Genomic DNA, 134,634 nt, shown 5'->3' on the forward strand with positions numbered 1-134,634 from the left:
GGTTGAGATTCAGATTCAAATACAGGATCCTTTTAAATAATTCCAGCTAAACAGGATTAGTCACCATAGGCTGTGTCAAAGAGAAAAGACAAGGGAAATGTCTGAATCTCACTACATCACTCTCTCATAGACAGTAGCCTAGCACAGCAGTGATCTTCTGATCTTAAAGGGATACTTCAGGATTTGAAGCCCTGCATATATTTTCTCTGAGTCAGATGCTAAACAGCATTAGCGCTGTTGCTAAATAGTGTTAGCACAATGACTGGAAGTCTATGGTAACTGCTAGCATACTTCCAGTCATGCGCTAATGCTAGTTTTGTGCTGCTACCATGTTGTGCTGCAGCCATGTTGTGTTTCTATCATGTTGTTGTCTTGTTGCGTTGCTACCATGTGGTGTTGTCATGTTTTGCGGCATTGCTATGTCGTTGTCTTAGGTCTCTCTATATGTAGTGTTGTGTTGTCTCTCTTGTCTTGATGTGTGTTTTGTCCTATATTCTTATGACATGTTTTTATTTGAAATCACAGCTCCCGTACTCCCAGGGGGCCTTTTGCCTTTTGGTAGGCTGTCATTGTAAATACGAAGTTGTTCTTAACTGACTTGCCAAGTTAAATAAAGGTTCAATAAAATAAAAAATAAAAAGTTAGTGGTGGCTTGCAAAACTACCTCTTAACATTCCTTCATACTGGATGCAGTGACATACAAATTGTGTCCACGAGTTCATCTGAGTCTGGGGAAGAAGATAAAGGGCTTTACTTCATTGCCATTGCTGTTCATAGGAAACTCAATCAACTAAATGTAAAATATATCTCATAATTATGGTTTATTCGTTTATATGGTTTAAATGATGGTTTATTGGCAGTATTTACATTATTTGACTGATCATGGCTCTATATGAGCACGTAGGCCTAATCATGTTCACTGAATAAAAACGTGAATTTTGACTCTGACACCCTTGCACCCTACATAATTGTACCAATTCTCAGTGAATTATTGTATGTAGGGAAGAGAGGGTATGAAGGGGTGTGTGGATCTTTCTAATCTACATTGTCAGAACAGGCTACTGCTGCTCACTAGAGGAGTTATCATCATCACACACTTCCTGGTTCTAATGCTTTCTGTCTTCAGGTGCAGTGACAACATGAGGACTTCGCTGACACATTTGGACTTTCTCTGCTTTCATTTATATTGGGCTATCATTGCTCTTTTTCGGGTTTAAACTTTATTTCATAGAACATAGAAAACTATTATTTGAATGAACTACATTGTCCTCCTCGATGCAGTACAACAAAGTCTAAAGTCGTTCGAATGTGGGTTCTTAGCCCTCGGGGGGAAGAGCGACATTAGATAACGCGTAACACTCAAAGAAGTTGTTGCAGTCAAGTAGAGAAGACAGAAGGGGACAAAGTTTGTATTTCAGTTGATAATTTTCAAGGAGAAAGACACCGAAGATGTCGGATTCAATGTCCAGCTTTTTGCACATTGGGGACATCGTTTCCCTTTACGCAGAGGGCTCTGTCAATGGTTTTATAAGTACACTTGGGTAAGTATTTGCATGTCCCTACAAATACTACCTATTTTGACAGATGATAATATACATGTACCTTCATGTCAACATACCGGTAGCTACTCCATCCGTTGTGCTTACTCTGACTTCGAGATTCATATCCCCTTCATACACAGAGCAAAATCTACTAATTTGCCTGCTTTTTTTATACCAGCATTGTCGTATATCTGAAAAGGGCAGGGGGCAAATAATATGTAAATGAAAAGCCAACTATAGAGCTAGTGCCTAAAATACAGCTGTCGCATCTGTGTGAATGGTTCTCAGCTTTTTTTGCAGGTAAATTCATTAACACTTCCAAAGTTTAACACATCTCTAATGATTTGAAATGGGAACAGCCCTCATGGTTCAACAACACCCCAGCCGCTCCCAGTTGGCAGTTTCACACTGATATTTGTAAATGGGTATACCTTCAAGAAAGTGTTAAATACGGGACTGTTTGACACAGAGGCTACAATCTCGCTGAGAGAGATTTGATTTAGGCTTCGCTCATATTTACTCAGTCAAAACAGTAAGCTATTGTAACATTTGCAGCCATATCAAATAGTCATTGGATACTTCTGAGATGTAGTGTCTCAGGGAGACCCTCATTTATTTAATCAGCTAATGACAAAATAACTTATACCCAGTCTCAATATGGCAAGAGTGGGCCGTGGAGTCTCAGTTCCACAGTATTAATAGTGGATGACCGTGATCTCTAGATAGTCATGCATACCCATATGCAAACATCTGTTCTCTAGTAAAATTGTGTTCAGGGAGCTCATTGTTGAGCTGTATTTCACAATGCAATACACTAGAGTATCTCAATTATGAGCACAGTTGCACTATATTGTTGTTGATGAATACGGTTGTTACACCTGCTTTTGTGTGTGCCTAAAAATAGTGCTGTATTTCCTCAATAGTAAAGGTTGAAAAAATGTCTTGGCCCCTATTAGTTTAACACTGATCTTTCTCTGTCAGTGAAAGGTGTGAAAACACAGGTGCACTATTAACAACGTTGTCTCTAGACAGCTAAATACACTGAGTGTACAACACGTTAGCAACACCTTCCTGATATTGAGTTGCACCCCCTTTTGCCCTCAAAACAGCCCCAATTCATCAGGGCATGGACTCCACAGGGTGCCAAGTGTTCCACAGGGATGCTGGCCCATGTTGACTCCAATGCTTCCCACAGTTGTGTCAAGTTGGCTGGATGTTATTTGGGTGGTGGACCAGTCTTGATACACACGGGAAACTGTTGAGTGTGAAAAACTCAAAAGCGTTGCAGTTCCTCACGTTTCGTACGCTCAGTGTATTTTTCCCCGACAGTGGTATATATTGTTGTTTATGTTTACATAAAGGCTACGCTGCAGCCCACCTCTCCCCGTCCCACCCCTACTTGATCGTTTGCCTAAATGAAAATACTGCAGTAGGGATTATGTCAGGAAAAGGAAATGATGCCAGTGTGTCCTTTGTAGATTTCCAACGGAGTGGTGCTCATGTCACATGGGACTTAATAGCTCTCTATTCATAGTGCTTCCTGTGGTTTCCCCAGTTGCTGCTGGAGCAGGGGCAGCTTTGTATGTGGTCTGGTGCCCTCTGTGCACCATCCTGGCTGTGACCGCCGCACCCAACCCTGTCCAGTCAGGCTCAGCAACTAATACAGTCCTAGGTCTTGGCCTTTGATGCCTGTTCAAACAGCTTCTTGAGGAGTCACCTCTTAGCCACACTTAGTTAATTCACTTCATACTGTTCAAAGTAGGCTACAAGTGTCTGGCTGAGTCATATTTGTAACAATATGTAGTCAATGTTTAACTTCGATTTATCATCTGTGGGGACAATAGATTCCTTCCGATGGAATGATGGTGAAATGGTGCAGCTCAATAAAATGTAAAAAAATAAATAAATCAGACCCTAGCCCTAGTTTGCATGAATTTAAATACTGGGAGTTACTGCTCTCACTTGTCTTTCGAGGACACACATTTGAATGTCTAACAACATAGGGCTGCTTATTAGATATCTGTAGCTCGGCTAAAGCCGCTTTAAGTGTGGTTTACTGCATAACACATTATGCCTGTTAGGACAGGGAAATCAAGAGCTTGGGACTATAAGGGGTGGGGGTAGGAGTAGTGGTGGCAGCTATTCAGCATGATAAATGTCTGTTGGGGTGGGGCATAGCTGACTAGTGGTGGCTATTCAGCAGCCTGATGGTCTGGGGGGGTAGAAGCTATTGGCCAGTCTGTTAGTTTTAGCCATGATGCTCCTGTACTGAGTGATGGAAGCGGGGAGAACCGGCCGTGGCTCAGGAGGCTGAGGTCCTTGATGATCTTATTGGCCTTCTTGCAACACCTGGTGTTGTAGGTGTCCTGAAGGGCAGGCAGTGTGCACCCAATGGTGCATTCGCCTGAGCATGCCACCCTCTCTAGTGCCTTGCGGTCAGCAGTGGTGGAGTTGCCATACCAGGCTGTGATGCAGCCCGACAATATGCTCCTGAGGTTGAAGAGTTGCGAACTTGATGATTGAGTTTGGACTGTGTGAGGCCACTCAGTTGTGAGTATACAGGGCGTACAGGAGGGGACTGAGGACGCACCCTTGTGGGCCCCCTGTGTTGAGAATTAGTATGGAGGAGGTAATGTTGCCTATCTTCACCACCTGTGGGTGGCCTGTTAGGAAGCCCAGGTCCCAGTTGCATAGGGAGGAGTTCAGTCCCAGGGCTATGAGCTTTGTGGTGAGCATAGAGGGCACTATGGTATAAAAGGCCAATCTATAGTCGATGAACAACATCCTCACACATTCCTCTTGTCCAGGTGGGTGAGGGCAGTGTGCAGTGCATTGGCGACTGCGTCGTTCGTGGACCTGTCGGGGCAGTAGGCGAATTAGAAAGGGTCACGTGTGTCGAGGAGGTGATGTAGTCTTTGACTAGCCTCTTGAAGCACTTCATGATGACAGAAGTGAGTGCTACGGGTTGGTAGTCGTTCAGTTATTTTCTCTTTCTTGGGCACGGGATGATACTGGACATCTTGAAGCAGGTGGGGATAACAGCCTGAGCTAGAGAGAGAACATTTCAGAAAACACAACAGCTAGCTGGTCTGCACATGCTCTGAGGGCACGGCTAGAGATGCTGTCTGGTCCAGCAGCCTTGCCAGGGTTAACACGTTTGAATGACTTGCATATGTCCTCGTGGAGACCGCAAGCACTTAGCCCTCATTGTCCTCAGGGGCTCTCCTCGGGCAGCTCAGAGTCATTTTGCTCGAAGCATGAGAATAAGGTGTCCGTGATGTGACTGGCTTTCTTTTTGTAAGTCATGGTCGTTGAAGCTTAATTGCTTCTCCACAATTGCTTCTCCACTTGTCTTGCCGTCTTGATCAATCTGCGTAGGTCGTATTTGTACTGTTTAGTGATACAATTGCCTCGGGTCACCTTGACTTGTTTATAAGTAGCATCTCTCGACTTCAATCCACGGTTTTTGATTGGGAAAAGCTTTGAAAGACACCATCGGTATCACGTCAGCCATGCATTTCTCTATGAGTATGGTGACTGAGTAGGCGTGTTCACTGATGTTATCCTCAGAGGCAACCCGGAACATATTCTTGTCCACATGATCAAAACTATCTTGGAGCATGGATTCTGATTGGTCAGACCATTGTTGTACAGACCTGACCACCGGAACTTTCCTCTTAAGTCTTTGTTTGTAGGCGGGGAGGAGGAAAATGGAGTCATGGTCAGATTTGTCAAAAGGAGGACAGTAGATGGCCAGTAGATACGCTTTTCCTTAGGGTGCTTTTTAGTCAAATCCAATCAAATCAAATTGTATTTGTCACAAACAGGTGTAGACCTTACAGTGAAATGCTTAATTACAAGCCCTTAACCAACAATACAGTTTTAAGAAAAGTAAGTGTTGAGTAAAAATAGATAAGTAAAAAATAAAATAATATAATAATAATAATATAATAATAATTAAAGAGCAGCGGTAACATAACAGTTGTGAGGCTACATACAGGCGGTACCGGTACAGAGTCAATGTGCGGGGGCACAGGTTAGTTGAGGTAATTGAGGTAATATGTATATGTAGGTAGAGTTAAAGGCACCTTCTGTAGTGCCTTGCGGTTGGAGGCCGAGCAGTTGCCATACCAGGCAGTGATGCAACCAGTCATGATTCTCTCGATGGTGCAGCTGTAGAACTTTTTTAGGATCTGAGGACACATGCCAAATCTTTTCAGTCTCCTGAGGGGGAATAGGTTTTGTGCCCTCTTCAAGACTGTCTTGATGTGTTTGGACCTTGATAGTTTGTTGGTGATGTGGACACCCAAGGAACTTGAAGCTCTCAACCTGCTCCAGAAATGTGCTGTATAACTAAAGTTGATAAGAAATGGGGGTATGCTTGGTCCTCCTTTTCCTGCAGTCCACAATCATCTCCTTTGTCTTGATCACGTTGAGGGAGAGGTTATTATCCTGGCACCACACGGCCAGGTCTCTGACCTCCTCCCTATAGGTTGTCTCATCGTTGTCGGTGATCAGGCCACTGTTGTGATGTCGGCAAACTTAATGATGGTGTTGGAGTCGTGCCTGGCCATGCAGTCATGGGTGAACAGGGAGTACAGGAAGGGACTGAGCCATGCACCCATGAGGGTCCTCCGTGTCGAGGATCAGCGTGGCAGATGTGTTGTTACCTACCCTCACCACCTGGGGGCGGCCCGTCAGGCAGACAAGGATCCAGTTGCAGAGGGAGGTGTTTAGTCCCAGGGTTCTTAGCTTAGTGATGAGCTTTGAGGGCACTAGGGTGTTGAATGCTGAGCTGTAGTCAATGAACATCATTCTCACATAGTTTTCCTTTTGTCCAGGGGGGAAAGGACAGCTTGGAGTGCAATAGAGATTGCATCATCTGTGGATCTGTTGGGGCGGTATGCAAATTGGAGTGGGTCTAGGATTTCTGGGATAATGGTGTTGATGTGAGCCATGACCAGCCTTTCTTAAGCACTTCATGGCTTCAGTTATGATTTACTGTTTTATCCTCTTATGTTTGTTGTGTAGTAAATATGTACATTTTTATTTATTGTTTTTCATAGTTTTTCCCTGTGAAGAACATCGCATTGTATTCCATGTCTGAAATGTGCTGTATAACTAAAGCTTGATTTAATAAATAAAGCTTGATTAGACATGTAGCAGTGGTCCAGCGTAGAATCTCTGCGGGTTAGACAGTCAATGTGTTAATAGATATTCGGGAGTGCTGTTCTCAAATTACTTTTGTTAAAGTCCCCCGAGACAATGAACCATGTACCAATAAAGATCTTTGAGATGACCAAGTATTCCAAGCCGAAGCTCGTAACTTTCTGTACATTTCTCCCGTCGCAACACTTATTATTGGTCATAAAACAGAGCCCTCCGCCTTTTTTCTTGCAAGAAAGAGCCCTCTTCCTATCCGCTCAATGAACTGTAAAACCCACTGGTTGTACATAATCCCTTTTGATATCGGAGGAAAGCCAGGGTTCAGAAAAACAGAATATGTTGAAGAATCTGATGTCCCTCTGGAAGGAGATCCTCACTCTGAGTTTGAAGTTTATTCACTAATGATTGAACATTGGCGAATAGTATGCTCAGTAATGGAGGATTGGTCCCCCAGCGTCTCAATCTCACTAAGCCCCCCCCACGGCTGCCTCTCCATTTGCATCTTCGTTTACAAATCTCCGGTAGGACTCTCAAGCAACCCGGCGCCTCACTGAAGAAGCTAGACCATTGTTCCGCCGTCTCCGGGAATTGAGGAAATTCGGGTGGACGGTGAGTGGTGATTCATTTTCCAATAGTTCTACCCGGGTGTTTGAAGTAAAGCACGAAACAAACTGGGTAAGAAAATTTGAGAAACACAGTAGAAAACAGTTGAAAAAGTAGAAACCTGCAATGTTTTGTAGGAGCTCAAGGTGAGGCGCCATACGTCGGCGCCATCTATTGCGATTCGATGTTCCCAAATATATTGCTATGTCTGCTGCAGAGGGACAAAAGAGAGCCATGAGAAAACGAGTTTTGATCAGTCATGGAAATAAAAGTTCTGAAAACAAATTGGCTCACTTTTTAAAAAGAAGATGGAGAACAAGATATGATGGAAAAATACAGGAGTTTTGGTGCAGGTAAGGCCAACTAGTGCAAAAATAATATTGCTATACTGTCAAAAATAATATTGCGTTATATCGTTTAAAATAATATCCCTATGCAACTATATCGACCCCCCCCCATCACTAATGTCTGTAGTAACTAAAGAAGGATAAATGTTATTTTGATACCATTTGTGTCTATGCTTCTTGAGTAAAATACACATGTGAGAACAGTGCAGATCTCTGTGTTATGAATGAAATAATCAGGGACCTGACACACGTTTCAAAGGTGTCATAGACCTGAAAACCACTTCAGCCTGCTCTCTTCCTGTGACGTCTGACAGCTGTGCTGCATTCAATCACACATAAGAGATGCTTTGCATTCTCAGTCGCAGGTCAAGCGCTGCAACACATTGATGGTAACCTAGTCAAACAGCACACCACTGGTGGTATTCACACCACAATTTAAATATATCAAAATATCTTGCAAACATGTTTTTTTTTTCTACGTTGAGTCTCATGTTCAATTGCAATTCAAAGTCTTTGTTTAGGCCTAATTCGATTGAACCAGCTGTTGTACATATATCGTGTTTTTGTTTTGATGTGGTCATATAAGCCCTCTTGGGTTTCCAACCTCACCTGCACATTTTTTTAAACTTTGTTTTTATCTGCACTGTTTTGTCTTTCACTTGTCTTCTTTTGTGTGAATTAATTAAATTACCCTAAAGTGGCTCTTAAAAAAAATAAAAATCTTTTGTTTAAAAAAAAAACACCTAAATTCCTGAGGCTGAGTGATTTCATGTGCAATGCAAATGACCAGGGGAATAAAAAACAATTAATTACCAGGTGAAACACTTCAGACTCTAGCCAAAGTAATGAGCCCATAATAGGTAGACAACACCCCTGCCTGGCTGCTAGGTAACTCTCATTGATTATGTGGAGGGGATAAAGGGACATTAACTGGAGACAACCCTCTGCGCGCTGACATGATTATACAGACACATGGTAAAGATGTAGGATTAGTTTGGCCTTTCAGACAGGTTCTTTTAAATGCATGAACCCCTTTTTGCATATTTTCACAGCATTGTATGAGCCTGTCCTGCCTTCTGTGTGTCATCTACAGTTATGGAACTACCACTTATAATAGGCTATACTGTAGATGACCAGAAATCGGTCGATTCCACGTCAACAGGAGCAGGAATATTTTTGGCATCTCAGATTGTTCTGGCAATTTTCACGTAAAAACTTAATTGCGAGGAAAGATGTTTGAAATGCTTTTAACATTTTTACAAACCATTTTTGAGAAAATCATGATGAAAGTGACCAGTTTAGGCCCGTTTTAGACAGTGTACAAAACAATAGGAACACCGTCCTACTATTGAGTTGCACCCCCTTTTGCCCTCAGAACAGCCTCAATTTGTCAGAAAATGGGCTCGACATAGTGCCACAGGAATGCTGGCCCATGTTGACTCCAATGCTTCCCACAGTTGTCAAAGTTGTCTGGATGTCCTTTGGGTGGTGGACCATTCTTGATACACATGCGAAACTATTGTGTGAAAAACCCAGCATTGTTGCAGTTGTTGACGCACTCAAACCTGTGCGCCTGGCACCTACTACCGTACCCCGTTAAAAAAGGCACTTAAATCTTTTATCTTGCCCATTCACCCTCTGAATGGCACACATACATAATCCATGTCTCAAGTACAGGTCGACCGATTAATCGGCATGGCCAACTAATCAGGGCCGATTTCAAGTTTTCATAACAATGCCGATTATGGCCAATTACATTGCACTCCACGAGGGAACTGCGTGGCAGGTTTATCTAGCTTGTCCTGCGTTGCATATAATCGATGCAGTGCCTGTTAATTTATCATCGAATCACAGCCTACTTCGCCAAACAGGTGATGATTTAACAAGCGCATTTGTGAAAAAAGCACTGTCGTTGCACCAATGTACCTAACCATAAACATCAATGCCTTTCTTAAAATCAATGCACATGTATATTTTTTTTAAACCTGCATATTTAGTTAATATTGTCTGCTAACATGAATTTCTTTTAACTAGGGAAATTGTGTCACTTCTCTTGCGTTCTGTGCAAGAAGAGTTAAGGTATATGCAGCAGTTTGGGCTGTCTGACTCGTTGCGAACTGTGTGAAGAACATTTCTTTCTAACAAAGACCGTAATTAAATTGCCAGAATTGTACATAATTATGACATTACATTGAAGGTTGTGCAATGATACAGCAATATTTAGACTTAGGGTTGCCACCCGTTAGATAAAATACGGAACGGTTCCTTATTTCACTGAAAGAATAAATGTTTTGTTTTCAAAATTATAGTTTCCGGATTTGACCATATTAATGACCTAAGGCTCGTATTTCTGTGTGTTTATTATATTATAATTAAGTCTATGATTTGACATTTGATAGAGCAGTCTGACTGAGCGGTGGTAGGCAGCAGTAGGCTCGTAAGCAGTCATTCAAACAACACTTTCCTGCCTTTGCCAGCAGTTCTTCGCTGTGCTTCAAGCTTTGCGCTGTTTATGACTTCAAGCCTATCAACTCCCGAGATTAGGCTGACAATACTATAGTGCCTTTAAGAACATCCAATAGTCAAAGGTATATGAAATACAAATGGTATAGAGAGAAATAGGAATAGTCCTATAATTACTATAATAACTACAACCTAAAACTTATGTTTATGTTAAAGGGAACCACCAGCTTTCATATGTTCTCATGTTCTGAGCAAGGAACTTAAACGTTAGCTTTCTTTACATGGCACATATTGCACTTTTACTTTCTTCTCCAACACTTTGTTTTTGCATTATTTAAACCAAATTGAACATGTTTCATTATTTATTTGAGACTAAATTGATTTTATTTATGTATTATGTTAATTAAAATAAGTGTTCATTCAGTATTGTTGTAATTGTCATTATTACATACAGTGGGGCAAAAAAGTATTTAGTCAGCCACCAATTGTGCAAGTTCTCCCACTTAAAAAGATGAGAGGCCTGTAAATCTTCATCATAGGTACACTTCAACTATGACAGACAAAATGAGAAAAAAAATCCAGAAAATCACATTGTATGATTTAAAAAAAAAAAAAAATTATTTGCAAAATCTGAGAACAAAAATATTTTCAGCTGGTGGGAAATCGAGTAGTATTCATGCCCCTTGACTTATTCCACATTTTGTTCTTATAGCCTGAATTCAAAATGGATTTTTAAAAAATATGATCACCCATCTACACACAATACCCCATAATGACAAAGTGAAAACATGTTTTTTAAATGTTAGCAAATGTATTGATAATAAAATACAGAAATATCTCTTTTACATAAGTATTCACACCCTTGAGTCGATACATGTTAGAATCGCCTTTGGCAACTGTGAGATTTTCTAGGTAAGTCTCTAAGAGCTTTGCACACCTGGATTGTACAATAATTGCACATTCTTCAGCTCTGCCAAATTAAAAAAATTCTTCAGCTCTGCCAAGTTGGTTGTTGATCATTGCTAGACAGCCATTTTCAAGTCTTGCCATAGTCAAAACTTTAACTAGGCAATTCAGGAAAATTCAATGTCGTCTTGGTAAGAAACTCTAGTTAATATTTGGCGTTGTGTTTTAGGTTATTGTCCTGTTAAAAGGTGAATTTGTCTCCCAGTGTCTGGTGGAAAGCAGACTGAGTCAGGTTTTCCTCTAGGATTTTGCCTGTGCTTAGCTCTATTCCATTTATTTTTATCCTAAAAAAAAACTCCCTAGTTCTTGCCGATGACAAGCATACCCATAACATGATGCAGCCACCACCATGTTTGAAAATGTGGGTAGTGGTACCCCCTGATGTGTTGTGTTGGATTTGCCCCAAACATAACACTTTGTATTCAGGATATAAATGTCATTTCTTTACCACATTGTTTTGCACTTTTACTTTAGTGCCTTATTGCAAACAGGATGTATGTTTTGGAAAATATTTTATTCTTTACATGCTTCCCTTTCACTCTGATTTATTTTTACCCATCTACCAATAGGTGCCCTTCTTTGCAAGGCATTGGAGAACCTCACTGGTCTTTGTGGTTGAATCTGTATGAAATGTATTGCTCGGCTGAGGGACCTTTCAGATATTATTAAAAAGCCACAAGCTTCCTTGTCTTTTTATCAACAAAAAAACCTCCCTTGTCATTGCCAATGACAAGCATACCCATAACATGATGCAGCCACGACTATGCTTGAAAATATGAAGAGTGGTACTCTGTGATGTGATGTATTGCGTTGGATTTTCCCCAAACATAACGCTTTGTATTTAGAACATAAAGTTGATTTCTTAGACAACTTTTTTGCAGTTTTCTTTAGTGCCTTACTGCAAACAGGATGCATGTTTTGGAATATTTTTATTCAAAGAAAGCCTTCCTTCTTTTCACTCTGTCATTAAGGTTAGTATTGTGAAGTAACTACAATGTTGTTGATCCACCCTCAGTTTTCTCCTATCACCGCCATTAAACTCTAACTGTTTTAAAGTCACCATTGGCCTCATGGTGAAATCCCTGAGCGGCTTCCTTTCTCCCCGGCAACCGAGTTAGGAAGGACGCCTGTATCTTTGTGGTGACTGGGTGTGTTGATATACCATCCAAACTGGAATTAATAAACTTTGCCATGCTTAAAGGAATGTGATTTTAAAAAATGTATCAACCAATAGGGTCACCTCTTTGCAAGGCATTGTAAAACCTCAACCACCTTGTGGTTGAATCTCTGTTTGAAATTCACTGCTCAGCTGAGGGACCTTAAATATAATTGTAAATGTGGGCACAGATGAGGTAGTCATAAAAAAATAATGTTAAACACCATTATTGCACGGAGAGTGAGTCCATGCAACTTATGTCACATTTTTACTCCTGTACTTGTTTAGCCTTGCCATAACAAAGGGATTCAATACTTATTGACTCAAGACATTTCAGATTTTCATTTTTTAAATTAATTTGTAAGTATCTCAAAAACATAATTCCACTTTTACATTATGGGGTATTGTGTGTGAGCCAGTGGCACAAAACCTAAATTTAATAAATGTTTTATTTGGGCTGTAACACAACAAAATGTGGAAATAATTAAGGGGTCTGAACACTTTCTGAAGGCACTGTTTGTTTTATAGATAAAAAAATAATTACAACAACACCATTTGAAACCAATAGATCTATTTTTCTCTGTGTATATTAAATCAACGTGTTTATGCTATTCACTCTGCACTCTGTTCATGTAGAGTTTAAGGATCTGATGATCTTTATTACAATGCAACCCTATGTCACTGACACTCAGTGGCTCATAATAAATAGCTGCTTAAGTCAGACCACAATGAGACATGGAGCAAATCCAAGTGGAAATAAATGTAGATGGTTTCTGCATGAGGGAATTAGTGTCATGGTATTTGTTCTGCCATATCAGTGTTTCTCCCTTTATTCATCTAGCAGTGGTGGGCCGCCGCTGCTAAATTGTTGCCACCGCTGCAAAAAGTGTGATGTAATCTTTTTCATATGTATAGATTTCCGCTGAGGTGTGCTTTAAAAAAGGAAAGTCATTGGCTCAATTACTAGAAGTCTAATAGGAACAGCTAGCATGTCATTGCGCTAACGGTAGTAGCAATGTCCCACCCTTGCCACCACTGCTGAAAACAAATCCTAGGGGAAACACTGCATATGTTGCCATATGTATTCAAATCTTACCCTGCGAGGTCCGGTTTCTGTTCTACCTGCTATTTCATTGTACCCACCTGGTGTCCTTGGTCTAATTCAGTCCTTGATTAGAGGGGTAGTATGAAACAAAGCAATGGAATTGGCTTCAAGGTCCATATTTGAATTTGAGGGCTGTATACAAACACTGCAGTGCAATTATTTGACTGTAAATGTTGATATATGATCTGCTTTGTGTTTTTCTCCCTAGGTTGGTGGATGACCGATGTGTGGTAGAACCAGCTGCAGGGGACCTGGACTATCCCCCCAAGAAGTTCAGAGGTTAGATGAGTATTAAATTATTTATTTAGGCCTACAACGTAAAGTGTGTGCGGTTGCTTGTGTGTCTTTGTCAGAGTGGCATGTATGTGTGTGCGTGCATGTATACCTCCCTGTGTGTTTGTGAGTGATTGCCCATGCTATGCATGTTAAAGTGTGTCTGTTGTGCCTCTGTCTGTCAATGACTGTGACATATGGGGAATGCACTGTTCTCTGCCCACTCTGCCTGATATTGGCACCAGAGAGAACAGACTCCAAGTCAGAGAGCAGCCAAACACCCAGAACATTTTCCACTGGCTGGCCTCTGAAGGGGGCTGAAACCCGCACTTTCCTCTCATCCATCCCTCGAGTAACACGCATTCAGTGCATTTCTGATCAAAGGTTCATTTGATGTCCTACTCTTGGATCTTAGTTTAAACAGAAATGTTGACGATGTACGTACAGTCTATTGAAAAAGTAAGTACACCCCTTAGAAAGTTGTATTTTTTGGTAAATATTTGGACAGATGGATATGTAATCTTCGCTTCAACACTATTGACAGATAAAGGTAACCTACTTTAACAAATGAAACTGAAAAATCATACTTTGCAATCGTTTATTCATCAAAATCAACAGAATTGCAATTCTATAGTGCGGGAGAAAATAAGTACACCCCTAGCTTCAATAGCTGGTGTTGCCCCCTTTAGCTTAGATAACTTAATGTAGCTGTTTCTTGTAACTGTCTATCAGGCTCTTATATCGACTGGGATAGTTTGTTCCCCCCACTCTTCTTCACAGTACGTCCTCAACTGTGTCATGTTGGAGGGATTTATTGTATGCACTGCCCGCTTCAAGTCCCCCCACAGCATTTTGACACGATTGAGATTTTGGCTTTGACTCGGCCATTCCATAATCCTCCATTTCTTCTTTTTGAGACATTCTGTTGTAGCTTTGCTTGTGTGTTTTGGATCATTGTCCTGTTGCAAGATCCATGTTCGGTTCAGCTTCAGCTTTTTGACAGATTTTTTTTTTCCCCTCACATTCTCCTCAAGAATTCTCTTGTACAATATGGAATTCATGGTTGACTAAATGATGGCAAGTTGGCCAGGCCCTCAGGCAGCAAAGCAGCCCCAAACCATAATGCCACCGCCTCCATGCTTTACGGTTGGTATGAGGTTCATTTGTTCAAAGGCAGTGTTTTGTTTTCGCCAAAGATGGCGTCTGGCATTGCGGCCAAACAACTCCACGTTTGACTCATCTGTCCAGAGCACATTGTTCCAGTAGTTTTGGTCTTTACCCAGGTGTTGTCTGGGGAAACATCGGTCTTGTCTTGATATTGTTTTTTGAGAGCCATAGGCTTCTTCCTGACCTCCCATGTAGGCCAACTTTGTGCAGTCGCTTTCCGACAGTTGATTCATGTACTTTGACATTGATTATGGCAGGAGAGGCCTGTAGATCCCTTGATGTTACCCTGGGGTTCTTAGAGACTTCCGTGATCATCATTTGGTCAGCTCTTGGGCTGAATTTGGCGGGACGGCCTGTCCTAGGTAGATTGCCAGTGGTCTACAAATGGAGAAAATTCCAGATGATCCGTCGGACAGTGGAACGATGTACATGAATTGCTTGGAAATGGATTTGTAACCCCTCCCAGACTCAGGCATCAATCATTTTTCTTCTTAGGGCCTTGGATAGGTATTTTGATCTTTGCATGATGTGTTTCCAAACACCCATATGGTTAATAACAAACCAGACCAAGTGTCTAATCTTTATGGAAGGCTAGACCCTCTCAAGGTACTCTCTAATGATTTCCTAATGATTTGCACCTGTTTTGGTGCACCTGATCTGAATTTTAGCCATTTTAGGTGATGGTAAAGGTAGGGGTGTACATTTATTTTTTCCTGCATAAGGAAATAGCATTTATTTTAATTTATTTGAACATTTTCAAAGTATTTTTTTTTTGTGTGATTTGTTAAATTGGTTTACCTTTATCAATGAATGTGGTTGGAATTCAGCTCAAATATCCATGTGTCCAAATATGTAAAAGAAAATACCACTTTCCAAAGGGTGTACTTACTTTTTCACGTGACTGTAAATGTATGTTGACCCATAAGTCTCAACAACTGTGTCATAGTCTAATTACACTCTTAATTGTTTTATATGAATAGTATTCTGTCAGCTGTTTGCATGATTTCCCTATATTAAGATGTATCCCGCCACACATTGACTGTATCAAAGAAGCAATTTCAATATTTGCAGAGGGATGAGTGACAGACATTTTTAAAGATGTTTGCCGTTTTGGTGGCTCTAGAAGCTTCCTGTCAGGCCTGTGTGGCAGATGACAACTACTGTACTGTACTCACAAGGCACACAGACAGCCAGCTGATAAAGCCCTTAACCTCCATTATTAGGCTCTTTTAAAAACAGGATATCCCTCTGAGGATAGGAAGTATAATATTGACCAGATGCCCAGATCCACTCTCCCCTATTGTGGGTGTGGAGCAAATTACTAACCGCTTTTTAACAAGGGCATGATGCTTTTTATGTGGAAGCGATTATATACTTGCTCAGACAGTGACCCAGCACATCTTTACTATTAAAAAAAGTAGATGTTTGGGATAATGGCAGCCATCTTGGGATAGTAATCAATCTGTGATAAATTCACCACTAGCTCTCCTTCCCATAATACAGGTATTTAAGTTTGATACCAAAACAGCTATTACATTGAATACTCACCAGTCCCCTGAATAATAGTCTTGACCCTTGAACCCACTCTCTTGTCTCAGACTGCCTCTTCAAAGTGTGTCCCATGAACCGTTACTCTGCACAGAAGCAGTTCTGGAAAGCCAAGCAGGCCAAGCACGAGAAGGACAAGATCGCTGATGTTGTGCTACTCCAGAAACTACAGGTAAAAGATACTACCAAGGATCATACCACTAGGTTAGATGCAGTACACTGGACTAACACTGAAACGGATGCAACCTTGTCCTGATTACTCCACAGCATGCCTCTAACCTGGAGCAGAAACAGAATGAGACCGAAAACAAGAAAGTCCACGGAGATGTAGTAAAATATGGCACTGTCATTCAGGTAAGGTTGGAGTTCCCAGCAGCACTGTTTAGGTAAGCAGACCCTCAGGTGTTCAACAGTTTATGCTTCTCCCTACTCTGGTGAATGGAATTACTGGAACTCTGTTGTGATGTCATGGGATTAGGCTACTATCAATGAATGGCTGGTCTTGTACCCGAGGGGGAAGCTTGAGCACACCGGCACATTCTGAGTGTGAAGGGTCTGCAGAGCACAAAACAGAATGGGTCTGGCAAAGTATTGAGGTTTGAGCACATCTGCACAGTATCGATCGGGGATGGTTCACAGAACACCTGTGTTTTAATACATTACGGATGCAGCATCACTCACTAAGGGGAGTTATTGGCCCCGAGTTACAGGGATTGTTGTGATAGTCAGTCGGGTGATTCACAATCAACTCTTCCTCATTGTGACTCTTAATAGCTGGTCCATAACGGCATGTTTCTGCATGTCACTCCTGTGTGTCAGGTTGTCATTACCATAGCCTGGTGAAGTCAGATTTTCCTCTCGGTGTGTTCATATTCTAAAGAGATTCTAAGTGTTGAGAGAGAAGACTGCACAGGTTTTCCAGTAATACCTGCCGCTGGGCATTTCACATGAAATGCCTATGTAGCATAGTCTAGATTACTGCATATATAGCACTAGTCTGTGTTAAACCAACAAGAATATTTGTCTGAACTTGAATGATGACATATTTGAGAGTTTTGTTAATTTCATAGAAAGGCTACAGTTGATAGTCATCATCAGACCTCTAACCCCGGTTTTCATCACCGAATGCGCAATGAAGAAAAGAGGTTTAATGATTCACAGGAAAATGCACAGAACCGTGTTCAATATCGCATGAGAAATGGATGTATTGACTGAGGTCTAGGGGCTAGGATTCCCACTCACTGGACCTGTACCTGGTCAATATTGACTTTGAAGCCTTATCTTCACACAAACATGAAGGGCTGTGCACTTACAGAAACATGGGACATAAAGTTAAGGGTTAATGTTAAGAGCCCTCTCTTATATGGACAGACATTATAGGTGTGGTTCCTTGTGACTGTGTAGTGTGGCGTTCCTCTTGATTCGGACAGGCTGAGGTGGGAGACGGCGGGGAGGGTTTGTAGACAAAGTGGGTGTTGCTCTCTCAGGAGATCAATAGCTGTAATCTGTTAATGGCTGTGCAAGTGCACACATCACACCAATGACAAGCATACCATACAGTACAACTCATCTAGTGACGTCACTTTATCTACAGGAAGTAAGTCCTACTGCATAGCTTCCTCAGGTCTCCCCCACTCCTTTATTCTCCTTAATATCCTCTTAGCACATCTTTCTTTCACTAAAGCTTATGCTGTTTGCCATTCATTCTCTCCCATTGAAATGAGAGAAATGCACTTTCTGTAGAACATAATAATATCTGAATGACAACAGCAGGGTGATCCTGTCTGTAGAACATAATAATCTCTGAATGACAACAGCAGGGTGATCCTGTCTGTAGAACATAATAATCTCTGAATGACAACAGCAGGGTGATCCTGTCTGTAGAACATAATAATCTCTGAATGACAACAGCAGGGTGATCCTGTCTGTAGAACATAATAATCTCTGAATGACCAGCAGGGTGATCCTGTCTGTAGAACATAATAATCTCTGAATGACCAGCAGGGTGATCCTGTCTGTAGAACATAATAATCTCTGAATGACCAGCAGGGTGATCCTGTCTGTAGAACATAATAATCTCTGAATGACCAGCAGGGTGATCCTGTCTGTAGAACATAATAATCTCTGAATGACCAGCAGGGTGATCCTGTCTGTAGAACATAATAATCTCTGAATGACAACAGCAGGGTGATCCTATCTGTTGATACATGGTTTTAGTACTTTTCATCTTGGTCTTTCAGCCATTCCTTCTTAAGTGGTTCCCTTTCTGGCTGGCTGGTTCCCATTCCTGAATGGGATAGTGAGCTATTCTAGCTTCCATCATAACAGCACAGTTTCCCAGACACAATATGAAAGTTTTTCTGAGGTTTAACAGTGGCCTGTTTTTCTGCGTGTGTGATCTGCCCTGGCTGACAGCTGCTGCATATGAAGAGTAATAAATACCTGACTGTGAATAAGCGTCTGCCTGCCCTGCTGGAGAAGAATGCCATGCGGGTCACCCTGGACGGGACGGGGAATGAGGGCTCCTGGATGTTCATCCAACCCTTCTGGAAGCTAAGGGCCAACGGAGACAATGTAACTCACTTAACTCGTATTACTGCACAGACTCAACTGACATGCGCAGTTGTGTTCAATCACATACACACAGGGTTGGAAAAAGTACTCAATTGTCATACTTGAATAAAAGTAAAGTTACCTTAATAGAAAATGACTCAAGTAAAACAGAAAGTCACCCAGTAAAATACTACTTGAGTAAAGGTCTGAAAGTATTTTGTTTTAAATATACTTAAGTATAACATGTAAATAGAATTGCTCAAATGTACTTAAGTATCAGAAGTAAAAATATAAATCATTTCATATTCCTTATATTAAGCAAACCAGACGGCACAATTGTTTTGTTTATTTTTATTGATGGATAGCCAGGGGCACACTCCACCACTCAGACATCATTTACTAACGAAGCATGTGTATTTAGTGAGTCCGCCAGATCAGAGGCAGCAGGGATGACCAGGGATGTTCTCTTGATAAGATCATTTTCCTGTCCTGATAAGCATTCAAAATGTAGAGTGTGGAGTAAAAAGTGCATTATTTTCTTTAGGAATGTAGTGAAGTAAAAGTTGGCAGAAAAATCTAAATAGTAAAATAAAGTACAGATACAACAACTTAAGTAAAAATACTTTAAAGTACTACTTAAGTACTTAACACCACTGCATACACACATTCACTAACACATGCAAACTCACAAATCTCAGACAATCTATAGGGGCAATCTGCAGTTGCTATATCCATTATTTTTTTAAACTTTATAAATTAATGATATTTACCCATTTTGATTCTTGAAGAACATAATTTATTAAATCCCTCATGAGCTTACTTCAACTGTCGTATCCTATCAGAACCCAAAATATAAGCTTAAATCAACTCCAATGTTTGTAAACAATGTAAATATAAACACACTATATAGCCTCAAAACATGGTTAAATCTATAACTTTGATATCATGAATGGTCAATCCTTGCATCCATAGCTCTGTCTATGAATCGGAGAGTGATTACATTTCTCCAACCCCATCCCTCAGCTGGGGAGAAGGCATTATTGTTTCAACTGCTTATTGCAACTTGAGTTCTTGTGGAATTGTTGTTGTGCTTATTTCTGTGTTCCTCTGCAGGTAGTGGTAGGAGATAAGGTGATCCTGAACCCAGTGAATGCAGGCCAGCCCCTACATGCCAGTAACTATGAGCTCTCTGACCACGCTGGATGCAAAGAGGTAAGAGTCCAGTCATAACCTCACTGTCTGATTAATCCATGACTGAATCTGTCTGGAGGGGTGAGGCTTCTGACTGTGTCACTTCTCAATTACAAAGAACCAACGGTTGTTACTGCCAGCAATGATGATAAGCCCCACCCATTTCTACAATTTGTCTTCTTAAAATCTGATTTGAACCCTAACCTTAACCACACTGCTAATCTTATGGCTAACCCTAACCTTAAATTAAGACCAAAAAGCTTCATTTTTGTTTTCGTACATTTTGTCGATATGGCGAGTTTTGACTTATCCATCTAGTACATTTTGACTTACCCATCCAGTTTACCCATCTAGTGGGAACAGGTATGCATGCTGAAGCTGACGTATAGGTGTGTCCCCCTGCAGGTTAACTCTGTGAACTGCAATACTAGCTGGAAAATCAACCTGTTCATGATGTTCAGTGACCACAAGGATGAAGTCTTGAAAGGAGTAAGTCTCCTTTAACATTCATGTGTATATTACTGTCACTATTTGTATCATTGTAATTGATTCTTCTTCACTTTTCAACCCTAACACAATAATAGCATTCTAGCCTGAAGCGTTTAGATGATTTGATGTCTCTGCTGGTGTGTCTGGTCAGGGGGATGTGGTGCGGTTGTTCCATGCGGAGCAGGAGAAGTTCCTGACCTGTGATGAGTACAAGGTCAAGCTGCATGTGTTCCTCCGTACCACCCTGCGCCAGTCTGCTACCTCTGCCACCAGCTCCAATGCCCTGTGGGAAGTGGAGGTTGGTACACGCACGGCACCCAAGCCCACGCATGAATCCTAGTCCAGTTTGGATATGCTCTGTCGTACAGCTAAATGCCTAAGGTATGACGATTGAGGTTTGTTTTGATGGTGTGATTGTGTTCCAAGGTGGTGCACCATGACCCATGTCGAGGAGGGGCCGGACACTGGAACAGTCTGTACCGCTTTAAACACCTCGCCACAGGGAACTATCTTGCAGCTGAGGTAACATGATCAAGTATTGGACCATGGATATTGGTCACCACAGTGCTCTGGTTATCACACGGGCTGTATTGATGCAGAGTCATTTTTAGAGCGCATGTGTTGTTGTGGTTGCTTTAGGAAAACCCGGGTTATAAAGGTGACAGCGTTGAAATCCAGACTTCGGCGAATGAAGATACGGTATGCATCCTTTTTTTGTTTTATTTTGGACCTCGCAGTACTTATGTCTAGTTAATTTAACACGTAACAGCCAATGTGCTAAACTCTAACCCTTGACCCCTGCCATCTGTAGCTGGACAGTAGAGGAAAACTAAAGATGTTGGGTGAGAGGATAAAGTACAAGCTGGTGGCTGTGCCTCATGGGAATGACATTGCTTCCTTGTTTGAGCTAGACCCCACCACTCTGCAGAAAACAGACTCCTTTGTGCCAAGGTACTATACTGTACCACTTCGACTCACTATCGGCCTCAACCCATCTGCACAATACAGTATATACAACTGTATATAGCTATTTATAAAGAAGCAAAGACTTGATCTACAGTATGTTTCACTGGCTTTCTATTGTAAACTTTCTTCAGGAATTCATATGTGCGTCTCAGACACCTATGCACCAACACATGGATCCAGAGTACCAACGTGCCCATAGATATCGACGAGGAGAGACCCATCCGGCTCATGGTAAGAACCATGTCACTTGATTTACTGTGACACTGAGTTCATTTGGACTCAGTATTTCTGTTATATCCTTGTTTCAGCTGGGCACCTGCCCTACCAAGGAGGATAAGGAGGCATTTGCCATAGTGTCAGTGCCAGTGATGGAGATCCGGGATCTGGACTTTGCCAATGATGCCAGTTTCATGTTGAGCACCATAGTGGACAGGTTCAATGAGGGCTTTATCAGTCCTAATGACAGAAGGTAAAGTATCTGCAGAAAAGGCCCCAAATGAATCTATGAAGTCAAACTTCTAATAAACCTAACTTTTCCCCTGTGAGCTCTGTTATACTTGATTAAAGCCAGCTGTTTTTACAGCTTATACTGTAATCCAGTCAATGGCATAGTTCCCTGGCCAGACCCAATGGGCCAGACCAGTAACGTCTGTGTCCGACCGTGTCCTGTGTTTGACCCTGCAGATTTGCCATTAAGCTGCTGGAGGATCTGGTGTTCTTTGTGGTGGACACGCCCAACAGCGGCCAGGTCGTCCTGGATGTGGCGATGACCAAGGCCAACCGCGAGAGACAGAAACTCATGAGGGAACAAAACATCCTCAAACAGGTTAGAAGGCCCACTTTAAACATCTGGGTTGCGTTAGACCAGGGATGGGCAACTTTGAAAATGGAAATCATCATGGGGCGTAGAGAAAATGTTGCCATTTTATAAAAAATGCCATGCAATTGTACTCATTTTGACAGGGGGCGGAGAGAAAATGTGCAGTTTTACAGCTAATTTCCTGCAAAATTCTACACATTTTGCCATCGGGTGAAGGCAAACAGTTTTTATATGATAACTGATGATCAATGGGCCCCAGCCCGGTCGGTAATTCAACCTTGCTGACTACAAGTTTAGATAGCTAGATAGCTTGCCTAACTTAGTAATACATAAATAAATTGCTGACATGGGCTATTGAGTGACTGCTGATGCACAGGCAAATTTCGAAATTGTGCTTTGTGTATTTTATTATTCCGACTGAGTTCCTCCCCGAAAAAAAAGAATAGCCAGCGGGCTTGCATTAGACTGATGATGACATATAAGGTAATCATTTCTTGTCATTATATCCTTATTGTCACATGTTCCCTTGAATAGTTCTCTATTCTTTTGTCCCTTCAAAGATCTTTGGGATCTTGAAGGCCCCTTTCAAAGATAAGGGGACAGAGGGCCCGTTGCTGCGATTGGAGGAGCTGTCAGACCAGAAGAATTCCCCCTACCAGTACATGTTCCGTCTCTGTTACAGAGTACTGCGACACTCACAGGAAGACTACCGCAAGAACCAGGTACACCACATTGTCTCGCATACTTTTTTCCTTCCATATTCCTGTCCCTCGGTCGTTTATCCAAACTGAACTATTGATCCCTGGGCCTTCTTTACTGCCAAGACACATTAGTCTCACTCTTTTTCCCCATCAGGAGCACATAGCCAAGCAGTTTGGGGTGATGCAGTCTCAGATTGGCTATGACATCCTGGCTGAGGACACCATCACTGCTCTGCTGCACAACAACCGCAAGCTGCTGGAGAAACACATCACCAAGACTGAGGTGGAGACCTTTGTTAGCCTGGTCCGCAAGAACAGGGAACCCAGGTGAGGAGAGTGACGCCCTGACTAAATAATACCCATGTACATTGAAAACTGTTGTGGTGTATCTCAAACATCGGCCTGTTTCCCCTCAGGTTTCTGGACTACCTGTCAGATCTGTGTGTGTCCAACAACGTGGCCATTCCTGTCACTCAGGAGCTGATCTGTAAGTGTGTGCTGGATCCCAAGAACCAAGACATCCTCATAAAGACTGAGTGAGTGGTACTTCTCTTTTACTAAACTGCATACATGCACACACTTACCTAAACATGCGATAGCCTTTGTATGTATGTGTGTGTGTGTGTGTATGATTGAATGTGTGTGCCTATGCTTGTCCATGCAGACGGCGTGTACCCAAAGAGATTCCCAATGCCACTGAATACATGGGCATGGAGGAGTATGCTGACGATGATGAGGTGTGGCTGGTCTGGACTGACAAGACCAATGAGAAGCAAGAGAAGGGCATCAGACAACTAGCCCAGGAGGCCAGACAGGGGAACGCTCATGACGAGAACGTGCTCACGTACTACAGGTGTCTACTCCTCACTGATGTCACATCAGTGTTCTTCTCTTTTCCTAGACAAGGGAATGTCGTGCACAAGTCATTGTTTAAAAAGGAAGTTATACTGATCTGAAATATTCCAACCACAATGACGTTTTTTCTATGCTTCATTTGTCGAACCTTTCTCTTTTTTTTTAATGGTAGGTACCAGCTGAAGCTGTATGCACGAATGTGTCTGGACCGCCAGTACCTGGCCATAGATGAGATCTCCAAGCAGTTGGATGTGGAGCTCATCTTCCTGTGCATGATGGACGAGACACTGCCCTTTGACCTGCGCGCCTCTTTCTGCAGACTGATGCTGCATGCGCACGTCGACCGAGACCCCCAGGAGCTGGTCACGCCCGTCAAGTTCGCCCGTCTCTGGACAGAGATCCCCACCTCCATCACAATTAAAGAGTATGACTTCAAACAGTTTCCCCAGATTTGGTTTTGCAAATAATGTCACTGCAATCTGATTGATTGTTGTTGTGTTCCTATACTTCGATATCTCTTCCCTTTCTCAGTTATGACTCCAACATGGATGACTCGCGAGACAATAAGAAGAACAAGTTTGCCAACACCATGGTGTTCATGGAGGAGTACCTCAACAACGTCCTCAATGATGACTTGCCTTTCGCTGACGAGGAAAAGAACAAACTGACCTATGAGGTATCAATTCTCTCTTTTCTCATTCCTAATTCTACTTACAATACTGTGAATACCTCCAGAACGCTGCTGCCTATATTTGGTATTGAGACGAGAACTCTCTGGCTCTCTACCACTTGGCCCGGAAAAGCCCCGATAGCATGATAACTGCTAGAATGTTTTGTCCCCTCAGGTGGTGAGCCTGGCCAGACACCTCATCTACTTTGGCTTCTACAGTTTCTTTGAGCTGCTGAGGTTGACACGGACACTTCTGGGAATCATCGACTGCATCCCCAACCCTTCCCTCATCAACCCCATGTTCCAGGACGATGGCAGTGGTAAGAGAATGAGAAACACCTCTACTCTGCGTTTAACATTATTATGCGAGAACTACCACACAGCACCATTTTATAAAACAAATCAGCACAACAGACGTTCAGATTCGGGTTCCCTCATGGTTTTCACCATGGTAGTAAGGATGTCACTCCCACGCTGTCTGTTAGGGAAGAACATGAAGCGTTCCATCCATGGTGTTGGCCAGATGATGTCCACCATGGTACTGAGCAGGAAACAGTCCATTTTTGGAGGTCCAGGCCGGAGTGCTTCCAACATAGAGGGCCAGAACCGCAGTAAGGACAGCATCGACAAACAGGACATCACTGTCATGGACACCAAGCTGAAAATACTAGAAATCCTGCAGGTTAGAGCTCACTAGAACCCAGCACGTCTCATGAAATGGTACTGTTGAGTTTTACGCTTGTGAAAAATTAGACCCATTCAAGTATCCCTTTTATGCTAAGTGCTGTTCTTTATCTCTTGTTGATGTGCAGTTTATCCTGAATGTCCGCCTGGACTATCGGCTCTCCTTCCTGCTTTCTGTCTTCAAGAAAGAGTTTGTTGATGTTTATCCCATGGCAGATGCCGATGCTACAACATCAATGGAGCAAGCAGGTAGTGCAGTGCCCATTTGAGGGACCCATTGCTCTCCACGTACCATACCTTATACAGTATTCATCTCTCCGTCTAAATACACAACATTCCTAACTCTCTTTCAACAGCCACCATCAACCTGCAGCACATAGGAGAGCAGGCAGAGGCCATGTTTGGTGTGGGGTAGGTTCAGTACAGCACTGTAGACCCTCACCAGCAGATGTTATGGTTTTGCCCCAGTGTGTTGTTATGATAACCTGTGACTGTGTCCTCCTGTCAGGAAGGGGAACAGTATTCTGGAGGTGGATGATGAGGGAGGTCGTATGTTCCTGAGGGTGCTGATCCATCTCACCATGCATGACTACCCTCCTCTGGTCTCTGGGGCTCTACAGCTGCTATTCAAACACTTCAGCCAGAGACAGGAGGTGCTGCACACATTCAAACAGGTAAGGAGACACAACTATCTGCAATCACTGAAGGTAAACAAAGGTGCGGCCAATAATGACCTGCACTCCAACTTGGTACCGTATCTGCTATTCCCTTTCTTATACAGTATCTATAGATATTATTTATATCTGTGTCTCTCAGTCACAGTCTCTCTGACACTCTCTCTCTGTCTCCATGTTGTCCTCAGGTCCAGTTGCTGATCTCGGGCCAGGATGTTGATAACTACAAGCTGATAAAGAGCGACCTTGACCGTCTCCGCACCATGGTGGAGAAGTCTGAGCTCTGGGTGGACAAGAAGAGCAGCTCTGGAGGAGGGGAGGGGAAGAAAGACAAGAAGGACAAAAAAGAGAATGTAGAGGTGAGGGCGAGACACGTCTTCTCCATCTATGATAAGAAAGTGTGTAATAACATGTAGTAGCTACAAATGACTTCTCACTAACTGTACTTCTGATTTCCTTTTAGATGGCCTCAGAGGTTGCGACCCCCAAAAAAGAGAAGTCGGATAAGAGCAATGAGAACTACCAGAAAGTTAAAGATGTGTGTTTTATCCATTGACATGTCACTTTTTCCATATATATATATATATATATATATATATATATATATATATACACACACACACAGTTAAAGTCGGACGTTTACATACACTTAGGTTGGAGTCATTTAAACTCGTTTTTCAACCACTCCACAAATTTCTTGTCAACAAACTATAGTTTTGGCAAGTCGGTTAGGACATCTACTTTGTGCATGACACAATACATTTATCCAACAATTGTTTACAGACAGACAATTCCAGTGGGTCAGAAGTTTACATGCACTAAGTTGACTGTGCCATTAAACAGCTTGGAAAATTCCAGAAAATGATGTCATGGCTTTAGAAGCTTCTGATAGGAAAATTGACATCATTTGAGTCAATTGGAGGTGTACCTGTGGATGTATTTCAAGGCCTACCTTCAAACTCAGTGCCTCTTTGCTTGATATCATGGGAAAATCAAAAGGAATCAGCCAAGACCTCCACAAGTCTGGTTCATCCTTGGGAACAATTTCCAAACGCCTGAAGGTACCACGTTAAACTGTACAAACAATAGTACGCAAGTATAAATACCATGGGACCATGCAGCCGTCATACTGCGCAGGAAGGAGATGCGTTTTGTCTCCTAGAGATGAACGTACTTTGGTGTGAAAAGTGCAAATCAATCCCAGAACAACAGCAAAGGACCTTGTGAAGATGCTGGAGGAAACGGGTACAAAAGTATCTATATCCATAGTAAAACGAGTCCTATATTGACATAACCTAAAAGGCAGCTCAGCAAGGAAGATGTCACTGCTCCAAAACCGCCATAAAAAAAGCCAGACTACTGTTTGCAACTGCACATGGAGACAAAGATCGTACTTTTTGGAGAAATGTCCTCTGGTCTGATGAAACAAAACTAGAACTGTTTGGCCATAATGACCATCGTTATGTTTGGAGGAAAAAGGGGGAGGCTTGCAAAATGGCTTAAGGACAACACAGTCAAGGTATTGGAGTGGCCATCACAAAGCCCTGACATCAATCCCATAGAACATTTGTGGGCAGAACTGACAAACCTGACTCAGTTACACCAGCTCTGTCAGGAGGAATGGGCCAAAATTCACACAACTTATTGTGGGAAGCTTGTGGAAGGCTACCCAAAATTTTTGACCCAAGTTAAACAATTTAAAGGCAATGCTGCCAAATACTAATTTGAGTGTATGTAAACTTCTGACCCACTGAGAATGTGATGAAAGAAATGAAAGCTGAAATCAATTATTGTCTCTACTATTATTCTGACATTTCACACTCTTAAAATAAAATGGTGATCCTAACTGACCTAAGACAGGGAATTTTTGCTAGGATTAAATGTCAGGAATTGTGAAAAACGGAGTTTAAATGTATTTGGCTAAGGTGTATATAAACTTCTGACTTCAACTATATATATATATATATATGTGTGTGTGTGTTATTCCAGATCCCCTCTACTCTTCCTAGGGTCCAATTATTAGACACTACTCTACCATAACATATGTACGACACAAAATCAACAATACTGCACTGTTGAGTAGTGTTTGGCCGTATTTCTGAAGACATTCTCTTTACCCCAGATCTTGGAGCGTCTGAATAAGATGTGCAGCTCGGGTGTGTGGAAGAAACAGCAGAGGCTCCTGAAGAACATGGGAGCCCACAAAGTGATGCTGGACCTGCTGCAAGTGTCATACGATCAGGTGAGGGATGTACGTGAGCTGTGCCTTACCCCCACTCTGACAACCAAACACATAGTATTGGACTAACGTTACCTCGCTGTCTCGCTCTCTCTCACGCACTTTCATGGTTCTCAGCATGACACCAAGATGCAGGGGATCATCAAGTGCACTCACCTGTTCCTGCAGAAGTTCTGCATGGGGAACCTGGAGAACCAGATGCTCCTCCATAAGAACCTCAGTCTCTTTCTCAACCCAGGAGTGAGTGAAGTCACACACAGCTTTTATTGCCTTTTCTACATCCATCCATCCTGTTTTCATCAGACATAATGTCCTTTCTCTCCCTCCCTTTTCTCCCCCCCCCCCCCCAGCTTATGGAGGCAGAGACGGTGCAGCACATCTTCAGCAATAACTACCAGCTGTGTACAGAGATAAGTGAGAACGTGCTGCAGCACTTCATCCACTGCCTGGCCACTCACGGACGCCACGTCCAGTACCTCAACTTCCTGCACACTATCATCAAGGCCGAGGGCAAGTACGTGAAGAAGTGCCAGGACATGATCATGACTGAGGTAAGACAACCTCCCATGCAACTTGCTTTGAACTCTCTTCATTGGTATGGAATCCTCGAAAAGATGTAAATAAGACTGCAGTTTTTAAATGTTTATCAAATCTTAGTGAAACATCTAGTCTGTCTTACAATCAAATATTTGTGCGAAACCCAGATGAGTAATTGAAAAATAACAGATGAACCACCTCCAAGCACTCACAAGCCACATTAATCATATCAGCAATGATGTAATTGTTTATCCCACACGGTGTGCTTGCGTTCCCCTCTAGTTAACCAACGCTGGTGAGGATGTAGTGGTGTTTTATAATGACAAGGCATCATTTGCCACCATGCTGGAGCTGATGGCAGAGTCCAGGGAGGGGGTTCAGGAGGACAGCCCCCTGCGCTACCACATCTCTCTGGTGGAGCTGCTATCTGCCTGCGCTGAGGGAAAGAACGTTTACACAGAGATCAAATGTACCTCGCTGCTGCCCCTAGAGGACGTGGTGAGAGTGGTCACACACGAGGACTGCATCACAGAGGTATGTCCGAAATGGAGCAAGTATACAATTAGTTAGTAGCCTACGTCGTCCTCAGTTCGAAAACCCACAGCAGCATGCAATGACATGCAGACATACAACTGCAAAGGTAATGGAAACCATTATCATTACCAAATGTACAGAGGCCTGAGCCAGCTGTGTGTGTGTGTGTGTGTGTGTGTTCATGTTTACCCGTGTGGTCCCCAGGTGAAGGTTGCCTACGTGAACTTTGTGAACCACTGCTACGTAGATACCGAGGTAGAAATGAAGGAGATTTACACCAGCAACCACATCTGGAAACTGTTTGAGGACTTCACTGTGGACATGGCCAGGGTAAGTCTCATTCCCCAGTCAGTGAGACCACTCTCACCCACACGTTTCATCATCTCTAACAGCTCTCTTTTCCCTCTAGGTGTGTAACAAGAGAGAGAAGCGTCTGACTGACCCCATCCTGGAGAAGTACATCATCAACGTGGTGTTTGATACCATCAATGCCTTCTTCAGCTCCCCCTTCTCTGAAAACAGCACCTCTCTACAGGTCAGTCAGCCCTGATGCTCCTGCCTACTCCGAGGCGTTGATATAAAGTTTACTGTAATGCACTGTTTAGTAGAGTGTGTTTTTGTTTGTATTGTGTCTGACAGTATTTGTGTGGTCATTTAACATTCTCCTTCCTCTGTGCCTGTAACCAGACCCACCACACCATAGTAACACAGCTGCTCCAGTCTAGCATGCGTCTGCTGGAATGTCCCTGGCTGCAGCAGCAACACCGAGGCCTGGTGGAGACCTGCATCCGCACCCTGGCTATGACAGGTAAAACAGGCCTGCTGCAGGGCCCAGAGGTGGGCTACATTTAGAGCCACACCGGGTCAAACTAGGGTTGCATTGCTTTGTGAATATGACTTTAGATTTTTCGAAATGGTTTGAGTGGGAGTACCTTTTGAACTTAATGATGACTTTCCCCAATCCTGTGTGTGCAGCGAAGAACCGCTCCATTTCCCTGCCTCTGGACCTGGAGTCTCAGATCACCACCATGCTGAGCAGCAGTGCTCCCAACTCTCTGTCCCGCTCCAACGCCAACTACAAGAGCTCCACCCGCTCCAGCCGCCCCTCCGCCCCCAACAACCCCTGGGACTACAAGAACATCATCGAGAAGCTGCAGGTTCGACCCTTAAAACCACCCATTAATGACCCTGTTGCCTTCTCCCCCTCCTCTATCCCATCACTTTAGTCAGCCATACAAAGCCACAACCGATTTACACATCATTCCTTGGCCTCTGTCTCTTTCTGGTTTGTTCCCTGTTCTTGAGGGTTTGGTGTTTGACACAGTGGGTATATATTCCCTGTCCCTCTATCTATGCTGTGATGTTCAGGACATCATCAACACCCTGGAGGAGCGTCTGAAGCCGCTGGTGAACGCAGAGCTGTCTGTTCTGGTGGACGTCCTGCATCAGCCTGAACTCCTCTTCCTGGAGGGGACGGACGCACGGCAACGCTGCGAATCGGGAGGCTTCATCTCCAAGTAAGGGTCTGCATCTGAAATTGCACCCTGTTCTCTACGTAGTGCACTACTTTGAACCAAAGCCCTAAGGGAAGCCCTGGTCAAAAGTAGTGCACTATATAGGGAATAGGGTGCCATTTTGAAACCAATGATATGTCACTATGGTGTGGGGATGATAGTGTTTATTTACCAACACAGTCACTGGGATTTACACATACAAATATTTACTCATGCAAACTCACTGCAAAGTGCAATAAAGAGCATTTTTGGCATGGTATGGATGAGGTCTAACACTCTCTTTATGAACCCAGACTGATTCAGCACACTAAAGCCCTGATGAGCTCAGAGGAGAAGCTCTGTATCAAGGTTCTGAGGACCCTGCAGGAGATGCTCATACGCACACTGGACTTTGACGAGAAGGTAAAGACTTATGACCAGTCAGTGTAGGTCTTGGAGATCAACCAATATAATATCTGAGTGTATTTAAAGGTCCAGTGCAGTCAAAAACGTCCATTTCCTTATACTGAACAAAAATATGAGCGCAACATGCAACAATTTCAATGATTTTACTGAGTTACAGTTCATATAAGGAAATCAGTCAATTTAAATAAATGAATTAGGCCCTAATGTATGGATTTCACATGACTGGGCAGGGGTGCTCCCATGGGTGGGCCTGGCAGGGCATAGGCCCTCCCACTTGGAAGCCATGACCAGCCAATCACAATGAGTTTTTCCCCACATAGGGGCTTTATTACAGACAGAAATAGTCATCAGTTTCATCAGCTGTCCTTGTGGCTGGTCTCAGGCGATCCCACAGGTAAAGAAGCCGGATGTGGAGGTCCTGGGCTGGCTTGGTTGGTTACACGTGGTCTGCGGTTGTGAGGCCGGTTGGATGTACTGCCAAATTCCTTAAAACGACGTTGGTAGAGAAATGAACAATAATTCTCTGGCAACAGTTCTGGTGGACCTTTCTGCAGTGAGCATGCCAGTTGCACACTCCCTCAAAACTTGAGACATTTGTGGCATTGTGTTGTGTGACAAACTGCACATTATAGAGTGGCCTTTTGTCCCCAGTACAAGGTTCACCTATGTAATGAACACTGTCTCATCAGCCTCTTGATATGGATTATCTTGGCAAAGGAGAACAGGAACGAAAAGAAACAAACAATTTTGTGCACAAAATTTGAGAGAAATACCATTTTTGTGTGTATAGAAAAATTCTGGGATCTTTTAATTCAGCTCATGAAACATCGGACCAACACTACATGCTGCCTTTATATTTGTGTTCAGTGTATATATTTCCACACCTGGTTGGAATAATACTGTGACATTGTGAATATTATGATGATGCTCTTTTAGTATTATGATGATGCTCTTTTAGTATAAGAGCTTTTTGAAAAGACATGTCTGAAATGTCTGCCTGTTTTGCTGAGATGGAGTTTTGGCCTGCCTGGTGACATCAATAGACCAATAAGAAAGAGTTCCAAACATACCTGCCAATAACAGCTAGGTTTCAGTTTCCCCCTCCCCACTCAGACCGCTCCCAGACAATCCTATGAAAATGATTGCTTGAAAAATTGCTCTTTGCTAAGAAGCTATTTGTTTTCAATTGAAATTGTAAAAATGGAACAATGGAACAATCACTGTAAGGCACTTAATTGTTACCGAGAAATGATTTGATATTGAGATCAAAAGGCTGCATTGGAACTTTATTAGAGGTTTTATGAAGGTGCTTATTGAGGTACTATATGGGTAAGAAACTATTCAGTGAGCGTATGCTAACCATGTCTGTGTAACTGAATGCCTCTCCAATCAGGGCATTGCACTGAGGAAGGTGCTGCTACAGAACTACCTCTTCACCAACAAGAAGAACAGCAAGGGAGATCTGGTTGACCTTGGAGCAACAGGTTTGTTTATATTAGGCTTATAACATGATCGTTATGGATTGTGTATATATTTACCGTGTGTTAATGTGTAGGTGCTGAGCAGGAGAGAGACTGGACGGCTGTAGCTGCAGTCCAGTGTCGCCTGGACAGGGAGGGTGGCACAAAGCTCTTTACTGACCTCGTCATGAGCACCAAGAACGACAAGATCTTCCAGGAGAGCATCCAGCTGGCCATAGGTCTGCTGGAGGGCGGCAACACAGAGATCCAGGTTAGATGTAACACATATAGCCTACTGTACGGAGCAGGTGCATGGTGATTCCTTCCTTATAATAATGCACTGATCCTCTTCCTTTCTGTGAATGTCGTTCAGAACTCCTTCTACAAGCTGATGATGGGGGACAACAAGTCTGAGAAGTTCTTCAAGGTCCTCCACGACCGGATGAAAAACGCCCAGATGGATATCAAGGCCAACGTATCAGTCAGCGTGGGGGAGATGAGTAACAAAGCCAACGACAACAAAGACCTGGAGACCAGTGAGCGGGACACTACTCTGATGTTAGATAGTCAAATGCAGGTTTAGATTGTAGTGATTATAAAAAATAATGATGGTCATTTTATAACAAACAATGATTCTGTGTCAATGGCTACATAAGCATATGGTAAGGATATTGTTGGTGTGTTTGAACTGTCACTTCACTCTATTCATGGTGCCCTCCCTGGTATTTGTTCCTGACAGGCTCTGGTGGGTTGGTTCTACCTGCGACTACTCTGCCTCTCTTGGCCCCCTCCATCGCCCAGGTCACTGCCCTGGCTTCGGAGCCTGAGCAGAAGGAAGTGGAGACCGAGATGGGCCCTGCAATCATCATTATGAAACCCATCCTGCGCTTCCTCCAGCTGCTCTGTGAGAACCACAACCAGGATCTGCAGGTGAGAGGAAGAACAAGCACCACTTATACAGCTGATACTGCTAATACTGCTCTCTGCTGAGGTCTAAACAGACTGATGTCATTATACAGAAACTCCCCTGAGAGGTAGCTAGTAGATAGGGGTGATAAAACTGTTATGGTCTGTTTGACCTTTTGACCCTACAATACTGTTGTCCGAACATCCTTCTCCCAGAACTTCCTTCGCTGCCAGAACAACAAGACCAACTACAACCTGGTATGTGAGACATTGCAGTTCCTGGACATCATGTGTGGCAGCACCACAGGAGGCCTGGGTCTGCTGGGCCTCTACATCAATGAGAGCAACGTGGGCCTCATCACCCAGACCCTGGAGACGCTCACAGAGTACTGCCAGGGCCCCTGCCAGGAGAACCAGGTCAGATAGCCACACACAGAGTGCTACGGAAATTGTTACTTTAAACAGAAACTTTGATAATGCCGTCAGGAATGAGGTTTATTCAAAGTTCCGGTAGGTTTCAGACAAATAACACAGGGTTGTTTTGACAAAATGATAATAACTTTCTAGGTGTGCTTTGTTTTTGTAGACTTGTATAGTGACCCATGAGTCAAATGGCATCGACATCATCACAGCCCTCATACTGAATGACATCAGTCCTCTGTGTCGTTACCGCATGGAGATGGTTCTGCAGCTCAAGGTTCATTTCACCTACTGTTCTCTTTTACAGATTTTTGTGTCCTCACTCACTCGTCTGTGTCCTCACTCACTCGTCTGTGTCCTCACTCACTCGTCTGTGTCCTCACTCACTCGTCTGTGTACTCACTCGTCTGTGTCCTCACTCGTCTGTGTCCTCACTGGTCTGTGTCCCCACTCACTCGTCTGTGTCCCCACTCTGAAATGACATGGTCGGTGACAGTGTTGTGTCTCTGTTTCCAGGACAACGCCTCCAAGCTGCTACTGGCTCTGATGGAAAGTCGCCATGACAACGAGAATGCAGAGAGGATACTGTTCAACCTCCGACCTCGGGAACTGGTCAGAGCAAATACCCATTTCTATTTCTTCTTCTCTCTCTCTTTTTTTCTCCTCCTCACTTTTTTTATACTAACTAGCCTCTAAAACGGCAATTGTATACACATATCAAGGTGCAGCACACTACAGAATACACCAGTCAACATTAGTGTCACACTGTCCCCAGGTGAAGGTGATAAAGAAAGCCTACCAGCAGGAGAGTGAATGTGAAGGTGGAGAGGTGTCACCTCAAGAGGTCGGCCACAACATTTACATCCTGGCACTCCAGGTAACTCTCCCATTCAGAATAATGGAGTGTATATTTATATATATATATATATGCACTCCTATTATAACGTAATAAGGTCATGTTAGAGAATAATGCTTTCACATGTTATGCTTATGATTGTGGGCCATGTTTTGGTCAGCTGGCAAGGCACAATAAGATCCTGCTCAATCTGCTGAAACCTGCAAAGAGGACCAAGGAGGGAGAGGAGGGCATATCCTCTATGGTGAGTGTCTTTCTATCTCAATTCAATTTCAATTTAAGGGGATTTATTGGCATGGGAAACACATGTTTACATTGCCAAAGCAAGTGAAATAGATAATAAACAAAAGTGAAATAACCAATTTAAAAAATGAACAGTAACTCTCTGATTCAGAGGGGTTGGGTTGAATGTCCCTTTCTCTCTGTCAGCTGTTGCGTTCATTTGATCACTTTTGTATTTTCATTCCCTTCTGGGCAGAATTCTTTGCAGACATTCTAATATGTGTTTATTTGAAGTCAGGGTATTTGTTCAAGGCAAGCTTCAGCATATCTGGTCTTCTCATTAGAAGAGGAAGTTTCCTCACTCTGCACTTCTGTGCTGCAGCTGCTCGCATTCATGGCAGCAGTGACTCACTGCAAACTTAGTTTAACAACGGATTTTAGCGTTACATGGGGATATTTTCATATCTGTGCTTTGTTTGCATGCCTGAAAATGGTTCAGCATAAAGCGAGACTAAAAAGTATTATGAAACTGGTTGTTTGGATCCTGGATGCTGATTGGTTGATATGCGGGTGTTGTGGTACAACCCTGTAAAATACCATGATGTGTTAATGTTGTAAATCCACTGTCCTGCAGCCCAAGCAGGAAATTCATAAACTTCATCTCCCTCTGGGAAATGCCAGAAATGTCTGGCTCTAGGACCTGTGCAACAATGTATCATTTTACAAATGCAATATCTCCGTTATCCCAAGAATGATAGTGAAAAGAATAATTCACCATGGAATCCGTAAACACTCAGCATTCCATTAATTCATTAACCAACCTATGTAGGCCTATTGAATATGTATTAACCTGTAAAAGTCTACCTTGGGGTGGGGGTTCTACTAAGCTAACTTGTGGAATTGTTTTAAGATGGTCATACCATGGATCATTTAGTGTTTGATTTAGCATTTTAGGACCCCTGTAGGTTTAAAAAAAATATGTACAACATTTTTGGGGGATAAAATATTGCATTTGGGCTTTAGTACTATAAAACACATTGAATAACACATTCATAAATGGAAAAACAGACGGTCAATAATATCATAAGGAATAAGGTTTTGAAGTGTCTGTCCTATATCTAGGAGATGTAAGAAAGCTCAGGAAATATTTGTGTTTTTTGGACACACAAACACCTCCATACTTCAGTTCATTTTTAAAACTGGTAGCTGGTTACCTTCACAGGAGTCCCTTCACAATTGTGGGGGTCATAGAGCAAAACGGAGAACACCATCAGGTTTGTCATAATATGGTCATATTAGTAGGCCGTTCGGATGCTACAGATGTTTTTGGGATGTCTCCTGGTCTGACAAACAGAGCTGTAGCGGATGGCTGAAATAGGCTGATGAGGATTGAGATGCAATTTAAATTGACGGACTTTTGTTCCTGAGATTGACGCACAGCTGTGTCAATAGACTCTTAAGGATTTCTTAAATAATCATTTATTGAAGTATTTGTCTCGTCATCATTGAATCTCTGATAGCTAGCTACGTGCCAATGATTTGTTTAGCATAGTAATGTCAAATGAATAGAATGATTAGAATTAACGACTGGTTAAAATATGAGAAAATAACTAAGGACCAGTCCACTTGGGTAGTAACTTCAGAATGCAAAAGTCATCCAATGCGGAGGCAAGGGAAATAATGGCTGTGAGAGCTCGCTCAATAGTTATTGGCAGCCCCTAACATGGAGAACAGAAAGCGCTGGAGTGCCATTTTAACCGGCAACGCTGTGAGTGGGACGTCCCATTCTCTGCCAAAGAAGAGGCAAACAACACTGGCTGTCACCAACCAGCGCCATGACCATGGACAGTTCTTCCACTCGTGTGCCATCAACAGAAACGTCACTATTAACATCACCAACTAACTTTGGACTCGCCAACCATAATAGTTGTTGCCTATGTTGGACAGTTAATAAATCATTATCATTGAATATCTGCTAGCTAGCTACATTCCAATGATTTGTTTAGCATAGCAACGTCGAATGAATAGAATTAATCATTTTAACTACTGGGTCAAAACATGACAAAATAACTAACCCAACCCACTTGGGTAGCAATTTTAGAATGCAAAAACAAATTTACTCATTAAAATAATGTTTTTAATAAAAAAATGTCTTTTCATATTTTTAAATCTTTTGGTAACCATTTTATAAAAGCAATAAGGCCCTAGAAACCAGGGATTATCGTGTAATAACTCCCTCCTATAAGCTGTTCCTGGCCTGAAGCGAACAGAGTTATCACACGATTCTCATGTTTTACTGCTTTAAGTATATCATGTGGAGGTAGAATTGAAACAAGCTGAATGGGGAAAGCTAGGTTGCTCAGATCCACTGATAGTGCTCTTTAGTATTATTGTTGTTGTTAATGTTTGTCCTGTTGACCTCCTGCAGTTGAACCTGAACAATCGGCCGCTCTCTCAAATGTTGAAATCTACCGTGCCGGTAGAGAGCGAGGAGCAGGACCCACTGGAGTTCTATGAGCAGCACACTTCACAGATAGAGGTGTCTACCCTTCTTCCTCAACTCACCCCTACTACAGTAGTCAATCTTTCAAATTGTAAATAGTTCAGTTCAACTGAAGTGCCCACTGCAAAATGTATTGAATGATAACAACAATCTAAATAATGAATGTCATTTAGCAGATGCTTTTATCCAAAGCGACTCAGTCATGCATGCATACATTTTATGTACAGCTGGTCATGGGAAATCAAACTCACTATCCTGGCATTGCAAGCACCATGCTCTACTAACTGAGCTACAGAGGACCAAAAGACCCCTGTCCTAACTTGTCTGTCCCTTCTCGTCCGGTCAGATTGTGCGTGAGGACCGCAGCATGGAGCAGATCGTGTTTCCCATTCATCCCATCTGTGAGTTCCTGACGGAGGAGTCCAAGTTCCGTGTGTTCAACACCACCGAGCAGGACGAGCAGGGCAGCAAGGTCACACACTTCTTCCAGCAGGCCTCTTTCCTCCACAACGAGATGGAGTGGCAGAAGAAGCTGCGCAGTAAGCCAGGCTCAGCTGATCCAGTAGATATTTTCCACTGGCCTCAACGTTTCCTCTCTATCCCATGCTGTTTGATGATAGAAGAAGACTGGAGAGTGTTGTTTGTGTTTCAGGTATGCCAGTGCTGTTTTGGTTCTCTCGCAGGATGAGCACCTGGGGCAGCATCTCCTTTAACCTGGCCGTCTTCATCAACCTCATCATTGCATTCTTCTACCCCTACGACTCAGGCCAAGGTGTGTGTGTGTGTGTGTGTGTGTGTGTGTGTGTGTGTGTGTGTGTGTGCGCCCGTAGTCATTATCCTCTGTACTTATTGAAGACAATAATTATGAGAAACTGAGACATGTAAATGTTTTATATATTGATGATTCCAATGTGATTGCTGTCCTCCAGGTGCAATAGATGACTCGATGCTGTCCATGCTGTTCTGGGGTTTCCTGGGTCTGTCTGTCATGGGCATGTTTTCTAAACGCTACGGCCTCAGGCCCTTCACTGTGGCCCTCATACTGCGCTCCATATACTGCTTCGGCATCGGCCCCACTCTCATCCTACTGGGCACCCTCAATGTAAGCTTCACTTATGAGTGAATTCTAACTTCCACTTGAGTCATGCATCACAACCCTATACCACACCTTGATGAATATCTTCAGGGTTGGGGAGTAACGGAATAAGGGATTACAAAAAAACGGTAACTGTATTCCGTTACAGGCAAAAATATTGTAATCAGATTACAGATAATTACTTTGAGGATTACTTTTAAATTCAGAAAGGATGTTTGCGGAAAACAATATTTGACCCTTCTCTGTTTTCTGAATGACATTCAAATCAGCATTGAAAGAAGGCGCAAGTTTAAGTTTGTTCCACCTGAGCGAGTCTGACCACAAGTCAGAGACCACTATGATGACACACCAAATGTGTTTGATGGATCGCAGGAATAGAGCAGGAATAGTATTTTGTAGGCTACAGTCCAAGCTATGTCTTCCAATGGTGCAACTGCTGTCAGCATCTAAAGACTATCCAACTTGAATAAACGTTGAATAAACTTATTATTGATATCTACATAGCACATTGATGTGAATCACACTGCTGCTCTCTCATTGAGCTATTTGTGCCTTATGGATTCTGTTTTGTTGTGGATGGCTGTTCAGAAATCTAAATGTGTATTTGAACCCAATAATGGTTGATTTGAAGAAGTTTAAGCTGCCTATCAATCATTGTTTTTGAAACCAGTGAAAAATGTGCTCTTGTAACAGCTGTATAGTGAGGATCCCAACCTATGGAATAAAAGTGGGGCTTTTATTACTCAATCTAAATCATGCTGGAAAAAAAATCTGTCCATAGACCTAATGGACACATGTTCAAACTCGCACAATTTTGATAGACTTATAGGGGTTATCTGTAGTTGCTACATCAATTTTTAGACTTAAAAATTATATAAATTATATATATTGATGTAAAGATATAATAATAATATGATTAAATTACGTAGTAGAAAGCGATGGGTTAGAAGGAGCCTACATAACCAAACAAACAAAGTAAAATGTAACACATATGGCCAGCTATGTAAACTTTAACATTGATTTATCCTGCAATAGATGTTGTTTAATTGGTAACATACATTTTTGTCTTCTTCTAATGCATCTTAAGGGGAAAGCAATCTAAAAGTAACGGAATGTAATCAGATTACGTTACTGATTTTGGGTAATCCAAATGTTACGTTACTGATTACCATATTGGACAGGTAAATGTAATGGATTACATTTAGAAAGTAACATACCCAACCCTGGTATCATCTTTGAAAGCATGGTGATCCCATGACTGTTCATCTGTTCCACTCCACAGCTGATAAATAAGATAGTGTTTGTGGTGAGCTTTGTGGGCAACAACGGGACATTTATCATGGGCTACCGTGCGATGGTGATGGACGTGGAGTTCCTTTACCACCTGGCCTATGTTCTGACCAGCACCCTGGGGCTATGTGTCCACGAGCTCTTCTACAGCTTCCTGGTGAGTAACACTCATGACTCACAAATATACTGCTCAAAAAAAGGGAACACTTAAACGACACAATGTAACTCCAAGTCAATCACACTTCTGTGAAATCAACAACCCAGCAGCAGGACCGCTACCTCTGCCTTTGTGTAAGGAGAAGCAGGAGGAGCACTGCCAGAGCCCTGCAAAATGACCTCCAGCAGGCCACAAATGTGCATGTGTCTGCTCAAACGGTCAGAAACAGACTCCATGAGGGTGGTATGAGGGCCCGACGTCCACAGGTGGGGGTTGTGCTTACAGCCCAACACCGTGCAGGACGTTTGGCATTTGTCAGAGAACACCAAGATTGGCAAATTCGCCACTGGCGCCCTGTGCTCTTCGCAGATCAAAGCAGGTTCACACTGAGCACGTGACAGAGTCTGGAGACGCCGTGGAGAACGTTCTGCTGCCTGCAACATCCTCCAGCATGACCGGTTTGGCGGTGGGTCAATCATGGTGTGGCGTGGCATTTCTTTGGGGGGCCACACAGCCCTCCATGTGCTCGCCAGAGGTAGCCTGACTGCCATTAGGTACCGAGATGAGATCCTCAGACTCCTTGTGAGACCATATGCTGGTGTGGTTGGCCCTGGGTTCCTCCTAATGCAAGACAATGCTAGACCTCATGTGGCTGGAGTGTGTCAGCAGTTCCTGCAAGAGGAAGGCATTGATGCTATGGACTGGCCCGCCCGTTCCCCAGACCTGAATCCAATTGAGCACATCTGGGACATCATGTCTCGCTCCATCCACCAACGCCACGTTGCACCACAGACTGTCCAGGAGTTGGCGGATGCTTTAGTCCAGGTCTGGGAGGAGATCCCTCAGGAGACCATCCGCCACCTCATCAGGAGCATGCCCAGGCGTTGTAGGGAGGTCATACAGGCACGTGTATTACCTCCACACACACTACTGAGCCCACACACACAACTGAGCCTCATTTTGACTTGTTTTAAGGACATTACATCAAAGTTGGATCAGCCTGTAGTTTGGTTTTCCACCTTAATTTTGAGTGTGACTCCAAATCCAGACCTCCATGGGTTGATAAATTTGATTTCCATTGATAATTTTTGTGATTTTGTTGTCAGCATATTCAACTATGTAAAGAAAAAAGTATTTAATAAGAATATTTCATTCATTCAGATCTAGGATGTGTTATTTTAGTGTTCCCTTTATTTTTTTGAGCTGTGTATATATGGTGTGTGTGTGTGTGTGTGTGTGTGTATATATATATATATATATATATATATATATATATATATATATATATATATATAAATATTATAAAAATATTACTGGCATTAAGGACCAATCACCTGGCAATAAATTCCTTGGCATGCACACACATCTAAATACACGTACAGACCCTTACATACAGTAGATAACCCTGGCAGGATTTCCCTACTGTATGTCTACTCTAAAAGCATGATACCTTTGTTCTGTGTGCAGCTGTTTGATCTGATCTACCGAGAGGAGACCCTGTTCAACGTGATAAAGAGTGTGACCCGGAATGGGCGCTCCATCCTGCTCACTGCCCTGCTAGCCCTTATCCTGGTCTACCTGTTCTCCATTGTGGGCTTCCTCTGCCTCAAGAACGACTTCATCATGGAGGTGGACCCTCTGCCTCAGATCGACTCAGGTACTGGACCATCATAGACTCAAATAGCCTCTACTAGTTGTCAGCGTATGGAAGGTACAATGAGACATGGTCAATCAAACCTGTAAGGCAGGGCTCTCGAACCCTGTTCCTGGAGAGATACCCTCCTGTAGGTTTTCACCCCAACCCTAGGTGTAACTAACCTGATTCAGCTTATGAACCAGCTAAGTATTAGAATCAGGTGTGCTAGATTAGGGTTGGAGCTAAAACCTACAGGACATTAGCTCTCCAGGAACAGGGAGAGCCCTGGTGTATGGTATAGGGTTGTACTGTATGGTATAGGGTTGCGCTGTATGGTATAGGGTTGTACTGTATGGTATAGGGTTGTATGGTATAGGGTGGTGATTGGGTTCTCTTCTACAGGAGGACATGGCAATGAGGAGGCATCACAGGACTTCCTGAACTCCTGCAGTGGAGATGGAGTCAGCTGCACGACCGAGGCAGGACTCCCTGCTGAACCTGATGGTTAATCTCTACTTATTAAATCATCTATTGCTGCTTTGATTCTTAAGTCACCCTCATCATGTGACAGGTTTGGATAGGAAATAAAGGTTAAAGAAGAAAAATATTTAGTTTGGATGGGTGTCAGATGCGGAATTGTCAAATATCATGTACTTGGAGTCTGGTGTGAGGGGTACGTAGATAAATAATTCACGTTTTTGCAGAGGAGAACAATTCGGAGCGGGCCTGTGACACTCTGCTCATGTGCATTGTCACCGTGCTGAACCACGGGCTGAGGAACGGTGGAGGGGTGGGAGACGTGCTACGCAAGCCCTCCAAAAACGTAACAACGAAGATGCAACACACTCTTGCTATACTTACAATCCATCTCAAACACAATCAGTATCACATCATGTCAAAGAGCACAAATTTTCCACAAACCAACATATTTACTGTACATTGTATTATGAGCGAACATTTGAAAACGTGTCATTAATGACGTCATTGCATACCCTGCAGGAGCCACTGTTCCCAGCCCGTGTCATCTACGATCTCCTCTTCTACTTCATTGTCATCATCATCGTACTCAACTTGATCTTTGGTGTCATCATCGACACCTTCGCTGACTTGCGTAGTGAGAAACAGAAGAAAGAGGAGGTCCTCAAGACCACCTGCTTCATCTGTGGTAAGAAATTGAGATTTGACTGTTATATTGGCTCATTTTCTGCATTCTGGACATTCAACCTGAAGCTCTCTCCCTGCAGGTCTGGAGAGGGACAAGTTTGACAATAAAACGGTGTCTTTTGAGGAACACATAAAGTTGGAGCACAACATCTGGAACTACCTGTATTTCATTGTGCTTGTTCGCGAGAAGAACAAGACTGACTACACCGGTCCAGAGAGTTATGTGGCCCTCATGATAAAGGTAAAGTAACCTGCTTTGATTCTAGTTTCATTGGGGGGACACCCACCTCTACGCTATTTCTCACTGAAACCATTTTACGTCTCGTTTTTGTAAATAGCATTAGATACCTTTGTCTCTGGGGTCATCTAATGCTAGGAGAAGCACTGTCACTGACTCTACATGTCTCCTCAGAGTAAGAACCTGGACTGGTTCCCCCGCATGCAGGCCATGTCCCTGGTGGTGACGGATGGAGACGGGGAGCAGAATGAAATGAGGAACCTGCAGGACAGACTGACGTCCACTATGAACGTGGTCAGCCAACTCACAGGACAGTTAACAGAGCTCAAAGAACAGGTGAAGGCGAAACAGAGCTTGCCAGTGCATACACAATATTTGTTTCTGGTTGCCCAGATAACACGTATTCACAGGATATCTTATCCAGGGAAAGTCACATGACCTGTATAATGATGATCTATTTGGGAGAAAAAACAAGTCTGGTGTACAATTAGGTGAACTGATGTCCTCATGATATAGGCTAGTGTTTCGAGCAGGATGACCCTGGCCTGGCTGACAGTGTGTTGTTGCACTGTTTTCTGTGTAGATGACGGAGCAGAGGAAGAGGAGGCAGAGGATGGGCTTCGTGGATGTCCAGTCAGGAGGAGCTGGTGCAGCTAGTGTAACCCCCAGTGCTGCTGGAGGAAACCACCAGATGTTCAACAAACCCTGATGTCCCGTCTAACCGCCATAGACTGGAAGAGTCCGCCGGGCCTATACATCCATCCAACACTTTCAGTGATGGAATCATCAATCATGTGTTAAAAACATAGTGGCAATGTTCTTAGTTGTGACTGAGTTACCGCTGTCGGGTTCTTTGTAAATCAATGTTTTTCTTCAAGGGCCCCTTCAGTACTTCCAGTAGTCTGAAGCAATAGAGGAATATCTCAATTGCATACCTTGCGTCATCTCCTTCTCAAAACCTTTTGGATGAGAAAGCCAGAGGTCCCTCCCCTCTGACAATGGGTTTTGAGGAGGAGACGAGGTATGGAATTGAGATCCTCCCCATGTTTTTGGTCGTTTGTCCTCACAACTATCTATTAATGGCATTTGCACTGTTGCTGTGACAGACGTACCTCAGATGAGGAAATTATGGGAAATTGATTCCTGCAAAGCAGGAAGCAACATGTCCATCCTTTATATGAATGTATTTATATATAGTGATTAATACAGTAGGCACATGAGTACCACAATGTTTGAGTGTCTGAAGCATGCATGTGATTTGGTTTGGAACACTTGTCACAGGGCCATTGGACTGGTTAGAGAAGTGTCTCCATTGCACTGAGAAATTGTTCTCGGACAGGCCTCAGTAAAAATATTTGATTTTAACTGTGTTTTAACTTCTTTATGACATGCCAGATCTTCCAAATAAAAAATTAAGAACTTTTTGGGGGGATAGATTTATTAAACAAAATACATATTCCAATCATTTTAGTATACAAAGAAACAGTGAAATGTTAAGGCTAGAGTTCAAAGGTGCAAGGCAGGCACTTTCAGAGAAAGATGTAACATTGTTGCATCTAGGCTATTGAGAAAATAATTCTTAGGTTAGTTTGAAATAGTCACTCAAGCATGTAGACTAGCCTATTTCAGAGTGCAACAAAATGTTTACCTCTCTGCTCTCACAGGATTGTAGGTCTGCTTTGAAATAACGTCATTAGTGATACAGGACCTGCCTGCAGTATGGCAAAAATACATAAGTCATACCTCTTGTCTAAAACACTTCCAGTGGTGCATTCAGATTCTTATTAGGCTCCTCCCTATGGCATATGAAAGGAAACAAACCTGCATTTTCCCTTATGTAAGTCTATTGACATTAAAGTGACTCAAATCAAAATCTGGTACAGAGGCTGCATAATACTATAGCAATATAAACATCTGGGTTATTGAGAACTATTACAATTCCTTGCTGAAACAAGTAGAAGTGTTGTCAATCGCTGTCAGACATTGGTTTTCCCTTCATTCTTTAATGTGTAAACAAGAAAATGACTAACTTGCGCAAAGTTTGTCCTTAAATTCATGTTCTATCCTTTTGTCATCCTAAAGTTATTAATCCACTTACATCTCAATAAGAATGTGAATGGCATAATTGAAAAGGTTTTAAAAAGCAGGAATATTTTTGAAATAGTGGCCTATTTGCTGTTAACTTCTGGAAAAATACACATTTAATAAAGTTATTTCCAAGCAGCTGTATCATAAATATGTGATTAAAAATGACTTGTCTACAATTTACAAGGCAAAACAATCAAGCAAATAATTTGAACTTTATAGACAATAAGATGCCATTGTTTTCTGCTATTTGTGCATGACTTGGTAGGTAGAGTGTATTCATTAGAATGTCTAACAGTTCAGACTGAGTGCTGTGGGAAATGCATGTCAAGAGACTAGAGACCAAACCACTCATTACCAGGTTACATGAAATGCTTTCCTCATAACTATGAGCACCATTATCTTTGGGTTAAGTGGCCTTTTCCTGTTTGAGCTTGGCCTTAGTGTCTCCCTCGCTCTCCACCAGGGTCTCCTTTATCAGGTACTCCTTCAGGCTGGGTTGGTTCCCTGTATCCGCCCCAGAGTCCTGGATCTCCTGAAGCAGCACTTCCCACTGCCGCTTATCCTTAGAGATCTTCCATGACAGTCTGACGTTGGTCTGGAGAAGAGGAATGAGCAGTGGGTGAAAGTGGTGCTGCTGCAGGGCCTCCGGTGAGGGGGCCAGGTCCCTCAGGGCTCGGTCACAGTGCTCCTGGGCCTCCCCCAGCTGCTCCAGCTCCTGGAAGCAGGTCACCAGGGCCAACAGGGTAAAGAGCCAGTGGGTGCCCTGCTGGTGATGGGGCTGCTGCTTTCCCTGCTCCTCACAGCCTAGCTTCTCCTGGAGCCTCAGGCCATTGAGCAGAGGGCCCAAGGCCTCCTGGTAACGGCCCACACGCATCAGCATCTGGCCAGCCTGCAGGTCACCCAGGTAGAAGAACTCCAGGAAGGTGGGCGAGCGCCGCAGCTCAGCCAGCGAGTGCATGTGGGTCAGGTACTGCTCAAACGCCCGGCTCCGCTTGGCGATGGTCTCAGCAACAAAGTTTTTACGCAGCTTCTTGCGGGGGAAACCAACGCGCTCCATGTTGTCCCTGTGACGGCGGCGAAGGCAGCTGTGCAGGCGCTTAAAGTCTGTGTATCGCCGGGTGATGGCGGCGGGGGTTTCGTCAAACATCCCAGACTGGATCAAATGGATGGTGTAGAGCTGAGGAGGAGGTGGTACACTGTCAACAAGATGACACGCAGGCTAAGCCAGGCAATAGACATTCATCTCTGCTGTTTCACACGTACCACATACTTGGAGGAGCTCTCTTGCACCACACTGGCATCAGTCACTTCAAACACCAGCTTCTGAGGAACACTGTGGAATCTTAAGCTCCTCCAGCTATCCTGCAGCTGACGTGTGAGCAGGGATGAGCCTCCAGGAGACGGGCCCACTGGGCTGGTGTCTGAGGAACAAAGGCAGATACACGTCAGCTCAGCTAAGACGGCCCTCAGCCCACTCATCTAAAACTGAGAAAGCTCACGTTTGCACAGACTGAAAAAACCTGAAGTGAAACTTGCGGTTTCAAATAAGCAGAATACAGTGGAATGAATGCTATTCTTATTCTGGTCAGATAGTTTCAGTTGACTAATAGTATAGTACATTAATGTTTATGCAAAGACATACAGCTCACAGTGCTGGATAAGTGTATCCCACCAGCTATCTGCATGCTATATGGGAGATCATTGTTGTGAATTATAATGTCTACAATACCTGTGCTGCTGAATCCATCCTCTATGGACTCTCCAAGGTAGTCTGAGTCACTGTCTGGTCCTGAGGCCTCACCTGGGTCTTCGGATTCCAGGGCGCTCTCCCCATCGAAGCAGAGTGTTCCCCCAAGCCGCTCTGAGAGACACTCTGTATCGTCCACTAACTCAGAACTCTCTTGGAAACTTTCCTCTGTTACATCAATTGGCTCCTTAGAGACTACTTCTCCTTCTTTGAACAGTGTCCGTCGCAGTCTGTCCATGAGCTTAGAAGCCATCCCAGCAGACCACTAGGAAATAATTTCAGTAAGTTCATTTGATGTCAGATAGTGTACAACCTACAAGAACTTTATGTAGGTGTACATCAACTCAGCTTATAATAGTCAATAATCACATAATCATTATTTCGTATGGCAATGTGTAAAATCGGTCAACTCTGACAAGCTAACGTTACTACTGTTACACCAACTAAAATGTTTGGATGGAAACATTGCAGCACATCAATAATGCAAATGTTCTAGCAAGACAACTGAGTAGGGGGCGGGGTCTAGATAAAGAAAATAGCAAACGTTATAGTTAGTTAGTTAACGTTAACTCTTCTTTGAATATTGTCTTTGCCTTTTAACAGACATGCATGCAGTATGGAGAAACAAGCGTTCCAGCTTGTAAAAGCATTCAGCGACTTGAACTAGATACAAAACAAGAAAACTAACTAGGATCAGCAGAAAAGCTAGTTACGAATACACAATAGGGTAACTTAGCGCGCTAACTACAGTAGCTAGCTAGTCAAATTAGCTTGATCAGCTAGCTATCTACGGATAACAACGTACTTTAATTTATTTGGCGAAACCTCGCAGGCAAACTTCAATTTATATCTAAAGTCTCAAATCTCACTCACTGTTATAATTGATCCGTAAAGCTCCCTTAGTTATTTCATCAGCATTATGCCACTTCTGAGTCTGCCCCAAATTTATTTAGGACAGTCTGTCCAAATAGTGTGTGATTGCGTCCCGGGATTTGGGGCGTTCCTGCATGTGGGCATTCCTGCATCATGAACGCCCCCGTAATTATGACTGGGGTGCGTTCGTAAATTCACTTTGGTGTTTTCCCATATGTCTGGACGTAACCAGCAAGCTAGCCAACTTTAGCCAGTGAGTTTGGGTGCTTTACAGCCGTTGTGAGGTCAGAGCTATCGGATGAACCCTTATCCTTTATTTAAATAAACCGGAACTGTGACCATGATTAAACATATTTGAAAAGTGGTCATGACTGATTCAGACCTGTGTAGTTTGTTAACTCTCACCTCTCTGTTGCCCCTGAGAGACCTTTAAAAAAATACAATTTACTCCTACAAGTAGATTCCAGCTTTATGCAAACAAAAAGAGGTGGGACATATCTGACAGGAAGATGTGTTGAAGGTGTGGTGAAACCCATAGAGAGTGATAGAGGCCTCTGGTGGCCAAAAGGGTAAAAACATGGGCAGTGCCATTGAGGGCTTCCACCATTTCCAACTTCATTTACTGATCCCTCCTGGTGACCCTGATGGAGTCATGTTTTTAAGAAGAAAATTGACCACTTCAAAATGGAGATTGCTTCAATGGCGCTGTCCATGTTGTCACAGACTCTACAATGGCACAGATACAAAGATGAGTCCTCTATCTATCTCTGTGGGTGAAAACAGATTACCCAATTTTCACCTAGTGACAGCCATTGGGGAGTTTGGGTAAGGTGTGTAAAGATTAGCCTAATATAATACCTTGGTGTGCCTGGAATTGATCAAATTCTCATCAAAGAAGGTAGGCTAATGATTCTCTCTGTTTCTGTTCAAATATTTCATCTTCACCTTTCTCACCAGAAGCTTCTAAATGTATGTCTGATTTCATGCCTTTGTGTATTGTACAAACACTATCATGGAGACGATTGCTCTTTTTGAGTCTGCGTTTGGCACTGTAGGTTTTTGAGTCTCAGCTGTATGCTGTGGTTAGTCAATTTTCCTCTGGTGGGATTGTTTAAAGAAACAATTCTTGAATTAATCAGACTTATATCTAAATTGAATCAGGGCCATGTTGGGTGTGTTTGATTTGGTAAACACTTCCGTCTGGAATGTTCTTAATTTCTAGAGGTTTCCCCTAACCTTGGAACGCAAAGATCATAGTGGGACTCTAGATAGTTGAATCCAAGCTTCTGTTTTAAACTTTAACAATGACATCCCAAATGCAGAAACAGCCTGGAGTGGAATTCTACCACCAGTATACTGCGTCAGGGCTGGGCTAGGGCTTACTAAGGAAGCAGGACAGCTGGTTGGATTGGTGTGCTCCCTCTCTATTGTTCAACAGCACTGTCAAATGTGACTGAACACGCAAGGACACAGTTTCTCTATCCAACAGGTCAAATTCAAACTGATTGTATCACTATTATGCAATCACCGTCAATGGTGGAGCACAGCAATGAACTGTTTGCTTCTCTAACAAAGACTAGTTAATACAGTGCTGGAGGCGTCACTACAGACCCTGGTTCGATTCCAGGCTGTATCACAACTGGCCGTGATTGGGAGTCCCAAGCGGTGGCGCACAATTGGCCCAGCGTTGTTAGGGTTTGTCCGGGGTAGGCCGTCATTGTAAATAAGAATTTGTTCTTAACTGACTTGCCTATTATAATATAATACATTGCTTGAGTGAAGCTTAATGTGAGGATTGTGAAAGATTTACCTTTTGAACAACTCATTCAAGATTGACATTCACTCACTGCCCTGGAGTTGACAAACACATTGATAATGCAGGACACAGCTCCAAATGACTAACCCGACATTCAGGAAAAACTAGTTTAGGGTTTATATTGCAGAGCTGTTTACACACAACTGTGTGGCTTTGCTGAATGAAATCCTGGACTCATTCATCTGTTCACAGGGTGCCACAACTGTTACTCAGCAGGTATTACATTAGGAATCTGTTTTTAAACAGAAAGGTTGGTGATGAACCATGATCTGAGTGATTACCATTTTAATGACTCACAATGTATAGTAAAAAAAAATGAATATGTCGATGCCCAGTAATTTCACGTATTTTCTATTAACAGCAAGCAGCTCAGTCATGAGTTGCCCCACTCCTCTCCTCCTCCTTCTCATTGGTATTTATGGACCATGTTCAGGCTTCAAGATATGTGCCTTCAACATCCAGAACTTCGATGCCATCAAATCAGCCAACTACAGAGTGATGCACACTCTGACCAAGGTGACTCTTGTCTTTTCAGAACAATACAGACTTACAAGAGGAAAACTGTTGCTTTTAGTGAAGAGTGGCTCAAAAGAGAAACTAAGATTTTGTATAATTTCAGCCAGTAGCTTTGAAAACTAGTGCTCACACGCCAAAACGGGTCCCCCGAAAATGTTGCACAATTTAGTATGATCTGATATGTACTGCAATTTTTTGTATTTGCAATTTGTATATGTTACGAATTCCAATTCATACAATATGTTACGAATTTCTAGCTAAGTGCTTAATTTCCTGGACAGCATCTTTAACTATAGTGTCATACTGTTGTGTAAATCAGTCTCAAATTCATCTTAATAACCACTTAAATGTAGGGTGTCCTAAATTCGTATTCAATGTCGTCTAAAATGAGAACGGTAGCCCCTATCCGTGAATAGAGTGTCTCCTGAAAGCTGGGGATCTTGGCTTTCCATACGTACCATACCATCTTTGGTCCGGCTAGTACCATATATGGGCATAAGGTGTCAGGTCACACCCTATCACACCCTATATACACTTGAACGTTGATATGTGGTGAAAGTGAAGATTCCAAAGCTGATATGGATGTTATTTTTCGGCCTGTAACCTACCATTATCGAGTCACATCCCAGAGAGCCAAGAAGTTCATTTTATACTTCGTTTTCACTAAACAACAAACATCTTACAACATAAGCTTCGATTTGGCCTGTGTTTGAGCTAGGTAATTACGAACAAAAGTAGCCCATTATTAAGTTACCAATGTTCTCCGGTAACGTATGGCTGAATTAGAACACCAATGTCCACCCGGTGACCACATCTTAGTGAGCAAAAGGTGTGGTTAGACTGGGGAGAGGATAAAGTCAAATATGGACAGTCGTGTAAGCCAATAAGGTAAGCTTCATAGCTATTTTGAGTAATGCGGCCCATTACTACCGGCATTTTGAAAGGATGCACTCCAGAGCGCATCATAATATTTTGAACGGATTCTTTCATCGCTTTGGCATAAAAATGGCTTATCAGGAATGTAAAAAGCAAGCAAACTACCCAATAGGGGAGTAAAAAATGTACAAAAGCCAAGTATACCGAGAAAGGGACTTTGGAGGAAATTAGTGAGTCAAACAGAGAGGCTGGGAGCGACCTTGACGACTCTGGCAAATAAATATTTACTGTAAGGATTGGATTCAGTTTTAGTTCTGTATGTAAATGATTTTGCATAGCGTTCTATATATAGTATGTATTTCAGTGGAGGCTGCAGAGGGGATAATGGCTCATAATAATGTCTGGAATGGCATCAAACACCTGGAAACCATGTGTTTGATACCATTCCACTGTCTGCTCCAGTCATTACCTGTTTTCCCCAATTAAGGTGCCGCCAACCTCCTGTGATGCATTTAGTACTTTTTATATAGTTGTGGTCTGCTTCTTTTTGTTTTGTATTTACAGTATAGTGGTGTCCTGTGTATCATTCCAAAGTAGTTACATGTTGTATGTATTTCACACTAGTTTACTGGTATACATTGGATATATTCTGTGTAATTTTGGAGAGGCCACCAAATTCTCACGGCCATTGTTTAAAACAAAACATTTATTGAATATTAAAACATACAATGTACTTGCAGTGAAGCTGCCCAACATTTACGTTACCTTTAGTCATTTAACAGACTCCCATCCAGAGCAACACCAGGGTTAAAGCCTTGCTCAAGGGCACGTCGACAGATATCCTACAGGGTCAACTGGCAGCTTCATTAAATAGTACCCGCAAAACACCAGTCTCAACGTCAAAAGTGAAGAGGGAACTCCGGGATGCTGGCCTTCTCGGCAGAGTTGCAAAGAAAAAGCCATATCTCAGACCGGCCAATAAAAAGAAAAGATTCAGATGGGAAAAAGAACACAGACACTGGATAGAGGAACTCTGCTTAGAAGGCCAGAATCCATGTTTTTGCGGGTACTATATAATGAAGTTGCCAGTTGAGGACTTGTGAGGCGTCTGTTTCTCAAACTAGACACTAATGTAATCTTGCTCAGTTGTGCACCGGGGCCTCCCACTCCCACGCCTTCCACACGGTTAGAGACTGTTTGCTCAGTTGTGCACCAGGGCCTCCCACTCCCATGCCTTCCACACGGTTAGAGACTGTTTGCTCTGTTCTGTGAAGGGAGTAATACACAGCGCTGTATGAGATCTTCAGTTTCTTGGCAATTTCTCGCATGGAATAGCCTTCATTTCTCTTTGTTTCTGGCCATTTTGAGCCTGTAATCAAACTCACAAATGCTGATGCTCCATATACTCAACTAGTCTAAAGAAGGCCAGTTTTATTGCTTCTTTAATCAGAACAACAGTTTTCTGCTGTGCTAACATAATTGCAAAGGGTTTTCTAATGATCAATTAGCCTTTTAAAATGATCAACTAGGATTAGCTGTTTCCAGCTACAACAGTAATTTATGACAACAAAGTCTACACTGAATTTCGGATCAATTTGATGTTATTTTAATGGACAATCTTTTTTATTTTCTTTAAAAAACAAGGACATTTCTAAGTGACCCCAAACTTTTAAACGGTAGTGAATATCTTACAACTATGCTGTGATGTTTAACCAACAATTGGAATTTATTGAACAGAATCCACAGATTGTGAGTTGAAGATAAATAATTTTACTAAGAGTATAGTAATTGGCTGACCAGGTCTCTCCAGATCTCCCAGCAATGCTATTTCAATTTTAGATTAATGTTATGCTTTTTCAGCCATTCCTGAACCTGAGACCAGAAAGGGGCTACCTGAGGGCAATATCAAAACAAATAGTCTATTGATTCTGTATCCTCACAACAAAATCTGCAAGGCTGCAGTGATTGTATATCCCAAATATTCAACATTTTGTTGGTGGCAAGTATTCTGTGCAATCATTTTAGCTGAAAGGCATGAAGTCATGAATCTTGCGTTGTTTTATATATCAACTCATGGACCATGGAATCGGTACATCAACTATTTTGCAATCTGTATGACACAGCTGTCAACTTCCTGGTCCTCAAATTAAATTGGCATACTTTCCTATTTATGCTATTTTTATTCCTCTGTCAGTTTTGATCCTTTATATTGGGCAGACACCAGTTCCCTACATCCTCCCACTGCCACCTGTCTCCTCCATTTTTGGGGTAATTCTGTAATTAATTCATCAAATTAGCCTATTGTGCCTTGATAACCAAATATAATTTCAGCAACTGTTCAAACCGTAAACCAAACCACAAGAATCCACGCCAAAAGGTATTTTGTTTTGGAGTAATAACTAGTGATTTACAGACTATTGTGAAATGGTATAATTAAGTGATAATGCCCTCGAAGCCGGTGTTTGGAGGATATATTGGCATGGTTCGTCTTGGGCCGGCAAACTGTGCCAATATATCCTCCAAGCACTGGCTTCGAGGACTTTATCACTTTTCTACAACGGGTTACCAACATAATCAAATAATGATGTACATATTTTCATGAATTTATGTATGAATAAATTCATCAAAATATTTCATGCTTCCACAAGATAGTCCTGACACATCTAGGGTTGCTACCCAAGCCAACTGGTCGTTTGTTCTATCGGTTCTGTTGCCAGAGAAGTGACAGTTATTCAGTGTTTTTGTTCTGTATCTATGGACAAGACCCAGTCATTCGTTCTAAATGTTCTATTGCCATACAGGCTGGTACTGTTCTTATCCCTTAGTCACGTCAAACAGTGAAGCCAGAATAACAACAAAGTCTTTGCATTTGTTGAAGCTGTTTTCTAGTGACATTTATTTGGATACATCTATAACAATGAGCTAATGAGATGCGATTTCACCTGGCATAGAACATGTGCTCTGTCTGAAGGAAACTGTTGTTCAGGAGCTAGCCAACAACACAGCTAACGCGGAAGCTGGAAAGACTGCAAATTAGCTGCACTTCGTTTTACCTGTTTTCTATTGATATTTCTTTGTATATATTTTCAAATGTATTACTTTTTTTTAAACTATCATATTTACATAAGTATTCAGACCCTTTACTCACTACTTTGAAGCACATTTGGCAGCGATTACAGCCTCGAGTCGTATTGGGTAGGACTCTACAAGCTTGGCACACCTGTATTTGGGGAGTTTCTCCCATTCTTCTCTGCAGATCCTCTCAAGCTCTGTCAGGTTGAATGGGGAGCATCGCTGCGCAGCTATTTTCTCCAAAGATGTTCAAGTCCGGGCTCTGGCTGGGCCACTCAAGGACATTCAGACTTGTCCCGAAGCCACTCCTGCATTGTCTTGGCAGTGTGCTTAGGGTCCTTGTCCTGTTGGAAGGTGAACCTTCACCCCAGTCTGAGATCTTGAGCGCTCTGAAACAGGTTTTCATCAAGGATCTCTCTGTACTTTGCTCCGTTCATCTTTGCCTCAATCCTGACTTGTCTCTCAGTCCCTGTCACTGAAAAACATCCCCACAGCATGATGATGCCACCACCATGCGTCACAGGATGGTGCCAGAGCCCTCATTTATCAATGTTACGTAGAAAAGCTTCTAAATTAACTCGTAAGAAGATTTCAAATGTTTGCAAGTACAATGAAGTTAGTATTTATCAATTGCTCGTACGCTTGATGTACACACATCTGTAAGTATTTTGCCTTGATAAATCCGACACATTCTAATACACTGTGCTCGTGCACTTGAAGTCTCATTTACATAACTAGCTGCCCTAAATGACCATTTATGGTCACAAACCTTCCCCTTTAAAGCTGCAAGAAATGTCACTGACAACAGGGAGAAATCCTAATCAGACGCGGAAATAGGACTTTTGATCACCGAAGTGGAAGTCAAACAAGCCATACTTTTGGAGCCCTCAGCAATAGCTTGTCAAATAAGATTTTTTTATTTTTATATTGCTTGGGAGCAGGTTAGAGCTGTGGTAACTTCTGCCTCATCTGAGTGCAGAAACGGTTAATGAAATTAAAAAGAAATGGTTTGATTTGAAAACATGCAGCAGCAGCAACAGCAACAAAAAGAATGATCCACAAAAGGGATAAGTGCAACAGGAGGAGGGCAGAGTGACTCTTCACTGTCTGCTATGGACCAGTGCATTTGGAGCATAATTGGAGAGACCTCAGTGTCTGGCATCATTTGTGATGGTGATACTGAGGACTCTCTCCTAGACCCTAAAGGAATACCAGACAAACCAACTGATGGTAAGTCGAGATTTATTTTCGCAACCATATTCAGACATGGACCACATCTAAATATTTTTTTTCTTGACAATAAATATAACAAAACATGAAATCTTCACAGAAGGGTGTCCTCTTTGGCGAGCGCTTCAGCTGCGCCTCATGACACAGTCCTGAAACAACGAGGAGATCAACACATGAATTCTTGGACTCAAACAGCAGCTGGAGGATGTATGCAACGGCCTGAGAGAGAAATCAATCATTGAAAGAACTTGTTGATTGTGTCAAACGTGAGACAAATTCTGGTGAAATGTAAATGCGTTTTCCTTGTCAATTTGAATACAATAATTGGAAGAACAGATACCTAAAACCGTTGTATGATATTGACTCTTGTCCTCAGTGCCAGGGCTATGGGTGGTGGGGAAATGCTCCCTGTCAGGCATGGGCTCATCAGGTCTGGGTGGATCATTCAGTGGAATGCCTTTTTTTTTTATTGCAATGTTGTGGAGCACACTGCTAGCCTTGACAATGTAGCAAACCTAAAAAGGAATTTGCACATTGTATTACATTCATGTAATGGCATTTGAAGGAATGTAATTTCAGAGGCAAACCTTTCTAGGCTGGTATTGCAGTGTGCCTCCTGACCCAGACAAGCACAACCAGTGCCCTTTCAGCAGGCCTATGGTGTGCTCCACTGTTCTTGTGCATGCACGGGCTTGGCTGTACCTTGCCTCTTGTTGATTTGTGAGGGGAGTCATCAGCCATGGTTTTTAATGGGTAGCCCCAGTCTCCTGCAGTTATGAACACAACATGTAGATATTGTTTCCCAGTAGTGGTCTAACATGGCAAATAAAACATAAGCCATCCATCCTCAACAGCTCCTTCCTGGAGGTTAAGGCTGACTGAACTGAATGAGTCATGTGTCCCATTTGGCCACTACATTCAACAAAGCCAAATGTGAATCACCGATGACCTGCACATTGACAGAATGGAAACCTTTTCTGTTGAATTTGTTCAATGATGGTGCTTTTATTGCGACGTGGGTGCAGTCAATTACTCCAAAACGCATTGAGAAATCTAGCTATGGTATGGAAATCCCTTTTCACTCTGGCCTGTTGCACAGCAGTGTATGGAAACTGTATGTATTGTGGGGTCAATGAAATAATGCCATGAAGGACTGCAGGCAATATTCATCTCGTTGTGTAATGCCAGACCGATCCTCAATCTCCCGCTGGAATGTTCCTGTGGCCAAAAATCCCAGGGTGGAGAGGACTTTGGTATGCACTAGGATGCCATTGGTGCATTTCGTCTCCCTTTCTAATACTGGAGAGAGTTGGTTGCAGAGATACAATAAAATATGCCATGGAAAAGAAAATCTACTAATAAACCAATAAGTCACTCTCAGGAGAAAAACCACACGCTCATTGAAAACACGCTCCCTGCATAATGCAGCTTGTGCCAGATCCTCCAGAAATGCAACATTTGCCATTTTGGACAAGTCACTATGCCTCAGTGTTGCCTTTTTATATTATTTAACTGGTTTAACTAAATTGCCTCCAACCTTACATTCCACTCTCTTTCTAATTGACTGTATTATTAAATGGTTTCATGTTTATGAATTCGATAGCACCCTGAGAACTATTAGTAGCTTAAGTGTCTATAAAATAAATACATGAATAAACTATTGATTTATTCATCTTGTTTGTTCATAATTTCTGATTTGGTCCAGAATGTCACTCTTTTCTCCATTTGGTGTATGGCATTTCATAAGCAGTTTGACTTTTCTACCACAAGGTGTTGTGTGTACGCACGGTCAGAGGTGTGCTTAAATTTACACACATTCTCAAGTATAAGTACAAATTGATAAATCCCACACTTTGCTTAAATGATCACACGCATGGTTTACAAACATTCCTGTTCATACGCAACATAGATAAATGAGGGCTCAGGTTTCCTCCAGACGTGAAGCGTGGCATTCAGGCCAAAGAGTTCAATCTTGGTTTCATCAGGCCAGAAAATCTTGTTTCTCATGGTCTGATTGACCTTAAGGTGCCTTTTGGCAAACTCCAAGCGGGCTGTCGTGCATTTTTACTGAGGAGTGGCTTCCGTCTGGCCACTCTACCATAAAGGCCTGATTTGGTGGTGTGCTGCAGAAATGGTGGTTCTTCCATCTCCACAGAGGAACTCTGGAGCTCTGCCAGAGTGACCATTGGGTTCTTGGTCACCTCCCTGACCAAGGCCCACCTCCCCTGATTGCGCAGTTTGGCTGGGCGGCCAGCTCTAGGAAGAGTCTTGGTGGTTCCAAATTTCTTCCATTTAAGAATGATGGAGGCCACTGTGTTCTTGGGGACCTTCAATGCTGCAGACATTATTTTTTTTGTACCCTTCCCCAGATCTGTGACTCCACGCAATCCTGTCCCGGAGCTCTACGGACAATTCCTTCGACCTCATGGCTTGGTTTTTGCTCTGACATGCACTGTCAACTGTGGAATTGGTCTGTGCCTTTCCAAATCATGTCCAATCAATTTAATTTACCACAAGTGGACTCCAATCAAGTTGTAGAAACATCTCAAGGATGATCAATGGAAACAGGATGCACTTGAGCTCAATGTCGAGTCATAGCAAAGGGTCTGAATACTTAAGGTATTTCAGTTTTATTTTATTTTAAATACATTGGCAAACATTTCTAACCCTTTTTTCGCTTTGTCATTATGAGGTATTGTGTGTAGATTGAGGGGAAGCAATTAATGTAATCCATTTTAGAATATGGTGTAACAAAGTGTGGAAAAGGTCAAGGGGTCTGAATACTTTCCGAATGCACTGTATATCCATTAAAAAAAGTCGTGATTTCGACTGGCTGAGAAAATCTGCCTGTCGGTCTCTTGCCGTCTTCTGACACGTTCATTACTATGCAACAGCTAGATCGAATTTGAATATTGAAACAGTGTTGCAAATGTCGGAGAGACAGACAATTATTATTATTTTAAAGATAATGTCTAAATGCTTTTTATAGTGGAGCTCGAGTTCATAAATTGCCTGGCTAGGCTGATGAGACCGTGGATTGCGCAGTCTGGTGGAACAGAATAAACAAGCATTTTAACGACATGGTTTTAGCGGGCGATAATTTGTGAAATAGATACCGATTGGAATGCGGGTTTAACCAATCAGCATTCAGGATTTGATCCACGGGTTGTATTACGTGCTGTAGACAACTAGCTAGCCATGTGCTTTTTTTTCTCATGACCAAAACATGCCATTTTATTTTTTATCTGAAATGGGAATGAATATACCAGCAGCAGGTCACTCGGATAGTGTTTTAGGTTACACTGGCAATTATACAAATATTTGCCAGGGCATATTATTTTTCTTTATAAATATGATTATTTCACATGATAATGTAAGAAGCTAAAAAGGCTCTGTAGCTAGCTTGCTATGTTTTTAGCCAGGCTAAAGCTAACTGCTACTACTACCAAGGGAAGGCGACTCTTCCTTGTTTTTAGAAAATGAGAAGACAAAAATAACATCTTTGCTATCGCCCCCTTGTGATTGGGACCGGCGAGGCTATCATGTTACCAAAAAGGTGTCCGCTGCACCAAAAATCCCACTTCACCTGCATGCATGTAGATCAACAGAGTGAAGCACAGCTATATAATGTAGTTATTTTTCAGTGATTGTTAGACATTCATATTCTGACCTTGTTGGTTGATTGTCCACAGGTTGTGTCTCGCTGTGACATCTGTCTCCTTCAGGAGGTAAAAGACCTACAGGGCAAAGCCACCAAAGCTCTGTTGGGGAGACTCAACAGATACAGTACTAGGTACAGTAGAATCTATATACTGTAACAGGTATCTAATACTCTACCAGATCAATCATCAGTTCAATCATTCACACTAACTTGTTTGATTTGTTTGATTCCTCTGTTTTTGCTCCCTGTAAAGTGTATTGTTAAATGCACTTGAAATAAATTGATTTGAGTTATAAAGAAATTCTTTATTTATGCTAGACTTTTAAAAACTTAATTTATGGACTCCGACCCCTTTTGTTCATTTTGTCTTAGATATGATGACCAATATCACTATAAGTATGTTGCCAGTGGAGGTCTGGGGCGGACACCTGAAGACCAGGAGCAATATGTCTATCTGTACCGGTAAGAGACACCATTATTTTTACATTATATATTTGAATCCTGAACTGACTAGGTGAAAGATCTGTCGATGGGCCCTTGAGCAAGGGACATATCCAGATCGACTTACAGGAGCAATTAGTGTTGTCTGCTAAATGACTCAAATCTGTATATATTTCAGAGCTCTTACATCACATTCATTTACAAATGCTATTCTCATGACGTAAACTTGCAATCATTTAAAACCTCCTAAATATGCTGCCTCCCCTGTCCTACTCTTTAACTATCTGTCACCCTGCTTAACTTTAAGCCCAAGTGAATGATGCTATAACTAAATGCCTCTCCACAGGAATGAGACTGTAGAGTTGACAGATAGGTACCAGTACGCTGACAAAAAGGAAGGGGGTGTGGATGCTTTCTCCAGAGACCCCTTTGTTGTTAGATTTCAAGCCAAGGAAACAGGTTGGTTCTTTTTAAGTTCATGAGAATTGAAATTCAATCTGTGCTGTTTTGATAACTAATGATCTTCCTCTGAACAGTGATAGGAGACTTTGCTCTGATCCCACTGCACACTACGGCCTCTGACGCAATCAAGGAGATTGACAAGCTTTATGATGTCTTTGAGGAAATAAAAAGGAAGTGGAATACTGAGGTGAGACATGACAAGACTGGGAGAACAATTTCAACTAACTGTTGGTGTTTTTGTTTGGTTATAGTAAGATTAATTCAATTACTGTTTTATCTGTCATGCTATATTATCCACGTATCTAACCTACACCAATGTAATGTAACTGTGTCCTATAGAAAGTGATGTTCCTGGGAGCCTTCAATGCTGGTTGTGGGCACATGACAAGGCAGGACAAGGCAAACATCAGACTGTTCTCAAACCCTGGATTCTTCTGGTTGATCGGGGACAAGGTGGACACCACTGTTGGAGACCTCACCAGCTGTGCCTATGACAGGTGGGTGGAAATTAGAAAATGAGCTACACTTAAATTATACCTTCTTTGAATTAGGGATTATTTTGATTATAGACAATCTGCATTGATGGATACAATAACATATTACTATTCAGCTCTATTGACTTGACACTTAGTTTTTCTTAGGATTGTGGTACACGGACAGCCCTTCTTAAAGGCCATCAAACCTTATTCAGCTCGGGTCTTCAACATCGCCAAGGAGTATAAACTCTCAAAGGAAATGGTAATGCTCTTTTCAAACAATACTTTATCATGTGTTTTAGCGTTTTAAACCCTTTTCCATCTCAAAAAGCCCCCAGGAAAAGCTGCACCATGCCAGGAATGCCAAAGTTGTCTTTTTTTATGTATTTTTCTTCTGTCATAGATATCATGACACAGAATAAACTCAGTTCATCATTTCAGGTTCTGGAAGTGAGTGACCACTTCCCTGTGGAAGTGGAGCTGAAGACTAAATCGTCGGGGCAGCTTCAAGCTCAGGTTCAGCCACTCCTCCTAATCGCGGTCTCTATCATAACCTACGTCCTGCACATCTTACCTTCGACCAGTGTGCTGTGTGGAGGACTGAGGGCCTTCTCTGAAGTATGAACCATAGCAATATAATTCATTCTATGGTATTTACATCTAAAACTTCCATGAGCAGCTCGTCCTATCATGCAGGGGTTCACAAAACTCTCTTCGGGGACACCTAGACGCTTCAGAATTTTGTTGTAACCCTGAACTAGCTAACCTGATTAATCTAATCAAGGTCTTGATGATTAGTTGACAAGTTTAATCAGGTGTGCTAGCTCTGGAATAGATCTAATATAGGGAACTGCTGGGGGTCCCCGAGAAGAGGTTTGAAAACCACTGCTCTAATGCACAGTGATGATTACATCTTTGGTTGGTCCCCTTGAGGTTGCATGAAGATTTAAGACATTAAGAGGCAGCAACATTATCACTACATGAGTTAGTTGATGGCAAAATGTCTCATCTCCTTTTTCCCAACATATCTATGAATTTGCTCTGGTGATGGGTTACTGATCCCCATTTGCGCTGACATCCTGTTTCAGGTATTTGACTCACATCTTGAATGGAAGGCTACAGCTTCCTGAAGCCCCCACTTCTGTCAATAATCTTTGCTTTTAATAACAGAGAAATAAATATTATACTTTGTAAATGCATAGTTGTAAATATTTCAAGTTACATTTTATAGGTTAAGACATTCTATAATGTGGTTTCAACATTGTCACTAAATGTGTTTAAGATGTTCCATGCCTGTACTGTACATATTATTTGAATAAAACATGTATTGAAAACTATGTAGACTATAATTTACCTAGCTAGGACACTTTGCGAAATGGGATTAGGATGCCTCTGAATTGATTTCTATCAATGAAATTTAAAAAAAATGTATCAGCAAGTTAAAGAGATCTCAAGAGAATGATGGCCTTATTATACATATTTTCAGGAGGATATTGTTGAATTTCTATTTAATGTCTTTAAGGAAGCAATTGATTTAGGGGTCCTGCCTATGACACAAGGCCTCATTTCTGTAATCACCAAACTAAACAAGGATCCTATAATGTTACAAATTGGAGACAAATCACATGAATGAACAATGATGGAAAGCTACTTGCATCCATCTTTGCAGAAAGACTTGAAGGTCTTGACCAAATCATTGCTGATACCCAGTCTGTTTATGTACTCTTGTATATTTGTTTTTTTACTTTTTTAAATTGTGCACAAATATAAATATATATATATACAGTTGAAGTTCACACTTACGCTTGGCCAAATACATTTTAACACAGTTCACAATTCCTGACATTTAATCCTAGTAAGACTCTCCTGTCTTAGGTCAGTTAGGATCATCCCTTTATTTCAAGAACGGAAATGTCAGAATAATAGAGCATGATTTCTTTCAGCTTCTATTTCTTTCATCACATTCCCAGTGCGTCAGAAGTTTACAACCTCAATTAGTATTTGGTAGCGTTTCCTTTAAATTGTTTAACTTCGGTCAAACGTGTCGGGTTGCCTTCCACAAGCTTCCCACAATAAGTTGGGTGAATTTTGGCCCATTCCTCCTGACAGAGCTGGGATAACTGAATCAGGTTTGTAGGCCTTCTTGCTCACACATGCTTTTTCAGTTCTGCCCACAATTTTCTATAGGATTGAGGTCAGGGCCGTGTGATGGCCACTCCAATACCTTGACTTTGTTGTACTTAAGCCATTTTGCCACAACTTTGGAAGTATGCTTGGGGTCATTGTCCATTTGGAAGACCCATTTGCAACCAAGCTTTAACTTCCCGACTGATGTCTTGAGATGTTGTTTCAATATATCCACATCATTTTCCTACCTCATGATGCCATCTATTTTGTGAAGTGCACCAGTCCCTCCTGTAGCAAAGCACCCCCACAACATGATGCTGCCACCCTCGTGCACGGTTGGGATGGTGTTCTTCAGCTTGCAAGCATCCCCCTTTTTCCTCCAAACATAACTGGTCATTATGGCCAAACAGTTCTATTTTTGTTTCATCAGACCAGAGGACATTTCTCCAAAAAGTATGATCTTTGTCCGCATGTGCAGTTGCAAACCGTAGTCTGGCTTTTTTATGGCGGTTTTGGAGCAGTGACTTCTTCCTTGCTGAGCGGCCTTTCAGGTTATGTCGATTTAGGACTCGTTTTACTGTGGATATAGATACTTTTGTACCTGTTTCCTCCAGCATCTTCACAAGGTCCTTTGCTGTTGTTCTGGGATTGATTTGCATTTTTCGCACCAAAAGCGGTATGACGGCTGTGTGGTCCCATGGGGTTTATACTTGCATACTATTGTTTGTACAGATGAACGTGGTACCTTCAGGCATTTGGAAATTGCTCCCAAGGATGAACCAGACTTGTGGATGTCTAAAATTTTCACATGATGTCAAGCAAGGAGGCACTGAGTTTGAAGATAGTCCTTGAAATACAGCCACAGGCACACCTCCAATTAACTCAAATGATGTCAATTAGCCTATCAGAAGCGTCTAAAGCCATGACATCATTTCTGGATTTTTCCAAGCTGTTTAAAGGCACAGTCAACTTAGTGTATGTAAACTTTGACCCACTGGAATTGTGATACAGTGAATTATAAGTGAAATCATCTGTCTGTAAACAATTGTTGGAAAAATGACTTGTGTCGTGCACAAAGTTGATGTCCTAACCGACTCGACAAAACTATAGTTTGTTATAAAGAAATGTGTGGAGTGGTTGAAAAACAAGTTTTAATGACTCCAACTTAAGTGTATGTAAACTTCCGACTTCAACTGTATATAAAAAAAAGTATTTGCTCCAAAACATCCATCCGTACCACTAGGTGGTGTTAAGTACTGGTTTGAAACAATATATTGACAGCAAGTGAACCAACAAGGAAGAGAACGGTACACCACAGGGGGAGCATGACTAGTCCTCTGTTGTTCTCAGTCATGATCAATGATGTTTACTCTCAGGTACAGTCGGACATTGGGAGGTCGTTATTTGCAGATGATGGGGCCTTATGGAAGAGGGGAAGAAATGAGCATTACAGGAAGCAATTGATGAGGCAGAGCTACAGGCATTAATGTGGGGATTCAGGTTCCCTGTAGAGAAAACTCAAGACAGTGTTCTTTACCAGGAGGAAGGTGTGAGATGAGGTATGCTTGAGGTTATATGTGAGAAACTTGGAGAGGGTAGGGGCCTTCAGGTTCCTTGGGGTATACTTTGACACTAGACTGACCTGGGCAGAACACATTGAGAGAGTGGTGGGAAAGTGTAAGAAGGTGCAAAATGTGATGCGCTGTCTAACGGGGCAGGAGTAGACTATGGCAGTATAGCTTATGGTTCAGCAACCCGGACATCATTGGAAAGGCTAGGTGTCATACAGGGGCAAGGACTCAGAATATGTAGTGGGGCATTTTGGACGTCCCCAGTGTCTGCACTACAGGTGGAAATGGGGGATATGTCATTGCAGATTAGGAGACAGCAGCTGGCAATTCATTGTTGGATCAACCTACAGGGACAAGGGGTTTCTCATCCTGCAAAAGGGATTTTACAGGTATGCTGGGAACATGAGCGAAGACAGAACACAAACTTTGGGTGGGTAGGTAATATCCAGGCGAAGGAAACGGGATTGTATAGAAGGGAGTTTAGCCCAACCGTAGTTATTCCTGTGAATCCATCATGGCTACTGCCAACTCCAGTAGTTGATCTAGAAGTGTTGGAGAGACCAAAGAAAGATAGGGAGGGTGTTGATCCATCTGATTTGTTTAAGACATGTCTGGATACTGTGTATATGGATTTTGTGGCCATTTACACAGATGGTTCAAAATATCAAAGGACAGGATGTGCTGGGTCAGCATTTGTAGTTCAGGAATGTGGGGTGGAAGTCAGAAAACGTATTACAGATCATCTGGCTGTATATACGGCGGAGCTGATGGCCATACTGTTGGGCCTTGCAGTGGGTGGAGGAAGTCAAGCCAGCAAGAGTGGTTAATTGCTCTGATTCATGTGCAGTGTTGATGAGTCTCCAGTCATTTAGATCAACTAGCAGACAAGATCTGCTTGATGAGGTGCTACAAACCAATGGAAATATTAGACAGATGGGTATACAGATAAGATTTACTTGGGTCCCAGTCCATGTGGGGGTGGAGGGGAACGAGGCAGTTGATGTACTGGCTAAACAAGCACACATTATCAGAGGGAGAGAGAGGCTGAGTATATTGAGTAGAACGTCATTAGATATAGTCTCAAAAATATATATCTTTTTTAAGAACAACGGTGCTGGCCGGTAGGATTTAGTTTCTCTCTGTCTCTGGCCCACACTCCACTACAGTAAGCGGCGGTAATGCACCATAACGTTGGATGCCAACCGCCGATAAACCCCACCGAAGAACAAGAACAAGGAAGAGGTGTTTCAATTGGCAAAGAGATAGGGAACGTGGCCTTAGCAAAATAGAACGTTCTTAAATGAGAAACGACCAGTCTTCATAGATCGAAAACAGTATACACGTCTCCTTTGGGTTGGACAACTTGCAAACATGGCGGATGTTGATCAAGGATCGGTCTTACCCAGCGAAACTTCACCTCTCATTCTGGATGGCCTGAATTCTACCGACTCAAATGGTACCGACGCTGTCAACGCGACTGTGGCCAAGTTTGTGGCGACACCGGAGGGAACGGCACTGGCATATGGCAGCCTTGTTTTTATGGCTCTGTTGCCCATCTTCTTCGGTGCACTGCGGTCAGTCAACTGTGGCAAAAGCAAGGTAACGTTAACATTATAGCAATATACAAGTAGCTAGCTAACTAACAGTAGCTATGTAGTTTACGCAGCTAACAGTGGGAAGCGCTAAACTGTTGGATCCTGTTGTTGGGCCATAAACAAAGGATACAACGATCCTCATTCAGCTGTCAAGTGTCTCACACACAAGTCTCATGCAGCACTAGCCAGATGTCACTCACATTACACAGTCCGTGTTTCTGTTCCATATCCAGACAAGTCTGATGTAGCTAGGCATGGCTAGCTAGCTAACATCAGTAATGAATGACTGCCAGGCCTTGACTGGGGCTGCCATGAACCATATGTTAACCCGATTTGCCTGAGCGTTTACTTGCTTAATTTACTGGTTAGATTGTTTTGTTTTTGTTGAGTGGTCAATGTTATTTTTAATCATGCCATCTAGATAGCTGGCATGATGTTGTTCATTCATTTCAGCCAGGTTGTCACTGCCAAGTCTTTAGTAGGTGATGGAGAGACGTGTGCAAGGGTTTAGGCGATTTTTAATTTGTTTTGACATGAGTGGACACGTTTAGGTAAACCCATTTCCATTGCTTCTCAGTTAATTTCTAGCCACGCCCTAGTCTATTATTTTCTCCGAAGCACTTCTGACACTTGCTCAATGTATAGTAGGAATATGCTAATCATTTTCACAACTACACGTGTCAAACAGCCATCACTATTGATCTTTTAGTCAGTGGTGGAGGGAAAGGGATGATGATGCATGACTTGGTTGTCTGTTGACATGACTGATAACAGGCTTTTTGAGTGGTGTGTAATTAAGTAACTTTTCTGGTGGTTGTGAACTAACTGGTACCCTGCTGCAGCCCTTCCTGTGTGGTTGGTTGCTGCCTCAGCTCGACTCTTCCCTGGTGCTTACTATAGATGACCTACTATATGTTTACTGCATACCCAGCTTATGACTTTCTGAACACTTATTTCATCCTTAGGTTGCTGGAGAAAATGGTTGCGATTATGAGTACAGAGTGAGTATTAGAACTGATACTCAGAACACGCACTGTCAGTCGACAGTATTTTTATTTAAACATATTTTTCCTCTCATACTGACACCTCATTGTTCGTGGCAATCTTCAAGATGCTTCATGACAGTGTATCGCTATGTGTGTATGTCTCCCATTTGTGTGTAAAATCATTTTGGTTATTAGGCACCAAGTGTCAAGGTTTGGGCCTCAGCATAGTCCTGCTTTGTGCCCAATCAATGAGGATGTGGGTCCTGTCGTGTACAGGCCAAGTCCCCTTGACCAGAATCACACTGAACAGGTTGGGTGAACTTTGAAAGGGTTCAAGGACGGTGCTATAGAAGAAACTGACACTGAAGGTGATATGTTAAAGGCCTCTATCTAGTATCAACTGGAGATGTGGTCTTTAGAATGAATCGCTCGTTCGTTGCAGACCTGTCTTGTTACTTGCTACTCATCGCACCACAATGACCCATTTTAATTATATTCCCTGTGCAGATTAGCTAATTTCATTCAGATAGGTTTATGTCTAGTGGGACACGAACATGTGACCTAACTACTTATTTTGTGAAGAACTATAATTAGTCTGTGATGAGATGAGGCACTAAAGGTTATGACTGTGATTTAGTAAGAGACAGGTTGATATTGATATGGTCTAGTGCTTGTACTTCTAGTGCTTTCTCTCTGAAGAGGAACTTTGGCCATGTGCTTTGAGAATGTTCATGCTTTTGTGTGTTTTTGAAGGTACTTAGGAAGTGTGTGTGTGTTGTATGCATTCTTGTCCACTCAACCCTTGTTTCTGTCTCTTCCCAGAACTCCTCAGACATGCCAGAGACCATCACAGGCAGAGATGCTGCACGGTTCCCCATAATCGCCAGCTGCACCCTCTTCGGCCTCTACCTCTTCTTCAAAGTGAGCATCATCACTCGCAACACTTCCAATGCTTTGTCCTGAATCGTTTGGTGCATTATTACATTTGAATAAGCTACTGCTTTCCCCTCCAACCTCCCACATATCGCTGTAGCTCTGCTTTACCCTATCTGTGTTACTCATTGCTTGCACCCCATGCTCACATCATGCATGCTGTCCTTATTGATTCACTTTTTTCAGCTCCCTGATCAAGAGCGAGAGAGGCTAGTGGTGTTATACTGTGTTAAAGGTGGAGGAGGGTGGAATTCCTAATACTAAATGAATTTGCCTCGTTTCAATCAGATTTTCTCACAAGAGTACATCAACTTGCTGCTGTCAATGTATTTCTTTGTCCTGGGGATTTTGGCACTGTCTCATACAATGAGGTGAGAGGCTTGATTTATTTCATATCACTTTATTAATTAAGATCTCCTTTCACGTTAGATGATTTGGATTATATAGCCTGTCTCAACATAATTTCTGCCTCTCTCGATTAGTCCCTTCATGAACAGGATCTTCCCTGCTAACATTCCCATCAAGCAGTACCAGCTGCTCTTCACTCAGGGCTCAGGAGAGACCAAAGAAGGTAAGGATGAAATGGAATGAAAGAGCTAGGAACAGTAATATGGTAAATACCCTGTAAAAGCACGTATGTTTTCTGAATAGCTGGATGTTTGTCAATGATGACCCTCCCTCCCACAGAAATTGTCAACTATGAGTTTGACACCAAGGACATGATCTGCCTGGTCATCAGCACTGTGGTTGGGGTCTGGTACATCCTCAAGAAGGTCAGTTGAAGTTAAACTACAGCGTGTTAAAATAGTGTCATTTTTTTGTTTGTTTTTATGGCATGGCGATTTAGTTTGGGGTGTAGAGGATGACTGCGTTGCACTGGGTTTTCACCAACAATGAATTCGTCGTGAGAAGTTCCGGCCCCATTAGTTTTAACCGAGGGCACGCAGGGAAGTGTGCAGGGGATTGTGGGAAGATGAGCGGCGAGAACCCTGCAACAGGGGCGCTAGAAAAAGTTGAGCTCTACTTTATGCAAATTTGAAGCGTTGGAGCGACGTGTTTGGTCAAAATCCAATGTTACAGTTTGTCCTCGATAAAACGTTGCAGACACCAAATGTTTCTTTCAATGCTCTCTATGGTTGGGTTCATCTCTGTCTGTCTTCTGTTTGGGTGTTGTGGATGATTTTGTTTGATAAAGTGTTCTTTGGTTCTTCCCAGCACTGGATTGCCAACAACCTCTTTGGCCTGGCTTTCGCCCTGAATGGGGTGGAGCTTCTGCACCTAAACAATGTCAGTACTGGCTGCATCCTGCTGGGGGGGCTGTTTGTGTATGATGTCTTCTGGGTAAGTCTGCCAAATAACCCCAACACTGCACTACTAGGCTACACACCAGAGGGGTATACTACACAGTGGGATCAATGAGCCAGGTAACTTGGATAAATAACCAAAAATAAGAAAGCTTAATGTAGTTTGTTTTTGGTTGTGAGTCAATTAGACCGTGCACATTTCAAGCTTATTTAGAAAAATATCTATATTTAGGCAAGTTAGCTGGCTAACTCATTGATCCTGCTTTGAAGTATACCCCTTAGGCCCTGCCAAAATGTTAAGCTTGGAGAATTGACTCACTTGAATAAACAACCGTTATCCCTGTAGGTGTTTGGCACCAATGTCATGGTTACCGTGGCCAAGTCGTTCGAGGCACCCATTAAGTGTGAGTCAAGGGACCTTTTTATTGTAAAATATCAATGCAATCAATATTTATAGACAGTATTTCATGTGTAACCTTACATTTACATAGCACCCATTAAAGAATTTTGTTAGTCTCACAGACAGTTAACTACAGTGGGGCAAAAAAGTATTTAGTCAGCCACCAATTGTGCAAGTTCTCCCACTTAAAAAGATGAGAAGCCTGTAATTTTCATCATAGGTACACTTCAACTATGACAGACAAAATCCAGAAAATTACATTGTATGATTTTTAATGAATTTATTTGCAAATTATGGTGGAAAATAAGTATTTGGTCAATAACAAAAGTTTATCTCAATACTTTGTTATATACCCTTTGTTGGCAATGACAGAGGTCAAACGTTTTCTGTAAGTCTTCACACGGTTTTCACACACTGTTGCTGGTATTTTGGCCCATTCCTCCATGCAGATCTCCTCTAGAGCAGTGATGTTTTGGGGCTGTTGCTGGGCAACATGGACTTTCAACTCCCTCAAAAGATTTTCTATGGGGTTGAGATCTGGAGAATGGCTAGGCCACTCCAGGACCTTGAAATGCTTCTTACGAAGCCACTCCTTCGTTGCCCGGGCGGTGTGTTTGGGATCATTGTCATGCTGAAAGACCCAACCACGTTTCATCTTCAATGCCCTTGCTGATGGAAGGAGGTTTTCACTCAAAATCTCACGATACATGGCCCCATTAATTCTTTCCTTTACACGGATCAGTCATCCTGGTCCCTTTGCAGAAAAACAGTCCCAAAGCATGATGTTTCCACCCCCATGCTTCACAGTAGGTATGGTGTTCTTTGGATGCAACTCAGCATTCTTTGTCCCCCAAACACGACGAGTTGAGTTTTTACCAAAAAGTTATGTTTTGGTTTCATCTGACCATATGACATTCTCCCAATCTTCTTCTGGGTCATCCAAATGCTCTCTAGCAAACTTCAGACGGGCCTGGACATGTACTGGCTTAAGCAGGGGGACACGTCTGGCACTGCAGGATTTGAGTCCCTGGCGGCGTAGTGTGTTACTGATGGTAGGCTTTGTTACTTTGGTCCCAGCTCTCTGCAGGTCATTCACTAGGTCCCCCCGTGTGGTTCTGGGATTTTTGCTCACCGTTCTTGTGGTCATTTTGACCCCACGGGGTGAGATCTTGCGTGGAGCCCCAGATCGAGGGAGATTATCAGTGGTCTTGTATGTCTTCCATTTCCTAATAATTGCTCCCACAGTTGATTTCTTCAAACCAAGCTGCTTACCTATTGCAGATTCAGTCTTCCCAGCCTGATGCAGGTCTACAATTTTGTTTCTGGTGTCCTTTGACAGCTCTTTGGTCTTGGCCATAGTGGAGTTTGGAGAGTGACTGTTTGAGGTTGTGGACAGGTGTCTTTTATACTGATAACAAGTTCAAACGGGTGCCATTAATACAGGTTACGAGTGGAGGACAGAGGAGCCTCTTAAAGAAGAAGTTACAGGTCTGTGAGAGCCAGAAATCTTGCTTGTTTGTAGGTGACCAAATACTTATTTTCCACCATCATTTTCAAATTAATTAATTAAATATCCTACAATGTGATTTTCTGGATTTTTTTTTTCCTAATTTTGTCTGTCATAGTTGAAGTGTACCTATGATGAAAATTACAGGCCTCTCTCATCTTTTTAAGTGGGAGAACTTGCACAATTGGTGGCTGACTAAATACTTTTTTGCCCCACTGTATGGCTGTCTGAAAAGCAGCATCTACCACCCCAGTCACTGTGGAGCAACTACTGTCATCGTGTGTGTGTGCTCTGCTTTTGGTCTCTGTAACTAGATCACATCTGACATATGGTGACGTAGTTATTTCTTCCTCTTTCTCCCTCTTCTCAGTGGTGTTTCCCCAGGACCTGTTCGAGAAGGGTCTAGGTGCCAATCAATTTGCCATGCTGGGTCTTGGAGATATTGTCATTCCAGGCAAGTCAACATTCCCCTCACTCAGCAGTAGCTTCTAATTTTATGTAGATATTGGCTTGTGACATCCACTTGAGGGCAATACTCCGGCATTACATCCACCTCCACTCTAACACTTCGCGCTGAAGCTTATTTTTCCTCTAAAGGTGTCCGCATGCTTCCTATCCGAAACAGTTGTGCATATATTATGACATTTTGTGACCTTATCGTCTTTGGTAAGGTTTTTTTTCGGTTGTTGCCCCGAAATTTCTAAATTAATGACACCTCAAGAAATCTCTTAGATTAGACAAACTACCTGGACTAACCTGTACTCCCACATATTGACTTGGTACCTGCCCTGTATACATTTTCTTAAGTCTTTTTCTTGAACTGCATTGTTGGTTAAGGGCTTGTAAGTAAGCATTTCACGGTAAGGTCTACACATTTGAATAGAATTTGATTTAAATTCAGACTATTTTGAGGAAGTGTATACTGGCTATAACATTTCAAAATGGACAAACAGTACTATTGCTGATTTCTTTTCATTTTTTTTTCAAGTTAAGGTCTTTTAAGGGAGTATGCGAGCACACTCCATTTCGCCTAGCCGAACTGAAGCATGCTGACACCTTACGAGCACTGGCCCCTCTGTTAATGTGAATACTGCATTTTATTTTCCCAGGTATCTTCATTGCTTTACTCCTCCGCTTTGATGTCAGGTGAGCACTAACTCTTCTCCTTCCAGATCCTCCCTCTCCCTGCCCAGTCTCCTGGTTTCCAGCTGTTTAATGTTCTCTCTGTACCCTGCCCCCTCCAGTCTGAAGAAGAACACCAGGACCTACTTCTACACCAGCTTCCTGGCCTACATCTTTGGCCTGGGTATGACCATCTGGGTCATGCACACCTTTAAACATGCCCAGGTGAGCGAGGCACAGACTCCCAGTTCACACTCGTGACATGCAGTTGAAAGCGTTACCTTTATGTCGAGACTTGGCTGCTACTGACCGGGTGACTTGTCTCACTCTCTTCCTTCCCAGCCTGCCTTGCTGTACCTGGTCCCAGCCTGTATTGGATTCCCGGTGGTTGTAGCTCTGTTGAAAGGAGAACTGACCGAGATGTTCAGGTAATAATATAATACCTTCCCTGTTTTCCAGCATGGCATTTCTTAGTCAGTTCTGAGCTCATCACCAGGGGTATTGAACATTTCTCCTGTTCCACCATGCAGCACCAGATAGTAGGCTTGGGTGGTATACCATATACCTACAATGCATTCGGAAAGTATTCAGACCACTTAACTTTTCCACATTTTGTTGCTTTACAGACTTATTCTAGAATTGATTTAATTGATTTCTTTCCTCAACAAATCTACACACAATACCCCATAATGCAAAAAAGTAATAAAATAAAAATAAGTATCCAGACCCTTTACTCAGTACTTTGTTGAAGCACCTTTGGCAGCGATTACAGACTAAAGTATTCTTGGGTATGATGCTACAAGCTTGGCACACCTGTATTTGGGGAGTTTCTTGCATTCGTCTCTGCAGATCCTCTCAAGCTCTGTCAGGTTGGATGGGGAGCGTTGCTGCATAGATATTTTCAGGTCTCTCCAGTTGTTCGATCAGGTTCAAATCCGGGCTCTGGCTGGGCCACTCAAGGACATTCAGAGACTTGTCCCAAAGCTACGCCTGTGTTGTCTTGGCTGTGTGCTTTTAGGTCATTGTCCTGTTGAAAGGTGAACCTTTGCCCCAGTCAGGTCCTGAGAGCTCCGGAGCAGGTTTCAAGGATGGAGTGCTGCAGAGATGGTTGTCTTTCTGGAAGGTTCTCCCATCTACACAGAGAAAATCTGGAGCTCTGTCAAAGTGACTACCTCCCTGACCAAGGCCCTTCTCCCTCGGTTGCTCAGTTTGGCCGGGCGGCCAGCTCTAGGAAGAGTTTAAAAAAAAAGATGGCCACGGTGTTCTTCGGGACCACCAGTGCTGCAGAAATGTTTTGGTACCCTTCCCCAGATCTGTGCCTCAACACAATCCTGTCTCCGAGCTCTACGGACAATTCCTTCGATCTCATGGCTTTGTTTTTACTCTGCAATGAACGCAAGAGAAGTGACACAATTTCACCTGGTTAATATTGCCTGCTAACCTGGATTTCTTTTAGCTAAATATGCAGGTTTAAAAATGTACTTCTATGTATTGATTTTTAAGAAAGTCATTGATGTTCATGGTTAGGTACACATTGGAGCAACGATACGCACCGCATCGATTATATGCAACGCAGGACACGCTAGATAAACTGGTAATATCATCAACAACGTGTGAACGTATGATTGATTGATTTGTTTTTTATAAGATAAGTTTAATGCTAGCTAGCAACTTACCTTGGCTTATTGCATTCGCGTAACAGGCAGGCTCCTCGTGGAGTGCAATGTAATCAGGTGGTTAGAGCGTTTGACTAGTTAACTGTAAAGGTTGCAAGATTGAATCCCCCAAGCTGACAAGGTGTAAATCTGTCGTTCTGCCCCTGAACGAGGCAGGTAACCCACCGTTCCTAGGCCGTCGTTGAAAATAAGAATGTTGTTCTTAACTGACTTGCCTAGTTAAATAAAGATTTAAATAAAGGTGTAAAAAAAAAAAATAAATCTGCCAAATCGGTGTCCAAAAATACAGATTTCTGATTGTTATGAAAACTTGAAATCGGCCATAATTAAAACAGCCATTCCGATTAATCGGTCGACCTCCAATGTGGATAGAGAGCCAGTACTGTTCTTCCTTGAGACAAACATTTGTCAAAACGCTTGTAAATGTCGTAACTCACCAAAATTACAGTCTGTAGCTCCTACCTATATATATGTATAACTTTATGATCAGGATTCCATGTCTTTGCATTTAATTTTTGTTTGGGCTTGTTAGCACATTTAGCTAGCAACCTCCATGGAAATTCGATATTACGTGTTCTAATTTTGTTAGTGTTCTGGTAATAGACGCCCAATTTATTTGTCTTTTTTTTGGGGCGCCCCCTTGTTTACTCTACCGGTAATACTGTAAATCCTAGGGTGAGAGGACTGTGACAATCTGGATACCGCTCAACCCTACCAATTATTGCTATTGGTGTCTTTAAAAAAAAACATATATATATATTTTTTTTAAGTAGTTGGTTGCCTTTCTCTTAATCTTGACATTTGTGCCTCCAAGATTATTCAGCATGGAAACTTCATTTTACTTTTATTTAAAACAAAAGTATATCTTCACTGATCATATAAACCTTTGCCACCTATTGCTCTCCCCTCCTCCAGACTGAACGATTATTGACACGAGTACAATGATATATAAATCATTCTTCCACCTAGTGCTGCTTGGAGTATTATGTGTGAATGGCTCTATCATGCACCTACTCATCCATGCATACACTTCTGGGTCAGGATCAGGCCTTGGTCTCCCTAGGCTGTATCCCAGCACGGTGACTTGGGCTGTGGAGGCTCTGACTGCTACTAGCCATAATGACAGCAGAGGTTAGACACCCAGCTGGGGAAAGCACCTGCACAGCGGCTGGCCTGGGTAGGGGAGGGAGAGGAAACATTCCCCAAACCTCTCCTGACAGAAATGTCACCTCCGTCTCGCTTGTTTATTCGCCATGGTAAAAACAAAGCCATGACCTTGGGGTGGCACAAAGTATGTGGAGAGAGGGTAAGAGACCTGGGTGTCAGATGGCTGTGCCAAGGCTTGGTGCTAACTGCTAACCTTCCTCCTGGTCATTGTACTTTGACTGGTTCCCATCTGTCACACTGCTGGCGTTTCTGACTAGACACTCATTCTTTGTTCACTTCTGTGTTCAGTCTTGCAAAGCACTTCATCTCTTCATTTTCAGCACCTTTGTAGAGCTGTGAATTCACTTTGGCATACTAGTCTTTTCTCTCTACTGTGTTTCTCTGCTGTACAACTCACTGGCCATCCTACTCCTCTTCCTCTTCTTCCTGCTCAGCTATGAGTCCTCAGAGGAGGTGTTGCCACACACACCCCGGCTCACACACTACCCCACCGTGTCAGGCTCTCCCGCCAGCCTGGCTAACTCAATGCAGAGCTCCTCCTCGCCACGTCGGCGACGCAACAACCCACCTATGTAGTGACCAGATCACCTCTCACCCGGGCAGGTACGCCCCATGTCTCCCCCACCCTGCCCTGACATGACTCTGTCATCAACCCTGGCTTGCCTGGCGTTCAGTGTCCTTCCCTCTGTTTCTCTCTCCTACTCTGACCATCAACACCAGTGCTCTGTGGATGGGCCTCTGGCACTGGCAGATGCAATCTCTCTCTCTCCTTTGAACGAAATGTCAATATCAGGCTTTTCCTGAGAAGTGACCTAGGTCCAGGGAATGGTTCAACTCAATTTAGTGAACCTGGGCCTATCTGGCCCAAACCCAACCTTTTTTTTTCTGAAGCATTGCTCATAAGTTACTTTGGCTGAGTATGATTCAGATGCCCCACTAGTCATGTCCAGTCATTCTCCAGGCCTGCAACTCACCCACATCTTTTTGTTGTGTTTGTTGGAGTCCCAGGCCTGCATTGGATTCATCACTCCCACTGGTGTATTTATTTGGTATCAACATAAAACACGTTCATGTTTATTTTCAGTAATCATACAGTTGTGTGCAGTGCATTGTGAAATCTCCAAGTTGTTAGTCATCATTTGTCTCCTTTTAATTGAAAACATTTTCTTTCTATTCTTTTCTACCACTCTGACAGGTACGAGGAAGTCTCTCCGGAAGATGCTGCAGCGAAAGAAGAGACCACAGAGGCTGAGAAAAAAGATAAATGACGACACAGTTTCCACAAGCTCGTCCATCACTGGCTGCCACCACATTTCACATCAGCCCACCTCTCTACATGTTTCCCATGTGCTGTGCTGTACTTGGAAATGGCTGATTTATTAAGTAACTGTTTTGACATTGGGATATTTTGAAGTTCAAAAGTGGTTTGTTACACACATTGTACAACAGCTTATCTGTTTCTTCCATATTTTTTTGTTGTTTTATTTGAAAGGCCAGAATTTTAAAATGGAATAAGTGTTGTTGTTTTTAGGGGAGGGGAAGGGAGGGGGGTTCTGCGATATCACAGGAAGCTGAAATTTTTATTTTTTATTTTATTGTCAGAAACATTTTTCTCTCCCAGCCTGATTTATTTGCAATGATTGTCTAGTTTGATCTCTGTACCAAGTCCGTTCTTGGTTTATGCCTTTGTCATAGAGAATGTGAAGTATAATAGGATGGTGTTAGGGACGTGGGAGATGAGTTTACCATTGTGTCATACACACTTTACATGGACGTTAACCTTTGACATGGAACTCGACCGTTGGTATCTATATGAATGGCACCTGGCTTCTCTGGTCTGGAAGTATTTGGCTTCAACAAAGACATCTAACTATGTACTACTGTACTAGTCTCAATGTATAATTGTGCCAATTTAGTCATGTGTGTAATTACATGATACCTGACATGTTAGTCAGTATAGTGGTAATAATAGCTCCGAGTTCAGATCATAGCATTAAGAAGTAACTGAACTTGGGAAATCGATCACATTTTGATATTTTTATGCACATTTGCTATGACACTACTATTTACGTGAGTCATACTCTGTCATATCAAATCAGAGAAGTCTGTTATATGGAAACTATATTTGGTATTGTAGTTAGAGGTCCCATGCAGTGACTGAAATGTACCTGCAGGTGGAGACAGTGTCAAAAGAACCATGTCTCCTCAGAGAGGAGACCAAAGGACCAAATAATTCCTCCTCTTGCTTTAGGTCGTAACTGCTTTGCTTTAATAATGTATTTTCTTTCTGGCCTTTTGCAGTTTGGCACAGTGTGTTTCAGGTTCAGAAAGACAAGGGAGAAGCTTTTTCATTTTAGGGCTTTAAGATTGAGCAGTTTTGGTAAAGATCATGTCCACATCCTGCCTGGTGAAGTTCAGTAACCCTATCATTTTAAGAAATGTACTTTTTCTCTTCTTTTTTTCTCCTATTGTACTTGTGCAAGTCAAAGTTTATGAGCCTGTGTTCAGGAGCCGATATCTATTTTGTTTGCAATAAATGTGGGCGTATATCACCGTAGGGAACCATAACCAATGTGTGGGTCTTTTTCTTTACCCTTAGTTGTACTGATGTTGACACACCCACACCTGGCTTATTATGGTTAATTAACTGGTGATTATAAATACTATAATCAGAACCTAATACGTAAGCTGTCAGTGAAACAAACCAGTTTACTGCATTCTCATCTGCAGGAGAGGCAGAGTGTAGTACACATCCGATGGAAAAAGTAAGAGGAAGGAGACTAGGATGATACGTCATACAGGTTCCGGTGTTTCTCATGGAACTCCAGCACCTGAAGCTCTGCCTGTGTCTTTGAGTCTGTTCCGTCCACGGTATACAGCTGCTGAGTGACCGGTGAAGGGCAACTGGCAGATTAACAGGGGAACAGGCCTCTCAACTGTCGTTCTGAGCTGAGAGGAACTGCCTGCAGTCTGTCCGCCAAACCTGTTAGTCTGAGAAGGACTGGAACAGACCATCAACATAAGAATGACGTTAAACAAACCACATTTGATCAAGGTGACAGTCTAGATTTCAGACATTGTGCTCCACTGAACTTGAACGTGACCTATACATATATTTGTTTTTTGTTAGCACAGGACAGTGCTGCTTGGGTGGTGAAACTGCTGCAGAACCTGTTCAAACTCCTCTCATGGCCATCCATAGTTCAGGTGAAAGCAGACAGACTGGCAGACTGATCAAGAGATATGCAGATAGACAAACAAGCTGACAGGTATCTGGTGACGTGGATAGTGAGGAGGTGTAAAGGAATGACCAGGATGTCCCTCCTACAGCAGTGTTCGAGGATAAGTGGTCTCAAGGGATTGTGTGATTGAGTGTAGATTGCAAAGATGCCACAAGGGGGTGTAGTAGTTCACTTCAACTGAACAGTGATCTCAACAAGCATTGTTGGTGAACACTGAGGAGAGTGGTTTTGGAGAGATAGTTGGGGAACACTGAGGAGAGAGGTTTGGGAGAGATAGTTGGGGAACACTGAGGAGAGAGGTTTGGGAGGATAGTTGGGGAACACTGAGGAGAGAGGTTTGGGAGAGATAGTTGGGGAACACTGAGGAGAGAGGTTTGGGAGGATAGTTGGGGAACACTGAGGAGAGAGGTTTGGGAGAGATAGTTGGGGAACACTGAGGAGAGAGGTTTGGGAGAGATAGTTGGGGAACACTGAGGAGAGGTTTGGGAGAGATAGTTGGGGAACACTGAGGAGAGAGGTTTGGGAGAGATAGTTGGGGAACACTGAGGAGAGAGGTTTGGGAGAGATAGTTGGGGAACACTGAGGAGAGGTTTGGGAGAGATAGTTGGGGAACACTGAGGAGAGGTTTGGGAGAGATAGTTGGGGAACACTGAGGAGAGGTCTGGGAGAGATAGTTGGGGAACACTGAGGAGAGGTTTGGGAGAGATAGTTGGGGAACACTGAGGAGAGAGGTTTGGGAGAGATAGTTGGGGAACACTGAGGAGAGAGGTTTGGGAGAGATAGTTGGGGAACACTGAGGAGAGGTTTGGGAGAGATAGTTGGGGAACACCGAGGAGAGGTTTGGGAGAGATAGTTGGGGAACACTGAGGAGAGAGGTTTGGGAGAGATAGTTGGGGAACACCGAGTAGAGAGGTTTGGGAGAGATAGTTGGGGAACACTGAGGAGAGAGGTTTGGGAGAGATAGTTGGGGAACACTGAGGAGAGAGGTTTGGGAGAGATAGTTGGGGAACACCGAGGAGAGGTTTGGGAGAGATAGTTGGGGAACACTGAGTAGAGAGGTTTGGGAGAGATAGTTGGGGAACACTGAGGAGAGAGGTTTGGGAGAGAAAACAGAGGAGGAAGTAGAGGAGGAAATGGCTCAGCAAGACCCTGGATTCATCCCTCTGTTTCAATGTGTTACACCCCTATCCTGGAGACCCTTTACAGTCTGTACTGTTAACAGACAGCGACATTAGGAATGTCGACGTTAGGAAATGTCGACGTTAGGAATAACCTTGTGGGTAAGATGCACAGAAAACGAATATGAAGTTGTTGTGTATGTGGTGACACTGCTGCTAGTTCTGCCTATGCTAAGGGTGGTGATGTCATTGATTGGGGGGGTGCTCTGCTGAAAGTGTATTTCTTCGCTCATACAGGAGTAATAAAGGCCTAGTGTACTAATTTGGTGATAAAAACCATTTTTTAGATCAATATTTTTTTGATTTTGATTTATCAGGGGTGCTGCACCCCCCCCCCCACACACACACACACGTCCATGGCTATGCATACGACGAATATTACTTTAAACTTGGTGACAGACTGGCTACTTGAGTGGAAACAGTCTGGCAGCCAGGTGATACTGACAGAGAGAGAGATGAAGAGTCTGAGGAAAAGACCTATTGTCTCCTCTCTCACACGTCCAGCCGTTTGCTACTAAAACATGACAACTATATCTGACATTCATCACCTCGGTGTCTGTGAGGGGGAAGTTCTTTAGGAATCACAATGACCTCTGTGGACAGACAAGACAACTGGAATTAGCATATTACCTGTAGATAGGAAATGTGGATGTATTATCATCGTCGAGCACATAATAAACACTTTATAACACAGCCTCTTTCTCCCACCTCAGGCAGGATACTGGATACTGAAGACATACAGTAGACTCTCATTGATAGAAGATGAGTTCAAATGTTTTATCACACTTGCCCATGAAAAGAAAATGGTTTTGGCCCTTCGACCAGGTTGACTTCTTTTAGACCATGTTATATAGCCAGTTAGATTAGCCTTCCTTCAGTTAATATCTGACTGGTCTGGGGGGGAGACTTCCTCTGGTGTTCATGGGTCTCTGCCCTGCTGTGTTTGCTTAGTCCCGGGATGCAACTCAGTTCCCAGCATTCACTTTGCACCAGTTCACAGTGTCATGACAACAGGCAAACCATGCCCCTTGGGCCGGTGGCGCTACGGTGAGACTGAAGCCACTACAGAGAGGTAAAGAAGAGCCAACAGGCCTGAACGTTGGGGCCAGGGGACAAAAGAACAAAAACTTACAAATACACATACACACTTAGCTAGAGAGACATGTAACACTAGCTAGCTGTGGTCTTGTGGTAGGTCCTTAGCAACAATCAGTGGTGGAAAAAGTATCCAATTGTGATACGTGAGTCAAATTAAAGATACCTTAATAGAACATTTCTCAAGTACAAGTGAAAGTCATCTAGTATAATACTACTTGAGCAAAAGTCTAAAAGTATTTTCTTTTAAATATACTTTAATTAAGTATCAAAAGTAAAAGTAAAAGTATAAATCGTTTCAAATTCCTTATATTAAGCAATCCAGACGGCACCATTTTTGGACAGCCAGGGGCACACTCCAACACTCAGACATAATTTACAAGTGAGGCATGTGTTTAGTGAGTCCACCAGATCAGAGGCAGTAGGGATGACCAGGGATGTTCTCTTGATAAGTGTGTGAGTTGGACCATTTTCCTGTCCTGCTAAGCATTCAAAATGTAACAAATACTTTTGAGTGTCAGGGAAAATTATTTTCATTAGGAATGTAGTGAAGTAAAAGTAGTCAAAAATATAAATAGTAAAGTACATATACCCCAAAAAACTACTTAAGTAGTACTTTAAAGTATTTTTTCTTAATTACTTTAGACCACTGGCAACAATGCACTATACCTGGTGTGTGTGTGTGCGTGCGTGTGGGGGACAGTTGGGGGTTCAAAGCTGGAACATCTGCAGATCTCTTTCTCTTTCTTCCTTTTTCCTTTCTTCTTGTCTTGCTGTATCTTCTCCTCTTATGAGCTCTGTAGTGGAGCTGTTTCCAGGCAGTCTTTACTGCCCCGTCCCCTCGTCCCCGTCCCCTATGCAGGTGTGCTTCTGGGGGGGCCCACTGGGAGGGAGAGGGACCATACCCTCTGGCCGTGTCATGCCCCCTGAAACAAGCCCATGTATTAGCCCCAGCTCGTCGTCAGGGTGTTGCCTAGTGACTTGGTCTCTCCCTCTTGACAACCTCATTTTTAGCTGTTCTGATCCCGCCCCCCACCGGCACCGCCCCACCCTCTACCCCTCTGCTGCTAGCTGACCACTGAGACTGGTGGAGCCACATAAGGGAGGTCTACCGCCCCCTCAAGTGTTAAAGCTATAGTCAATATGTTTGCAGCACTGGGTTGTTCTATTTTCTCAACATTTTACTTTACAGTTACTGGCTATGTTCAACATTCATCCTTTGCAGTTGTCCCGTAAGATAATCATTTGTGTTTTTAATCTCTAATTTATAGCCCCACATCTGGTACGTTCAGTAAGAAAAAAGAACAAACTCATACAATGCTTTTGAACAGTCTGTGCTCAGTTTTTACAGCTGTGGACTGGAGTGAGCCTGGTATGATAGAGGAGAAAAACACAATGTCAAATCCACCTCACTGTGATGACTTATGTATCCGAGCAGCCTGGCAATGCATAGCCACATCATCTTTAAGACCCCTGTCTCCAAAACCACTGTATTAACTTGATCAAAACCAGCTGCTACTGAAACGTGTGTGTGGCAGACTGAAGCCTTGTTTATACCTGGTGCTAGCATGCGTCATTTGTCCTGATCTTATCTGCGTTCTGATTGCACTAGGTGGCCTAGTGGTTAGAGTGTTGGACGAGTAACCAAAAGGTTGCAAGATCGACTCCCCCAGTAAAACTCTGTTGTTCTGCCCCTGAACAAGGCAGTTAACCCACTGTTCCTAGGCCGTCTTTGAAAATAAGAATTTGTTCTTAACTGGTTTGCCTAGTTACATAAAGGTACAAATAAAAATAGCCATTGCAGTAGTAAAATGTCTCTTGTCCGTCCACTGTGTCAGCATTGTGACCAGGTATCCTGGTGCCTCCTGTATGCAGGGCTATTCAACTCTTACCCTACGAGGTCCGTAGCCTGATGGTTTTCGGTTCTTCCGGATAATTAATTACACAGACCTGGTGACCCAGGTCTACACCAGTCCCTGATTAGAGAGGAACAATGGAACTGGCTTTGAGGTCCAGAGTTGAGTTTGAGAACTCCAGACAGCACCCCTTCACGTTGGTCACACGACAGTGACAGACACAGGGGCCATGTGTCAGCTGACATCCTCCCAGACCTGGCCTAATGCTGTCTCCTGCCTTAGAGCAAATCAGACCAGACCCAGGCCTGGACACTAATCTCATGTCTGTGTGATGAGTTGGTTCAGTTGGTTGTAATGGTTCACAGAGTGTTCTGCCATGCAGCCTGAAGAGGTCCAACCAGACCAGGCTGGGTTACATCATGGCTTCCTGTGGAATCTCCTCCAGCCAGGAGAGAGAGAGAGGACACGAGTTACCCTGTTAATCAGTCAACTGGGGAGAGGGAGAGGGAGGGGGAAGACGCATGGTGAAGAAAGGGAGAGGAGAATAGATAGTGGAGGGGGTATTGGGAAAGAGGAAGGGAGAGAGGGGTGAACGGAGAACCAACCATGTGAAATACTTAATTCCGAAGTTCCAACATGTCTCTTTTTCTCACGGAATCGTCAAAGAAATCTCCACAGAAACGGGAGCAGGGGCACAACAACTCCTTCTCCCCTGCATCCCCCACTGTCAAGCACACCCCCACCCCCCCTCTCTCTCTCTTTCACCCTCTTACAGGAAATCCTATGATGTAATTGGTGCACATTCACCTCTTTATGTCTTGTGACCCAATTCTGTTTACCAAAATTTGTCCTCTTAGTCAAGGGGATTAGCCAAAGAGAGCCTTTGAGAGTCCGGAGGCTTCCGTTTCATTTGACCATAGCCAAAACAGAAACTAAGGATGGAAAACAGAGAGAGAGCGAGAGAGAGGGGGGGGGGAGAGAGGGGGGAGGGAAATGGAGAGGGAGGGAGAGAGAGGGAGAGGGAGAGAGGGGGGGGGAGAGGGAGAGAGAGGGAGAGGGAGAGAGGGGGAGGGAGAGGGAGAGGGAGGGAGAGAGAGGGAGAGGGTGAGAGAGAGGGGGGGGAGGGAGAGGGAGAGAGACGTTATAAGTACGAAGAGGGGAGTAAAGTGAAAGAAGAGAAGCATAATTGAGAATGCAGAGAGGAAGCTGAATGGATAGATGTCCCACATTGTACATGGATCATAATCCATCTTTATTCTGAGCCCTCATCATAGTGTGTTCCTCTAGTGATCATTCTTACTCCTTCTCTTTATCAGTCTTGGCTCTCAGTAACACTGAACATCAGTAATGAAGAGCACTCTAATCCTTCCAACTGCCTCTACACGACCCCTAATGTCAGGGCCTAGGTCCACTCAACATCTGATTTTATGCATGTCAATAGTGAATGTGTTTCTCCTTGTTTTCTTTTCTGTTCTACATTGTATCTCATGCCTGTGGGTCTGTACTCGCGAGGAGGGTAGGGGGGCTGGGGAAAGATGCCAATTGTGTAATTGTCTCATCAAGGTGATAATCAACTGATAATCTGAGGGATTAAGACCACATTGGTCTACTCATTCCAATAATTCCCTGAGAACCACTCGGGGCACAGATATGTGATTTAGTTAGGAATCAGGCTTAGCGAGAAAGAAAAGACAGGCTGGATAAAATGATGGGAATGGCAGTGTTACCACCTGAGAAGTAGGAAAACAGTAAAGTAGTCATATACTATGGTCACAGCAGGCCACCACATTTAAGGGGCTGAAATATTAGACGGGCCATCAATTACTGGACATTTTCACGGTGCAAAGAGTAGGCTTGCCTGTCTGCACCAGTCACCGAGAATATATCCAAGGAGTTAAACCGACAGCCCTCTCTCCACATGGGTGTCCACATTGGGCTGGATTTTCCATTATTTCATTGAAAAGCTGTTGTTATTCAACAGTAAACCCCGTATACAACCTAGAGAGAGTAAACCATAAAATATTGTTTAAAATAGTGGGCTACATTTTCCGTACCAACGGTGACACAGCAGGACACAGCATGACATTGAGTGTGATGGATTGAATGGTCCTAAATGATATTATTGCAACTTTAAGTGAACAACTTATTACCTTTGTCAAGAGGCAGTAATAACCAACAAGTAATCTAGCTAACAATTCCAAAACTACTACCTTACAAGTGTAAGGGGATAAAGAGTATGTACATAAAGATATATGAATGAGTGATGGTACAGAGCGGCATAGGCAAGATACAGTAGATGGTATTGAGTACAGTATATACATATGAGATGAGTATGTAAACAAAGTGGCATAGTTAAAGTGGCTAGTGATACATGTATTACATAAGGATGCAGTAGATGATATAGAGTACAGTATATACGTATGCATATGAGATGAATAATGTAGGGTATGTAAACATTATATTAGGTAGCATTGTTTAAAGTGGCTAGTGATATATTTCATTTCATTATATCATTTCCCATCAATTCCCATTATTAAAGTGGCTGGAGTTGAGTCAGTGTGTTGGCAGCAGCCACTCAATGTTAGTGGTGGCTGTTTAACAGTCTGATGGCCTTGAGATAGAAGCTGTTTTTCAGTCTCTCGGTCCCAGCTTTGATGCACCTGTACTGACCTCGCCTTCTGGATGATAGCGGGGTGAACAGGCAGTGGCTCGGGTGGTTGTTGTCCTTGATGATCTTTATGGCCTTCCTGTGACATCGGGTGGTGTAGGTGTCCTGGAGGGCAGGTAGTTTGCCCCCGGTGATGCGTTGTGCAGACCTCACTACCCTCTGGAGAGCCTTACGGTTGTGGGCGGAGCAGTTGCCGTACCAGGCGGTGATACAGCCCGACAAGATGCTCTCGATTGTGCATCTGTAGAAGTTTGTGAGTGCTTTTGGTGACAAGCCGAATTTCTTCAGCCTCCTGAGGTTGAAGAGGCGCTGCTGCGCCTTCTTCACGATGCTGTCTGTGTGGGTGGACCAATTCAGTTTGTCTGTGATGTGTATGCCGAGGAACTTTAAAACTTACTACCCTCTCCACTACTGTTCCATCGATGTGGATAGGGGGGTGTTCCCTCTGCTGTTTCCTGAAGTCCACAATCATCTCCTTAGTTTTGTTGATGTTGAGTGTGAGGTTATTTTCCTGACAGTCGCTGAACCCATGTTGGAGTTCCGGTCGGGGCTGTCTACCTGATTTAGCAACAAGCTTTCAGGGAACGTATTTCTTTGTCCTCCTCCCTCTCATATCTCTCACTGAGACATACAGTGCCTTTACAAAGTATTCATACCCCTTGACTTTTTTCCACATTTTGTTGTGTTTACCATGGTGGTAGATCAGTGATTTTGTGATTTTGTGTCACTGATCTACACACAATTTCCCATAATGTCAAAGTGGAATGATGTTTTCAGATGTTCTTTTTTTATTTATTTTTTTACAAATGAATAAAAAATGAACATATGAAATGTCAAAAAGTATCCAACCCCTTTGTTATGACAAGCCCAAATAACTTCAGGAGTAGAAATGTGCTTAACAAGTCAATAAGTGGCATGGACTCACTCTGTGTCCCATAATGGTGTTTAACATGATTTTTGAATGACTACCCCATCTCTGTACCCCACACATAGAAGTATCTGTAGGGTCTCTCAGTCGAGCACTGAATTCCAAGCACAGATACAACAACAAAGACCAGGGAGGTTTTCCAATGCTTCGCAAAGAAGGGCACCTATTGGTACATGGGTAAAAATAAATAAAAAACAGACATGGAATATCCTTTTGAGCATGGTGAAGTTATTAATTACACTTTGGATGGTGTATCAATACACACAGTCACTACAAAGATACAGGCGTCCTTCCTAACTCAGTTGCCGGAGAGGAAGGAAACCGATCAGGGATTTCACCATGAGGCCAATATTACTTCAAAACAGTTACAGAGTTTAATGGCTGTAATAGGAGAACACTGAGGATGGATAAACAACATTGTAGTTACTCCATAATACTACCTAAATTAAAGTGTGAAAATAAGGATGCCTGTACAGAATAAAAATATTCCAAAACATGCACCCTGAATACAAAGAGAATCCTCCTGAGACCGGAATTGTTTTGGGGGGGATTTACTTTTCTTTCTTTTTTACATAACATATGTTTATGGGGTGGGAAAAAAACATGTTAAGAAATATTGTTATTTATCTTGTATTGTAAGTGCAAAACTGTCCTCTGTAGGGGTTATTAGGACAAACATCTGAAAAAAGGTAGATTACAGTCAATGGGTACAGTAGGTTAAAAACATAGTTGCAGCATTCGGGTGTCCAGGACATTTCTTTGTAAGCTCTTATTTAGCTCTTCTTTCCTGTGAACAAAAAAGATATATACAATCCTGACAACTCACTTAACATTTCCTGAGATATTATCTAACTAGAAACTATTTGAATATCAAACCCACAAAAATTATAATTATGACTTACACACACTACTTTTCAAATTCCCATAAAATGTGCTAATCTTGACAGCAGCCATGTTTTTATGAACCAGAAGGATAAAGTTGACAGGGGCACACCCCCACACGTGATGTCATTGAAAAGGCCAAAATGTCCTCTCAATAGTACAACATGACTTAATACAGATACAGACCATAAACTAGAGAGTGGCGGGGTAGCCTAGTGGTTAGAGCGTTGAGCCAATAACTGAAAGGTTGTTAGATCGAATCCATAAGCCGACATTGTAAAAAACTGTCGTTCTGCCCCTGAGCAAGGCTTTTCCTAGGCTGTCATTGTAAATAAGAATTTGTTCTTAATTGACTTGTCTAGTTAAATAAAAAGTGGACTTCAATGAATTGCTGGCTCTCAGGAGGATATTTCCAAGCATAAGGGTGGCTGCATCATGTTATGGGTATGATTGCCATTGGAAAGGACCATGGAGTTTTTTAGGATAAAAAGAACAGGAATAGAGCTAAGCACAGGCAAAGTCCTTGAATATATTTTTTTGTAAAATAATGTGCAAATATTGTACAATCCAGGTGTGCAAAGTTGGACACTTACCCAGAAAGACTCACAGCTGTAATCGCTGCCAAGGTGATTTTAACATGTATTGACTCAGGTGGTTATATATTAGTGTTTTATTTTCCATTAATAAAAAATATACATTCTAATTTTTCTTCCACTTTGACATTACAGAGTATTTTGTGCAGATCTTTGACAAAAAATACAATTAAATCCATTTTTATACCACTTTATTACACCACAAAATGTCTTTGTATCTCTCCTGCCTCTTCACACGTCACCACTAGGAGTGCAGGGACCTTGTGCTCTCTCTCTCTCTCTCTCTCTCTCTCTCTCTCTCTCTCTCTCTCTCTCCTTCTCTCATCTCTCTCTCTCTCTCTCTCTCTCTCCCCTTCTCTCATCTCTCTCTCTCTCTCTCCCTTCTCTCATCTCTCTCTCTCTCTCTCTCTCTCTCTCTCCCTTCTCTCACCTCTCTCTCTCTCTCTCCCTTCTCTCTCTCTCTCTCTCTCGCTCTCCCTTCTCTCACCTCTCTCTCTCTCTCTCTCTCTCTCCATTCTCTCACCTCTCTCTCTCTCTCTCTCTCTCTCTCTCCTTTTCTCACCTCTCTCTCTCTCTCCCTTCTCTCACCTCTCTCTCTCTCCCTTCTTTCTCTCTCTCTCTCTCTCCCTTCTCTCACCTCTCTCTCTCTCTCCCTTCTCTCACCTCTCTCTCTCTCTCTCTCTCTCTCTCTCTCCCTTCTCTCACCTCTCTCTCTCTCTCGCTGTCTCTCTTTCACACACATGGGAAAGATTATCAAAGCATTTATTTTCATTTCCACTGTTTCCCTTCTCGCTCTCTTTCACGGAAAATCAATCAGAAACTGATGCTTGCTGCTCCTCATCCTGCACCAAACCCTCACCCCTGGACCTCTCCTCCTCTCAACCTCTGCTCCCCCCACCCTCACTCTCAGCCCAGAGAGAGAGAGAGAGAGAGAGAGAGAGAGAGAAAGAAAGAAAGAAAGAAAGAAAGAAAGAAAGAAAGAAAGAAAGAAAGAAAGAAAGAGACAGGGACAGAAAGATAGAAAGAGAGAGAGAGAGCACAAGGTCGCCGCACTCCCAGTGGGCTAAACGGTGGGGGAAACCTAAGTGCAAATTACAGTCAGTTTAGCCTTTCTTAAACATTTACTCTACGACTTAGGAGAGCCCTCCCAGTGAAATAAGAGGGAGGAGAGACAGAGGGCAGCCAGCAACAGCCAGAGGCGACCCAACAAGACAACACAGAGCAGCTCCACAGGCTGTGTGTTTGGCCTGCCGGCCCAGTCGTATGACTCTGCTGCTGTACATTTTAAGGCTGCTACTGCAGTAGTTAGGCTTCTACTAGAGTGTGCTACTGTACTCTTGTGTTATTTGTCAGGACCAATTAGGCCTGTAGTGCCCAGAGAACCAGGCCCTGCTTTCATACCGGAGGGAGAAGCCAGGTCTGACAGGGTGTTAAGCCTGCGCCCCAGCTGCCCCTTCCTCCATCCGCCTCCAGCCGAGAGGCATCGGTGTGGCTCGTTCAGGGAAATCACAGTTGACAGGCCCTGGAACTCCCTACAATGGGAAAATGAGGCAATCAGTGGAGCGGTGCAGGGAGCCCTAACAGAGTTCAGGGTCCAGGCAGACAACAGTGGGTGAAGTGGGTGAATGCAGGGGACAGAAATAAAAAGTAAAATATCAATTGATCTTGTTTCATGGACTTGCCAACGTAAAACCATCCTGTGAATCTCTCATGATCTGTAATGGGTCACTCGGGCGCAAAGTTTGATATCAAAAGCAGATCTCTTTAATCATCTACTTTACTCTCAAAGTGGAGTTGGAGTATACTGTAGCTATGGCTTAAACTGACAAACTACAGCTATATAACAAATTGTGTGTGTGTGTGTGTGTGTGTGTGTGTGTGTGTGTGTGTGTGTGTGTGTGTGTGTGTGTGTGTGTGTGTGTGTGTGTGTGTGTGTGTGTGTGTGTGTGTGTGTGTGTGTTTTTCTCCAGGGTTTGGCCCTTCTAGCACTAGGAGCGAGGCTTCATATAGAGCTATTCTTCAGATATTATTTTCCTGTCTAATGTGGACACTAAAACTGGCGCCAGCCTTCCTTGGAAAAAGAATTGCCCTGAACGTACAACATGTGTTTTCTATGACTTATAGTCATTTTCCCAGTTAGCTTGTCCTTCGTTGAGGAGGGAGAAGAGGGGCGGGTCAAAGAGGGCCACTTTCATTTCAATTAAACACAACCAGCTATGCAAACACTGGACACCAGTGCCCGGGCCGAGCCGGAGAGCTTGGGCCTGCCATAGAGCCAGTAAGTCTAGACTCCAGATGTGCGCTGCTGGCCCCTTGCACTCCTCTGGAAATATCGCCAGCACATGTCATCAAATCACTGCTAAATTACAAGGGAAAGGATCCCGCAGGATAGGGAGCGCAGCGGCCACAAAAATCCTGGGCCCAGGCCCCCACACACTGCCTGTCGACAGTCGGACGCTGGCTACTCCGCAGAGAAGAGAGCAGGGAGAGCTGATGACAGTGGGAGGGAGGGAGGGAGGGAGGGAGGGAGGGAGGGAGGGAGGGAGGGAGGGAGGGGGAGGGAGGGACACATTGTGTCTTTGTGTGACTGAGTGTAAGATGAAGGAAGGGAGATGGAAAGACATACTTAGGTTCTATTATGAGTGGTGTTTAAACCTTTAAACACTAATAACTCCACCCTGACTCACACACACTCCGTAGTGAGGTGTAAAACAGCGGTGGGTTTATGTGGCTTCACGGCAGCTGGTAGCTTATGCACTTGTGTGACGGAGACAGGGGATCATGGGAAGGTGGTCTCTTGGAGAGTGTGCTCTCCAATATTAAGCGACACACCACAGCACTATAGCACTTCTAGCAGTGACACCATTCTAACCTGGGCCTTTGGTCTAGGTCATAACACCAGGGTCCATAGCTGGCCGTCTCTTTGCACCTGAGACAAAATTAATTGTTGGTTCTAACATCTTTTGTTTCTTCAGTATTCTGAGAGGGTTTTGTCCGTCTGTCCGTCCATCTGTCTGTTTGTTTGCTGAGACATTGCTTTGTCTTGGAAACATCTGCCTCTGAGAGAGGCCTGATGGGAGATCATGGACGCCCCACGCGTCCTGCTCAGAAAGCTGCTGAGTCAACTCTAGCACTCCCTCCTCTCCTCGAAGCATTCCCAGTCCTGAGTCTCTGCCTTTCGGATGGTTTTTGCTTTATTGCGTCTCTCCCACTCTCTTACAAACACACATGGACACGTGCACCCATACATGTGCGCGAGCACACACGCACGTGCATGCACACACACCACTACACACTTTGAGGATAATGAGTTCCCTCGCTTATCTGCCTTTCTCATGTAGGAGTGTGTGAGAGATTAAATTCCTCAATAAGGGCTTTAGATGCAGGTAGGAGTTGGAAAGAGGTATCTCAACTTGAGGACATCTTGCCAGTCCATTTAGTCTTTATTCACTATCTATCTCTACAGTTGTAATGCTTTGGGGTCATAACAGGGCAGACAGGGGCCATAGAGACAGGGTAGTCTGTCCGTCCTTGGAAGTTTGGCTGGCTGGGCTGGGTAACTAGGAGACTGGCTGACGGCTGTGTCTGACCTCAGCCCTGGCCTTGTGACCCGGCCCAGCGGGTGACCCCAAAGCACTACAATTGTAGAGATAGATAGTGAATGAATACTAAATTGATTGGCAAGATGTCCTCGAGCTGAGATACCTCTGTCAGGAACATTGTTTACGATTTGCTGGTATTACTGAGGGCTTCTTTTGCTTCTTTTGTCCAACAGAATCACGGATGACCCCTTGTTTTGCGGTGTGTGTGTGTGTGTGTGTGTGTGTGTGTGTGTGTGTGTGTGTGTGTGTGTGTGTAGATCCCAGAGGGGAATGTGCACACAGGTGAGTAGTCTTGTTGTCTGTTCTGCTGGCTCTGAGTGATAAACATCCACATCCACCCGTTTGCAGCATTGTCTCATCCCTTACTGAAATCACTGTCAATATTTGAGATGGGCGGTGGTATGTAACATCCTGTCCATGTGACCAGCATCTGTTTGATGGATATCTAAACACTTAACCTTTGTTTTTGTTTGTCAAAGTGCCTGGGTGTGAGTGGGAGAGGTTGTTTACGTTGTGTGTGCACGTCTGCTGTTGTTCCCGTCCGCGTTTATCTTGTAACTGAGCTGATGTCTGTATTGTATTACATGACGCGTGAATGCTCACCTATCAGCAGAGGAGAAGTCTACGTGTTAGAAGTCCTAAAACCTTCCAGCGTTTCGGCGTTTATTAACAGCACGAGGGTCTTCTGTCGCGTTCCCCCACGCTCTCCTGTCTCTGCAGATCTCAGCCCCTACACCTGGGGGTGTTACAACTGTTTACGGCTGTATACCGCTGTTAGGAGACAGAGGAGCTCATGCACAGAGACATCATTATCTTACTCTAAAGAGAGAGAAATGCACCCATTATTACACAGTAATATCTGTTCTGGAAACGTTGAGCAGATATGGTAACTTGGTGTTTACTGGGAGTATATGTAACGTATGTTTAACTTTCATAATTACAGACTTTTTTTTTGTTGTCATATGAGAAACATTTGTCCGATACAGTTTGATTAGGCTGCGCTCTGAGAAGGGAATTTGCAGATATTTCCAGTGTGTCCTACAGTTCATTAAAAGCATGTGTGTAGGGCTTTGCTTATTGAGGGATGGTCTAAACCATACAGCCGTTGTTCTAAACATGAGCCTTCTCAGAGTGAGTGAGAGTGAATTAATTCCACTTTTCTGAAACATGATATTGCCCAGTAGTTAGTCTTGCTGTGAAGCTAGTTACCAGTAATCTAGCTGGGACAAAGTACTAGTTGTTGTTGTTAACAGTCTCCCCTTGGGTGTCCCCCTCCCTCAGCTCTCTCTCTCTCTCTCTCTCTCTCTCTCTCTCTCTCTCTCTCTCTCTCTCTCTCTCTCTCACACACACACACACACACACACACACACACACACACACACACACACACACACACACACACACACACACACACACACACACACACACACACACAGACACACACAGGCACGCGCGCGCACACACACACACACACACACACACACACACACACACACACACACACACACACACACTCACTTCCCGCTTGGCACTCCGGATGGCTGCACATCAGAGGGGGAGAGGAGACAGGGGAGCAGGGAGCAGGCCCCCCACACCTGGGCATGTTTGCGTAGGAAGTGAGGGCGGGAGGGCGGGCAGGGCTTCATGCAGCCTGACGACTGGCTCCACAAAGTCTGGCCAGCTGTGCTCAGAGCCGGGAGCCTAGCCTGTGTGTGTATGTGGGGCCACACAGCTGGGGAAGGCATGTTCCCAGAGAAGGAATAAAGAGAGAGAGGGAGGGGGAGGAGGGAGGAGGGAGCAAGGGGAAAAGACTGAAAATACTGAGGGTGAACTTTTTTAAGACCATAGGCATTTTTGTCTTTTTCACTCGTTCTATTCCCATTTCTCTCCCCCCCCTCTCTCTCCCTCTCAATCCAATTCAAATCAAGGGGCTTCTCTCTCTCCATCTCTCTCTCTCTCTCTCTCTCTCTCGGTCTGTCCTCACAGTAAAATATTTAAATATGAGATTTGACGCAGGAATGTAATGTTTTATTTTGAGATTATTCCTCTCACTGGCCATTTCTTCAGAGGATTATCTTTATGCTTGTGTTTCAGAATTATAATTAATGACAAATATTTCCATTATTTGTGGAAAAAATTGTATAGAATAATACATACATTTCTATGACACATTTCATTTAACCAAAGATGTTTGGCTTTTTAATGTTGCTCCATTTTAAAATGGTAAACAATGCAGTCCATCCTTGTCCTGTCTCTTCACAGTGGTCTGTGTGACACACTCACGTCCCCTCACAAAACTACTAATCTGGGTCACGCATCCATAAAATGAGAGGAGCTGAAAAACAAGAGAAAGGAAAGACCACAGCTTGTTGCCGCTGGTCACCTCTCTGTTCTGCTGCTGTCGGAATGTGGGGGCAGGCTGGTGGCACAGGAAGTTGATTGTGTGAAGGGACAAGCCATCTGCCTGTCCCCTCCTGTTCCCTCATCACTCATCACTGTGACCCACAGGGGCGAGGGGACACAGTCTGACGTCACTGTCAGTTTGGAGACCATGCTTTGGTGTCACACACGTAGATCATACAGAGGGTGATCTGGCCTGAGAAAGACCTGCTCAGAGGCTTCCCCAAAGTGGGGGGCATCTAGCTGGGGGAAATCAGGGGGCTTTGGTGTCTGGGGGACAGAAATGGGCCAGGTTGTTCATGTCATGATCATACAGCTTTAGAGCCACAACAACCATCTCAGTTCCGTTTGAACTGGCAGGACCTCCAGGCTACCAGTCACTTTGAAACAAATCTGAACAGGTTAACAAACAAGTTCCATTATAGGTTTGACTCCAATCGTTTTCTGAAGTTTCTAAGGATGGGACACATTCACCTCTTCCTTACTATCTTATTACAGTTCCTCTCAATTAAACTTTCCTCCCACAAGAGATATAAACAGAGCTTTGAGAGGAGGTATGATCATGTGTATGAGAGAGAGAGAGAGAGAGAGAGAGAGAGAGAGAGAGAGAGAGAGTTGCCTAAACATCAGCGCCACAGGTAACTTCCACAAAGCTGTGAACGATCTGAGAGACAAGGCAAGAAGGGCATTCTATGCCATCAAAAGGAACATAAATTTCAACATACCAATTAGGATTTGGCTAAAAATACTTGAATCAGTCATAGAGCCCATTGCCCTTTATGGTTGTGAGGTCTGGGGTCCGCTCACCAACCAAGACTTCACAACATGGGACAAACACCAAATTGAGACTCTGCACGCAGAATTCTGCAAAAATATCCTCCATGTACAACGTAGAACACCAAATAATGCATGCAGAGCAGAATTAGGCCGATACCCACTAATTATCAAAATCCAGAAAAGAGCCGTTAAATTCTATAACCACCTAAAAGGAAACGATTCCCAAACATTCCATAACAAAGCCATCACCTACAGAGAAATGAACCTGGAGAAGAGTCCCCTAAGCAAGCTGGTCCTGGGGCTCTGTTCACAAACACAAACACACCCTACAGAGCCCCAGCACAGCAGCACAATTAGACCCAACCAAATCATGAGAAAACAAAAAGATAATTACTTGACACATTGGAAAGAATTAACAAAAAAACAAAGCAAACTAGAATGCTATTTGGCCCTAAACAGAGAGTAGACAGTGGCAGAATACCTGACCACTGTGACTGACCCAAAATTAAGGAAAGCTTTGACTATGTACAGACTCAGTGAGCATAGCCTTGCTATTGAGAAAGGCCGCCGTAGGCAGACATGGCTCTCAAGAGAAGACAGGCTATGTGCTCACTGCCCACAAAATGAGGTGGAAACTGAGCTGCACTTCCTAACCTCCTGCCCAATGAGACATATTTCCCTCAGATTACACAGATCCACAAAGAATTTGAAAACAAATCCAATTTTGATAAACTCCCATATCTACTGGGTGAAATTCCACAGTGTGCCATCACAGCAGCAAGATTTGTGACCTGTTGCCACGAGAAAAGGGCAACCAGCGAAGAACAAACACCATTGTAAATACAACCCATATTTATGCTTATTTATTTTATCTTGTGTCCTTTAACCATTGTTAAAACACTGTATATATATAATATGACATTTGTAATGTCTTTATTGTTTTGAAACTTCTGTATGTGTAACGTTTACTGTTAATTTTTATTGTTTATTTCACTTTTATATATTATCTACCTCACTTGCTTTGGCAATGTTAACACGTTTCCCATGCCAATAAAGCCCTTGAATTGAATTGAATTGAGAGAGCGAGAGAGAGAGAGAGAGAGAGAGAGAGAGAGAAACAGAGAAAGAGAGGGACAGAGAACAGAGAGAGACACACACAGAGAGAAAGAGACACAGAGAGAGACAGAGAGAGAGAGAGACACAGAGAGAAAGCAAGAGAGACAGAGAGAGAGACAGCAAGAGAGAGAGAGACAGAGAGAGAGAGAGAGACACACTCACACACAGAGACAGAGAGAGAGAGAGAGAGAGAGAGAGAGAGAGAGAGAGAGAGAGACAGAGAGAGATATAGAGGGACAGGGAGAGATAGAGAGCGAGAGAGAGAGAGAGAGAGAGAGAGGCACACAGTGAGACAGAGACAGACACGGAGACAGACACAGAACAAACATTGTGCTAGGTGATTACACTTATGTCTCCAGTCCATTTGAAGAGGAGTCTCTCACAGTGAGGAGCTCCGGCCGGGATGTCGGCCCTTAATCTCTCTGGCCTGTCCCACAGACAGCAGACCCTTGTCTCTGTGGACAGGAAGGCCTGTGGTCCTCCGCCGCCAGCAGATGGACACAGCAGAGGAAGCATGAGGGTAAACTCTTAGGAGGACAGCCTACTGTATGTCCTACCAGGAGCTGAGGGGAAACATTCAGGAGGAGAGCATACTGTATGTCCTACCAGTAGCTGGGCGGGGACAATGTTGTGGAGATAGAGGGAGATAGAGGGAGAGGTTAGAATGGGAGATAGAGGGAGAAGTTAGAGGGGGAGATAGAGGGAGAGGTTAGAGGGGGGATAGAGGGAGAGATAGGTTAGAGGGGGATAGAGGGAGAGGTTAGAGGGGGAGATACAGGGAGATAGAGGGAGAAGTTAGAGAGGGGGGGATAGAGGGAGAGATAGAGGGAGAGGTTAGAGGGGGAGATAGAGGAAGAAGTTAGAGGGGGAGATAGAGGGAGAGATAGAGGGAGAGGTTAGAGGGGAGATAGGGGAGAGGTTAGAGGGGAGATAGAGGGAGAGGTTAGAGGGGAGATAGAGGGAGAAGTTAGAGGGAGATAGAGGGAGAAGTTATAGGGGGAGATAGAGGGAAAGATAGAGGGAGAGGTTAGAGGGGGAGATAGGGGAAGAGGTTGGAGGGGAGATAGAGGGAGAGGTTAGAGGTGGAGATAGAGGGGGTGATAGAGGGAGAAGTTAGAAAGTTAGAGGGCGGGATAGAGGGGGAGATAGAGGGAGAGATAGAGGGAGAGATAGAAGGGGAGATAGAGGGAGGCATGTGTGCTGAAACAGTTAGTAAGCAGCATATCCCGGAGTATCCTGGAGTATCCCGGAGTATACAGGAGTATACAGTGGCTTACGAAAGTATTCACCACCTTGGTATTTTTCCTATTTTATTGCCGTACAATCTGGAATTAAAATATTTGGGGGGGGTTGTAATCATTTGATTTACACAACATGCCGACCACTTTGAAGATGTTAAATATTTTTTATTGTGAAACAAACAAGAAAAAGAAAAAAACAGAAAACTTAAGCGTGCATAACTGTTCACTCCCCCAAAGTCATTACTTTGTAGAGCCACCTTTTTGCAGCAAGTACAGCTGCTAGTCTCTTGGGGTATGTCTCTATAAGCTTGGTACATCTAGCCACTGGGATTTTTGTCCATTCTTCAAGGCAAAACTGCTCCATCTCCTTCAAGTTGGATGGGTTCCGCTGATGTACAGCAATCTTTAAGTCATACCACAGATTCTCAATTGGATTGAGGTCTGGGCTTTGACTAGGCCATTCCAAGACATTTAAATGTTTCCCCTTAAACCACTCGAGTGTTGCTTCAGTAGTATGCTTAGGGTCATTGTCCTGCTGGAAGGTGAACCTCTGGCCCAGTTTCAAATCTCTGGAAGACTGAAACAGGTTTCCCTCAAGAATATCCCTGTATTTAGCTCCATCCATCATTCCTTCAATTCTGACCAGTTTCCCAGTCCCTGCCGATGAAAAACTTCACTGTGGGGATGGTGTTCTCGGGGTGATGAGAGTTCTTGGGTTTGTGCCAGTGTTTGTGCCATAGTGTTTTTCTTGATGGCCAAAGAGCTCTATTGTAGTCTCATCTGACCAGAGTACCTTCTTCCTTTGTTTGGGGAGTCTCCCACATGACTTTTGGCAAACACCAAACGTGTTTGCGTATTTTTCTTTTTAAGCAATGGCTTTTTTCTGGCCACTCTTCCGTAAAGCCCAGCTCTGTGGAGTGTAAGGCTTAAAGTGGTCCTATGAACAGATACTCCAATGTCCGCTGTGGAGCTTTGCAGCTCCTTCAGTGTTATCTTTTGTCTCTTTGTTGCTTCTCTGATTAATGCCCTGCTTCTCTGATTAATGTCCCTGACCTGTTTGGAGAGCTCATTGGTCTTCATGGTGCCACTTGATTGGTGGTGCCCCTTTCTTAGTGGTGTTGCAGACTCTGGGGCATTTCAGAACAGGTGTATATATACTGAGATCATGTGACATATCATGTGACACCTAGATTGCACACAGGTGGACTTTATTGAACTAATTATGTGACTTCTGAAGGTAATTGGTTGCACCAGATCTTATTTAGGGGCTTCATAGCAAAGGGGTGAATACATATACCACTTTTCAATTTTTTATTTTGTAGAATTATTTTCAATTTATTTTCAATTTTTTTAACTTCACTTCACCAATTTGGACTATTTTGTGTATGTCCATTTCATCAAACCCAAATAAAAATCCATTTAAATTACAGGTTGTAATGCAACAAATTAGGAAAAACGCCAAGGGGGATGAATACTTTTGCAAGGCAGTGTGCAGGACATGCACAGGAGCATACACACACAATCACCCATGTGACCTCTCACTGGTCTGGGGAGGAGAATGCTCTGAACACACTTCTAGTAGGGCTATGTGTTTAACAGGTGTGTGCATGTTTTACACATCCAATCAAATCCATTCCAATCCAATTAATCATCAATGTGTATGGGATCACATCAGTGTCTGTCTGTGCTCTTGTTACAGTTCTATCCCATTTCCTCCACCCTGACCCTGCTGTCTGTCTGCCTGTCTGTCTGTCTCTCCACCCTGACCCTGCTGTCTGTCTGCCTGTCTGTCTGTCTCTTCACCCTGACCCTGCTGTCTGTCTAACTGTCTGTCTCTCACACCCTGACCCTGCTGTCTGTCTGCCTGTCTGTCTCTCCACCCTGACCCTGCTGTCTGTCTGCCTGTCTGTCTGTCTCTCCACCCTGACCCTGCTGTCTGTCTGCCTGTCTGTCTGTCTCTCCACCCTGACCCTGTTGTCTGTCTGCCTGTCTGTCTGTCTCTCCACCCTGACCCTGCTGTCTGTCTTCCTGTCTGTCTCTCCACCCTGACCCTGCTGTCTGTCTGCCTGTCTGTCTCTCCACCCTGACCCTGCTGTCTGTCTGCCTGTCTGTCTCTCCACCCTGACCCTGCTGTCTGTCTGCCTGTCTGTCTCTCCACCCTGACCCTGCTGTCTGTCTGCCTGTCTGTCTGTCTCTCCACCCTGACCCTGCTGTCTGTCTGCCTGTCTGTCTCTCCACCCTGACCCTGCTGTCTGTCTGTCTGTCTGTCTGTCTGTCTATCCACCCTGACCCTGCTGTCTGTCTGCCTGTCTGTCTCTCCACTCTGACCCTGCTGTCTGTCTGCCTGTCTGTCTGTCTCTCCACCCTGACCCTGCTGTCTGTCTGCCTGTCTGTCTGTCTCTCCACCCTGACCCTGCTGTCTGTCTGCCTGTCTGTCTCTCCACCCTGACCATGCTGTCTGTCTGCCTGTCTGTCTGTCTCTCCACCCTGACCCTGCTGTCTGTCTGCCTGTCTGTCTCTCCACCCTGACCCTGCTGTCTGTCTGCCTGTCTGTCTGTCTCTACACCCTGACCCTGCTGTCTGTCTGCCTGTCTGTCTCTCCACCCTGACCCTGCTGTCTGTCTGCCTGTCTGTCTCTCCACCCTGACCCTGCTGTCTGTCTGCCTGTCTGTCTGTCTCTCCACCCTGACCCTGCTGTCTGTCTGCCTGTCTGTCTCTCCACACTGACCCTGCTGTCTGTCTGTCTGTCTGCCTGTCTGTCTCTCCACCCTGACCCTGCTGTCTGTCTGCCTGTCTGTCTCTCCACCCTGACCCTGCTGTCTGTCTGCCTGTCTGTCTCTCCACCCTGACCCTGCTGTCTGTCTGCCTGTCTGTCTCTCCACCCCTGACCCCCTGCTGTCTGTCTGCCTGTCTGTCTGTCTCTCCACCCTGACCCTGCTGTCTGTCTGCCTGTCTGTCTCTCCACCCTGACCCTGTGTCTGTCTGTCTGCTGTCTGTCTCTCCACCCTGTCTGTCTGCCTGTCTGTCTGTCTCTCCACCCTGACCCTGCTGTCTGTCTGCCTGTCTGTCTGTCTCTCCACCCTGACCCTGCTGTCTGTCTGCCTGTCTGTCTGTCTCTCCACCCTGACCCTGCTGTCTGTCTGCCTGTCTGTCTCTCCACCCTGACCCTGCTGTCTGTCTGCCTGTCTGTCTGTCTCTCCACCCTGACCCTGCTGTCTGTCTGCCTGTCTGTCTCTCCACCCTGACCCTGCTGTCTGTCTGCCTGTCTGTCTGTCTCTGACCCTGCTGTCTGTCTGCCTGTCTGTCTCTCTCCACCCTGACCCTGCTGTCTGTCTGCCTGTCTGTCTCTCCACCCTGACCCTGCTGTCTGTCTGCCTGTCTGTCTGTCTCTCCACCCTGACCCTGCTGTCTGTCTGCCTGTCTGTCTCTCCACCCCCTGCTGTCTGTCTGCCTGTCTGTCTGTCTCTCCACCCTGACCCTGCTGTCTGTCTGCCTGTCTGTCTGACCCTCTGTCTGTCCCTGTGTCTGTCTGTCTGTCTGTCTGTCTGTCTGTCTCTCCACCCTGACCCTGCTGTCTGTCTGCCTGTCTGTCTGTCTCCACCCTGACCCTGCTGTCTGTCTGCCTGTCTGTCTGTCTCTCCACCCTGACCCTGCCTGTCTGTCTGCCTGACCCTGTCTGTCTGTCTGTCTCTCCACCCTGACCCTGCTGTCTGTCTGCCTGTCTGTCTCTCCACCCTGACCCTGCTGTCTGTCTGCCTGTCTGTCTGTCTCTCCACCCTGACCCTGCTGTCTGTCTGCCTGTCTGTCTGTCTCTCCACCCTGACCCTGCTGTCTGTCTGCCTGTCTGTCTCTCCACCCCCTGCTGTCTGTCTGCCTGTCTGTCTGTCTCTCCACCCTGACCCTGCTGTCTGTCTGCCTGTCTGTCTCTCCACCCTGACCCTGCTGTCTGTCTGTCTGTCTGTCTGTCTCTCACCCTGACCCTGCTGTCTGTCTGCCTGTCTGTCTCTCCACCCTGACCCTGCTGTCTGTCTGCCTGTCTGTCTCTCCACCCTGACCCTGCTGTCTGTCTGCCTGTCTGTCTGTCTCCCACTGACCCTGCTGTCTGTCTGCCTGTCTGTCTCTCCACCTGACCCTGTCTGTCTGTCCACCCTGACCCTGCTGTCTGTCTGCCTGTCTGTCTCTCCACCCTGACCCTGCTGTCTGTCTGCCTGTCTGTCTGTCTCTCCACCCTGACCCTGCTGTCTGTCTGCCTGTCTGTCTGTCTCTCACCCTGACCCTGCTGTCTGTCTGCCTGTCTGTCTGTCTCTCCACCCTGACCCTGCTGTCTGTCTGCCTGTCTGTCTGTCTCTCCACCCTGACCCTGCTGTCTGTCTGCCTGTCTGTCTCTCCCACCCTGACCCTGCTGTCTGTCTGCCTGTCTGTCTCTCACCCTGACCCTGCTGTCTGTCTGCCTGTCTGTCTCTCCACCCTGACCCTGCTGTCTGTCTGCCTGTCTGTCTGTCTCTCCCTGACACCCTGCTGTCTGTCTGCCTGTCTGTGTCTCTCTCACCCTGACCCTGCTGTCTGTCTGCCTGTCTGTCTGTCTCCACCCTGACCCTGCTGTCTGTCTGCCTGTCTGTCTCTCCACCCTGACCTGACCCTGCTGTCTGTCTGCCTGTCTGTCTGTCTCTCCACCCTGACCCTGCTGTCTGTCTGCCTGTCTGTCTGTCTCTCTCCACCCTGACCCTGCTGTCTGTCTGCCTGTCTGTCTCTCCACCCTGACCCTGCTGTCTGTCTGCCTGTCTGTCTGTCTCTCCACCTGACCCTGCTGTCTGTCTGCCTGTCTGTCTGTCTCCACCCTGACCCTGCTGTCTGTCTGCCTGTCTGTCTGTCTCTCCACCCTGACCCTGCTGTCTGTCTGCCTGTCTGTCTCTCCACCCTGACCCTGCTGTCTGTCTGCCTGTCTGTCTGTCTCCCACCCTGACCCTGCTGTCTGTCTGCCTGTCTGTCTGTCTCTGCCACCCTGTCCCTCCTGTCTGTCTGTCTGTCTGTCTCTCCACCCTGACCCTGCTGTCTGTCTGCCTGTCTGTCTGTCTCTCCACCTGACCCTGCTGTCTGTCTGCCTGTCTGTCTCTCCACCCTGACCCTGCTGTCTCTGTCTGTCTGTCTGACCCTCTGTCTGCCTGTCTGTCTGTCTCTCACCCTGACCCTGCTGTCTGTCTGCCTGTCTGTCTCTCCACCCTGACCCTGCTGTCTGTCTGCCTGTCTGTCTGTCTCTCCACCCTGACCCTGCTGTCTGTCTGCCTGTCTGTCTCTCCACACTGACCCTGCTGTCTGTCTGCCTGTCTGTCTGTCTCTTCACCCTGACCCTGCTGTCTATCTGCCTGTCTGTCTCTCCACCCTGACCCTGCTGTCTGTCTGCCTGTCTGTCTGTCTCTCCCACCCTGACCCTGCTGTCTGTCTGCCTGTCTGTCTCTCCACCCTGACCCTGCTGTCTGTCTGCCTGTCTGTCTGTCTCTCCACCCTGACCCTGCTGTCTGTCTGCCTGTCTGTCTCTCCACCCTGACCCTGCTGTCTGTCTGCCTGTCTGTCTGTCTCTCCACCCTGACCCTGCTGTCTGTCTGCCTGTCTGTCTCTCCACCCTGACCCTGCTGTCTGTCTGCCTGTCTGTCTGTCTCTCCACCCTGACCCTGCTGTCTGTCTGCCTGTCTGTCTCTCCACACTGACCCTGCTGTCTGTCTGCCTGTCTGTCTGTCTCTCCACCCTGACCCTGCTGTCTGTCTGCCTGTCTGTCTCTCCACACTGACCCTGCTGTCTGTCTGCCTGTCTGTCTGTCTCTCCACCCTGACCCTGCTGTCTGTCTGCCTGTCTGTCTGTCTCCTGACCCTGCTGTCTGTCTGCCTGCTGTCTGTCTGCCTGTCTGTCTCTCTGCCTGTCTGTCTCTCCACCCTGACCCTGTCTGTCTGTCTGCCTGTCTGCCTGTCTGTCTCTCCACCCTGACCCTGCTGTCTGTCTGCCTGTCTGTCTCTCCACCCTGACCCTGCTGTCTGTCTGCCTCTGTGACCCTCTGTCTGTCTGCCTCCTCTCCCTGACCCTGCTGTCTGTCTGCCTGTCTGTCTGTCTCTCCACCCTGACCCTGCTGTCTGTCTGCCTGTCTGTCTGTCTCTCCACCCTGACCCTGCTGTCTGTCTGCCTGTCTGTCTGTCTCTCCACCCTGACCCTGCTGTCTGTCTGCCTGTCTGTCTGTCTCTCCACCCTGACCCTGCTGTCTGTCTGCCTGTCTGTCTGTCTCTCCACCCTGACCCTGCTGTCTGTCTGCCTGTCTGTCTCTCCACCCTGACCCTGCTGTCTGTCTGCCTGTCTGTCTCTCCACCCTGACCCTGCTGTCTGTCTGCCTGTCTGTCTCTCCACACTGACCCTGCTGTCTGTCTGCCTGTCTGTCTGTCTCTCCACCCTGACCCTGCTGTCTGTCTGCCTGTCTGTCTCTCCACCCCCTGCTGACCCTGACCCTGCTGTCTGTCTGCCTGTCTGTCTGTCTCTCCACCCTGACCCTGCTGTCTGTCTGCCTGTCTGTCTCTCCACCCTGACCCTGCTGTCTGTCTGCCTGTCTGTCTCTCCACCCTGACCCTGCTGTCTGTCTGCCTGTCTGTCTGTCTCTCTGTCTCTCACCCTGACCCTGCTGTCTGTCTGCCTGTCTGTCTCTCCACCCTGACCCTGCTGTCTGTCTGCCTGTCTGTCTCTCCACCCTGACCCTGCTGTCTGTCTGCCTGTCTGTCTGTCTCTCCACCCTGACCCTGCTGTCTGTCTGCCTGTCTGTCTCTCCACACTGACCCTGCTGTCTGTCTGCCTGTCTGTCTGTCTCTCCACCCTGACCCTGCTGTCTGTCTGCCTGTCTGTCTCTCCACACTGACTCTGCTGTCTGTCTGCCTGTCTGTCTGTCTCTCCACCCTGACCCTGCTGTCTGTCTGCCTGTCTGTCTGTCTCTCCACCCTGACCCTGCTGTCTGTCTGCCTGTCTGTCTGTGCTGTCTGTCTGTGTCTCTCCCCTGACCCTGCTGTCTGTCTGCCTGTCTGTCTCTCCACCCTGACCCTGCTGTCTGTCTGCCTGTCTGTCTGTCTCACCTGACCCTGCTGTCTGTCTGCCTGTCTGTCTCTCCACCCTGACCCTGCTGTCTGTCTGCCTGTCTGTCTCTCCACCCTGACCCTGCTGTCTGTCTGCCTGTCTGTCTCTCCACCCTGACCCTGCTGTCTGTCTGCCTGTCTGTCTGTCTCTCCACCCTGACCCTGCTGTCTGTCTGCCTGTCTGTCTCTCCACACTGACCCTGCTGTCTGTCTGCCTGTCTGTCTGTCTCTCCACCCTGACCCTGCTGTCTGTCTGCCTGTCTGTCTCTCCACACTGACCCTGCTGTCTGTCTGCCTGTCTGTCTGTCTCTCCACCCTGACTGCTGCTGTCTGTCTGTCTGCCTGACCCTGCTGTCTGTCTGTCTGTCTGTCTCTCCACCCTGACCCTGCTGTCTGTCTGCCTGTCTGTCTCTCCACCCTGACCCTGCTGTCTGTCTGTCTGCCTGTCTGTCTCTCCACCCTGACCCTGCTGTCTGTCTGCCTGTCTGTCTGTCTCTCCACCCTGACCCTGCTGTCTGTCTGCCTGTCTGTCTGTCTCTCCACCCTGACCCCTGTGTCTGTCTGCCTGTCTGTCTCTCCCACCCTGACCCTGCTGTCTGTCTGCCTGTCTGTCTCTCCACCCTGACCCTGCTGTCTGTCTGCCTGTCTGTCTGTCTCTCCACCCTGACCCTGCTGTCTGTCTGCCTGTCTGTCTGTCTCTCCACCCTGACCCTGCTGTCTGTCTGCCTGTCTGTCTGTCTCTCCACCCTGACCCTGCTGTCTGTCTGCCTGTCTGTCTCTCCACCCTGACCCTGCTGTCTGTCTGTCTGTCTGTCTGTCTCTCCACCCTGACCCTGCTGTCTGTCTGCCTGTCTGTCTGTCTCTCCACCCTGACTCTGTCTGTCTGTCTGCCTGTCTGTCTCTCCACCCTGACCCTGCTGTCTGTCTGCCTGTCTGTCTGACTCTGCTGTCTGTCTGCCTGTCTGTCTCTCCACTGACCCTGCTGTCTGTCTGCCTGTCTGTCTGTCTGTCTGTCTGCCTGTCTGTCTCCCTGACCCTGCTGTCTGTCTGCCTGTCTGTCTGTCTCTCACCCTGACCCTGCTGTCTGTCTGCCTGTCTGTCTCTCCACCCTGACCCTGCTGTCTGTCTGCCTGTCTGTCTCTCCACACTGACCCTGCTGTCTGTCTGCCTGTCTGTCTGTCTCTCCACCCTGACCCTGCTGTCTGTCTGCCTGTCTGTCTCTCCACACCTGACCCTGCTGTCTGTCTGCCTGTCTGTCTCTCCACCCTGACCCTGCTGTCTGTCTGCCTGTCTGTCTGTCTCTGTCTGTCACCACCCTGCTGTCTGTCTGCCTGTCTGTCTGTCTCCTCCACCCTGACCTGCTGTCTGTCTGCCTGTCTGTCTCTCCACCCTGACCCTGCTGTCTGTCTGCCTGTCTGTCTCTCCACCCTGACCCTGCTGTCTGTCTGCCTGTCTGTCTCTCCTCTCCACACTGACCCTGCTGTCTGTCTGCCTGACCCTGTCTGTCTGTCTCCACCCTGACCCTGCTGTCTGTCTGCCTGTCTGTCTCTCCACCCTGACTGCTGTCTGTCTGCTGTCTGTCTGTCTGTCTGCCTGTCTGTCTGTCTCCACCCTGACCCTGCTGTCTGTCTGCCTGTCTGTCTGTCTCTCCACCCTGACCCTGCTGTCTGTCTGCCTGTCTGTCTCTCCACCCTGACCCTGCTGTCTGTCTGCCTGTCTGTCTGTCTCCACCCTGACCCTGCTGTCTGTCTGCCTGTCTGTCTCTCCACCCTGACCCTGCTGTCTGTCTGCCTGTCTGTCTGTCTCTCCACCCTGACCCTGCTGTCTGTCTGCCTGTCTGTCTCTGTCTGTCTGTCTGCCTGTCTGTCTGTCTCTCCACCCTGACCCTGCTGTCTGTCTGCCTGTCTGTCTCTCCACCCTGACCCTGCTGTCTGTCTGCCTGTCTGTCTGTCCTCCACCCTGACCCTGCTGTCTGTCTGCCTGTCTGTCTGTCTCTCACCCTGACCCTGCTGTCTGTCTGTCTGTCTGTCTGTCTCCACCCTGACCCTGCTGTCTGTCTGCCTGTCTGTCTCTCCACCCTGACCCTGCTGTCTGTCTGCCTGTCTGTCTGTCTCTGCCACCCTGACCCTGCTGTCTGTCTGCCTCTGTCTCTCCACCTGACCCTGCTGTCTGTCTGCCTGTCTGTCTGTCTCTCCACCCTGACCCTGCTGTCTGTCTGCCTGTCTGTCTCTCCACACTGACCCTGCCTGTCTGTCTGTCTCTCACCCTGACCCTGTCTGTCTGTCTGCCTGTCTGTCTGTCTGTCTGTCTCTCCACCCTGACCCTGCTGTCTGTCTGTCCCTGTCTGTCTGTCTGTCACTCCTGACCCTGCTGACCCTGCTGTCTGTCTGCTGTCTGTCTGTCTGTCTCCACCCTGACCCTGCTGTCTGTCTGCCTGTCTGTCTGTCTCCACCCCTGACCCTGTCTGTCTGTCTGCCTGTCTGTCTGTCTGTCTCCACCCTGACCCTGCTGTCTGTCTGCCTGTCTGTCTGTCTCCACCCTGACCCTGCTGTCTGTCTGCCTGTCTGTCTGTCTCTCCACCCTGACCCTGCTGTCTGTCTGCCTGTCTGTCTGACCCTGCTGTCTGTCTGCCTCTGTCTGTCTGACCCTGCTGTCTGTCTGTCTGTCTGTCTGTCTCTCCACCCTGACCCTGCTGTCTGTCTGCCTGTCTGTCTGTCTCCACCCTGACCCTGCTGTCTGTCTGCCTGTCTGTCTGTCTCTCCACCCTGACCCTGCTGTCTGTCTGCCTGTCTGTCTCTCCACCCTGACCCTGCTGTCTGTCTGCCTGTCTGTCTGTCTCCACCCTGACCCTGCTGTCTGTCTGCCTGTCTGTCTGTTTCTCCACCCTGACTCTGCTGTCTGTCTGCCTGTCTGTCTCTCCACCCTGACCCCTGCTGTCCTGCTGTCTGTCTGCCTGTCTGTCTGCTCCACCCTGACCCTGCTGTCTGTCTGCCTGTCTGTCTCTCCCTGACCCCTGTCTGACCCTGCTGTCTGTCTGCCTGTCTGTCTGTCTCCACCCTGACCCTGCTCTGTCTGCACCCTGACCCTGCTGTCTGTCTGCCTCTCTGTCTCTCCACACTGACCCTGTCTGTCTGCCTGTCTGTCTCCACCCTGACCCTGCTGTCTGTCTGCCTGTCTGTCTGTCTGTCTGCCACCCTGACCCTGCTGTCTGTCTGCCTGTCTGTCTCTCCACCCTGACCCTGCTGTCTGTCTGTCTGTCTGTCTGTCTCTCCACCCTGACCCTGCTGTCTGTCTGCCTGTCTGTCTCTCCACCCTGACCCTGCTGTCTGTCTGCCTGTCTGTCTCTCCACCCTGACTGCCTGTCTGCCTGTCTGTCTCTCCACCTGACTGCTGTCTGTCTGCCTGTCTGTCTCTCCACCCTGACCCTGTCTGTCTGTCTGCCTGTCTGTCTGTGCCTGTCTGTCTCCACCCTGACCCTGCTGTCTGTCTGCCTGTCTGTCTGTCTCTCCACCCTGACCCTGCTGTCTGTCTGCCTGTCTGTCTCTCCACCCTGACCCTGCTGTCTGTCTGCCTGTCTGTCTGTCTCTCCACCCTGACCCTGCTGTCTGTCTGCCTGTCTGTCTCTCCACCCTGACCCTGCTGTCTGTCTGCCTGTCTGTCTGTCTCTCCACCCTGACCCTGCTGTCTGTCTGCCTGTCTGTCTGTCTCTCCACACCCTGACCCTGCTGTCTGTCTGCCTGTCTGTCTGTCTCCACCCTGACCCTGCTGTCTGTCTGCCTGTCTGTCTGTCTCTCCACCCTGACCCTGCTGTCTGTCTGCCTGTCTGTCTCTCCACCCTGACCCTGCTGTCTGTCTGCCTGTCTGTCTGTCTCCACCCTGACCCTGTCTGTCTGTCTGTGTCTGTCTGACCCTGCTGTCTGTCTGCCTGTCTGTCTGTCTCTCACCCTGACCCTGCTGTCTGTCTGCCTGTCTGTCTCTGTCTGTCTGCCTGTCTGTCTGACCCTGCTGTCTGTCTGCCTGTCTGTCTGTCTCTCACCCTGACCCTGCTGTCTGTCTGCCTGTCTGTCTGTCTCTCACCCTGACCCTGCTGTCTGTCTGCCTGTCTGTCTGTCTCCTGTCCCCCCTGCTGTCTGTCTGCCTGTCTGTCTCTCCCACCCTGACCCTGCTGTCTGTCTGCCTGTCTGTCTGTCTCCACCCTGACCCTGCTGTCTGTCTGCCTGTCTGTCTCTCCACCTGACCTGTCTGTCTGCCTGTCTGTCTGACCTGTCTGTCTCTCCACCCCTGACCCTGTCTGTCTCTCACCCTGACCCTGCTGTCTGTCTGCCTGTCTGTCTGTCTCTCCACCCTGACCCTGCTGTCTGTCTGCTGTCTGTCTGTCTGTCTCTCCACCCTGACCCTGCTGTCTGTCTGCCTGTCTGTCTCTCCACCCTGACCCTGCTGTCTGTCTGCCTGTCTGTCTGTCTCCCTGACCCTGACCCTGCTGTCTGTCTGCCTGTCTGTCTGTCTCTCCCACCCTGACCCTGCTGTCTGTCTGCCTGTCTGTCTGTCTCCACCTGACCCTCTGTCTGTCTGCCTGTCTGTCTGTCTCCACCCTGACCCTGCTGTCTGTCTGCCTGTCTGTCTGTCTCCACCCTGACCCTGCTGTCTGTCTGCCTGTCTGTCTCTCCACCCTGACCCTGCTGTCTGTCTGCCTGTCTGTCTGACCCTGTTGTCTGTCTGCACCCTGACCCTCTGTCTGCTGTCTGTCTGCCTGTCTGTCTGTCTGTCTCTCACCCTGACCCTGCTGTCTGTCTGCCTGTCTGTCTCTCCACCCTGACCCTGCTGTCTGTCTGCCTGTCTGTCTCTCCACCCTGACCCTGCTGTCTGTCTGCCTGTCTGTCTCTCCACACTGACCCTGCTGTCTGTCTGCCTGTCTGTCTGTCTCTCCACCCTGACCCTGCTGTCTGTCTGTCTGCCTGTCTGTCTGCCTCTGTCCACACTGACCCTGCTGTCTGTCTGCCTGTCTGTCTGACCCTCTGTCTGTCTGTCTGTCTGTCTGTCTCTCCACCCTGACCCTGTCTGACCCTGTCTGTCTGTCTGCTGTGTCTGTCTGTCTGTCTCTCCACCCTGACCCTGCTGTCTGTCTGCTGTCTGTCTGCCTGTCTGTCTCTCCACCCTGACCCTCTGTCTGTCTGCCTGTCTGTCTGTCTCTCCACCCTGACCCTGCTGTCTGTCTGCCTGTCTGTCTCTCCACCCTGACCCTGCTGTCTGTCTGCCTGTCTGTCTGTCTCTCCACCCTGACCCTGCTGTCTGTCTGCCTGTCTGTCTCTGACCCTGCTGTCTCTGCCTCACCCTGACCCTGCTGTCTGTCTGTCTGCCTGTCTGTCTCTGTCTGTCTCCACCCTGACCCTGCTGTCTGTCTGTCTGCCTGTCTGTCTGTCTCCCCTGACCCTGACCCTGCTGTCTGTCTGCCTGTCTGTCTCTCCACCCTGACCCTGCTGTCTGTCTGCCTGTCTGTCTGTCTCTCCACCCTGACCCTGCTGTCTGTCTGCCTGTCTGTCTGTCTCTCCACCCTGACCCTGCTGTCTGTCTGCCTGTCTGTCTCTCCACCCTGACCTGCTGTCTGTCTGCCTGTCTGTCTGTCTCTCCACCCTGACCCTGCTGTCTGTCTGCCTGTCTGTCTGTCTCTGACTGCCTGCTGTCTCTCCACCTGTCTGCTGTCTGTCTGTCTCTCCACCCTGACCCTGCTGTCTGTCTGCCTGTCTGTCTCTCCACCCTGACCCTGCTGTCTGTCTGTCTGCCTGTCTGTCTCTCCACCCTGACTGCTGCTGTCTGTCTGCCTGTCTGTCTCCACCCTGACCCTGCTGTCTGTCTGCCTGTCTGTCTCTCCACCCTGACCCTGCTGTCTGTCTGCCTGTCTGTCTCTCCACCCTGACCCTGCTGTCTGTCTGCCTGTCTGTCTGTCTCTCTCACCCTGACCCTGCTGTCTGTCTGCCTGTCTGTCTCTCCACCCCCTGACTGTTTGCCTGTCTGTCTCTCCACCCTGACTCTGCTGTCTGTCTGTCTGTCTGTCTCTCCACACTGACCCTGCTGTCTGTCTGCCTGTCTGTCTCTCTGTCACCCACCCTGACCCTGCTGTCTGTCTGTCTGCCTGTCTGTCTGTCTCTCCACCCTGACCCTGCTGTCTGTCTGTCTGCCTGTCTGTCTGTCTCTCCACCCTGACCCTGCTGTCTGTCTGTCTGCCTGTCTGTCTGTCTCTCCACCCTGACCCTGCTGTCTGTCTGCCTGTCTGTCTCTCCACCCTGACCCTGCTGTCTGTCTGCCTGTCTGTCTGTCTCACACCTGACCCTGCTGTCTGTCTGCCTGTCTGTCTGTCTCTCCACCCTGACCTGCTGTCTGTCTGCCTGTCTGTCTGTTTCTCCACCCTGACCTGCTGTCTGTCTGCCTGTCTGTCTGCTGTCTGTCTGCCTGTCTGTCTCTCCACACTGACCCTGTCTGTCTGCCTGTCTGTCTCTCCACTGACCTGACTGTCTGTCTGCTGTCTGTCTGACTCTGCCTGTCTGTCTCCACTCTGACCCTGCTGTCTGTCTGCCTGTCTGTCTGTCTCTCCACCCTGACCCTGCTGTCTGTCTGCCTGTCTGTCTGTCTCTCCACCCTGACCCTGCTGTCTGTCTGCCTGTCTGTCTCTCCACCCTGACCCTGCTGTCTGTCTGCCTGTCTGTCTGTCTCTACACCCTGACCCTGCTGTCTGTCTGCCTGTCTGTCTCTCCACCCTGACCCTGCTGTCTGTCTGCCTGTCTGTCTCTCCACCCTGACCCTGCTGTCTGTCTGCCTGTCTGTCTGTCTCTCCACCCTGACCCTGCTGTCTGTCTGCCTGTCTGTCTCTCCACACTGACCCTGCTGTCTGTCTGCCTGTCTGTCTGTCTCTCCACCCTGACCCTGCTGTCTGTCTGCCTGTCTGTCTCTCCACACTGACTCTGCTGTCTGTCTGCCTGTCTGTCTGTCTCTCCACCCTGACCCTGCTGTCTGTCTGCCTGTCTGTCTGTCTCTCCACCCTGACCCTGCTGTCTGTCTGCCTGTCTGTCTGTCTGTCTCTCCACCCTGACCCTGCTGTCTGTCTGCCTGTCTGTCTCTCACACCCTGACCCTGCTGTCTGTCTGCCTGTCTGTCTGCCTGTCTGTCTCTCCACCCTGACCCTGCTGTCTGTCTGCCTGTCTGTCTCTCCACCCTGACCCTGCTGTCTGTCTGCCTGTCTGTCTGTCTCTCCACCCTGACCCTGCTGTCTGTCTGCCTGTCTGTCTCGCCACACTGACCCTGCTGTCTGTCTGCCTGTCTGTCTGTCTCTCCACCCTGACCCTGCTGTCTGTCTGCCTGTCTGTCTCTCCACACTGACCCTGCTTTCTGTCTGCCTGTCTGTCTGTCTCTCCACCCTGACCCTGCTGTCTGTCTGTCTGCCTGTCTGTCTGTCTGTCTGTCTCTCCACCCTGACCCTGCTGTCTGTCTGCCTGTCTGTCTCTCCACCCTGACCCTGCTGTCTGTCTGTCTGCCTGTCTGTCTCTCCACCCTGACCCTGCTGTCTGTCTGCCTGTCTGTCTGTCTCTCCACCCTGACCCTGCTGTCTGTCTGCCTTTCTGTCTGTCTCTCCACCCTGACCCTGCTGTCTGTCTGCCTGTCTGTCTGTCTCTCCACCCTGACCCTGCTGTCTGTCTGCCTGTCTGTCTCTCCACCCTGACCTGCTGTCTGTCTGCCTGTCTGTCTGTCTCTCCACCCTGACCCTGCTGTCTGTCTGCCTGTCTGTCTGTCTCTCCGCCCTGACCCTGTTGTCAGTCTGCCTGTCTGTCTGTCTCTCCACCCTGACCCTGCTGTCTGTCTGCCTGTCTGTCTCTCCACCCTGACCCTGCTGTCTGTCTGCCTGTCTGTCTCTCCACCCTGACCCTGCTGTCTGTCTGTCTGTCTGCCTGTCTGTCTCTCCACCCTGACCCTGCTGTCTGTCTGCCTGTCTGTCTGTCTCTCCACCCTGACCCTGCTGTCTGTCTGCCTGTCTGTCTGTCTCTCCACCCTGACCCTGCTGTCTGTCTGCCTGTCTGTCTCTCCACCCTGACCCTGCTGTCTGTCTGCCTGTCTGTCTGTCTCTACACCCTGACCCTGCTGTATGTCTGCCTGTCTGTCTGTTTCTCCACCCTGACTCTGCTGTCTGTCTGCCTGTCTGTCTCTCCACCCTGACCCTGCTGTCTGTCTGCCTGTCTGTCTCTCCACCCTGACTCTGCTGTCTGTCTGCCTGTCTGTCTCTCCACACTGACCCTGCTGTCTGTCTGCCTGTCTGTCTCTACCCTGACCCTGCTGTCTGTCTGCCTGTCTGTCTCTCCACAGCGACCCTGCTGTCTGTCTGCCTGTCTGTCTGTCTCTCCACCCTGACCCTGCTGTCTGTCTGCCTGTCTGTCTCTCCACCCTGACCCTGCTGTCTGTTTGCCTGTCTGTCTCTCCACCCTGACTCTGCTGTCTGTCTGCCTGTCTGTCTCTCCACACTGACCCTGCTGTCTGTCTGCCTGTCTGTCTCTCCACCCTGACCCTGCTGTCTGTCTGTCTGCCTGTCTGTCTGTCTCTCCACCCTGACCCTGCTGTCTGTCTGTCTGCCTGTCTGTCTGTCTCTCCACCCTGACCCTGCTGTCTGTCTGCCTGTCTGTCTCTCCACAGCGACCCTGCTGTCTGTCTGCCTGTCTGTCTCTCCACCCTGACCCTGCTGTCTGTCTGTCTGTCTGTCTGTCTGTCTCCACCCTGACCCTGCTGTATGTCTGCCTGTCTGTCTGTTTCTGTCTGCCTGTCTGTCTCTCCACCCTGACCCTGCTGTCTGTCTGCCTGTCTGTCTCTCCACCCTGACTCTGCTGTCTGTCTGCCTGTCTGTCTCTCCACACTGACCCTGCTGTCTGTCTGCCTGTCTGTCTCTCCACCCTGACCCTGCTGTCTGTCTGCCTGTCTGTCTCTCCACAGCGACCCTGCTGTCTGTCTGCCTGTCTGTCTGTCTCTCCACCCTGACCCTGCTGTCTGTCTGCCTGTCTGTCTGTCTCTCCACCCTGACCCTGCTGTCTGTCTGCCTGTCTGTCTCTCCACCCTGACCCTGCTGTCTGTCTGCCTGTCTGTCTGTCTCTACACCCTGACCCTGCTGTCTGTCTGCCTGTCTGTCTGTTTCTTCACCCTGACCCTGCTGTCTGTCTGCCTGTCTGTCTCTCCACCCTGACTCTGCTGTCTGTCTGCCTGTCTGTCTCTCCACACTGACCCTGCTGTCTGTCTGCCTGTCTGTCTCTCCACACTGACCCTGCTGTCTGTCTGTCTGTCTGTCTCTCCACCCTGACCCTGCTGTCTGTCTGCCTGTCTGTCTGTCTCTCCACCCTGACCCTGCTGTCTGTCTGCCTGTCTGTCTGTCTCTCCACCCTGACCCTGCTGTCTGTCTGCCTGTCTGTCTCTCCACAGCGACCCTGCTGTCTGTCTGCCTGTCTGTCTGTCTCTCCACCCTGACCCTGCTGTCTGTCTGCCTGTCTGTCTGTCTCTCCACACCGACCTTGCTGTCTGTCTGCCTGTCTCTCCACCCTGACCCTGCTGTCTGTCTACCTGTCTGTCTCTCCACCCTACCCTGCTGTCTGTCTGCCTGTCTGTCTGCTTGGATCTCATTAGTGTGCGGGCAGAAGAGCAGTGTCCTTTAGGTAAGCTCCCTAACCCCCCCTGGGAGACATGCAAGAACCAACACCGAATACCATAGAATACCTGTGTTAGCTTCTCTTCCTTTCCAGTGAGCTCCTAGCTATCTATCATGTTTAGATACAGGTAAATGGCAAAACACTTGAGTAAATGAGGGATACCGAGTATATTGAAAGCAGGTGCTTCCACACAGGTGTGGTTCCTGATTTAATTAAGCATTTAACATGTATAAAAAGACATTTGACTTTAAAAGAGGGGTCTCCCTATTCACCTTTTACTGCAGTGGGCTAAAACCGGGTCACACAAAGTGTTTCTTGGTAGTCTTAAACAAATCTACTTTGAAACAAAGGTATTCACCTCACACACATGGTTATGGACTTTAAAAAAGAAGACACCTTTACCATGTCAGATATAGAGTTGAAATGCTTATTTTCCATCCCAATATGAAACGTTTTATACATCACAAAAGACTGAAATATAACAAAACTTTTTGACATAGAAACACCGGATTTTCGTCGTATATCTTTTTTTACAGAAAAATATTAGCATTCCACCCATGAACCCTAAGAGGGTGCTTTTGGTCATTGACCGCAGGAAAGGGCTACGACACTTTATTTTTGTGTTTGGTTTATTCTGGCAGTTACCTGTAGATACTGTATACAGGTAGATTACTACCAGTCATTCTAACCTGACCTAACTCCATGTATTAGTACAACAACTCCTCTGTACAGAAGAGGATACTGTTGCTTTACTCTCAAGACATCACCCTGGGCAAAGGAAATTCAGTACACTGTTGTCTGAAAACTTGCTCCTTTAAATAGGGCTTTTCGTTGAGTTGTGTGACAAATGACCTTTTAATGGCACTACACAGTTTCATAAAACATAAACATCTAATTCCGGCATTGCTTTTGTTTGTTTCCCATAGCTGTTCTAGAAGACATACTTTTTTTAACCAGCCCGAGTAAGAAGAAAACAACTAGCCATGTCATTTGCAATGGAGTGGAGGTATAAATAAGAATGAGAGGTTGGAAAATAAGAGGATAAAAACAGCTGCCAAAGAAAGGGAATACATTTGAGCTCCCCAGTGCTGGCTGCGGTGGCAGCTGCCCACAGGAAGTGGACTCCGGTCTCCAGGAAGAGGGCTCTTGAAGGCCTAATCAGCAGGGCGCGGCAGGATGTCACACACAACGGCAGGAAGTGCGGGCCGGCTGCCCGGCTCCAGTCAGTCTGGGGTGGGACACAGGGGGCACGGGCCAGCGGCGGGGCAAGGAGAAGCTCCCCTCCGACTCAGGGTGGCCCTGTCCCCAGGGGAAGGTCTCTACAACCCCCAACAGCAGCTTCTGCAACCCCCATGGTTGCTGCCCCTCCCCTCCCCTTCCTTCAGTCCAGCTGTGGGTCATTACCCAGCGCCTCTCGTTAAAGTTGGTTGGCACTCAGGCCCGGCATTGTGTCGCCACCGTTGTGTTTGCGTGGCTCTCTGATGTGCCACAGACAGCCCAAACCCAGCTCAGCCCAGGACAAGCTCTGCCCAGCCTCCTTGACACATACGGCCCACACATTTCCCATGGGCTTCCCTGTTTACTCACTCACATGGCACATGCCTCATATCACCCACAGTTCTTTGTGGTGCTGCGGTCAGGGAGCTGATGCCACTGAGACAACCAAACAAAGCTGTCAGCCTGTGTCAACTAGCTACAGTACTCAACCTCATGACTGAATATTATGGTCATCATGCATACTCATCCAAATCAAATATTAGACAATTAATTATGTAAAGGACAATAAACAACACTTTGTCCACAATAATATAATGTAAGGCCTTATAATCCCAAATATATGACTTGTCCCACCAGCTGTCAGATTTGATTGCAGATGTTCCTGTGGGAGAGGATGAGGTCCTCTGGGCCAGGTGTGGGTTCCTCCGTGGGGTCATGTGGGGGCTGGGAGCTGGCCTTGGTGACTCCCTCCCTCCCTCTCATTCCCCTCCCTCTCTCCTTGGGTCTAATCTCTTTAGAGCCCCACAGCTGGGTCATAACGGAAGGATCGTGATGAGGCCTCTCCCCAGGCCCTGTAACGGTTATCTGTGTTTTAATGCACCTCACTGACTCACCATAGCCACTTCACACACAAGCGCTCACATAAAACCCTTGTACATCCACACTGAACAATGCCCAAATACCCTTACACAAAACCTTTACACTGTGTCAACGTTTAAAATGTTGTGGTACCAAGTCACCATCTTTGCACACAATTAATGACACTCATGGGGGGGGGGGGGGCGAAGACTATAGAGTTGAACATAGAGAAAAGATAATATCTCCTAGACAGCCTGTTGAAATGTACAGAGGTAAGGGGAGGAGGTACTTGGAAGAGGTATTACTGGGACATTGACAGATCAGTTAGGAGGTATTTCCCTTGAGCAACAGGAAACACACAAACACCTAACACATCCATAGAGTCCCATCAAGAAGGAATTAGTCTCCTCACCCCTGCACCCCCACCCCTTTTCTTATCTCTTCTTCTATGGCTGTGGGAGATGTAGGTTAATGGGGAATTCTACATAAATAGACCTACTGGTGGACTTGTAGTGAGTGGCTTGGATAAATAAAGGACATTTTTGTCATTGGCACCAGATGGCTATGCTTCATCCTGCACACCTTTTCTGCAATAGTAAGGCCTGTGGTCCGGCAGGCACTAGCAGGCCTTTCCCTCTTTGCTGTGCCTTGGTTACTGGCTCTCCAGGCTCATTTGCTGTATTGTAAAGGACCGGCAGAGGCCCCCAGCATCCTCCAAGGGCCTCGGGAATGCTTTCACTCCACAGCACAATGAGGGTAGTTTAGGTCCACAACTTTCCCAGCATTGTCATGCTAAGAGCTGCTCGGAGGAAGAAAAACGGCCATTAGCATTTGAAGGAGTTCTCAACATCTGAGAGAGAAGGAGTTCAGAGACAGAAACACACACAAAAAGGAAGGAGCTGGGTCTCTCTTTCTCTGTCTCTTCCTTCTTTCACTCCCTCAGGCTTTCTATCTCTTTCACTCACATTCATTCTTTCCCTCTTTCCTTCTCATCTTTCTCTCTCACCCCTTGTCTGTTTCCATTTTGTTGTGGAGGCTTTGCCATCTGTTGAAAGCTCTGCATTGGGTCCAGAGAAGCAGGAATATAGACAAATAAGTGTTTTTTTTAAAGGGAAAATTGAAGTGTTAAACTTGATTGATTTTCAAGTGTTCCCAGCTGCACCCCTGATAACTATAGAAATGTATCATTAAATGAATTGGTTAATTATTGATTGTTTAACTAATTAATCATTCAAATATTGACGGATTAAGCCACCTACATGAACGTTAACAGTGACAGCAATGAACAGCCAGTAAAACACAAACGTTCAGGTATACTCTGTGTGTGAGCTACAAACAGTACATAGACTGTTCACATAAATTCAGATTTTCTTTACATACATGCATGTATACATCCCCACAGCATATCATTCTAAGATAAAGGGCCAGATAAATAACTCATGCAGCCTGTATGCACAACCCCAAACAGGCCCGGATAGTCTTACCCAACGGCAACAATCATCAGCCATACATTAGGATGGATTTGCTCCACAGAGACCATTCCCCAGATCCATGTCATTTATCTTGGCTGCGCTGAGCAGAGGAGAATGAAAAGCAAGAAGACATTTGGCCAGGCCTCTCACATCGCATGCAGCTTTATTACAGTCATAGCCACAGCATGGAGGGGGATTATGTAGAGTTCATGTCAGCCAGTGGCAGTAGCAGACCAGTGAAGTGAAATCCCTGCGATTATAGTTTGTTATTCATATGTTTTTGTTGAGCATGTATCATTGAGTCACAGTCACCAGAATTTGAACTCTTAGAAGTAAAGGAGCATCGAAGAGGCTTTTGGGGTTTAAAAGATTGCCACTGTCGGGGAACATTTTCAGGTCTGAAAAGGTTCTTTGTGGAACCCCTACGTAAACCTTTTTGTGTTGGGAGGGGTTAAAGGTTAAGTACGTAAGATTTGTCTATTATATGTAAATAGTTTATGATTTGTGAATGGCATTATGTAGTTATTTTGTTGGATACTTCTCTCTATTAGCTTAAATCTTCACAAATCTTCAAAAACATTTTAGCTGTCACACTAGCTGTTCGGTCCGAACAGATTCACAAACCATGTGAATTTGTTGCGCTCTGTAGACGCTGTCCCCCTCAGAGGCATGTGTTGCTAGGCAACCCCCCTGCACTTGCCTGGGAAAGCCTACTCCCTCGGTGGCTAAAGACAGTGTGAGAAACAAACATTTGTGCTATGAAATTAAATAAATACTGTATTTTGACCCACAAAAGTTATTTGCTAGATTCAAGATAGTGCTGTTAGACAAAGTAAGGAAAGTGAAATTCAAAACGTAATGTCCTTTATTGGGATTTGCAGCTGTTGTTAGTAAGTAATTCATCTTCTGGCTTCTGATATGACTGACTACATCTTTAAATGCTTTACATTTTCTTAGTAATACATTGTAGCGGTGGAAGCCTATCAGAAGATTGGAGGTGTGGCTTATTGAAGGCGTGGCTTTCAGATGGTTATTTTTGGCCACCCGTGAGAGTAAATGTAATTCCTGTTCATCATTGAAAATTTAGATTTTCCTTGAATATTTATGCATATTACATAGTATAATATAATATCAATAAGATTAAAGTTACGCATAGATTACATGATATAGTGATAACTATTCCAGCATTGGGATTTGCATAGGCTCTTGTGGAAATCATACACCTCTGTAAACCTAATTTAAGCTACAAAATTGTCAGTGTTCAGCCTTAACATGTGATGACAATACAACAGAACAGATGAACAGGTATGACATTTACTCACACGGGTGGCCAAAAACAACAATATGGAAACATTACAAAATGCAACATTGGGCTTCACTAACCACTTTTCCATCCACAGTTGTTATGCGGGCAAAGTCATATCGTTTAAAAATAAATTGCGAAAGCTGTGATGGAAACAGGAAGTTCCGGGAGAATTTTATAAATGCTGACAGATAATTTGTTTGTTCGACAAGGTGGGATCTTTTTGTTGGTAAACTTAATTATGCCGAGAAATGGCGGTGGAAACACCTTAATGCGCAAGTATTGATATAATAACTGTCAAATTGAAGTACACTTGGACTCAAGCGATGATATGGTGTGTGGTCTTCCCACTACCACTCACTACCACAAACTATGCCGTTTATTAGGCTACAGATGAAATAAGTTATGAGGAACTTCACAAGGTGGTGAAAGTGCACAGTGGTGCTCCTTTCCAATAAATATCTAGGGTCTTATTCTGGTGACATGATGATCGATGCTTGACTGTATTTGACAAATAAAAATATTCTCGCCTTTATCTATAATAATCTCATCATGTAGACTAGCCTAGACCAGAGGAGGCACATTTGCTATTTAACGCAACAGTTGTTGTTAAAAAACTATTGGCAGAGTTGAAAATGAAATAAAAACATATTGAACTTTAGATATTTTTTCGGAACATGAAAACTTAAGCGGAAAAGTCAATTTTGTGCACATTAAATCATCACACACTGATTTTTAACAAATCCATTTGGTGAAACACACCACTGGTGGGGAAATGCTCATACTTTCTTTATGTGGATTCAAGAATATTCACATGAAATTCTGGAGCCATTTGGATGGAAACCTAGCTAATGGTAGGAAAAATGTGTGGTAAAAAAAAGAAGAAATTTGATTAAAATCACATCAAAAATGGATCAAAAACATTTACATGTGAAGAGAAATATTACATAATGGTATATACAGTGGGGAGAACAAGTATTTGATACACTGCCGATTTTGCAGGTTTTCCTATTTACAAAGCATGTAGAGGTCTGTAATTCTTATCATAGGTACACTTCAACTGTGAGAGACGGAATCGAAAACAAAAATCCAGAAAATCACATTGTATGATTTTTAAGTAATTAATTTGCATTTTATTGCATGACATAAGTATTTGATACATCAGAAAAGCAGAACTTAATATTTGGTACAGAAACCTTTGTTTGCAATTACAGAGATCATACATTTCCTGTAGTTCTTGACCAGGTTCGCACACACTGCAGCAGGGATTTTGGCCCACTCCTCCATACAGACCTTCTCCAGATCCTTCAGGTTTCGGGGCTGTTGCTGGGCAATACGGACTTTCAGCTCCCTCCAGAGATTTTCTATTGGGTTCAGGTCTGGAGACTGGCTAGTCCACTCCAGGACCTTGAGATGCTTCTTACGGAGCCACTCCTTAGTTGCCCTGGCTGTGTGTTTTTCGGGTCATTGTCATGCTGGAAGACCCAGCCACGACCCATCTTCAATGCTCTTACTGAGGGAAGGAGGTTGTTGGCCAAGATCTCGCGATACATGGCCACATCCATCCTCCCCACAATACAGTGCAGTCGTCCTGTCCCCTTTTGCAGAAAAGCATCCCCAAAGAATGATGTTTCCACCTCCATGCTTCACGGTTGGGATGGTGTTCTTGGGGTTGTACTCATCGTTCTTCTTCCTCCAAAGAGGGCGAGTGGAGTTTAGACCAAAAAGCTCTATTTTTGTCTCATCAGACCACATGACCTTCTCCCATTCCTCCTCTGGATCATCCAGATGGTCATTGGCAAACTTCAGATGGGCCTGGACATGCGCTGGCTTGAGCAGGGGGACCTTGCGTGCGCTGCAGGATTTTAATCCATGACGGCGTAGTGTGTTACTAATGGTTTTCTTTGAGACTGTGGTCCCAGCTCTCTTCAGGTCATTGACCAGGTCCTGCCGTGTAGTTCTGGGCTGATCCCTCACCTTCCCCATGATCATTGATACTCCACGAGGTGAGATCTTGCATGGAGCCCCAGACCAAGGGTGATTGACTGTCATCTTGAACTTCTTCCATTTTCTAATAATTGTGCCAGCAGTTGTTGCCTTCTCACCAAGCTGCTTGCCTTGAATTGAATGTTTATTTCTCAATTCATTTCTACATAATATTTCAAGTTATGTACTTGCATGGATGGCTTACAACATATGCCTGTGTAGAGGACCAATGTGGTCTCAGACAAGTGGACAGTTTTTAAAACTGTTTTAGAAGCTACTGACTCCTCAATAATCATACCAACACATAATAAATACTACTAAGAGATACATCTGGGTTAAAGGGGATGTAGTGCTTGGCATGATTCTTCAGCTTGCATTTTTACAACGTTGGGTCTCACAGGGTTTAAAACAACAACCCAACTAAGTGACACAATGCCTGCAACCTGTTGGGTCATCCAAACAACCCAGAGTGTAGGCTAGGTTGAAGATGCTGTAACTAGCTGACTACACCTAATAATCAGAAACAAATGAAATGACTTTCACAAAAGGCTACAGTCATATCTTGGCTTGACAGACAATGTTGTATTATTCAACATGGCTATTTAAACAGTATTCATGTAGGAATGGGTCAAAGTTGCTAACTATCCCATAAATCCATCGCCGAAAAACTCATCTTCTGTGTCTGGCATTGCAACAAATCCAACAGCAAAATAAATTAAAAGTGCTCTGCACGCGACAGTAAAGAGGTTTCTCCAGGAACCCTTTGCTACATTGAAACATTAAAGGTTCCTCCAAAAACATTCCTCCAAGAACTCTCAACGAACCAAAAGTGCAAATATAAACTCCTTGACTGCTATGGTTCCTTGAGGAACTCCAGGGTTCCTTCAGAATCTCCAGGGTTCCTCGAGTCACCCTTAATTCTAAGTGTGTGACACAGTTAAAGTGAAAGCTCTCCCTCCTCTCATCACTTTCCCATCCACCCTTTTTAGCAGAGAGCAGCTAGTTAGTCAGGGAGGGAGCCACTTTCAGGCACAACACGCTTGTTTACAGCCCTCTTAACAGCCCATAATGAGGCCTCTTCACACACCCGGTCGCTGGCTTTACAACCACACTGCCTGTGTTAATTACTGCCTGTAACTGACACCAGCCTGTCACTTTTACTGAGTGCTTCTTCTCCCTAGTTCCACCAAGTTCCCTCTTTAACAAACCAAAGTTCTTCTTCTCGGCCTGTTAGGGACATTACAACAGCCAACCACAGGTTTAATGACTGGAGAGAGACCTGAGCTCTAGAGCATTGCTTCATCACAGGTGACTGAGGGGGAAATGTGTAATGTCCCAAAAATGTCCTGAATTCAACAGAGGAGAGGACATAATGTAAGGTAGATTTTGAGAGTGCTGAGGCAAATCCTTTAAAATTGTTGTAATGACTATGTCCATGCAGAGCCAGGAGATGGGATGACTAATCCTAGCACCTGCTTCACACTGGAGGCTGTTCTGCACTGTAAGGACAAAAGATAGGAGGTGGAGGGGGGGGGGCTGTTCCAAGGACGGATGGAAACATTGAGCAAAACAATGACAGCAGTGACAGCTAAACATGTGGACCTGATCTGCAGCTGCGAGTTTCACTGTGTCTGTGTGTGTGTGTGTGTGTGTGTGTGTGTGTGTGTGTGTGTGTGTGTGTGTGTGTGTGTGTGTGTGTGTGTGTGTGTGTGTGTGTGTGTGTGCGTGTGCGTGCGTGTGCCTGCGTGCGTGTGTGCGCGCGTGCGTGCGTGTGTGCGCGTGTGCGTGCGTGCGAGTGTGCGTGCGAGTGCGTGTGCTGAACAAGTGCTGAACAAACATAAAGATAGTTCACACTTAAACAGATATCATATGCCAACAGGTGTTATGTACTGTACAGTATGCAGGACTATGCAAACTACATGTGATACTGACTCCTACTGATGGGCCATCAATCCAGACAAGAAACCTGAGTAAACCTGACAGAGAGAGCAGACTGTCCCCATGAGGAATGCCACGTTACCCTGACCACTGTACCCACATGTCCCAGGTGCCTCTCATTTCTGGTAATGCAGCTCACATCTGGTAGTCAAAGAACCATTTGGAGGATAGCAGTGGGAACTGACGAGTCTTTCTGAGAAAGGACATAGCAGGAGGCGTGCAGTCTAATGTGAAAACTAGTCTCTTTGTCTTTGTCCCACTTCAAATCAAATCACTTGGGAACATGAACTCATATGGTGGACGGAGGTCAACTGATGTCTCCAGGGAAGCCCGGAGGTTGACACTAAACGCTGCCTATGGAAGGCACTGCTACAGGGGTTAGGACTACCTATCATTTCTGGTTGTAAACCCAAATAATGAACAGGAAACCTGTATAGCAATATGGGACAGTTGAAGTGCCTATTGTAGCCATACTGGGTAAAAGGTTTTGTACTGGTTCGCAGCTGGCTTGCGACATAGCTGGGAAGCCCCAAATGTTCCAGTAATTAAAAGTCAGATGAAAGTAGGTTTATGTGTATTCTGTTGAGTTTGTTTTCAGCATTGGTCAATGAGAGTAATGCTCATAAATCACTGCATGTGCTTTGCCATATCTTTTGGGTTCCAAAATCCCCCTGGGTTTGTTTTTTAGTAAGTATATAAAGGCCAAAACAAAACATTTCTATATTTATGAGCAAGCCAGCATGAGGCTTTGTATGACAGAGCATTTTGGCCGTCATACAGTGTGATGTTGGGTCATTAGTATTCTGGTTCACCATAGTACAACCTGCAAGGACACCCATAACACCACGGAGTAGTGCCTGTCTGCAGCAGAGACAACCAGATATATCCAATGAGATGTCCTCTGAGCTGATGAACACAAAGTCATCACCACCAGATGTTGTTGCATTTCTACTCTCATTTGCCTGTTGTCTTGTCTCTCTGTCCTTTTACGACACAACACCTGGCTCTGTTCATCGTTGGCTGGTGTTGTGTGCCTCAAGGCCCCAGGCCACTCCTCAAGCCAGGGATCTCTTCTCCTCTCCTCTCTTCTCTTCTTTTACCAGTTAAGTTGACTGAGAACACATTCTCGTTTACAGCAACAACCTGGGGATTAGTTACAGGGGAGAGAAAGGGGGATGAATGAGCTAATTGGAAACTGGGGATTATTAAGTGGCCATGATGGTATGAGGGCCAGATTCCAAATTTAGCCAGGACACAAGGCCATAGGATCTTTAGTGCCCACAGAGAGTCAGGACACCCGTTTAACATCCCATCCGAAAGACAGCATCCTACACAGGGCAATGTCCCCAATCACTGACATCGGGAATTTCGACAAAAATAATTGGACTAGGGGAAAGAGTGCCTCCTACGGGGACCTCCAACACCACTTTCAGCAGCATCTGGTCTCCCATCCAGGGACCGACCAGGAACAACCCTATTTAGCTTCAAATGCAAGCCAGCAGTGGTATGTAAGGTGGTATCCTCCGCTCTTCTCCCCTCCCCTCCTCTTCTCTCGCCTCCTCTCCTCTCTGCTCCTCAGCCAGGAGCTATAACCCTCCACAGCTAACGTCACTAAGGGCCTCTGGGCTGCTCTAGGGCTGGCTGATCAACAATGCATTATGCAGAGAGCCATTGGCCAGCTGTGTTCAGCTGTGCTCTTATTAATAGTCCAAGGGAGAGTGAGGCCCACGCATGAAAGAAAGGACTCACTCTATTTTCAGGCAGTGTGGCAGCATGTACTGTACGACCTCTTGTCTGATTCTTGAAGCGTCTTGGACATCCTGTCAAAGCTCTTGCTCAACGATGCCAAAAGCACATTTAGCCAACCATAGCATTAGCAGCATGTGATGTCATGATAGCTTCTCACGCTATTCTTAGGTTTGACTGAATATTTCTAAGGTTTGACTGAACAATGCATAATAGCAGCAGAGGGTACAGATGTAGGATCTTAATTTGAGCCCGTTTGCTGCAGCAGGAAAATAATCCTGCAGCAACAGGAAATGCGAATTATGTGGATTATAATTAATGAAAATATTTGTCAGGGTTGATACATTTTTCGTAAGGGAAAATCAACTCTGAAATTTCAAAGTGGAAATGACAAACTTCAGAAGCCTTTTTTAACCTCAAATACACTACAAATGTTAAATGTCCAGAAAAGTTATACTTCATCAGGGTGATCAAATTAAATCAAATTAAGGCTCTTTGCTATTATACAGAATAAAACGATCAATTTCCAGTGGATTGACAATTGAAACCCTGTTTAAAGTATCATTATTTTCAAATGAAGCCATCCAGAGTTGGCTACAATTCCAATGTTCTCCTACAGAAGAGGCAGAACACATTACAGTAAATAATAAGGCTAAACTCCAATGTAATGATAGAGGATAAACACATTTTCATGGAAAGAATATAGGAAGGTATAATGTTTATGAATGACATTGTAAACAACGACGGTAGTATTATGTCACGTGTGCAATTCATCATAGTGCATGGAGATGTGTGCTCAACGCAAAATTATAACTAACTCATTGCAGCTCTGCAACAAAAATGGAAGAGGCAATTACTCAAAAGAGAAATGAATGATTTATTTTGTCTGCCACCAATTAAAAATCATAAATGGCTTAAAATGACGAATAGAAATCGTCAAATGTATCAGTTTCACTTATGGTCAAGAGAGTTATAAACAATGCCTCATACAATTCAAGATAGTTGGAACAGATGTCTCAAATATCATGGCATCGGGTTTATGAACTGATACACAAAGCAACAATTGACGTGTAAATTAATTCCACTCAATTTAAGCTATTATATAAAATTCTCACCACAAAAATAATGTTCAGTATACAGTATTGAACAGTCAGCCCTGTGCAGACTATGCCATGCGGAAACAGAATCAAAAGAGCATCTCTCTGTCACGAACGTCGTCAGGGAAATGACCGGACCAAGGTGCCGCGTGGTGAGCGTACATTTCTTTTTATTTTAAATGTCGCCAACAAAAACAAGAAACAACAAAACTAATGTGAAGCTTACTAGGGCTACACAGGCCACTAACAAAGTCAACTACCCACAACTAAGGTGGAAAAACAGGCTAGCTAAGTATGATTCCCAATCAAAAAACGATAGACAGCTGTCCCTGATTGAGAACCATACCCGGCCAAAACATAGAAACAGAAAACATAGAAATAAAGCAACTAGAATGCCCACCCTAGACACACCCTGGCCTAACCAAAATAGAGAATAAATGCCAGGGCGTGACAGTGCCCCCCCCAAAGGTACAGACTCCGGCCGCAAAATCTGACTCTATAGGGGAGGGTCCGGGTGGGCATCTACTTCGGAGGCAGCTCCGGTGCGGGACGCAGACCCCGCTCCACCTCTGGCTCACCCCACTTTGGTGGCGCCTCTGGTGCGGGGAACCTCGTCGCCGCCCCTGGACTAGGGACCTTCTCCGCAGGCCCTGGACTGGGGACCTTCTCCGCTCGTCGCTGTAGGCCCTGGGACTGGGGACCCTAGCTGCAGGCCCCGGACTGGGGATCCTAGCTGCAGGCCCCGGACTGGAGACCGTCGCTGGAGGCCCCGGACTGCGGATCAATACTGGAGGCTTCGTGCCATGGATCCTAACTGCAGGCTCCGGGCCATGGATCATCACCGGAGGCTTCGTGCCATGGATCATCACCGGAGGCTTCGTGCCATGGATCATCACGGGAGGCTTCGTGCCATGGATCATCACTGGAGGCTTTGTGCCATGGATCATCACCGGAGGCTTCGTGCCATGGATCGTCACTGGAGGCTTCGGGCCATGGATCATCACTGGAGGCTTCAAGCCATGGATCATCACTGGAGTGAGGAGACGTATAGGCAGCCTAGTGCGTGGAGCTGCCACAGGGCTTACCAGGCTGGGGAGACATACAGGAGGCCTGGTTCTGGGAGCAGGCACAGGACTCACCAGGCTGGGGAGACATACAGGAGGCCTGGTTCTGTGAGCAGGCACAGGACTCACCAGGCTGGGGAGACATACAGGAGGCCTGGTTCTGGGAGCAGGCACAGGACTCACCAGGCTGGGGAGACATACTGGAGGCTTGGTTCTTGGAGTAGGCACCGGATAAACTGGGCCATGGAGGCGCACTGGAGGTCTCGAGCGTAGAGCCTGCACAACCCGTCCTGGCTGGATGGTAACCTTCGCCCTGCAAATGTGGGGCGCTGGCACAGGACGCACTGGGCTGTGCAGAAGCACCGAAGACACAGTGCGCAGTGCCGGCGCAGGATATCCTGGGCTGAAGAGAAGCACTGGAGCGGGTCTGCCTCTCGTGCCTGCTCCGCTGTGTCAACTCCTCGTACTGTCGCCGCTCTGCTTTCGTTGCCTCTATCTCCTCCCTTGGACGCCAATACTCTCCAGCCTTTGCCCAGGGTCCCTTGCCTTCCAAGATCTCCTCCCATGTCCATTCCTCCAGAAAACACTGCTCCTCCCGGCCACGCCTCTTGGTCGGTTTGTGGTGGGTCCGTTTGATTCCCAATCAGAGACAACGAAAGACAGCTCTCCCTGTTTGAGAACCATACCCAGTTCAAAACATAGAAACAGAAAACATAGAAATAAAGCAACTAGAATGTCCACCCTAGTTACACCCTGGCCTAACCAAAATAGAGAATAAAAGCCTCTCTATGGCCAGGGCGTGACACTGTCGTTTACATTTTTTTTTCTCATTTGTATAGGGGGTAGATCAGCTTTAATATTGCTGATAGATTGTAGCTTCCATCAATGTAATTATTTGTATAATTTCCAATCACCCGTATATTTTTGGGTTATATAAACTCAGCAAAAAAATACAAATAAACGTCCTCTCACTGTCAACTGTGTTTATTTTAGGCAAACGTAACATGTGCAAATATTTGTATGAACATAACAAGATTCAACAACTGAGACATCAACTGAACAAATTCCACAGACATGTGACTAACAGAAATGGAATAATGTGCCAATGAACAAAGGGGGGGTCAAAATCAAAATGAACAGTCTGGTGTGGCCACCAGCTGCATTAAGTACTGCAGTGCATCTCCTCCTCATGGACTGCACCAGATTTGCCAGTTCTTGCTGTGAGATGTTACCCCACTCTTCCACCAAAGCACTTGCAAGTTCCCGGACCATTCTGGGGGGGAATGGCCCTAGCCCTCCGATCCAACAGGTTCCAGACGTGCTCAATGGGATTGAGATCCGGGCTCTTCGTTGGCCATGGCAGAGCACTGACATTCCTGTCTTGCAGGAAATCACACACAGAACGAGCAGTATGGCTGGTGGCATTGTCATGCTGGAGGGTCATGTTAGGGTGAGCCTGCAGGAAGGGTACCACATGAGGGAGGAGGATGTCTTCCCTGTAATGCACAGCATTGAGATTGCCTGCAATGACAACAAGCACAGTCCGATGATACTGTAACACACCGCCCCAGACCATGACGTACCCTCCACCTCCAAATCGATCCCGCTCCAGAGTACAGGCCTCGGTGTAACGCTCATTCCTTCGATGATAAACGCGAATTCGACCATCACCCCTGGTGAGACAAAACCGCGACTCGTCAGTGAAGAGCACTTTTTGCCAGTCCTGTCTGGTCCAGCGTCGGTGGGTTTGTGCCCATAGGCAATGTTGTTGCCGGTGATGTTTGTTGAGGACCTGCCTTACAACAGGCCTACAAGTCCTCAGTCCAGCCTCTCTCAGCTTATTGTGGACAGTCTGTGCACTGATGGAGGGATTGTGTGTTCCTGGTGTAACTCAGGCAGTTGTTGTTGCCATCCTGTACCTGTCCCGCAGGTGTGATGTTCGGATGTACTGATCCTGTGCAGGTGTTGCCACTGCGAGGACGATCAGCTGTCCATCCTATCTCCCTGTAGTGCTGTCTTAGGCGTTTCGCAGTACAGACATGGCAATTTATTGCCATGGCCACATCTGCAGTCCTCATGCCTCCTTGCAGCATGCCTAAGGCACGTTGATATGTCATAATATACACCCAAACAAGGGCACTGCGTTCATCCACCTCTGGCCTGCTCGCCTCCCTACCACTGAGGAAGTACAGTTCCCGCTCAGCCCAGTCAAAACTGTTCGCTGCTCTGGCCCCCCAATGATGGAACAAACTCCCTCACGACGCCAGGACAGCGGAGTCAATCACCACCTTCCGGAGACACCTGAAACCCCACCTCTTTAAGGAATACCTAGGATAGGATAAAGTAATCCTTCTCACCCCCCCCCTTAAAAGACCTAGATGCACTATTGTAAAGTGGCTGTTCCACTGGATGTCATAAGGTGAAAGCACCAATTTGTAAGTCGCTCTGGATAAGAGCGTCTGCTAAATGACTTAAATGTAAATGTAAATGTATATAATATACAGTAAACTGTATTGTTGGAGGATTTGAAGGACCACCCACAGTCAGTCAATAGGAAATATCATTGTGCTCTTGTGTACAATGTACATTTTTGGGGCAATTTCGTCAGAAATGTTGCAGATGGGAAGTCCTTAGTGAGACACCATGGTAGAATGAAAATTGACTGGGAAAAATAGGTTGATCTGTGGCTGTCTGAAGGTTGGAATTAATGAGAGTTAGAATAAATACATACCCACACAGTATAAATGTTTTCGGTCCTCCAATCAAGGGCTATGTTTTGTGTTTAGTTATGTATGTTTTGTGTTTAGTTATGTATGTTTTGTGTTTAGTTATGTATGTTTTGTCTTTAGTTATGTATGTTTTGTGTTTAGTTATGTATGTTTTGTGTTTAGTTATGTATGTTTTGTGTTTAGTTATGTATGTTTTGTGTTTAGTTATGTATGTTTTGTGTTTTGGTTTCAGGCTGTGAGTGGTGTGTCTGCTGGTCCTGCTACTTATGGGTGCGCTTGTTTCCATGCCTGCCCTGGCATCGGGTGGGGCTTGGTCCTTCCCGCCCTTGGAAAATCCCTTTGGGACAGGGGTGGGGGATTCACCCTACCAGCATCTCAGAGTGGGTGGGGGCGGGAGCACCCACTGATGGGAGCGGTCATTCGTATTGTCTTTGTATTGTATAGTGTTGCTGTTTCAATACAAATAATAGATTAAACAAAGATCCTACACCTGTATGTTATGACAACATAATTACCATAGATCTTTACACCAAACATTACAACCGATGACTGTGCATGTGTGTGTGTGTGTGTGTGTGTGTGTGTGTGTGTGTGTGTGTGTGTGTGTGTGTGTGTGTGTGTGTGTGTGTGTGTGTGTGTGTGTGTGTGTGTGTGTGTATGTATGTATATATGTGTGCGTGCATACTTGTATGTGTGGTAGATACATGGGCCTCTCGTCCTGTAAGCCCAGCTGTCTCCAAGATTTGTGTGTAGAGCAGAGCAAAGCAGAGGGCGCACAGCACAGTGGGGGTTAGGCAGAGGCAGCATGGGCTGCTGGGCCTTTCTCTAACCAGCTGGCAGGTGCTCCATGGAGGTCTGACTGTCTGTGTACACATAAACATCACATCCACAATACAGTCACTCACTCATGCATACAAACATGACTCGTGCCTTCAAACAAAGTAACACACATGCATGCAATCAGATGTATAAGCTTTCAATAAATGCTTTATCACAACAAAAAACAGCTCCTGCCTTGTTCATTGTTGAGCGATATGAGGTTTGAAAGTCTGCCAAGCCTTGTCTTGCTCTGTGTGACAAATAGAAGAAAACCACTAGAATATTAGGGGTTTAATTGGGCAACAATTGCCGCTGGTGTGGAACCAGGTTTACAGGCTGTTCTCGAGAGCAGATGGTGTGGGACCAGGTTGACAGGCTGTTCTCGAGAGCAGATGGTGTGGAACCAGGTTTACAGGCTGTTCTCGAGAGCAGATGGTGTGGGACCAGGTTGACAGGCTGTTCTCGAGAGCAGATGGTGTGGAACCAGGTTTACAGGCTGTTCTCAAGAGCAGATGGTGTGGAACCAGGTTGACAGGCTGTTCTCGAGAGCAGATGGTATAGGAACCAGGTTTACAGGCTGTTCTCGAGAGCAGATGGTGTGGGACCAGGTTGACAGGCTGTTCTCGAGAGCAGATGGTGTGGGACCAGGTTGACAGGCTGTTCTCGAGAGCAGATGGTGTGGAACCAGGTTTACAGGCTGTTCTCAAGAGCAGATGGTGTGGAACCAGGTTGACAGGCTGTTCTCGAGAGCAGATGGTGTGGAACCAGGTTTACAGGCTGTTCTCGAGAGCAGATGGTGTGGGACCAGGTTTACAGGCTGTTCTCAAGAGCAGATGGTGTGGAACCAGGTTTACAGGCTGTTCTCGAGAGCAGATGGTGTGGAACCAGGTTTACAGGCTGTTCTCAAGAGCAGATGGTGTGGAACCAGGTTTACAGGCTGTTCTCGAGAGCAGATGGTGTGGAACCAGGTTTACAGGCTGTTCTCGAGAACAGATGGTGTGGGACCAGGTTGACAGGCTGTTCTCGAGAGCAGATGGTGTGGAACCAGGTTTACAGGCTGTTCTCGAGAGCAGATGGTGTGGGACCAGGTTTACAGGCTGTTCTCGAGAGCAGATGGTGTGGAACCAGGTTTGCAGGCTGTTCTCGAGAGCAGATGGTGTGGAACCAGGTTTGCAGGCTGTTCTCGAGAGCAGATGGTGTGGAACCAGGTTTACAGGCTGTTCTCGAGAGCAGATGGTGTAAAACCAGGTTTACAGGCTGTATAGGCTTATACTGTATAAGTTATATGTATATATTGGGTATATATACAGTTGAAGTCGGAAGTTTAAATACACTTAGGTTGGAATCATTAAAACTTGTTTTTCAACCACTCCACAAATGTCTTGTTAACAAACTATAGTTTTGGCAAGTCGGTTAGGACATCTTCTTTGTGCACGACTCAAGTAATTTTTCCAACAATTGTTTACAGACAGATTATTTCACTTATAATTCACTGTATCACAATTCCAGTGGGTCAGACGTTTACATACCTCAAATTGACTGTGCCATTAACAGCTTGGAAAATTCCAGAAAATTATGTCATGGCTTTAGAAGCTTCTGATAGGTTAATTGACATCATTTGAGTCAATTGGAGGTGTACCTGTAGATGTATTTCAAGGCCTACCTTCAAACTCAGTGCCTCTTTGCTTGACATCATGGGAAAATCAAAAGAACTCAGCCAAGACCTCAGAAAACAATTGTAGGCCGTTACAAGTCTGGTTCATCCTTGGAGGCAATTTCCAAACGCCTGAAAGTACCATGTTCATCTGTACAAACAATAGTACACAATTATAAACACCATGGGACCACTCAGCCGTCATACCGCTCAGAAAGGAGACGTGTTCTGTCTCCTAGAGATGAACGTACTTTGGTGTGAAAAGTGCAAATCAATCCCAGAACAACAGCAAAGGACCTTGTGAAGATGCTGGAGGAAACGGGTACAAAAGTATCTATATCCACAGCAAAACGAGTCCTATATCGACATAACCTGAAAGGCTGCTCAGCAAGGAAGAAGCCACTGCTCTAAAACCGCCATAAAAAAGCCATACTATGGTTTTCAACTGCACATGGGGACAAAGATCGTACTTTTTGGAGAAATGTCCTCTGGTCTGATGAAACAGAAATATAACTGTTTGGCCATAATGACCATTGTTATGTTTGGAGGAAAAAGGGGGAGAATTGCAAGCCGAAGAACACCGTCCCATCCGTGAAGCGCAGGGGTGGCAGCATCATGTTGTGGGGGTGCTATGCTGCAGGAGGGACTGGTGCACTTCACCAAATAGATGGCTTCATGAGGAAGCAAAATTATGTGGATATGTTGAAGCAAATTCTCTACACATCAGTCAGGAAATTAAAGCTTGGGTCTTCCAAATGGACAATGATCCCAAGCATACTTCCAAAGTGGCAAAATGGCTTAAGGACAACAAAGTAAAGGTATTAGAGTGGCCATCTCACCGCCCTGACCTCAATCCCATAGAATATTTGTGGGCAGAACTGAAAAAGCGTGTGTGAGCAAGGAGGCTTTCTAACCTGACTCAGTTACACCAGCTCTGTCAGGAGGAATGGGCCAAAATTCACCAAACTTATTGTGGTAAGCTTGTGGAAGGCTACCTGAAACGTTTGACCGAAGTTAAACAATTTAAAGACCATGCTACCAAATACTAATTGAGTGTATGTAAACTTCTGACCCACTGGGAATGTGATGAAAGAAATAAAAGCTTACAGTTTTTTTTGATTGCTTAAGCACGATTTTCAAAACAGGGCCCGTGTTTTCAAAACACTACACACAATTAGCACAACCACACACCCAATTAGCAAAACACTACAGATCCTTTGCAAAATTAAACACTCTTGTAAAAACTATACACTTCTTTTTAAAAACCACACTTTGTTACCATATGAAACACACACGTTTCACATTACTATACTTTGTTTGCACGAGTTACACTCTGCTGTGATAAACCTAAAACCCTTTTAGCACTTCTACTTCCCTATGATTAGAGTAGGCTCCTATCAACAAAGTACAAATATAATGTAAATTCACCAAACACTACAGAAGACCAATGTTGCAGACTGAAGAAACTCATTTATTTCTCAACACGCCCAAAATGTTGACATGGAGATTCATAATACTGTAACCAAACGTCACTTTACGTATTGTAAGTCTAAAAAATAAATAAATAACTAGACATTGTCTCTTCGCCTAGCTGGATCTGGCCAGAGAATTTCATCAACATCGCAGGCAATGCTGTCATTAGCAAGACACCTTGGAAAGAAACGTCTTGAATGACGAATCCATCCTTGCATTGCTGCTACCTCCATCTGGTCACAGGCCTCCTCCATGGCTTGGATGAGGGGTACCTCAGCCTGGAGACGGAGATCATATACCTTCCACCGCCATACCGAGAAAAACTATTCTATAGGGTTGAGGAATGGAGAGTATGGTGGAAGATATAGGACGGTGAAATGTGGATGTTGCTGAAACCAGATCTGTACCAGACCAGAGCGGTGGAAAGACACATTCTCCCAGACAACAATGTATTGCATATGATCGATTTGATTTGCTGCTGTTATGTTGTGCAATTGGTCCAAGAATGTAAGTATGAGTGCTGTGTTGTAAGGGCCCATATGGGCATGGCTTTGGAGGACCCCATTCTGTGTAATGGCTGCACAGTGTTATATTACCCCCACGTTGCCCTGGGACATTTTTTTATTTAAAAAAAAAAAAAATTTTACCTTTATTTTACTAGGCAAGTCAGTTAAGAACAAATTCTTATTTTCAATGACGGCCTAGGAACAGTGGGTTAACTGCCTGTTCAAGGGCAGAACGACAGATTTTGTACCTTGTCAGCTCGGGGATTTGAACTTGCAACCTTTCGGTTACTAGTCCAATGCTCTAACCACTAGGCACATTGACTATAGCCCTGTGGCCAATGATGCTTCTTCCCCTCCTTCGTGTTCTCGTCAGGTTGAACCCAGCCTCATCTACGTAAATGAACTCATGCTGGATCTCCTCTCCATCCATTCGTAAAACCCTCTGAAAAACAGTGTCAGGCAAAATTGTGTAGTTCAGTGTAGATCTAGTATACATATTACAGTACAGTAAAAGATGAGACAGTTTGCAAGATCACACTGCTAAAGTGAATACATACCTCTGCATAATCATGCCGCAGTCGTTTCACCCTTTCAGAATTGCGCTCGAAAGGCACTCGATAAATTTGCTTCATTTGAATATGTTTTTTTTTTAGGATGCGTGCCAGTGTTGATGTTGAGACCTGATGGATATCGTTGAAAATGGCATGGTTATTGACAATGTTAGCTTGGAGCTGCTTGAGTGTTATAGCATTGTTGGCCAAAACCATGTTTACTATCTCCTTCTCTTGCTGTTTTGTGAACATAGGAGGCCTCCCCCTTGTCGTACCTGACCCTCAATCCTGTGTAGAGAAAACCTCAGTATACAATAGTACAGTAATTTCACAGGAAAAGGTAACAGAAGTGCTGATAGTGCATAGAATACAGTACTGTAAGCAGTTACTGAAACCGTGCAGATGTTTTTGATATGATGATATTTTTACAATACCTATTTTCCAGTCTAAATGTTCTCATCACACTTGCCACTGTATATCGGCTTAGATTTGGCTGTACTCGCAGTCCAGCCTCCCTCAGCGTCAGGCCGTGGTTGACAACGTGGTCAACCAATGTTGCGCGGATCTCATTTGTCAGATTCGGTCCTCTTTGAGCACCTTCTTATCTTCCTCTTCCTCCCCTTCTTCCTCCTCCTTGTCCTCCTCCTCCTCCTCGTCTTACTCTTTCTCTGACTCTTTCCATTGTGTTTGAAGACCGATGAACTCACCTGCTGCTTTTTATAGTGCTTATACACCTGATTGGTGTGTCTACAATTAAGCAACCGAGTGTTTGCACACCTGATGACTGTGTTGAACCAATAGGTTGGAGGGTGTGGTAATCTGACAGTCAGTGCTTTGGTATTACAAGGATGTGACTTCATGATAGATGTTTGTGTGTAATGTATGTTAAGTGTGTTTAGTGTTTTGCAAATCACTGTGTGTAGAGATTTGCAACAAGTGTGAGGTTGACAATGTGCTTATAGTTGTGCAAATATGGGCTTATGTTTTGCTTCTTGAGTGTAAGGTTTTGCTAATAGTGTACTACTTTTAATTTTAATGTGTAAGCAATCCAAAAAAACTGTAAATAAATCATTCTCTGTACTATTATTCTGACATTTCACATTCTTAAAA

At 45.1% G+C, this 134,634-nt stretch overlaps 4 protein-coding genes across 6 annotated transcripts; 3 read left to right on the top strand and 1 right to left on the bottom strand.

Annotated features, from left to right (window-relative positions):
* The first annotated feature begins 1,089 nt into the window (after window positions 1–1,089).
* Window positions 1,090–44,537, top strand: LOC115132159 (inositol 1,4,5-trisphosphate receptor, type 3). The gene is made up of 58 exons (XM_029664460.2): window positions 1,090–1,541; window positions 13,556–13,626; window positions 16,386–16,507; window positions 16,603–16,689; window positions 18,751–18,909; window positions 20,002–20,100; window positions 20,485–20,568; window positions 20,720–20,866; window positions 20,995–21,090; window positions 21,208–21,267; window positions 21,380–21,519; window positions 21,666–21,765; window positions 21,843–22,003; window positions 22,219–22,360; window positions 22,915–23,076; window positions 23,210–23,382; window positions 23,472–23,591; window positions 23,720–23,908; window positions 24,083–24,334; window positions 24,442–24,586; window positions 24,756–24,900; window positions 25,066–25,262; window positions 25,393–25,513; window positions 25,621–25,675; window positions 25,773–25,938; window positions 26,127–26,297; window positions 26,402–26,476; window positions 28,061–28,180; window positions 28,295–28,417; window positions 28,528–28,728; window positions 28,997–29,248; window positions 29,453–29,578; window positions 29,658–29,783; window positions 29,936–30,056; window positions 30,224–30,405; window positions 30,617–30,765; window positions 31,056–31,164; window positions 32,561–32,651; window positions 32,723–32,898; window positions 33,001–33,163; window positions 33,367–33,557; window positions 33,750–33,950; window positions 34,120–34,230; window positions 34,470–34,565; window positions 34,729–34,830; window positions 34,970–35,053; window positions 37,460–37,570; window positions 37,881–38,073; window positions 38,187–38,306; window positions 38,464–38,636; window positions 39,913–40,077; window positions 41,545–41,734; window positions 42,116–42,217; window positions 42,418–42,536; window positions 42,713–42,878; window positions 42,958–43,118; window positions 43,290–43,451; window positions 43,699–44,537. The coding sequence occupies exons 1-58, from the start codon at window positions 1,450–1,452 to the stop codon at window positions 43,822–43,824; spliced, it is 8,043 nt and encodes a 2,680-aa protein (XP_029520320.1). The 5' UTR covers window positions 1,090–1,449; the 3' UTR covers window positions 43,825–44,537.
* A 559-nt stretch (window positions 44,538–45,096) lies between these two features.
* LOC115132160 (sorting nexin-21-like) lies at window positions 45,097–47,941 on the bottom strand. 2 transcript variants are annotated; one of them, XM_029664461.2, is made up of 4 exons: window positions 47,824–47,941; window positions 46,933–47,215; window positions 46,467–46,624; window positions 45,097–46,380 (listed from the first exon to the last, which is right to left on the bottom strand). In XM_029664461.2, exons 2-4 carry the CDS (start codon window positions 47,201–47,203, stop codon window positions 45,610–45,612), a joined length of 1,200 nt encoding a protein of 399 aa, XP_029520321.2. In that variant the 5' UTR covers window positions 47,204–47,215; window positions 47,824–47,941; the 3' UTR covers window positions 45,097–45,609. The 2 variants fall into 2 exon arrangements, with proteins under 2 accessions (XP_029520321.2, XP_029520322.2); XM_029664462.2 differs by having other exon boundaries at window positions 47,756–47,941.
* Window positions 47,942–48,450: 509 nt separating this feature from the next.
* Window positions 48,451–61,710, top strand: LOC115132161 (deoxyribonuclease gamma-like). The gene is made up of 10 exons (XM_029664463.2): window positions 48,451–48,721; window positions 50,001–50,155; window positions 59,026–59,126; window positions 59,367–59,456; window positions 59,782–59,894; window positions 59,972–60,084; window positions 60,237–60,394; window positions 60,539–60,635; window positions 60,815–60,991; window positions 61,462–61,710. Exons 2-10 carry the CDS (start codon window positions 50,015–50,017, stop codon window positions 61,501–61,503), a joined length of 1,032 nt encoding a protein of 343 aa, XP_029520323.1. The 5' UTR covers window positions 48,451–48,721; window positions 50,001–50,014; the 3' UTR covers window positions 61,504–61,710.
* Window positions 61,711–65,290: 3,580 nt separating this feature from the next.
* Window positions 65,291–77,329, top strand: LOC115132162 (minor histocompatibility antigen H13). 2 transcript variants are annotated; one of them, XM_029664466.2, is made up of 13 exons: window positions 65,291–65,670; window positions 66,632–66,667; window positions 67,475–67,573; window positions 67,874–67,956; window positions 68,068–68,156; window positions 68,273–68,358; window positions 68,801–68,926; window positions 69,236–69,293; window positions 71,167–71,250; window positions 71,906–71,942; window positions 72,041–72,143; window positions 72,261–72,346; window positions 75,957–77,329. In XM_029664466.2, exons 1-13 carry the CDS (start codon window positions 65,443–65,445, stop codon window positions 76,027–76,029), a joined length of 1,188 nt encoding a protein of 395 aa, XP_029520326.1. In that variant the 5' UTR covers window positions 65,291–65,442; the 3' UTR covers window positions 76,030–77,329. The 2 variants fall into 2 exon arrangements, with proteins under 2 accessions (XP_029520326.1, XP_029520327.1); XM_029664467.2 differs by lacking the exon at window positions 66,632–66,667 and having other exon boundaries at window positions 65,292–65,670.
* The last annotated feature ends 57,305 nt before the right edge of the window (window positions 77,330–134,634 follow it).

Source organism: Oncorhynchus nerka, linkage group LG7 (assembly GCF_034236695.1).
Source record: "Oncorhynchus nerka isolate Pitt River linkage group LG7, Oner_Uvic_2.0, whole genome shotgun sequence".
Taxonomy (NCBI): Eukaryota; Metazoa; Chordata; class Actinopteri; order Salmoniformes; family Salmonidae; genus Oncorhynchus; species Oncorhynchus nerka.

What these genes read in the sequence shown, in the direction of transcription:
- LOC115132160 (XM_029664461.2), bottom strand. Translation starts at nt 47,203, where the DNA reads ATGGCTTCTAAGCTCATGGACAGACTGCGACGGACACTGTTCAAAGAA. An exon ending in GGATGGATTCAGCAGCACAG is followed by an intron (nt 46,625 to 46,932) that starts GTATTGTAGACA and finishes TTTGTTCCTCAG; the next exon opens with ACACCAGCCCAGTGGGCCCG. An exon ending in AGAGCTCCTCCAAGTATGTG is followed by an intron (nt 46,381 to 46,466) that starts GTACGTGTGAAA and finishes CCTCCTCCTCAG; the next exon opens with CTCTACACCATCCATTTGAT.
- LOC115132161 (XM_029664463.2), top strand. Translation starts at nt 50,015, where the DNA reads ATGAGTTGCCCCACTCCTCTCCTCCTCCTTCTCATTGGTATTTATGGA. An exon ending in CAATATGTCTATCTGTACCG is followed by an intron (nt 59,457 to 59,781) that starts GTAAGAGACACC and finishes GCCTCTCCACAG; the next exon opens with GAATGAGACTGTAGAGTTGA. An exon ending in GACTGAGGGCCTTCTCTGAA is followed by an intron (nt 60,992 to 61,461) that starts GTATGAACCATA and finishes ATCCTGTTTCAG; the next exon opens with GTATTTGACTCACATCTTGA.
- LOC115132159 (XM_029664460.2), top strand. Translation starts at nt 1,450, where the DNA reads ATGTCGGATTCAATGTCCAGCTTTTTGCACATTGGGGACATCGTTTCC. An exon ending in GGAACTATCTTGCAGCTGAG is followed by an intron (nt 21,091 to 21,207) that starts GTAACATGATCA and finishes TGGTTGCTTTAG; the next exon opens with GAAAACCCGGGTTATAAAGG. An exon ending in ACATCATCGAGAAGCTGCAG is followed by an intron (nt 30,406 to 30,616) that starts GTTCGACCCTTA and finishes TGTGATGTTCAG; the next exon opens with GACATCATCAACACCCTGGA.
- LOC115132162 (XM_029664466.2), top strand. Translation starts at nt 65,443, where the DNA reads ATGGCGGATGTTGATCAAGGATCGGTCTTACCCAGCGAAACTTCACCT. An exon ending in GTTCGAGGCACCCATTAAGT is followed by an intron (nt 69,294 to 71,166) that starts GTGAGTCAAGGG and finishes CCCTCTTCTCAG; the next exon opens with TGGTGTTTCCCCAGGACCTG. An exon ending in ACACCTTTAAACATGCCCAG is followed by an intron (nt 72,144 to 72,260) that starts GTGAGCGAGGCA and finishes CTTCCTTCCCAG; the next exon opens with CCTGCCTTGCTGTACCTGGT.